Source organism: Pyrgilauda ruficollis, unplaced genomic scaffold (assembly GCF_017590135.1).
Source record: "Pyrgilauda ruficollis isolate IOZ18807 unplaced genomic scaffold, ASM1759013v1 scaffold12, whole genome shotgun sequence".
NCBI classification, from domain to species: domain Eukaryota; kingdom Metazoa; phylum Chordata; class Aves; order Passeriformes; family Passeridae; genus Pyrgilauda; species Pyrgilauda ruficollis.
In genome coordinates this window covers 13,853,270-13,997,448 of record NW_024510321.1, presented here as the reverse complement: position 1 = coordinate 13,997,448, position 144,179 = coordinate 13,853,270, and the positions used below count along the sequence as shown (strand labels likewise).

At 42.2% G+C, this 144,179-nt stretch overlaps 2 protein-coding genes and 1 non-coding gene across 4 annotated transcripts; 1 reads left to right on the top strand and 2 right to left on the bottom strand.

Annotated features, from left to right (window-relative positions):
• Positions 1 to 10,452: 10,452 nt before the first annotated feature.
• RAB18 (RAB18, member RAS oncogene family) lies at positions 10,453 to 24,894 on the top strand. Its single transcript, XM_041487971.1, has 7 exons — positions 10,453 to 10,607; positions 13,177 to 13,232; positions 18,396 to 18,457; positions 20,278 to 20,350; positions 21,848 to 21,966; positions 22,045 to 22,111; positions 23,639 to 24,894. Exons 1-7 carry the CDS (start codon positions 10,540 to 10,542, stop codon positions 23,815 to 23,817), a joined length of 624 nt encoding a protein of 207 aa, XP_041343905.1. The 5' UTR covers positions 10,453 to 10,539; the 3' UTR covers positions 23,818 to 24,894.
• A 4,048-nt stretch (positions 24,895 to 28,942) lies between these two features.
• Positions 28,943 to 29,016, bottom strand: TRNAN-GUU. Its single transcript has one exon. It is a non-coding gene; the product is annotated as a tRNA-Asn (tRNA).
• Positions 29,017 to 84,129: 55,113 nt separating this feature from the next.
• On the bottom strand, positions 84,130 to 132,898 carry MKX (mohawk homeobox). 2 transcript variants are annotated; one of them, XM_041490174.1, is made up of 6 exons: positions 132,486 to 132,898; positions 130,299 to 130,458; positions 122,052 to 122,205; positions 120,503 to 120,838; positions 86,835 to 86,868; positions 84,130 to 86,722 (listed from the first exon to the last, which is right to left on the bottom strand). In XM_041490174.1, the coding sequence occupies exons 1-6, from the start codon at positions 132,665 to 132,667 to the stop codon at positions 86,536 to 86,538; spliced, it is 1,053 nt and encodes a 350-aa protein (XP_041346108.1). In that variant the 5' UTR covers positions 132,668 to 132,898; the 3' UTR covers positions 84,130 to 86,535. The 2 variants fall into 2 exon arrangements, with proteins under 2 accessions (XP_041346108.1, XP_041346109.1); XM_041490175.1 differs by lacking the exon at positions 132,486 to 132,898 and adding an exon at positions 131,046 to 131,119.
• Positions 132,899 to 144,179: the final 11,281 nt, after the last annotated feature.

The following is a 144,179-nucleotide window of genomic DNA, read 5'->3' as shown; positions in this document are numbered from 1 at the left end:
TGGAAATATAGGAATAACAGGAAATCAGTACCTCAGCTTGATATTAAGGAGATTTACTCATTTACTGGCACCATGTCGTATCAGATGAGAAATAAGGAAAAAGATTATGAACATGAGCTGTAGATTCCCATCACAATTTTTGTAACAGTAGAAGATTATTATTAGCATCACTACATTTTGACTGTGTCCACCTATGTTTTGGCTTCAGTTTCAAATGGAGATTGTGTTTTGCCTCGCTTTGTCTCCTAAACTGGTCTTCAGGGTTGATGTGTCCCACAGATTCTGGCTTCCACCCCAAAGAGCTTTACTTCAGTGGATGTCAAAGACCCTCCTACAAATTTTACAGACAACACTGATGCCTCAGGTTTTAGTTTTTATGTTTTTCAGATTCTTTGCTGCTTTAGTGTGTAGTTCTGAGCTTCATGTTAAGGGATAGTAAGCTCTCTTCAGAGAGTAGGTAGACAAAACAATTCCTTCTCTAGCTGGGGACCAAGGACAACTGATCCAAATCTCAGGCCCAAGAGCATAAACAATGGTGGAATGAAGAGAGAAGAACAGGAAGGATGGGACTTCATGGCCTTGAGCTGTGGTTGGACAATTGACTCCAGTATGCTGGTGGACCAGAACTAATAGGGGTGAGGGACCTCGTGACCATTTTGGGTTCATCTTGGGTGTAGCCCTGGCTGGGCTCTTGTACTGCCCAAGGTGTATCCATTTAAGCCTTCCTACTTTACTCTTTAATTCTGTCTAGCCTCTGTTCCAGGTCAGCCTTCACAAGACATCAGTTCTGGTGACTATGGTGGGACAGAAGGCATCTGAAAAACCGCTGGACCAGAGCCAGAGGAACATCCAGCTCCTTAGGAGAAAGGGATTATACAAATACATTATATAATCACTGTAAATTTTTTATTATAGACTTGATAGCAGTAAGAACTGCCTACTGCATCTCTTCTTGAAAGGGAGGTACAACTGATTATCAGCATGTCTCAACAGAATGTTTCAAAATATTAGCATACTTTAAGTGCAAGAGAAACCTGATGAAAGTGCAGAAGAGCTACTCAAAAACACTACTGACAATCCTTCCCAAACTCTGATGGTGCAATTTTTATAAGGGAAGACCTAATGATGCACTGTGTTTGTTATCATGCTGCCATGGCCACCTAGTAAGGAACATGCTTCAACCAAAGTCAAATTACACAAAACTTGGCATAAGTCCTCTGTTGGACAAAAAACCAAGGGTCCTCTGCCAAGTGTGTTGGTGGATGAAATAAACAGTGCTCATGAAGGAGAAAAGAATGTCACATTCTTCATGCTGAATTTCTTTCTAATGCCCATGCATTCACAGTGAAGCCCAAACTTAGAAGTACTCCATCTGCTGGGGATATTTCCAGAGACAGATAGCCCCACCTCTTCCAAATGGCCATTCCCACTGCCTCCCTTTGCCACATTCCTCATGTGCCATAAAGGAATTCTTACGTGGCTTCTCTCAGAGGTTTGTAAGTTCCTATGTTATCAGCTGTCTTGAGTGTTAGAGCAACCTTTGAGCCACATGGTTATTATGCATTTTGGTATTAAGACTTTTTCTGATTGAAAACTGATTACTTAACAGGCAGACAATAACCATGCAGGATTAGAAGTGTGCAACGGATTGCCTGACCAAGGTGACTGCAGGGACAATGAAGTGAAGAGCTTCTCAGCCATGTGGAGAGGACGAGATACTCAAATAATAACAAAAACTTCTGTTAGCTCTAAAATATAATGTCTGGACATGGTCCTAGGAATAAAGGTTTGGATTTTTAAAAAAAATGTCTTCACTTGTTGGGAATGACTGGTTTAGATCACTTAAAGAATTGACATCAAAGGAACTAGAAAAAGTGGGTTTAATATAAATTTAATGAAAGCATGACTTCATGGAGATCAGTTGCAAGGTTCAGTCTATTACTTACTACAGCAATGGCACATACAAAGGAATATTGGATTATAATAAATTTAGAATGGTTTACATAGAGAGCAGAGATGCTAAAGGATAAAGGAATCATGAGGTTCAGAGGGGACCCCTTGTTTCCTAAACTCCTGATGCAGTCTAAGTACAGCTAGGTCCAATCTTAGTCTCAGATTGAGTAAGTGGTTTATATTTAAAGGCTTTAGCAGCACTTAATCAAGGATTAATTGAATGTTTACCAAGTGACTCAGTAGGATTTACTACAGCCACAACAGTGACTTTATTACAGATCTGAGATGGCAATATTCATACTATACTTGCTATAGGATATTTAAATCAATTCACACACACACGCACCCAGGCACAAATATATATATATATAACTATATAAGGATATACCTGTTAAAATTTTCTTTTGAAATACTCACATCAAATGCATTGTTATTTCTCAGTGGGCAAGGGTTCAGCCTTGAGGAGTGGTTGGGAGTATCATCCCAGGACCTGTCCTTGGCTTTCAGTGGCAGTCCTCTGAGTTTCATAAACATGAGAGTTGGTGAGCTCAGAGATGTGTCCCACTCCAAGGGACATGCTGGCAGCAGCCCACTGCGCTTTGGGAAAGCTCAAAGGGTGTCCCCTAGAACACGGTTTATAGGCTCCCCAAAAAAATTTGCTTTAGTTATCAGTAAATTTCCATCCTGGCCTCAATATAGGTCAATAATTACTGTAATATTCAAAAGTCCAGTCACAATGGTACCATTCCACTCAGGCTACAAATTGGGTACAAATCAGAATGACCCAAGGCTATCATGGGGTGATGGATTATCTCTTTGTCCCCACTGTGGTCAGGCAACAGGAGTACCTGGTATGATCAGTGTTGTCCCAGCCTTAGCCCTGTAAGAGTTCCTGCTGAGATCAATGGACACTTCTCACAGCTCACAAAAGCTGAGGCCTAATGAGAATTCCTGAGATCACTGAGCGGCCCCAAGGAGGGAGAAAGGGAATGTACCACCACATCTCTAAACAGATAGTTAGCACAAGAGGAAGTACAACTATTGATATTGGCCTGGATGATGGGAACAGAATCATAGAATCATAAAATGTCCTGGGTTGGAAGGGACCCACAGTAGAAATGTAACTATGAAAAAGTCTTAGAATAACACTTGTATTCAGTAGTCATGCAGAAATAATAAACGGAGGAAAATCCTGCATCCAAAGAAACCCCTAAAAACTCCAATGAAGAGAACTTTAAAGATGCTAAAGGGTAGAATGGAGGTGAAATGCAGATTATATTAAAGACACCATACTTGAAGTTCAGAGTATCTGTAAGCCACCTCTCAGCAGCAGCTTTTGAATTATTGAAAAGGCCAACATGAGTAAAGGGCAAGACAAAGGAGAGTTTTGAATCCCTCATGGCATTTCTTGTGGCTGTTTAGCCTGGAGAACAGATAGCTCACAGTGAATCTTGTCAATATGGATTGACACTTGATGGGAGTGGAGCAAAGAAGGTAGAGCCACACCCCCCTCAGCAGTATCCAGTGACAAGTGGCAATGAGCACAAATTAAAATGCAATAAATTCTCTCCTTCTCTTTTAAAAATATGGTAAAAGAGCATTTGTGACATAGAGCACTGACCTGGCTGTTACCGCCCCAGAATGAATGGGAGGGCAGGACTTCAAACAGACAAATACTGTTTAAAATGTAGGAGTAAAAAGACAGGAATAAATAGGCAAAGGAAGGATTTAGGAAACATTATAATGTACAGATCTATGAAAATGTTAGCTCAGGGATAATTGGTAACCATTAAAACAAACAGACTGTTAGAAAATATTATAAAACTGTCATAGAATAAAGCAGAAACATCTTATTTTCAGCCCTAAGGGTAGTTAATTTTTTTTCTGTACTTTCTCTAGTTTAGTCTTCTCATCTGAAAAATTAGACACCAGGAAAGCAACTGTACAGCAAAGTGAAAAGATGATAATTAAAGTTTTAATGGCTTCCATATGAGGAACAATGAAACAGATCATGATTCTTCTGTCTAAGAAAATTAGAACTATGGGAGGATATGTGGAGAGCTACAAAATGTTTAGTATAGACTAAGCAAATAGACAGTTGCTCACAGTTGTGCCTAATCTGAGAATGGAAATCTAATTAAGGAAATAGGCAGAAAGAAAAAAACAAAAATAAAGATTTTTATGTAGTTAATTTGTGCAACTCTGCCACAGGATGCTCTATGTGTTCTTTTTGGTTAAAAATACCTGGATAAGAAATTACCTTCTATGAAGAGAAATACTGCTATTCTTTAGTAGAAATACAGCTATTATATATGAAGACACTGTCACAATGGGCTCAAAAAGGCCTGGGTCACAAGCTGCTCCAGTCTGCAGTAACATTTTTGGCAAGTGCTATTTCATGCTTGTCCTGTCTGTATGCTGTTGCCTAAGCAAAGCCACTGTCACTGCTGACAGATGGACTTTGCTCTGACCTGATAAAACTGTTGCCATAGTAGGCCCTGATTTGCCCCCATATGAATTTATATATCTGTGTGCATTTCTTTCAATGATCATTGTAGATTTAATACAAATTGATTTTTAGCTTACTTGGCAACCCCTGCCTTGACATTATGTCTCTGTCCTTTGCCCACCAGATTCTCTGATTTACCAGAATTGCTTCACACAGTGTTGTGCAAAGAGCAGGATACTGATGGCAGAGGTTAGTCAATCCACCCTGCCCCATTCTCACAGCTAATCCTGCAGGCGCGTGCGCTCTAATGCTGGATGAGGTATGTTATCCCTTCAGAGGGATTATGGATAAGACAGTCTCACAGCAGGGAAGGGGTTATTCCTTCCCTTCCCCCTTAACACTAGCCATATTAAGAACTGAAAGCAACTGGAAAAGAAGAAATAAATTCTTGATAAATGGAAACTCACTCAATTCCATACTTCCCCCCCTTGAAATGATAATTTGAAGTATACCCTCTTTGAAAGAGTTCTTTCAGAACAGCTGCTTTCTGAGAAGGAAGCCAGGTTGTTTTGTTTGTGAGAAATACAGACCTTGCTTAAGCAGGAAGGTACTGCACACAGATGCATGGCTACTTTGTCTCCTTTATCAGGTTTACTGTATTCATAAAATCCATCTTTAGCTGTCCTCCAACACAGGAAATCCAAATAAAATCCTCGAGTGCCTTTTGAAAAACTGAGGCACCAATGTGGAAACAGTAAGATTTGGACGTGTATTAGTTGATTTTATTTCATTAAGACTGAGAGAAAACACTTCAATCAACTTGGTCTGTCAGATAATCTCTGATTTCTGGTTGAGGGGATTGATTTGTTCACAGATGACACCAAGCTGGGTGGGAGTGTTGTGGTGGAGGGCAGGAAGTCTCTGTTGGGAGATCTGGACAGGCTGTGACATGGCCTCAAGCTGTGCCAGGGAATGTTTAGGTTGGACATAATAAGAAATTTCTTCACAGAAAGGGTTGTTAAACACTGGAATGGGCTGCCCAGGGAAGTGGTGGAGTCCCTGTCCCTGGAGGTGTTTAAGGACGACTGGATGTAGCACTCAGCGCCATGGTCTACTTGACGAGGTGGTGATCACTCAAAGGTTGGACTCAATGATCTTCGAGCAATCCTGTGATCTGAGTGGTAAATATAGTATATATTGTGCTCCACTGGATACAACTACACTCGCTATGAAAAAAGACAAATTCACGGCACTCACAGTTCAGTATGTTCACAAAGTGCACATGAAGAGCAACTGTGGGAAAACATCCAAACTTTGTTATTCTTACTGTGTCCTTTGAAATCTGTTGTCTCACCCTTTTCATTGTTGATGCAGTAGATGACAGATTCACTTCAAATAGCAAAGCTGGTTTCTTAATTGTGTAAAATGTAATCAATGTTTTGTAAGGAATCCATCATTTCTAAACAGTAATCTACTCTCTCATTGTTTACGATTGCAACGGTTGCTTTAGAGACATTTAAAAAATAGTATTTAGGTCTTCCAGTACTAAAAGCTGTCCTTGGTATAAGGTTCATTACACAATGCAGAAAGATAAATTGTTTTAATATTACTGCTTGCATTACTTGGGATAAAACAATTAGCCAATTTATCTGAACAAAATTTTATGTAACAGGAGGCGGCTAGCCTTGGTCATCGTTTTCCAGCAGAGAAGTAAGATGTGGTGTCTCATATGTTGCTAGATACCTTGTATCTAGCAAAATAAAACTGCAAAGCATGCAATCAAGTTTTTCATATTATTTTCAGCAGTCACAGTATCCTAGCACAAAATCAGCAATCTACTCATGGTCATTATGGAAGTCTCAGTTAATGATCTTCAGAATATATGTTGGTTTCCTCTGAAAAATACTGGCATATCATTCTCATATACAACACTCTTTGAATGGCTGAAACAATATTTTTCTTGTTGTTCTTCCCCAAATAGCCGATTTGTGTCACAGCACCAATGGTTTTTTAAACTGTGTTGATTATAAGCAGCGTTTTTTAATTGCCCAGAGCTAACGTGCTTATAGTCTTAAATCCCCCTTAGTGTTCACAGAAACCAAGCAGACACTGAGAAGATCAACAGAAGGGAGTGCCCAGTTCTTGCTGCTGTTGGAAGGGGGAGAGAAAGATAATTATAGTTTCTTCATAAAAATAGGCTGAATTCTTTAGAAAAGGAGTGGCCAGACAGAGCAGAGTCATTTACATTGCAGTGTGGTCTCAAGAGGAATCCTGCCCAGAGTTCTGGGACTGCTGCAGCACTTTCACTCCTGGCTTTTATTCATTGAATGTGAAATCATATAGATGTGCTGAGTGTGTTTAAGGATGTCACACAGAGAAGGAACCTCCCTTAATATGACACATATAGTGCCAGTTTTACAAACCTTGCAAATTACTTCATGAAGCAGCAAAAAAGAATGAGCGTGTGAATGTGTGTCATCTCTGCTGGGTGGGACTGGTGAGTTTAGCAATCCTGCTTGTTTCATTGTGAATCATAACTCCTGACTCACTGCCACAACAACATATGGGTCAGCCTCACAATGTGGAATTGGGACAGCAGGATTAGTCTTTGCAGCAGTAGGTTGCTGTCAACTTCTCTCTGAAGTGGTTGAGCTTCTCAGCTTCTGCTGCACATTGTGCATGACTGGCCTGAGAAAATCTTTGAGAGTTTCCATGAATTAAGGACTTTGTCACCTCAAGAGGTGCATGTGCCTGAGACTTGTGTGTACCTAGACAGCCTAAACAGAACCTATACATTTCAAGGTCTGTTTTCACTTGTGATGGCATAGAGAGACAGGACAGCCATGTAGTTAAGGGGATACTCTCCCATCATGAATTTCAGAGCTCATGCTAAACAAAGCAGTGCTGGCAGCTTAGCTCCCTTGACCCATTGCTGTTTCTGCAGTCTTCTAATAGCAAATACCATCATCTCCATATTGAAGCTGTGGAAGTAAGGCAGATGGTTTAAGTGAACTTACCAAAGGCTCCCAGGTGTCTTTCAGACACAGAATGAGACTGAGGGAGCTCTTTGTTGTTTATTCCAGGTAGTCTCTCACGGTAATGGCTGATTATTACTGACACACTCGTCTCTGTTGCCAAGGTTACCCTGCAGCTCGTTCAGCAGGAGCAAACTGGATGGAGATCCTTCTCACCTTTACTTGCTCTCAGTGCCTGCATAAGGGCACTGCACTATGCAACTGCTCTACAGTCCCCTGAGGGTACATGAAGTGTAATGGTCCTTTCTTTACTGATCCCAGCCCTGATGGAGTGATTACAAATAGTTTCCCATCTGTTTTCATGGTCAAAGATACAGCCAAGTCTGTAATACAGTGGACAGGGAATTGTAATGGTGAGAGTACATGATATCATCGTCAAGATGTCCTCCCTTTGTCACATCCCTGAAGCAATCAAAAGCTCAGGAACACTCATTGTATACATTTGCACAAGCTGAGATGGACCTGACATTTCTCTAGTCTGAGCCCTGTATCAAACCAGGAACCAGGCAGTCTTCATGCAAGACTGTAAAGTTTGAGGGGAAGTTCTGAAGTGCAAAGTTGATGTCTGTCTGTCTGTCTCCGTCTCCCCATAGCAGTGACCTGCCTTGGAATAAGTTATGCAGTTTTCCACTATCAAACTGCTTCCCTTAGTGGTGTATCTAGAATAAGGAAAGTAAATATGCATAATTATTTACAAATATTATCTCCAGACAAATTGATCTGCTTTGCCCTATTCTGTCAGAAATGCAGAGATCACTGAGAAGAAATCAAGAAGAAACAGCATAGTATTAAAAGAATAAAATCTCCAGTATTCTTCTAGAAAGACTGATTATCAGGCAGGGCTAACCACAATGCTATGGCTTGACCCTGCCACATCTGAGGTCAGGATCAAATGGGACAATAAACAATAAAAAGAGAAACCCTCCCAGGCTTATTCAAGGGATTGGGCTAGTTGTTAGGACTCCTGAAGAGTACTGAAAAGCAGGCAAGGAAAAAGACAGGCACTCCTGAATTACAGCAGGTTAGATGTCTCTCCCAGTTCAGAGACAGCTTCAATGAAGAAACTATACAACAATTTGTTGAAAGATTTTCTGATCATTGTACATCTTCCAATGAATAAATAATATTCTTGTTTTGAAGTACTGAGACACCTTAATTGTCCAATAGCTGGTTCCTACAACAGGCCTGGTTTTCCAGAAGTAAAATAGATATGCAAACAGTAAACAGGCTGACTGCAGCACTCAGATCCAATCTCAAAGTGAGAGACTACATAGTTCCTACAGAGACTACATGAAGGAGGACAACCTGGAGAAATATCTGTTCTCAAAGGGCATGCCTAAGAAGGTCTAAAACGCAACATCCATAAGTATGAGTTACAGAATTGTTCATTTAGGTCATGCTTCGCCTTTTTTTTTTTTTTTTTTTGCATATGGTCATCATTAAAGTCAAAGATCTGAATGCCATCCTGACCAACCCTTCATTCTGAGTGAGGTATAGCATTGTGATCTGAATCAGGACTAATATCCACATTTAATAGTTTAATTCTATGGCTGCAGTGGGAAAGAATCTAATCACAGAATACAAATACTCTCTGACTTCAAGAGATTCAGTAGCCTTAGTGGAATACTTTGCTCTTTGGATATGCCTTCCAAATTCAAATCCTCATCCATGCTAAGACCCCAGAATTCCTGTACACTTCAACAAAAACTAGAGAGTATAGACATTCTGCTTTCTTGCATGACTGCAAAGCACAATCCAGACTACGAAAACAGTCACACTTTCAATAAATTTTAGATTATTCATTACAAACAGGCACAGTAGTGTTGTAAACACAGCCAGCCATTTGCACATTTAATTATAGAATATGTTTCCATAGTTTAATAGGTTAATTACTGTTACTGTCCTCCTCCTGGGAGTTATTTTTCTGAGGTAAGAGAGTCAGGAGACCGGATCCTGAAAGTGGACGAAGCCAGGCAACAGAGAGGTTTACAAGAGAACGGTTTCTGTGTTGACCCTGGAACCCAGGTGAAGGCAAATGCTGAGCAGAATCAGCAGTCTGCTGGAAGAGCTGTGCCCTCTGCAGCCATTGCTGTGACAGAAACCACGATGGCCTCACAAGTTCACCTGCCTTGTGCAAACTGCTGACATGGCCTGATCTCTTCCTTTGGAGTGACTGGTTGTGTGACTGATTGCCGTGATTATGGAGGAGCCTGAACTTTTCGTATTTGATGCAGTCAGTCTCTGGCCTGCCCAGAGGCTGCCCAGCAGGGCCAAGGACTACAGCACCGGCTGAGGAATCTCAGGCTCATGTCTGACATGTACGCTGTTAATTTTAGAAGAGTTGCACTTGTTTACACATGGCCTGAGGTAGGTTTCAAGCCATAATAGCAGGTTAGCTGAACTGGATATAAAGAGACTTTCTCATAGGAATTGGGAAAAAACCCAACCAAACAACATTCTTGGCTTTTGAGGGCGAATGTAAGATGCTGGTAGAAAAGCACGTGGTGTCACGTACCAGCTGGCCTCCAGTGCCGGTTTGTCCCCAGACGAGCCCGTGTTTTGGCGGCGGGCTCGGGAGCAGCTGCTCCCCGCGGGAGGCGGCAGCTGGCCCTGCTCCGCACCGGGCTGTCCGCCTGCCTTCGTGCGGCGCAAGCAACCACAGAATCAGTGAGGCTGGACAAAACCTCTGAGCTCATCGGGGCCAACCGATGATCGATCGCCACTTTGTCAGCCACACCGCAGCACTGAATGCCACAGCCGGTCCTTCCTTAAACGCCTCCAGGGACTCCACCACCTCCTCGGGCAGCCCATTCCAATGTGTAATAAACCGCTGCCATTTTATTTGGTCGCTTTTCTCCCCACGGCCCCGGCTTCTGACACCGACAGCAGCTGCAAACCCCGCCACGCCTCCCCGCTCTCCTCAGGTCACGGCCCGGCCGCGCAGCTCTCCCTGCCACGAGGCCCGCGCATGCGCACCCGGCCCGACCCGCCCCGCCCGCTGTAAACAAACCGCGGGCGGCCCCGCGCAGGCGCAGCGTCGCCGCCGCCGCAGCTGCGCACGGAGCGTCGGGCGGTCGGGGCCGGTCCGGGGGCGCCGTCGGGATGGACGAGGACGTACTGACCACCCTGAAGATCCTCATCATCGGCGAGAGCGGCGTCGGCAAGTCCAGGTGAGGGGGCGCCCGCCAGCCTTCCACAGCCTCTCCCGACCGGCCGGCTCCGGCCTAGGCCCCTTGTCGGACAATGCCGTCTGGGCGCGGCCTGCGCCCCGCAGGGCCGGGCCCGCGGGGGGAGCTCCCTTCCTGGGCAGCTCTCCGGCGGGGGAGAGGTTCCCTCCTCCTTCTCCTTCTCCTCTTCTTCCTCCTCCTCTTCTTCCTTCTCCTTCTCCTCCGCGCTCCCGCAGCCGCCGGCCCTGAGCTGGTGTGTGCCAGGCTCAGCTGCCAGCAGATGAAGCGGGGCTTCTGTCGGGCTGCCCGCGGTCGCCTGGGCCGCCCTGTGCCCGGGGCAGCGCTGCGCCGTGCGGAGATAGGTGCCCTTGTACAGCTCCACAGCGCTTTGGGGCTAACGTCTAGTCCATAATACAGATATGCAGAGTCACAAGTGACCCGGCATTGGGTGTGTGAGGGGGAGCAAGGGACGCAGCAAAGTAGTTCTGACACAGTAATTCTATAACTGCTACTTAGAAACTTTATCAAGTACATTAAGGCTGTAGATAGCAGGGCTAAGGAGCTGGGGTTTTATTTATGTGTTGGTTTGGTATTTTTTTTTTTTTTTGGCAATAATGCATGTCCTCTGCTGTGACCCCAAATTACATACAAGTTGCTAATTAGGGGAAAAATGTGCCCATATTTGTTAAAAGTCCGTCAGTTACTCATTTGAGTTAGCTACTGAATTGATAATTAGTACAGTAGGCCTCTGGTGACAGACGTGACCTGAGCAAATTTCTTTTAGTTGATGTCACCTCACATATGAGTGGCCATATGGAAGAATTTTTCCTGGGGCAGATAAAACACAGGGGTTTTACATACCTATTTATATACATGTTTCTTTACATCAGAAAGCTTGCTAAAAGAGGCATTTTGTGGAGAAAATAAAAATGCTATTAAACGGTAACAGTGGAGTTGTTCAGGTACAGGAACTTAATATTGAATTATTCCTAAATTTATGTCTCTTACCTATTGGTTGACTAGGAAGGGTCAGGTGCTAAGCAGGTATTAGCAAGGTGGAGTAAGTGGTGGTTGTCCTGAGTTCTGTTCAAATGTTGTCTTAAACATGGTTCCTGTGAGTGTGCTATGCTTTGTAGAAGATAGCTACATATGAAAAAAAGGTAGAAGGTGGCTGGGCTAGGCATGCAAGACTGGTAAAATGATGGTTTTATTCTAGTAGCAGTATAAGGGTTCCATAATTTCCCTGTTCTGAATGAAACTAGTATTAGTTGTAACTAAAAATAGCTGCTCTTAAATAACATCCTTATAGAACTATCTGTGAAATCTAAAAACCTGTGTGCTGTGATTTATAATTTAATAATAATTTAATTTAAATTAAATAATTTAAATTATTTAAATAATAATTTTTATTATTAAAATAACAATAAAATTATTATTATTTTAATTATTCTTTGGTAAGTAAAGCTACCATTTGCTTTTGGGGTTCTGGAATAAGGAGAGAAAAAAACGTTGGTCTGTGATTAACTTGAAGTTGTCACTCATCCTCATTGAAATAAAGGAATTTCAATGGACACTGTTTTTGTCATTGGAGGACTGTGTCCAAATGCTAAAAAGCACTTGACTTCTAAATTCACATGCAAAAACAGGAGAAAAGAACAGGGTGATGGGGAAGACCAAAAAGTAGATAAGGCTTTGTTTTGTTTCTCCATCCTGGAAATGAGTAGAAGCTGTGGTCATAGCAAACAGCTGCCTGCCACATGCACTTGCCACAGATGCATAAGAGTGTTGATTTTAGGAATTGCATGCTCAGAATCTTTGTCTCTCACACAAATATTTACATTTGACACTGGTGGCATTATGGGCACTTTTTTAAGGAACCCTGCAGTGCTATGGTGTGATGTGCTGTTAAATCTTGGTTGTAACTTTTTCTGTTGGTAGCAAACACATTCATCAGGATGGGGGAAATGTTGTGTGTATGAGTTGTTAACACGAAGAAATACAAAATCATAAAACGCTGGTGAGCTATTTCTGCTCTTCAGCTTCTGTGGCTTTATTTCTGATGGGTGTTGTCCTTGCTGTTCCTCTGTGTGCCCAGTTCAAGGAGTTATTTCTGGGATGAAAAACTGACTTGGAATTTGTTTCTCAAGCTTACAGAAATACTGTGTGAAGCAATATTGAAACAAAACATAGTGCTTTTGTACTGAATTCTGGGAGAAGAAAAATAGAATAAGGTTGAAGTAAAATGCTTAGCAGAGCAGATCACATGACTGTTCAGGCAGCTGATTTGACAACTTGTGTGGTACTTTGTTTTCAAAGAGATGTTCTTGGTAATACCTGCAGAGATACGCGCTCAGGTAGCAGAGCGTGTCTGTTCTATTCTTTCCATGTTCTTTTCTTTTTTCCATATATTCTCTCCTACCAAAAAAATAAAGAATTTAAAAAAATTAAATGTGAGTTTATTTAGCTATGTGATTCTTGCTGTTCCTTTCAGACTCGTAATTTATAGGCTTTCAGCGAGGTATGGAAATGCTGCAATAATAGTATCTCTTTTTTTTCTTTTTTCCCCTATCAGCCTTCTGCTGCGGTTCACAGATGATACATTTGACCCAGAACTTGCAGCAACAATTGGTAAGTATGTGCTGATACTACCTTAGAAAAACTGATAACATTTTCAGGGTATAATTGTGGTTTGTTCAGACTTGTTTAACATATAGTTCTGTAAGAGCTACTACTCTCCTACTGATTTATCTGTGCAGAATAGCTGTCAGGTTTTTTACTAATAATATTGCTGTCCAGACCTTGTGTCTATGTAATATGATACTTGGTAGCTAGCTTCAGACTCTGTAGCAGGTAGTGTTAACTCTTCTGACTTCAAACAATACTGAAGTGCACTGGGCTCTGCGTGGCATCTGCTTTTGCTCTGTAGAGAGGAAATTACAATGTGGCTTTTTTTTCCTTCTGCTTAGTAATCAGTTCCTTGGCAGCTAGACTCCTGAGAAAAGTGGGAGAGAGCCAGGAATCTGGAGCTGCTGGGGAAAAAGGCAGTGGCGTGTCATTGCTGTGCTGGTATTATACCTACCAGCATGGGTCAGTTGTGCTGGGGGAGAGTGACCCAGAATGCAGGATAACTAAGTGGATTGTTTCTCAAAGGGAGCAAAATGGAGCTTTTAAGAGTGTGATGCAACTCTGTGCCAAAGTAATAACTGAAATTATGGAAAACAGAAATACGTTTTCACACCATCATTTCAGTTGCATTTTTTACTTTCTCTGTAGGAAGAATTCTGTCTAAGAGCTTATATAGAATTTTTTTCTTTTGAGTTCAGCTGTTGGTAAACAAAACCAGCTCTGTCTAATTTATTAAGAATTAAATAAATTGATCTTTTATTTTCATTAACATTAATAAGATTCAGGAGTACTATTTCATATAAAGCACTGAGAAGCCAAGGGGAGGAATGTGGCCTATTTTTGTTCATTCCATTGCTTATAAAAAATGAAGTTGTGCAAGTAGCCCCACCTCAGTTTGTGAGGGAGGATAGTGTGGAAGGCAACAGGAATGAAATAGATCAGGTGGTAAAGATGGCAATCTTGGATTCTAATCTAATAGTTTTGGCACTGTGTATACTTTAGGTCCTGTTACTTTCTTGATGTGCCAACCATGGGAGCCAGGCAGTTAGTGCAGAATAGCTGCTTCAGCTTTCCCGATGTTTTGGATACCAAAAGAGTAGCTCAGTCTCTGAGTGGGCTTCTTCATTGTTTGGGGTTTTTTGTTTGTTTTTAATGCTGGGGTTTCTTTGTTTTCTCTTCTGCTGTTTGTATGTGTCAAAAACTGGCATAATTTGAGAAGCTGAGGAAATGTTTCCTGAAGAAATTCTTCTTCGGGTTTGTAAACATGCACAACAGCATTTGTGGTAGCTAGTCACTGATTGTTAAATAGCAACATTTCAAGGTTTGTTGCTGGCAGGTCCTATTCTGCTCTATTTCTGGTGTGGAAAAGGAGGAAGAGTACTCAATGTAAACATTACTTCAGATAGCAAATATACGAATCTGGAATGAATGTGATCATTTGGCAGGAGAACTCAGTTTCTAGAGATTGAGCAAATGCTGGCGTAGATCACTCTGTTAGGCCCAACCAGCTGATGTTTGAGGTAGTGCTGGGCAGTAGAGCTACTGTGACCCCAGCTGTGCAAGTCCTACAGCATGGTGTGAGGGGCTCCTGGGGGATAGCAGATTCATTTTTTGTCAGCTTAACTGGAAGAGGACAGAATCTAAGTTCCTATTTGTTTTCTCATTTTTCTTTTTAAACTAGTATCCAGTGCCATTGCCACTTTTCTGGTGAATGTATTTCTAAGAAGCAAAATGTCAGATTTAAATTCAGGGCATGATTTGTTGTTCATATAGATAAAGCAGTTGGAGTGAGTTCCTAGAGGTAACTATTCTGCTGCACGAAGACAGACCCTAGATGCCAATTTCAGGTACTAACAAGATGGTGAAATGTCAAAACATTTTGTGAGTCTTGGCTTGGAGTTCTTTTTGTGCTAATTAAACATACTATTTTGTTTTGAGAGTTTGGGGACAGAAGGACAGAAGAGCTTTTAAAGCCTTTCCTGTTGAAACTGAAGAGTATTGGGCTTTTTCAAAATGAATGGACTATAAATAATGTCTTCTTTCAATGTCATCTGCATACTGACTGCTGGACTGCCTAACGTGACTATTTTTTTTTTTTTTAATTTGGTTTGAAAGTGAGGAGAACTTTGGTTGGTTTGGTTTTCTTTAAGATATAGCAAGAAGTGCACACAAACCCACAATACTGAGGAAAGCCTTGACAGCAGTACAACTGATCGCCTGTGATGAGCTGTTGAGACTTCTTAACCTTCATAGATTGCACAGACCTGTTGGGTGCAATTTAAAAGAAACCTTAAATTATTGTTTCATGTGGGTTATTCTTCAGAACTTACTAAAAATCCTGTGATTTTCTTCAAAGAATAAGCTGCTTTTGGCAAATAGTTCAGCTTTAGTAGCTTTAGTTGGATTAAACAGGTTGTATTTAACCTGGCAGATTACCTGTCCTTGTATTCTCTTGAGGCTGGTCTGTTTGTTGGGTTTCATTACATGGATCTTACCAGACTACTTGTACCCCAGTATTTTCTGTTGTCCTTACTGCTCGTGCTTGTTTTCACTTGCTTGCTCTCTGTAGGAGAGATTGTAGATAAGTGTTCAGTGCAATTTGTATTTTGCAAATGAAGTGATGTATTGAGATCTGATGTCTCTTTTTAGCTTTCCTTGCATTTGGAGTCCTCAAACTCTTAAGCTGTCCAGCTTGTCACTTACCTATGACACAAATACTACACTGTAGCTAATTGTGCACTTACTATAAACACAGCGTAGCATTAGTGGCCTGAATGTGAGAGCAGTGTCAGTGGCAGAGCTGCTTCCTACAGATTGTAAGGCCGTAGTATGTTAGTGTGTAGTGCTGAGGCAGGAGGTGTAACACACAGGGGTAGAGTCCAGCAGTGCTGTCTTGTTGCTGGTGGAAAGCACTGTCAGCTTTCCGCTGTCAAGGATAGACGCATCACTCTTGCAGGGTCAGAACTGATACCTGTCACACAAACATGTCTGTATTTCACTGTTGGTTTTAGGAAATATAAGTATCCTGTTTGTTCAATTCAACAAGATTTTCTTGAGACTTAAATTTTTTTCTACTTTTTTTTTCCTTATAGCAGGTATAGGCAACCAAAAACCTAAGTATTTAAAAATTTTCTTTTTGTTTTGGCTTTGACATGTGTTAAGCTCCTTTGTTTGTTAGAATTCTATTTTACTTGTCTCAATCACTTTCAAGGGTGTATTTTGGTGTGTTATTTAGTTCATTTTCATACTTTTGCTTTTCAACAGTCAGTTTAATGCATGAGGTTTAGTCACTTTTTTAGTTTCTTATTTTACTTGCATTGGTCTTGCAAAATTTAAAGTGATTTTTAAACCAGCAGCAAGGCTAATATAAAGGTGTGTATATCCATTTCCATTAAATGGAAATTGCTGAACTGTGCAGGCACAAGATACTGAATGTGTTTACTGAATGGGGGAAGGATACTGTGGCTTCAGAATACATAAAATATGTTTATCTTAAGAAAGAATTTTTATTTCTTGAAATTATTATTATGTATTTTGTCATGTTAAGTATCCAAGAGACTTGTAATATCTGCAGTTACAAGTTTTGGTGCCAGACAAATGGATAAAAGAATGCACTGTGAACTGTTAGGCATGCTGACCTAACTGCAGATGGGGATTTTTGGAGTTCAGAGGAAGAAACATGCAATTACAGTGGAAGAAAGAGATTCTGTTAGTCTGCAAGTTACTGCTGAGTGCTGAAAAGAGGACAGAACAGAATGTTCTCTAGGATCAAATTGAGTCAAATTGGTAGCAAAGCAGTCTTCTGTGAACTAGGTAAAGTTCTGAGAACTGGCGTTTAAAATAAAGTTAATAACGACTGTTCTGTTAACATAACTGTAGAATAATGTACCATTCTTGTGCGTGGTATTTAGTATTGTATTACTGCTAAGCTAGGGACTAAGAGTCCTAGTACCTGAAAAAAACTAAGTTCTGTTCAGTTACTATAAAAGTTGATGTACTTTGGGAAAATTTTGCTTGAAAGAGAGTATGGGCTTCTTCCAGTGCAGAATGTTGTCGGAAAAACAACTGACATTTCAGGGAACACTTCAGTGAGCTGAAACTGTGAAACAGTGGAATAAATTACTTATTTTGAAACAAAGCTCTTTTGAAGTTCAGTGCAACTGAAGTTTTAATCTGCTTGTAATATGCAGTTTCTTAATCATCCTATATATCCTTTGTGACTTTAAGTTGAATGTATTTTGGCAGCTGCTTGTATTTGTTTGTAATGTGCATGAATTTTGGAATGTAAGTGCACTCATCCCAAGCTCTACTCATTTTGTATCAGAATAGTTTAATTCTTTTTCTGGTAGGGAGTGTGATGATTGACATTGTAATTCCAAGTACAAAAAGGTTGCTGTTGTACTTGAAAGTTGTACTTGAAAGTTGTTCTTATAGAAGTATCAGCTTTCCATACTGCTACTTCATTTTAGAGCTGCTGCCTGGTGAGAAGTGAAAGTCGGTCTAAAATACTTGAAATGTATTTCTGGGTAGTTACTTGCTATTAGTAACCTAAGGGTTATATTAAAACATAATGCATCATAGTTCTCATGACCCTCTCAAACGGATGTGTGTCACTATATCATTTAAATTTGCTGTCTAACAAGCCTAAATTTGCAGCACTAACATGCTGTTCTCCTTGGCTTGAGTTTTGTGCATCTTGTCCTTGAGCAATTGATAGGCTGCTAGTTCCTGGGGGTGGAGGATACATGAAGGGGAAGAATTGTCACATGTTGGAGTAGATGACTGACCAGCAGAACCATTATCTTGTTGGCTGTTTGGAGAGTGTTTGTGAGTAATGAATAGAAAGTTAATCCATTTGAATTATGAACTTGAAAATTTGTCCTGGAATAGGTGCTTTAATACAAGAGATACAGTATTTGCCTTACTTCCATAAGATATTTTGAGTCAATGGCTTAAAAGCCCCTTAAGCTTTTGCAAAAGCATGTCACCAAGAAAACCTTACATTTTGAGCAAGGTTCATAAATAGCTAATGGAACTTATTCTTCCTGCTCATGTCAAAACATGGGGTTTTTTGGCATTTGATTTTATTTTTTCCATTTCTCTTTATTGTTTTTTCAAAGATAACTGTAATATGTTTGAAGAACTAAAATATTTTTCTTCCTCTAGGTGTGGACTTCAAGGTGAAAACTATTTCAGTTGATGGAAACAAAGCTAAACTGGCAATATGGGTAAGTCTCTCCTAAGTTCTTCATGTGTTGCTTTCTTTAGGAGTAGCTGGGGTTTCTATAATGTATAGTTTGTATAGAATCCTTTTCTATTAGTATGAAGGTGATTTGGAGAAGTGGGAGGTTAATACTGCAGCATTCAGAAGTTGCAGTGAGCTGTGGGACAGCTGGCTGAGGGGGTAGCTCTGCTGCTTGTGAGCTTCTGCAGTACTAATTGCAGATCTGGCTGGGAAAGAAGTGGAGAGAAGGAGGAACTAAATGGTATTAAATCAGTAGAAGGGTGCACTTCTTCACTAAATTTTCCCTATAACGATGAGGTTGTGTATTAATAGGTTAAGAATTACAGTTGTGTGCTCATATGTTACCTCTTTAGACCCATTTTTTGTCTAAACTTCATAGCCATCATACGAAGACTTTTATAAGCTCAACATCAGAATTATTTGTAGCAGATGCATTTCAAAGAGAGAGTATGTATATAATCATAGCTTTAGTGTGTTCAACTTCTGCCATAGTTAAAAGTAGAGCTTCCATTACAGCAAGTGAAGAAAAATTATTCCCAAGCTTTTAAAAAATATTCTCCATTGTGTAAACCAGCCTCCACACTTCTGTGACTTGAAGCTCATTTTTGAATAGTCAGACCCAGTTGTGTCTTCTCGTACCAAGCAAGATTAAAACTTTGTTTCTTGTATGAGTAAGATATCAGACCTTTGTTTCCTTGGGAAGTAGTAGTAGAACATGAAATGTGTATTGCAGTGTTTCTGTAGCTTGGAGGGTGCTTCATACCTCACTAACAAACAGAACTAATTGTCTAGTTACAGTAGAACTAGAACTACTGTCCTAGTTACAGTAGAAATCATCAGTGAAATAAATGGGTTTGACAAGGAAAATAAATGCAATAGTTTGACAGAAAATAAAGAATGCATACAGGAGGAAAACCAGACTGATAGCAAAACAAGGAATGATAAATTAGGGGGTTTTTTTTCTGCCATTTTGGTGAATAGAAAGAAATAATCATGAGGTAAACTGGAAAAGAAAAACTTGTGAAGGTGCATCATGACACAAAGCCAGTTTTAGATGTGTGGCATTGACTGAGTGGCTTGTAGAATGTTGAAGTTTAATTTGCTTATCCAGGTTCTTTGTCAGGGAGTCCACAGTGTTTCATGTGTCACTTCTAACCTGGGTAAATTAAGAAAGTTGTTTAAATATTCTTTGCATAAAGCCTTCAGTGAGTGTGCAATATAACTTTATCTCTGCCAAGAAAACAGGTTTCTAATTTTGGTGGGTTATGGGGTTTTTTTCAGAGCTATTGACCCTTTAAATTTTAGGATGTAAACTCAACTTTGCTTAAAACCAGAGAAACCTTTGACTGATTCCTGCTTCTGCTGTGTTATAGCATGTTAGTCCGTTTACCCAGATACTCAGTCAAATTTAACTGGACCAAGTGATTGAAGTGAAGGAACTGGTTTTGTTGTCATGAGCTGTGATGCTTGTTAGAAAATCTTAGTACTGCAGCTATGCTGCTTTCTTGCTGGTTGCTGCAATACTAGCTGCAGATGAAATGCCTGTGCAGAAAATGGCCATCTTACTGTTATATAATCCAGTTACATGCTACATCTAATAGTTCAAAGGTGCTTCCTGGGACAGACTGCATAATCTCAAAATTAATGTGTAGTAAAACAGCAGGGGATGGAATAAACTCAGCTAATCTGCTAGTGGAATATTGTTTAAATCTTACTCTGTATGTTCATTAGAAGTAGAATAGCTGAAAGCTAAACTATTCTGCTCAAATTCTGAATAATGGAACTTTTTGTATGGCTTATTAGGATACTGCAGGTCAAGAGCGGTTCAGAACATTAACCCCCAGTTACTACAGAGGTGCACAAGGTGTTATCCTAGGTAAGTATATCTTTGCATGCTAGTTCAAATGTTTGTGGTTTTCTCATGCATTGGAGTTACACAAACTCATATAGCCTTTATATAATATCTAAGTGGTATTTAAAATCTTTGTATCTGTGTTGAACAGCTCATATAAAAGCATCTTGGTGTCTCAACTTCTTTCTCGTGTAGTCAATCTCACCAGCTTGAGAACCTCTGTTTTTTGCATGAGAATAAAAGCTACTACTCTCTGAAAGGATAGCTTGGAGCTGTTATCCTTGTGCTGTCATGAATTTGTCTTTTATTTATTGCTTTTTATTTTTGCCTGTGCTTACTAAGTGCAGAGTAAAAAATAATTCTCCTCAGTGTAGTCTCTCTATATCAGTATGATACAGCTTTTTCTTCTCCCCATTGTTTTTTTCCTAATGAAATTAATAATATAAACCACGTGGAATCTGGCTAAGGTTTTTGTTACTTGTTTCCCAACTAATGGAATGTTACCCTGAGAATCACTTAGAAAAGACCAGCTGGACATGTAGAAAGCGCCAGTCTGTGTTTGAGAAACCCGGGCAAAACCCATAATTTCAGCTTCATGGTCAAGTCTCATTTGTGCTTTTTTTTGGTGTATGGAAGCATGTTTTCTAGGCACTGAGCTCTGAAGTCTGCTTCTCCACTGCTGGGAGTGAGGAGCTGACTAAAGTAAGGGCAGGGATGTACATTTAATTTTCTTGAAGTTGCTTCTGACTTTAGAGAGTCTTGCTAAGCTATTGTGTCTAGTTAAATTGTTTAATGGGGAATAACATCTGTCATGTGACTTCCTGGTAGGTTTCCCAAGCTGCGAGTTGTGTTATCTTCCTGGTATGGGAAGGTGCTGTTAAAACATGTTGTATCAAGTCACTTAATTGCACTGAACCTGCCACTTACTTACTGTTGAAAGCTGTAAACAAGCACTGTTTGGGAGATAGAAGGTTCTGCTGTTGAGATTTGCTGTCCCCTTTTATTTAGTATCTCCTGACTATTTCTTTGTTACCTGTCTTCCAAAAAATAAGGCTGTTCATGCAAGCCAACTTACAGATTTGATTGAAAGGAGCTGTTTATGCCTATCTGCATGTAGGATGTGAAAACAACGGAAAAAAGCCACTTTTATAGCTTCAGTACTGAAGGTTGTGCCATCCTGTTTGCATAGCTGTTGTGTAGTGATTTTAAATATCCTACGTGAGGGATCAGCTAGTGTAGAATTCCTTGGAGAATGATAGTCTCTAGCCTGTAAGCTGGGATATATCAAGGAATATTAGTCTGGGAACTGTAGGTGGCTGGAACTTGGAGTTGTTCTGCCTCAGTGATTGGAGTTGTTAGGTGTCCTGCTTTCTTTCTAGTTGTTCATACAGAAGGTAAATTTGAATCCTTAGAACTCCTTCAGTTTTCTGATTCAAAAAAGCCATCATTTTTGCTGCTTTTGTAATGTAAGCTGTAATTCTTGGAAAAATATTGTGAAATAATATCACTAATATCTTTCAGTTTATGATGTCACAAGAAGAGATACTTTTGTCAAGCTGGATAACTGGTTAAATGAATTGGAAACTTACTGCACAAGGAATGACATAGTGCAAATGTTAGTTGGAAACAAGATTGATAAGGTAAACCAAATTCAACTGCAGTAAGTAATCTGCTGGTATATTGTTAATAAGGAATATTAATGCTTTGTTTTATTATAGGAAAACCGTGAAGTTGACAGAAATGAAGGCCTCAAATTTGCAAGAAAACATTCCATGTTGTTCATAGGTATGTTATAGATGCTTGCAGAGATCTTTCTTAATTTTTGTTACATAAGGAAAAGTACCACTTCTGTAGGATTGAGAGTCTTTGTGTACAGTCCAATTAATGATATTTCTCACCTGTGCTGGGCACAAAGATAATGGGTATTCCTGTTTCTTAAAATTGTGCCTGTCCAGATACCTGTTCTAGCTGTGGATGATTATGTAGAAATTCATAAGGATGAAGGGCAGAGTACAGGTTCTCTGTAGTGTGATGAAACCTGTTTGGGTTTTTGTCTGATTTCATTCCCCAGCTGACTTGCTAAATTAATAACAGAAGCAAAATGGAAGAGGGAAAACTGGTGCTGGTGGCCAGCCTTAGTATAGCAAAATGGCTGGTACCTGAGAGAAATCTGTGTTAGAACTGGGATGTAAAAACAGGTAGGTATATAATTAACTTATGAATGGTGGGTGGGATTGAGTAATGACATAATTATGACTGGAGCAAATATATTGGTCTCATCTTGCTGCAAAATGAAATGGGTCTTGTAGGCAAAGCCATATAATGCTAAATTAAAAAATGGGTGTTGAAGTGACTCTTTATGCACATGTTTATTATGTGTTTCACCTAAGGATCAGAAGGAATTATTTTACAGGATTATTCCAGTAGTGAAGCAGTTCATTGATATGTACTCATTCATTCTTGTACTTAGACTTAGATTCTTTGTCTGACTGAAGACTTACTTGTTTAGTGTCTGCTGTGTTTCTTTTTAGCCACAGCGTCAGATGTGGAAATAAAAGTTCAAAGTTGAGGCACAAGCTACTGAGAGCATGGGAGATGAAAACAAAAATGAAAATTAGACTATAAGTGTGCATATATGTATGTGTGTGTATATATAGATGTATATATATGCATGCTACCTCTGCTAAGTATCTGCGTGGCTGCGTAGATGAACAGGGCAAGCCCTTGTGGGGCTTGAACAATTTCTGATGGTGTCTGTTGTTCTCGTAACCTAACCTGTGGGCAGATTTCTTAGTCTTGGTCAGAGTAAGGATCCTGAGTGAAATTACCTAGAATTCTGCGAACTGCAAAAGGAATGAGATGCATTATTGCTTTTATCAGATGAGTTTTATAATGGAGACTGACCCAGAATCCTGCAGTATGGATCCTTGATCCATATGGTCTGATGGTACTATGATTATGATTAATGTACAGAACTGAAACGCAGAATGGCCAACAAGTTTTTCAGACAAGAATCCAAATTTTTCTTATTGGAGTGCTTTCCACAGGAAAATAAAGCTAAGCTATAGCTGTCTCTGTATGGTCAGGTGAAGTTTGACTTGAAAGCTCTTCTATTAAAAATATTTTGAGGTGCTACCTGTGTGGTGACAAATCCACATAGTTGCCAATTTTGGCACCGCTATGTTTTTAGGAATAGGTTGTAGAAGTTTTAAGTCTGTTGTAGGTTGAGACTTAACTGAAAGAGAAATATTAAACAAGTTACCAGAATATGCTAATGCTTGATTTTTTTTTTTTTTTGTGTCCCTTCTCCAGAGGCAAGTGCAAAAACATGTGATGGTGTGCAGTGTGCCTTTGAAGAACTTGTTGAAAAAATCATTCAGACTCCTGGACTGTGGGAAAGTGAAAACCAAAACAGAGGTGTAAAGTTATCAAACAAGGAAGAAGGATATGGAGGAGGAGGAGCATGTGGTGGATATTGTTCTATGTTATAAACTTTGGGAAGCTTATTCTTTGCATATTTAAACAGATAGTTACATCTTTCTGTACATAAAGTCATTAAATGCTATTTTTAGGGACCTTGCAGTTTGCACATATTTGTTTTGTATCATGGCAGTGAACACTTGTAGAAAAAATGTTCTGCAGCTTTCCCAGTCTGAAAATGTTATGGTAAGCATGCCCAATTTGCAATCTTCAGGTTTTTATAAGTAGCATTAATAATGTGCAAGAACAAAAGCACTAAAAATTTTACAACTGTATACATTGTGTAACTACTCTAAACAAATCCATCTAACAAATATTGCATTGTCTGCTCTTTGTCTTATTTTTAAATTCTGTTAAAATTATAGAACTATATAGTGTGCACAGATCTTGGAAACAGTATGAACTATAAATGTTACAGTTCATCTCTTCTAGTAAATGCTTTTTTTAAGGTATTAAAAGCAGCAGGATTATACAGTTCTTAGACAAATCTGCTAAAATTTTGTCTTTCAACAGTGCAGTCTAAAACACAAATTGGCACAGGCCCTAGTTGGCATCAGCACTTTCTTGAAGAGATGCTTTGAAAGCTTCCTTTGCAAAGCTGGGAGACGCCATGTTTTCCTTTTAATCATCACTTCAGTTGATGGCTTAACTGGAGTTTTAATCCTGTGATATTTATATACTAAATTTGTGGTACTCTTGCACTCTAGATTTTTATGATGGTCTGCTCTAGACTTGCTGCAGAAAGTCTTCATTATTGGCAAGGGGTCTGAGTGATGTCATTGTTCTTTCATTGTGAATCATTTTGCCACACTTCAGTATGGATTCCTAATTTTCTGAAATGTTTGTACTATAAGTTTATCTCAACTGTAGCTCACTGTGACTGTGAGATCTCTTATCACGTCTGCTTTATGCAGCTACTTATTCTGAAATAAAACTTCTGTCAGACACTAATGGGAAGCTATAGGGCTTCTTGATCTCTGTATGAAAAAATACTATTGCAATGAGTATTCACTTGAATTTACTGTATCAAAGCCAATGGTTTGTTTCAGAAGACTTGTATAGACTTAAATAAATTTTTTTCCACAGTATTCAACTTTTTTTAACCTCTTTCTATTGCAGAGTTCTATATTTTCTAGCACATACGGTTTAAACAAGGTCATTTCGTACGTACAAAAGACAAGACAAAGATGCTGTGCAGGATTTTTAAATAATCACTATAGTGCAGTCAGCAAATTAATTATTAGTCAGTTTCTTGTAAATATAGTGAATGACAGCATCTTTTGTTACTGCAAGGTTTTGTCTAATTGTCAGCATATGTGATCTGTGTTTTGCAACAGGTCTTGGCTGCTTTGGTTAAAATACGTTCTCTTCTTCACACAGAAACTTTGTTTTCTATTCTGTTTTATACTTGATAGAAAACTACCAAATTTTGAAGGCTTAACTATGCTAGTTGTTTTTTCTAAATATTGTATCTAGTATTGTTAATGTAGTAGGATAATTTAACTATGTAATTGTAATTAATATTAAATATGCATAAACATTATATTAAAATCTTAGATTTGCATTACTGTTGCATGCAGAGTATATTGGCTGAGCAAATCATGTTTGTTAGCATTGAGGTCAAAGGATTTTGGCTTTAGTAACCTCACAGTGGAGGAAAGTTGTAGGTGAATTAAAACTGACCAACTTGCCAACTACTGCTGACAAAATTATCATAATGCTGGCAGATGCTTGTAATTTATTTCCATATCTGTTTCCCCCCTAGTTTGGGTGCATCCCTATGCTTAGAAGAAGCTTAACTTTTGGTTTCTCACAGAAAATCCTTTTATCCCAGGACCTGGATTCATCTCTCGTTCTGCCTTTGCCAGATCTGACAGCTTGTGTCAGAGGGAGGGAATGGCAGGGCGCTCTGAATAGTGGGTATTGTTCTGTGAAACAATTAAGTCATTCCTTACTGCACTGCAAAATATTTCTGGGAGAGAAGTATTCTGAAACAGCATAATTAGTGAGACTGAGGGCAGTTAGACGGGTGGTTTTCTGTAAGTAGATGTTTTCTAATTGACTTGCAACTAGCTTTTCTGTCTTCATCTTTTAAGCCTGTTTAGTTATGTCTCTGAGGAATGTTTTTCCTAGAGCATCACTTCTTTTCATTGTTTCTCTGTCAAGAGGCTCTACACTGGAAGGCTGTGTTCTTGCACTTTCAGTATTTGTTAAAGAAAATTTGGCAACAGTTACTGTGCTACATTTTTTAATTCTTTCTCTTGCCTTTTTTTTTTTTTTTTAATATATATGAAGATGTGGGTTGTGGAGCTGCCATCTCTCAAATAAATCTGTTCCCATGCTTCCTGTTTTTCCCCCTTTGTAGATCAGGTTATCTCTAAGTGCACATCCATTGTTGTAGGTGTAATACAAGTGTATCTGAAACTACTACAGGCTGTACCATAAGCTCTGCTCAAAGCTGATGTGGGCCTATTTGTGGAATGGTGGGTGTATCGCATCCAGAGAAGTATGTGCAAGAGGTCCTTCAGCCTACCTCAGTCGGCAGCAGAGGGATAATGGAGAGAGCTGTTGCCCTTCATCAAGTAATGAAAATGAGTCCATGTCCATGGTAGGGAGTTTTATACACTATAGCACGAAACCACAGTGAAGTAACTAAAATCTGTGATCACGAAAGGCAGTTAAAGTTGCTTCCAGTTCATTTACTCCAGTCAATAAAATGCTGATTAGCAGTTTAGTACTCAGGCCTGGCAGGTGTTTTTTGTAGGCTTTACAATAGCCTGGAAGAATATGGCACAGCACTTGCATCTTCTTAAATTTACACTTGAGAATACTGCTAAGTGTTGTTATGGTTTTGTCTTGTATTTCTTCTGTTGGCTGTTTTAAAAAGGGCGGTGGGACAGGCTTCTGATGGAGCTTTCAAGATGCTGGGATTTTTATTGCTAGTAGGGCTTTTGTCCCAACTACAGCAACACTTTTCCTGTTCTCCTGCTGCAATAATGAGATCAACAACTGGCTCAAAGTAAGTCTTAACTAAATGAAAATGAGAGTTCAGTGTGTCCCCAGACAATAACAGTGACTGCCTCATCAGCCATGGCAGAACTTCAGGGTGTGGCGGTCTTGCTGTTGCGTACCACAGTGATAAGTGCTCTGTATGATTCCTTTTTAGTTCCCTTGTTTGCCAGTAACCTGATATATAGTGAGCTACAATAACCCCTCTAATTTTGCCCTGTAGTTTGGTACAAGAATTCTATATTTTGAGGCCTGATACATTTTTTCAAATACTTATAATACTTGGGCAGCCTGTGTTGTGATTAATACAAGTTACTGCTCTTTAGCTGTTGGAGGATTATTGCAAGTGGTCATGGTGCTTCATGGTGCTGCACCCATCCTGTCCAAAGCCCCTGTGGTAGGTTTGTCTTGCTGTCCTTCTGCATGCCTTACTGATGCCTGAGTAATGCCTTATTGATGAAAGCATCAATAAGCAATATTAGCATGAGCAGGACTTTTTCATGTTGCCAGACAAATCACTACATACATTTCAGACTAGTTGAGCCTTGAAGGGCAAAATGTAGTGTTTTTCCTGGCTACTGTCCAGCAGTGGGAGAAACAAAGAAAGAAGCTCTTCATTAAAACTTCCAAGTTTGTTTTGGTGGTTGTTTTTTTTTTTTTTTTTGTTGTTTTTTTTTGTTTTGTTTTGTTTCTACACCCTTTGTTTGTGAGTACCTGTGGCACCTTAATTAAAAATTTATGAAGTGTTATATGGGCAAAGAACTATGAAGATATGTTTTCAAACTAGCACATGCATATGTTCTGTGATTGATTTAATGCAATGGAAGTTTTGTCCTTATCCTTGTGCCTGAGTAACATCTGGTCCTTTCTGTTAGAGTGAAAATGGTCACAGTGAGTAAATATTTCTTTTTCTCATGCTCCCAGTTTCTGTAACATTTATGCGCGTTTTATGTACAATGATAGCAAAATTCCCAGTCAGCTTCTAGAACTTCTGGGCTCTAGTTCTTTATTTTAGAAGCTTAAAACAATCTCAGAAAAGTGTTAATATAGAAGTGTCAAATCATGATTGGAAGGAAACCCTTCTAGTGTTTTCTGTGTATCATCAGCTCTAGATTTACTAGCATCTGTTAATGTCTGCTTGGATCCTTTTGACAGGAGTGCTTGGTTCCCAGTTTTTAATGCTTGTCAGGCTGGACTTTCTGAGGAATGTAGCTATCCAGATGTTGTTGACAGCACGAAACTTGTTCTTTAAGAGTAATGAAAAGGTCCAGATGTAGCTATTTAGGATTAGGAACGAAGCTGTGAACTGGGGTTCAGGGAAGAGCAGTAGCAGGCCCCCAAACTGTGAAGACAGGTTTAATAATGTGTAATGCATTGTGTACACAAAACAGAAACTTATAATGCATGGTATAGTAAGCATATTAAATATAGCTGGCACTATTAATGTAATTTAATAAAATATATAAGTGTATAAACTTTTAATATCAGGGATTATATGTCATCTCTTGAAATTCAGCTTTAGATGTAATTGCTTCAGTTCAGAGTAGGTATGAGATAGATGGATGGATGGATGCATGCAGGCTAAGCCTGTGGGCAGGTGTCATCCAGAAGAACAGGAGTAAGGATGCTCATGGAACCAAGATGGAGGGAACTTGAGGGACTGGTATAAAGTTGTCAGGAGAGGCTTAGGTTGGATATTAGAAGATTCTTCACCCAGAGTGTGGCTGGACACTGGAACAGGCCTCCAGGGCAGTGGTCACAGCACCAAGCCTGACAGCTTTGAAAAAGTGTTTGGACAGTACTCTCAGGTACATGGTGTGACTCTTGGGGCTGGTCCTGTGCAGGGCGGGAGTTGGACTTTGATGAACCTTTTGGGTGCCTTCCAACTCAGAATATTCTTTCAAGAGTTGAGCTTTCCCTGGAAATGGACCTGGGGGTTCTGGCAGACACTGAGTGAGCCCAGGCCAGCAAAGTGCCATTGTGACAGGTCTATTTCTGTGAAGCTGCTGTCCAGTGGGGTGGCCACAGCATATACTGGTGCTTGTTGTTCCTTCCCTGGGCAGGACCTGGCATCTTCCCTTACTGAGCTTCACGAGGTTCTTTTTGGCCCTTAAAAGGGATCTCCTCCGTCCCTGGGTGGGCTCGAACCACCAACCTTTCAGTTAACAGCCGAACGCGCTCTCCGATTGCGCCACAGAGACTGATGTGTTGCACTTCCCAGAGGAGCTGAATTCCTGGCTGTGTTCAATAAGTGCTGCTGGTGGTGCCTGTGTGTGCTGAACACTGACAGAGCAGTACTGCAGACACACGGCTGCAGCAAACCTGATGTGCTATTGTGTCAGAATACAGGGGCAAGAAATGCAGTTACCTCCTGTGGGGAGTGAAAGATGAGATTCTTTTGAAGTAGCTGTTCCTCACTGCTTACCACTCTCAGGAGAAGAGGTCTTGGGGTTGTGTCGTGCCAGGCAATTTATTAGTGGTTCCAAGTTAACAGCACTTGTTTCTTGTGCTTTTTGTGCTTCTGGAAATTTAGCTTTAGGATGTCTGAAAACCTGTGTGACTTGTTAATTGTATGTTAATGTAATTAAAGCAAAACACAGGTATGCTTCAGAACATGGATTGTGAGACCTCAAACTTACTGACTGCAGAAATCTCAGCACAGCTGAGAACTGGGGATTAGATGTGAGAGAGCTGTTGGGCAGGTCTTAATGAACAGGGAAGATTTCATGGTGAAACTTGCATTTTTAAGCTTCATACCTCAAAGAAACAAGATGCTATCAATACTAGTGGGCATATGTATTTTTTACTGTCAGTCGTCAGCCAGGAAAAGATGGAGCCTTCTGCTCTGTTGCCCTTGCATATTGCTGGAAACAAAAGGATATGAACTACTGAGATACATGACAGGAGCTGAGTTCTGTTCAGCTAGTGAGTCTGTACCTGGTTTGTTTAGTTTTCTGCCAGAACAAAACTATTTTAGTATTCCAGCCTTTTTGTTGTTGTTCATTTGGTGAAGGAAATACAGCAAAAAGTTGGCTTGGAATCTTTTGAAAGTTAGGAAGCTTAATCTCTGCAGGGCTGTGCTTTGAAGTGCTGCTGAAAGCATTGCTGGTGAATTTCTCCTGTCTCTGAGCTGCAGAAGCATAGGAAGATGCATAAACTGTGGAAGGGTTTGGAGCAACTTTCTCGTTGAGAGACAGGAACTGTTAGGTGGAGAAAGACATACTCTCAGTACCAGCAGTAGACAGCCTTTCTTAGCAGGGAGTATGACAACAAGCTGCTGCCTTTCCCTTTCCTTTCGTCTTCTGGTATTTGAAGCTGTACTGTAAGGCAGTCTACACCCTGTGCCTCATAGCTATGGGTCAGGTCTGTCCCACAGTGTGCACTGGGGTCTTACTGCTCCAGCTGCCCCCCTCAGGGCTAAAGTGATGGTACTTGGCTCCTGTCTGCCCTGCACACTGGGTTACTTGCCAGGATCCCTTATATGAGACAAGGGTGGATATCCAGGTTTCATCCTGAGCTGGATTTGGAGGGTAGCTGGGCTGAATGGAGCTGGGATGGCCCATGTTAAGTGTTAAAGAGAGAATCCACTCCTTTTTGCCTCCCCCACTCTGCAGCTGCTTGCAAGTCAGATGGACATAAATGTCCCTTTTCTGGACTATGCCATTGCTCAACTGCATGTGTGCATTGTATGAAAAATGATACCTAATCATGTATAAAATAACTTTCAGATGTGAGAGAGTTCGTGTGTGTTCTCATGCTCTGTAACTTCCGCTTCCCTTGCAGCCTCAACTGTAGGCTTTACAAGGGTTAGATGAGTTTGCTACCAAGCAGAACTCTTTCCTCCAGAGCTTTTGTCTTTTAAATGACCTATTGAAAAGCTCTCCCTTCGCCTGTGCACAACGGATTTCTGTCAAGTCCTGTCAAATCTCCCAATCTGTTTTCATCTTATGGTGCAATTTACTTTTATCCCAAAACATGGCTCTCCAAATTTGCCAAAGAAAACACTGGGCTCTATAGAAAGACTGTTTTAAATGAAGGTGTTTGGAGGAATCTGTTACAAAAGTAAAAAAAGTATGAGAAAAAAGGCAATGTGTTTTTTATAGAATATGTTTTTTAAAAAAATCTTTTATGCTCTGGTTAGAGACCAAGTGGACCCTTGAAACCACAGTCTCTTTCCTTATTGAAATTTTATGTCTCTCACTTAATAAGGGGCCATGAAAGTGCTGGAATTTTTATTTAAAGGCCAATGTGAACATTAGAAGATCTTTTCAGACATAACTGAGAAATGCTGCTGAATGAGACTTGCTGAACTGATACAAGAGAGAGAAGATATTTGTCTTGGGCACCTGCAGTTGGCCCTCTCCAAAGCTTGATCTCTCCATAATCATTAGTCCTCTGCAGTGCATAGAGAGAGGCTTGCAAAGGCAGTGCAAGATGGGTCTGGATTGCTGTAGAAGCTTTGGGTGGCAAACTCCCTTTGAGTATTTGGGCACAAATTATTTGTGTAAAATCTTACAAGGACACAGAACATACCTGGGTTCCCACTTAATGCCAATCACTTACTTCCCCCTAGTTCCGTAGTTGTAGCTTTCCTGTAATAATTCACAGGTGCTCTATATAAAGTTCATTTAGGTGCATATGGGGAAATGGGGATTATGGCCATTATGTTATAGGAGCCCTGGTTGCATACTACCCAAATTTAGCTAGTACAGCTTAATAATGTAGGGTTATTGCATTGTAGCTCTTCATTCTCAGTAGGAATTTTTTAACATCTTCTGTGGTTACTAGTGAGTTGAAAACTCTTTCATGAGGAGGAAGAGGAAAAAGAAGAGCTCAGGTCAGATAAAATAAAGTGTTTGACCAGTGACTGTAATTTTATAGCTTGGTGCAAGCTCCAGAAGGGCTGGGGAAGCTCAGGTTTGCTGGTGGAGTGTCAGTGTTAGCTGCTTTGGAGGGGGCAAGGAGGACACTTGGCTCCTCTCGTACTGGTCATACTCCTTTCAAAAATATTTATGATTTTTGGAATCTAATGATTTAGATGTTCGAGCTGGATATTGTGTCCTAGGTCATGATGAGAGCTGAACTTGCATGAGCCTTGTGTTCATACAAATGCAGTATCTTGGCCTTGCTGAGCACTGTCCTTTCACAAAAAGTCCTTATCTGAAAACTTACTTTTCTATAAAGCATAACATGGAAACTTGTGGAAAGAATTTCCTTTCAGGACAAAAGCAATATCTCTCTGGTGTTCTGCAAATACATCTCTTTGTGACTTACAGATGGAGAAATTGAACCTTTGTGCTGGCTTCGGGCTTAAACTGGCTTATTTTTATTTATTTTAGCATTTTATAAGTCACACCTTTAGTTAAACTGGTTCAAGCTGGCTGTGTAGAGAAGTCCACAGATGGAACACACTGAATGACTGCCTGAAAACTGGGCAAAATTGATGACTCTATCCTGTAGTGGCTGAATGGCTCCAGCTGGGTTTTATCTTACAAGAAACCTCTGTCTGAGGCAGTGTCAGGATTAACAGCCTGGCTGGTTTGTTCCCTTCCTTGGAAAACTACTCCATTTGACTTCCTGGATGCTGTGAAAGTTACTGTAAAATCAGAGGTGAAAAAGTTACTTCCCCAAAGAATACCTCATCACAATAAGCATATTTTTGCAAGGCAAGGAAATTCTTAAAAAAAAAAAAAAGTTATTACAGAGTAGACCAAGGAAGGTGGAGAAGTGCAGGGAAGGAGGAGGAGCAGAATGGATTTTGCATCAAGTGCTTTTCAAGTTCTCTTCCATAAGATGGCAGCATCTTATTTTGTCAACTGGAGTGGGAGACTGGTCTGCTGAAAGCTCTACAGAATAGGCATTCAGTCTAAGGCTTTAATTCTATTTTCTTGGTACACATCTCTTATAATTGTTCCAGTATAGATCAGTTGTGAACCTTATTTTATGTGCAAAACTGTTTTCTGTTGTTTGGTACAGAGGTAATTTTATTTTATTTTTTTATGAATACAAGCACAGATGCTTTTGCATTTATAAGGGTTTAGTTGCCAAGATGTGGGGAGAGTGACAGGGCATATTGTTTGGCATATATTGGTATTTTATAAGTGTTTCACTTTGTGTGACTATTTTGTTAGCAATTGCCCAAAACCTTGAGTTGTGTGAACAGAAGAGGTAGAAAATCTGTTGGGATTTTTCTCCCCTCAGATAACTGGAGTTCAGTTTCATGACACAACTGCTTTCAGTAGAATCGAGACACTCATTTTCTTTTGAAGAGGGAGACTGTGGAAAGAGGGGATTTCCCCTCCACCCCAACAGAAAACAGTGGAAGGGAAAACATATGGGAAGAACTATTTTCTAAAGTCTTATGACATAAAAGATTTTCTATTTCAGCAATTTAACTTTCCATTCTAAAGGTTTTCCACATTTTCAGTGACACCCACAGTGGTGTGTGCAATACATTTGTGCAGTTTGACTGTCTCCTGTTCTTTCATGCATTTTTTCTCTGCCGATGAGCGTCAGACACTTATCCTGTTAGTACCAAGTACTTAACAATCATAAACTGCTGTGATACTCACTAATAGAAGATTTTATTTAAGTACAAACTATGAATAATCTTCTCAGTCCTTGTGTTTATTCTGAGTAGCTGGATAACATGGGAGGAGTGAAAAGCAGCCTGTTTTTGCTTTCCCTGCTTACACTTACTGGCTAATGTTAGTCATCTGTTTTGGTTTCCTGTGGCCCTTTAGTATCCAATCAATCAAGTGAGCAGGAGCCACAGTAGCAAAGTTGTAAACTTGAAGACTCAAGGAGCAAGATTCTGTGGTATTTGCCTTCTGTTAAATATTAAATTAAATAGATTAAGTTTAATTTAAGGATCTGTGATTCTGATTTCTGGTGTTGATGTTCTGTTGCAGTACAGCCCAAATGGGGTCCACCCTGACTCAGTTCTGACATTGCTCCCCGTCCTCAAGTTTGTGCTCTGGCTTGGTGGGACCCCAGGGCTGGATCTTGTCTGGAACTGAGTGGGCCAAGCACAGCAAGTGTGAGAGGTTTCCACAGATGTGCTGGGAAAGGGATGTGCCCAAAGTACTAATGACAGGAGTCTGATAGTTTTAGTCCTGAAAGAGAATTTGGGTGTTTAGAGGCCAAGAGCATCTCTCTCCTGACCTGCTTTTCTACTGAAAACATCAGCTGAGATGAATTGCTTTTAGTCCTTTCTTCCTTTCTCTGAACTGTACCCCAGGTTGAACTAGGAAAGAAGGACTTTGAACTCAAAAATTTTGGCCAGTGAAGTTTAAAGTCTTCAAAGAAGTTATGCTTGGCAAGAAATGCAGTATTTTAAGGGGTCATTTCATTGTTACTGGTGTGCAATGCGTGTGTTGCCTGATTTATACCAAGGAGACTCCTGGAATGTGTGTCCTGGTGACTTCTTTCCTTCTTTCTTTCCAATTAACTTTAAAGAAATAAAAAGAGAGATGAAAGCAAGTTATTTGAGTAATATTTGAAATATATTTATTCTAGACAAGTTCACATTCTTTTCAAGAGTCCACTTTCTTCCACTTTTGGAATGGGGTCTTTTACACCTCAGATTACTTGCCTTGTGATAGCATCCAGAGACTCTGGTCAGGATGACTCCAGAGGGCTTGGGGAAACAAAATGGGTGAAACGAAAAGTAATGAGAGCAGTTTGGAGTTGGCTTGTGGCACTGAGCACAGGAGCAGATCAACACAGAGCTGTAGCCTGGATGGGGAAGACCAAGTTCAAAGTAAAATGCCTGGTTTATTCAGTTCAGGTGGAGTGAATGAAGCAGGGAGGGCTGGCCCAGCATGTAGCTGAGTGTTAGCTTAAGGATGGGGCTTTTTGTGGCCACATACAGTGCCTTTGCTTTTCTTTCCTGCAAAGTTTTGTTACAGGACAAGTTAATGGCAATAATTTTGGTTAGTAATTAATTTCTTGAAGAAAATAACTTGAAATCAATTGAGTATCAGATATTGTCACATATTACTTTGTTTTGTGTTTAGCCACAAATAGCTCATGACAGTTTTTGTATTATAATACACTGTAACTTACTTTAAGCAAGCATGTAATTCCTAAGAGACAGGGTGGCATTGGGCTTGTGTGTTCTTTGGTCCACTCTACATTGAATCCAACACAATGGGTGCAGCTGATTGATTTAATGTCATCCTAAAAGAATTCACACAGGCTGCTGAAAAAGAAAGCAGGCCGTGGAAATAAATTGTAACTAAATATGTTCTTAAATATAAGACCACAACGCACACAGAGTGTGTATACTGCTATCCCCTGCTGAACTTTCTCAATTGTCTTAAAGCCATAACTTCCTGTTAAGAGAAGGAATAAGAAAGAATAAGAGAATAAAAGGGAACGCAGTAGAGTATATTCTAGTAAACAGTAAATTCTGTGAAATGGTCCTTTCATGTCAGACAGGTGGAAGTTCAAGATTCCAGTGCAGTTCAGAAGAAATGTGAGATTCATACCAAGCATGAAGGTATTCTGTTTATTGGCACAAGAGTTAAAGTAAGAGTGAGAAATTCAATAAATCTGTTAAAATCTCTCTGCTAGATAGGGGTAGCTTTTGGGGAGTTTTCAAGTCTGCTGTAAATCAAAGCAGTTTGCTGGTTCACTGTCTGTTCATGGGCTGGGTGGCCAAGAGAGTCATGGAGCTGATCAATAGCTTTAAAATAGCTTGGTCTGCAGTGGTATACACCAGAGCTGACAATTGCTGCAAATCTACCTGTTCCTCTGACCAGATCCTGACATGACACTAGCACTGGGTGTAGGTTTCTGTTACAGAAAAACCCATAGCAATTCAATGTTTTGCTTGATAAGCCCAGTTATCTGGGAAACACATAAAGGGTTGATGCTTGTTCCATCAAAGCAGAGATATAGCATACACAATTACCTCTGGCTTGCACCACTTCCAGCAAACTGACTTTGTTTTGATTTTGGAGAGGTTGTGTTTTAAAGTGTCAGTATTCAACTGAGAGAGGCTATTTACCTTTTATTTACTAGAAAAACCATGTGATTCCTTGCATTAGGATGTTCATTAATTCTGCTCTAACTATGTCAGAAACCTACTAAAAAGGTTTCAGAAAATTTCCATGCCAGATATTTCAAAGTACTGTAGATGATTTATTTTATTCTATTTCTAGGTTATTATACTTAAAATTATACTTGAATGCATTCCTGAAGAAGTGCCTAAATAAATCATTTCTATTTCAAAAACAATGGAAGTAACTTCACTCAATACACAGAAGGATATTGCTGAGCAAGTGTAATGCTTGCTACATGGCTTTGTATGCTGCTCTTGAAATAGTACCTATGGCAACTCTAAATCACATTTTTCTGGTACAATTGTCCCCAGTGCTGCAATAGGATCTGCCTGTTAGGAAGCTTGCAGCCCTTGAATCCCACTGAGCTCTGGGGGGATTTGTGTGAGCTTGAGGATCTGTTCCAGGGTGAACTTTGTTTCAAAGTGGAGGCTGCAGTGTTGGAAATGGAGTGACAAGAAGGGGTTGAGAAAATATGCGTCCTCTTGTAGCATCTCCTGCCCATGGAAGTGACATCTTTGTGGCTGCAAGGGTTTAAGCAGGTTGTATTTCCTCGTCTTCTAGTATTTAATTAAAAGATAGAAGTGGACTAAAGAGGCAAAACAAACAGAAATTTTCCTTATTCTGATGTGTTTGTGCAGGTTGATATCACTTACCTTAGCGTGCCTGTTGCTGGAGAAACTTGTAACAATAAAATATGTACCAGTGAGAAGCCAATTTATGTACCAGAAATGACTACATGTGTTACATAATTAGAATACCTGCCCCAACTGCTGAAACCTATCGCTGCTGGGCCTGCTTTTAATCTAGCATCTTCTCTTCAGCTCAAAGGATGAAATGTAGCTGGGGAGCCTTATGAGAACCAGATGGGAAGCCTGGCTGGAGGGCTGCTGGGGATGGAGACTACCTTGCCCCACTCTGAGCCAAGTGTACTGTGTGCCTTTGAATGATACCTTAATCCATGATAAAGACAGACAGCTCACTTTTCCAAAATCAAAACCATATTCATCAATGGTAGCCTCTTTCCAACACAGTACAGGCTACTGCTCTGAGAGATGCTGTTTGGAACAGCTTGATACAGGCAGAACTAGATGACTACACATGGATAAGATAAAATCATTCAGCTACCTAATAAATAAAGTTGAAAGATGTTCTAAGATGATACAAATTCAAGTACTAACTTGATTTATTTTCTCAGAAGGATGTCTGCTCCACCTTTCAGTCACTGAATCCTGATTTATGGTGCACGTTTTTAGGCTTGATTTCCACCCCCCTTTTTTAAGAAAGAAATCTTTAAAATATAGTTAGTTGACCTAGTGCTCTCTGTCCAGCTAGCTTCATACTGCTTAAATTAATACAACTCATTCAAAACTGTTGTTGAATGGATGGGTTTTTAAATCCACAAGGATTCAGTTTTGGTAATGAAATGTTATTTCTATATGGTAGAATACCAGTAGAAGTAAAGTCAATAAACTCTAAAGGCAGATATATTAAAGAATTCTTATGCAGCATGATTTTCCTCTTACCACTGAGGGAAAAGATTGTACTTTGCACAGGAACTGAAATGTTTCCCTTTCTGTGGTCCTGTGTGGATTTAAATAAAGCAGCAACTAAGAGAAACAGGGGTTCATAAAGAAAGCCTTGTTTATAATTATAGAGTGGTTGTAAGCATAGGTTCATAGCAGTTGTTTTTCTTGTTCAGAATTTTATTATGGATCTTTAAGTTTCAAATGACTCGATACTTTGCATGTGTAGACAGATTCTAGGTAAATAAACATTACTTATTATTTTGAGACAATTCTTCAAATATATATTTTCAAGGATGTGTTCTTTGTTTGACCACATATGACTCCTATAAATCTATAAACTATTTTAAACCAGATTATCAGATTGTAAATAGGATACGATGGAGCTAGAGGGAGAAATAAATATTTTTGCTAGTTAACAGTTCTAGTTTTATCAAAAAACTCATTGGCACAGGTATAAATTATTAACTGGTTGTTCAAGATTTTTGACATGGTTGGAATTAAAAAAAATTAACCACAAAAACATAAGATGATGTGTTTATTTGCTAAATCAGGGGATATATTTATATTTGCAGAAGTAAGAATCTTTGACAGCCATCTTTTGAACAGCATGATGTGTTTATCATCTACATATTCCATCAGGAGCAGAAATTGATTGTGAAAAATGTGCAACTTAGTTTAACAAGTTCTGTCTACAAAGATAAAATACTTCCTTGGCTAGGATTCTGCCTGTTACTTTTTAAATATCTCTTGAACTCCAATGGTGGAATTTTTTATAGCCCTGCACATGTGAACAACTTGGTGGTAAAAGTAACCTTCGAAAGTAAGGCATTCATTGAACTGGAAGAAAAAGCTTGAGTAACCTCTCCTCTTTCCAGGTGATGTTCTCCTTCAGCAAACAATTTGTATTAAACTCACAGTGCCCTCAACACTTAAGGCTGTGACTGATACAGCCAGTACACTGTGTTATATACCACAGTACCCAAAACATTGTGTGTTGTGAATTATTTTCACAAACCACTGATTCAAAAGGCTGTGGACTTCAGAACAGCGTGTTTTGAAACATTGAAGGCTTAACAAAAGACAATCCACCAGAAGAATGAGTCTTATGGGCACAGTCTGTAGCACTGCTGCCTGAAGCATTGGGTGGATCCAGATATAAGAATCATAGTTCAGTCTTTGCTGTAATTTATTATGTCCACGTTTTGCTGGACCTGGTAGCAAAATTAATCATATCAGTCTTTTTTCTTCTTTTTTAAAATTTATTTTACATTTAAAAGGTTAAGATTTCAGAGAGCCAGGCCTTAAGCTGTATTCCTTCTGTTTTGAACTGGTAGTGTCTCCATTTGCATATGACACCATGTATTTCTTTGATTTATTATTTTAGTCAAGGAATAAGAAAAACATTCAAAGCCTACTGTAGGTTCTGACAAATAAAATTACTGATTTCTTACATCTGAAAAGCCAAGTACCCATAGTTTGGCTGGTTCAGATTTGTCTAACTGCGAAGGTGTTAGACTGCTTCTTATTCATGCTTCATTTGAGATTCCAACCATTTAAAGAATGTTATCCTACTAGTATATACAATCCATTTATTTTATTGCACATACTTTGTTATTTAATGCCACCCAGAGTTTTTAAGGTGGCTTAGATTAAGTAAAAGGGCAGTGTTAACTATTAACATCTACAACTTAAACCAGACCTGATACAGTAAAGGGAAAAACATTCATCACAAGATGCCAGTGTGCCAACAGTAAAACTTGCCCCTGCATGGTAAGATGAATACTGCAGGCTGGTAGAGCCTGGTTTTGGTCTGACTCCTCAGGAAGCCTTGAGCAGCAACCAGTCTTCTGGAACTGCTGCTCTGAGAAAGGTGGTGGGCAGTGGTGCCCAGACCCAAAGCCAGCGATGGACAGCAGGAAGGGAGGGATGATGCCCTGTGACAACAGATCTAACAGTGGGAAGAGGCACAGCCTTGGGAGTAAGTTACACTTAAACCTGAGGAAGTGAAGAAAGGGGAGCTGTGAATGACATCAGCTGTAGAGACTCACAGGGCCAGAGCTAAAAATGGCCTGGTTTTTTGTTTGTAGCTGTACTGCCTGTGCCTCAAAGAGATGCTTTGCATGGCTTAAGGCAATGATGAAAGCAGGAGGTGCTGAGGACATGAGTTAAGCCTCTTCTCCATCTGAGTCAATGTTCTCTGTCTGTCATCTGCTTCTCATACAATGTGTTTCAGTACAAAAACCCAGTTAGAAATTATTGTTCCATGAAGAAGAATGCTAAGCTTTTCACTATCTAACAAACATTTCCTGAAGAGTTGCCAATGTCTCCTGAGCAGAGTAATGATGTTTCTGCAATAAATCATGCCATTACTGACCTTAAACTTTCCCTGGACAAATGTCCTCCCTCCTGACGAGTGACATTTCAAACAGGAATATAAGCACTTAAGAGAAGGACAGTATGTTCTATAAAGCACATTCTTGGTGCTCTGCAGACAATAATCTCTGAGCTACTTGTGTTGATAATTTTGGGGGATTTCATTATGCCAGTACATATGTCAGAATCCTGGATTTTGACCAAGAGGGTGTTACAAATAATAAACATCAGTAACATTGCCATCCACTGTAGCTAACTACCGTCTTGCACGCAGATTGCTTTGTGCACTTGTATTGCACCCAGACATATACAAAGTTTAGATTTCTCTTGCAAACACTTGGTGTTTTGGTAACTAACTAAATGAATAAGCATATAATCTTTCAGGAACTGGCAGAACAGCATCTAGTTCTCATTACCCTCTTTGTTTCTCTCCGCCCTTTGGCTCTCACCATAATTGAAGACAACTGCTCTGGCCACTCAGCTCGGCATCTGCAAGATGAAGTTATACATCTTCTAGACGTGGCACCCAGTTGCCAGCACTTTTCTTACCCTTTGGTTTGCTTTGGGCCCCTGCTTTGGCCTCAGAGCTGTCTACCTGTCTCCAAGTCTGCTGCTGATGCTCTTCTAACATGGTGCGTAGTACTGGATTCCTGTGTTGCTCTATGTCACACTATGGAAAAGAATGGGATATGCTGTGAGAGACAATTACATTGAGCTAACAGTATGCTCATTTTATCTGCAAACATATCCAGAGCAATCTAGTTATTTCAGAGTTCATGTTGAGCTTTTTTCTGTGACAGAGATGCAAGCAAAGGAGTACTCTCTGCCATCATGCCATGGGTCAGAGTACCTGCATATTTCTGTATCAGCAGCAGTTAATTTTCTATTTTAAGTAGAATGGTATTACCAGAAAATTGTTATTGTTAACATTTGCATACAGCAGGTTAGTTCTTTTAAGTGGCTTCATGCCACTAAATAGGAATGTAACCACAATATAGCAGTTTGTCCACAGAGAGGAAAAATAACCCTTCAAACTCCTGGCACCAGTTCCACATTAGAGCTAAATTACTGTAGCAGATTGAAATGACAAGACTTGCATTTTTAAACGAGTGTGTAAACAAATCATGTGCCCAGACTGGCATGGGACATGAATCTTAATTTGCACATATGCCTTGGGATTTGTGCATACACACACACAAAAACAATTAAGAAATAATCAGGCAAAGAATACATAATGCAAGACTGGAGGGTTGAGTTTAATATTCTTACATCAGTAGTGCATGAAAAGACCTAAGCAGACTTTCAGGATCCAGTGTTTTCTCTAACAAGTAGTACCAGGACAGCTCACCACAAATGCCCAAGGAAGCCTGTTGTGGCACTTATACACATGGTATATATGGAGTGTGTATAGAAAGTCTGCCTAGTCCAGAATATTTATGCATAAATATACTCTAGAATAGAGGCCTCTTAATTGACTTTTTTAGCTTTGTAGATGCGATGCAAGAGACTAGACAGTCTGCATTCTTTGGACAGGTCCTTTCCTCTCTCAGCAGGTGGAACATGAGTTGTCAGTTCGTCCTGGACTGCAGCAGAGCAAGTCATCAGTTGAAACATGTCTTGTTGTTCTCCATTTACAGTGAATGTATCCAGCAGGACTGCTTTATGAACAGCTCTTTAGGGGGCTGTTAGGTGCAGGCAGCCCCGCTGTGCTCTCCCACGTGCTTGCTGAGAGAAGCAGGATAACCTCAGCGAGGCTGAGAGCGGCTGGGCTTTGCCAGGCTGTGCCCAGCTCAGGCCACGGTATCCTGCCACACACTGGGAAGGGTTCTTCTTGACTCTCAAATTCAGGCTTTGTAAAATTATTCTATTTTGCCAGCCATGAATAAAACACTTGTTTGAGTGGTGGAGATCTGGGTATCCTGGAGCACGGGGTGTGTGCTGGGGCGCAGTGACAGCTGAGGCTGGAGGATCAAGGGTGCCCTGCTGCCACCGCAGCCAGGCTCGGCTGCAATGGGTGTAGCACTATTTGGGCTGCAAGGCCAGTGCTGGGGCTAGCTGTACAGCAGCCTCAAATACTAATTAGTGTCTTAGTTTCAGAACTGTACTTATTTCCACTCTGATTTCATACAATTTTTTTATGTATCTGAATCTTTGGTAATTGGCCATGTTGAAACCCAGATACTTAAGGTGAAATCCAGATATTTTTCAATGTAAAAATTGTGCTTTAATAGGTCACTAACATCATGCTGTCTGATATCATAATGCTTTATTGTTATACTACCTGATTTTCAAATATGATGACACTGTGAAGTAATGGTTCATGTGAGTTAGTAGAAAACTATGAACAGGGGAAGGGAGCTCCATCAATCTGTGTCTAAGCACAGATGAAGTAACTGACCCTGATCCAAAGGCCTTTCAGCTGAGCAAATTCAAGTGTTGTACTCAGCTGCTCAAACCCAGCTTATGTCTCATATTTGTGCCTTTTATTTTTCTATTTTGGGCAAAGCTGAACAGAAAGTTTTTGCTGTTGGTTAAGTGTATATGCATGTTTTCACTTCCAGCCCAATTGCTGCCAGTGTTACAATGCACCTAATAATAATTTTTTTAAGGAAAAAAAAAAAAAAAAAAAAATCCTCTTCCCCACCCCCATCCCAAACCGTATAAAATGTCATGAGGTGGCTTTTCCAATAACGTCTTGAACTTGTAATTCTGCAGTGTTGTCTCTGAGCCATTAATGAAACCCACATTGCAGGGATGGCCTTGAAGTAATGGAGGCAGGAGAAAGCAGCTGTATTTCCTATCCTCTGTCTCTGTGTTTTTCATTATGTTCTCTCTTATTTTTGTTTTGGAGTATGTTTTCTGGAGCAAACAGCCTTTGTGGGAATGGTCTGCTGCAGAGACCAGGTTGAATGCCTTTTGCTGGCTCTCCAAGGGGTGCCAGATGTCAGACTGCAACCTGTTAAGCAAAGCACCAAGGTGCTCGTAAAGGAGGGGCAGCATTTTCTGGGGTGAAAGTTCTGGCACAAGTATTTGACTGAATGACTGTGAGCATTGTTAGTGAAAAACCAACCCAACCAGCATGATACTGCTAGAGTTAGCCTAATGATCCCAGCACTTTACATAGCTGATGATCACGACAGGTTTATTCCCTCTCAAAATGACACATTGGAATAATATTAGCTAACTGTCTGTAGCCCGGCTGGAGCGTCTCCTTCCAGACACATAATTGGTACTGTCACCTCTCATGCTGTATGGTATGCAAAGCTGATGCCTATGAATTTTGCCCATATGTTTTTTAAGTGCACTGGAGGCAGTCAGCCTTGAATTCTGAACAAATAGTGATGGGTCAATTAATAACGGGCTGAAAAAGCACAAAATTAAAGCATGTTAGAGTGCATACATTAGCAAGACGGTTTTTCAACAAGCTGTCAGACAGCATATATAAGAAAAGTAAAGCTACTGTGGTAGAGATAAAGAGGTTACACTTAGATAACTAAAGCAGAGCTCATCTTTGATCATGTTTGCACAACTGGATTCACTTTGCTTTTTCCTTACTTCATGCAATTTGTGTCCATCTATAGACATTGTAGTGGAGCAGAGGGCTGAAGCTCACATGGACAAAAAGCTCCTGAGAAGGGTTTAATCCCCTTCATCTTTCCATTGTTTGCAAACAAATCTTCCCCCTAATGAAAGACTACAAAACTGAAAAAAATTATTAGACACTGGCTACATTTTTAAAGGATCAAAATAATATAAGCACATCACTGCTTGGTTTTTTGGCTTCCTAGTAACTAATTTCTCCCAAAATATATCTGCACATTGGTGATACAAAATGTTTAACTTCACATTAATGTAAGAGTGTTTATTTATGCAGCTTCATTTCCAATAAAAGCTGTGCTTTGCAGTGCATTATGCAGAATGACAGCAGTGCACTGAATTGCAAGGTCACGCTATAGATCATACTCACTCTGCCAAACGCCCAGTAAGGAATTTTGGAGTAAGCTGTAATAAGGGGCTGAGCAGTGAGCAGAGCCAGAAACAATACAGGTTAGAAAAATGTTTGGTTTATTTAGTGAAAGAAGAAAGAGTTTGACTTATTAGGAAGGCTTTTCCTACCGTATTCATTCTGGGTCCAGGTCCTGGAAAGAAAACTTGGGATGGAACTTCCTGAAGCTGACCCTAATCTGTCCTCAGAGCCTCATGTGTCTTCCTCTGAACTGAGGGGTATGGGGGTGTGTTTGAAGATCTAACCAGCAGTTTATGCCTGAACTGTTACTTTACCAGACCCTCTCCTTTTTCCATTTCGTATGTGAGGCTGCATGTCTGCTGAAAGGTGAAGTGTCATCCTCTGCACACAGATTAGGTGTGTGCTACTGTGCAGCTGAAAGCAGTGGGTCCAAATGGTAAGAATGCCTTATTCCAGACGTTTGCAGAAGTAATTTTTCCTCCAGAAGAAAAATTTACCCTAGGATAGAGAGGGTGACAGAAGTAAAAATGCACAGTGCAACCACTGTATGGGTTTGTGCATTTTCTGTCTGTGGAAAATCATTTGAAGATAACAGAGGTCTAGCAGGCCAAGAAGTGCCAAAGTCAGGGTGGCAAATAGCTTCTCTTTAGGAGGGATACAGTTTTCAGGCCCTGTTTCAGATGTGGGACAAGAGAAGCAGCACCAATTATGAAAGCAGAGGGCCACAAGAGAAGTTATTGTCACATCCACATAAAACATGACAGCAAAGTTGAATTTCACTATGTCAGGCTGTTCTCCAGATGTTGTTGGTGAGCTGTACCAAAAACATTGAGGATGCCTATAGTAAACTGGCTTTGCAACAGAATCAAAGTTGAGCAACAGCTTTGTTGGTATTCCTCAACAGACACAGCTGGTTATTTTGGGGGGGAACAGAACTTGGTGTGGTTTACTGCCTGAGGGGGTGCATTTTGGACAGCACAGAGGTGGTGGTGCCATTTTAGAAATCTTCCTTTTTACTTGTGCTTTACCAGGTTATTTTCTGCAGAAGAAAGAAACTGGTGATGAAGTGAGAAACATCCTTGGTACAGACCAACTTATTTATCTATTAATTTATGTATTTAGATGCAGAGAAAAACACAGGAAACTCATCTGCAGCAATTAAACAAATTGGCAGCAAAAGACATTTCCAAGTCTCCCTTACTTACTGACTTTGACAGAACTGCCTGCTCCTTCAGACATACTTTTGTCAGGGCTATGAGAGCCCTGATTCATTGATCAGAACTTCAATTTATTATTTCCTCTTTGTCTCTGGGTGTTTGTTATCAGCAGGTGCCATTGTAACACGGGAATGATGGTCCCAGGGCCTTGTCCCACTGTTGGCAGCACAAATCACCAGTCTGAATTCCTCACCCAGGGAATTTAGTACCTGTATTTAATGCAAGTGTTCCTGATGTATTTGCCTGAATATTGTCACCATTTTCAGATGAAGCAAGGTCACTCAAAAGTGAGAAATGGAAAACTGGGATAGAGACAACCAAAGCAGGGTATTAAATGGTTGGTGATGGAAGTCCATAACAACAGAGAAGTGGTGAACATGAGTTTCTTTACATGGTTCTATAAAAAAGCTAAGTGATTTCTGTAGTTTATCCAGAGCAAGTCTGGCTCTTTCACCCTGAACTTCAGCAAACCTAAGAAATAATGATATCAGTGGCCCAAAGTGAGGGGCTTTCGTGCAAGTATATTCTACCTCACCCTTTCTTGCTATTGTAGCTCTTCACACCTGCTGGACACTACAGCCATATGCTTCTGAACACAGCAGAGTCTCCAGGATGTTACAGCAAGTCAGTCCCTCATCCTCCCTGGTCAATACACATCTCCACTCCTCTTGCACTGCAGTGCTGGTCTTCTGTTCATGCCTTTCAGTCTCATCATGCAAAACGGTTCTGTTTATACCCAGCTTAAGGGAACTTCACAGTGCTATTGCTTTTATAGTAAGTATTGCTGCCAACAGTCTGGTTCAAAGTTTATTGACAGCTCTTCATGGAACCTGTCATGTTAGCTGTTCTTGTTCCAGTCTACCAGATGACTGAGGTCATCTGGTAAAAATATCAGGTCAGATAAGTCACATTTTGCTGTTTTAGCCCAGTCATGCTCTGGCAGATCATCATTATGTCCACCAAGATTTTACATGAAATAATATTTACAGCTTAACACACTGAAGACATTATCCATGCTGTCTGGCAGTATAAGAAGCTATTAAGAAAGGGCAACCTCTGCTCTCTGTGCAGAGCTAGTGTCTCAGATCCACCCTGCAAAAATAGCTGCATTTCTCTCCTGGACCAGACAGTCAGGCTGTGACATTGCTCCCTCTGTGTTCAGCACTAGTGAGGACTCAGCTTGAGTCCTTTGTCTTGTTCTGGGCCCCTCACTGCAAGAAAGGTTCTGGGATGCTGGAGCATGTCCAGAGAATGGAAACAGAGCTGGTGAAGAGTCTGGAGAGTGAATAATTTGAGGAACACTGAGGGAGCTGGGGTTTTTTAGCCTGCAGAAAAGGAGGTTCAGGGAAGACCTTGTCACTCTACAACTGCCTGAAAAGAGGGTGTAGCCAAGTGGGGTCAGCCTCTTTCCCCAGGCAACCAGTGACAGGACAAGAGAACATGGCCTCATGTTGTGCCAGGGAAAGTACACATTAAACATCAGGAAGAATTTCTTCTCTGAAAGGATGGCTAAGCTTTGGAAATGGCTGCTCAGGGGAGTGGTGGAGTCACCATTCTCAGAGGTATTCAAGAAATATGGATGTGGCACTCAGTACTTTGGTTTTGTTGACATGCTGTTCGGTAAGAGGCTGGACTTGATGATCCTGGAGGTCCTTTCCAATTTAAATGATTCTAGGATTTTATGGGCATTGCCCATCTATGCTGGCCATCCTAATGCTGAGCTGTCTATTAATGTGTGACCTATTAAGATTAAGGCTGATGTTAGAGCAGCTGGATCCTACCCGGATTTCAAAAGCAGTTAAAATGTTGTTGTTGATGGGCTTGTCAGTGTGTACAGGGCAGTGTCTGAACTTAAATGCTTCACTGGGACCTGTGCTCTCCCACAATGTGTGAAGCAAAGGCAGTTAACACGGTGTGTTAGCAGTCTGTGTACTGGTTAGGGATGGGTGGCTCTTGCTACTAAAAGTTTCCTTTTGAGGAAGAGTTTCTCTGGACAGATTCATCTTTAAGTCAGTGGTTACTGCTGTAATTTTATTACCTCTTAGTAAGTGAAGAAAAAGTGGATCTGACTGAAACTGAATAGATTGCTTTTATTGAGTTCTTCTTTAATTAAAGCTCTTAGTGCCTTCATGCTGTTTTGGTGGCAGTAGTGTAGTTTAGATTTTTACACTGAATGACAGGAGAAGGGAGAAAAAAGAGGAAATGTTTATTTAATTCATGCTATAGAATGTAATGACAAGAGATTGTTTCCATACGTACTGTTTTTGTTGACCTTTTAACATTTGGAAAACTCAGGAAATACCAATACTGTAGGTCTATCCAGCTTTAATGCTACAATAACTTTATAGCTATTCACAAAGGAAATTATTATACATTGCCTGAAACAGTGAAGGTGAATGCAAGCATGCACACAGATCTCTCTTTCTGCCTTCCTGCCAAGTAGATCTCTGTGGCTGCATGCAGTCTCTGTTAAAAATGCAACTTTTGTGTCCTTCCAATTTTGACTTTACCAGACTTATTGAGACATGAAATAGGCATGTTTCTGGGAAGTTTAAGGAAGCTTAAAATAATGTATGATGCATTTTGAATTACTGTGATTAGACGTTTGCCAACATTTCACAGGATCTTTAAGCACAGATATTAACCTTTGCTTGGTTTGAGTTGTTTTGAGGAGCCTGTTGAGATTCAGAGAAGTTAGAAAGCTGGTGCTTGGCTCTGTGCATGATGTCTTGCCTTTAGAGCTGAGGAAGAGCTTCCAGTCATGGCTTTGACACTCTAGTCCCAAGAACATGGAAGCAGTGCTGCTGAGACAATGCTCTCCCTGGCTGTGTTGAGGTGTGTGCCATGGAACAGCCCCGGGGCAGCCGAGCTTGGCAGGACGCCGTCACCTTGGACAGCACCGGCAAGAAACTGATTTGTGATGGTCCCCTTGTCTGCCACGGCAACAGATCAACAGAGACACCCAAGAGAAAGGGATTGACATCAAACACACTGCTTGCCAGAATTCTGGCCTAGAACCTGAACCTTCTGTGGTTTGATAGGGATGGGGATTTTGTCCTTCAGTTAGAAAAAAAGAACACAGTAGTTGATGGGAATTGACTCTTTCACCTCAAAATCTCAGCCGAGGGCTTCAAGTATTAAATGAGGGAAACTGAAACCAACAAACAGAAATACATGTATTTGAAAATATTTTAAAGTGTTAAAATTAATACTGAGAATGGGCATCATTTTTGCATGTTTTACAGAACCAAGTTAATAAAATCTTAGGGAATTACCTCTAAGTTTATAACTAACATTACATTGTCTGCTCAGATATACCCTGAACCTTCCACAGTCAGTTCTTTCACAGGCAGTTGTGAATCTGGTTGATTTTACTTATCACATGTGCAATTAAAAAACAGTGATAACTCAAAACACTCAAATAGAAATGCCCTACACAAAAATTGTAATCTGAACTAATGAGAAAGTATAGTTGCTGCCATTTCACAAGATTAATTTTATTTCTGAACAAATCAATTTTGAAATACAGTAAATGAGTAGTAATTTTCAGGTATGATTTATTACTTTGAAGAAGTTTGGAAATGAGAACTGTGAAAAATGTCTACTTGTGAGTACCAAATCTCTTCCACTGGCTCAGATCAAGATCACAGTTCAAGTTTGTAGGTATTGTTTCAAAGAATAAATTTTAAAATATTTAGATTTTGACAGAATTTGTTGATATTTATTTGTACACAGTATTTTAACTATATATGTAAATATATACATATATATATAATTTATGTATGCGTTTTCATAAATATAATATTCACACAGGGTAATCTGACTATGCTGTCTTCCTTTGCAATTGATTTGCATAATATAGGTATAAATAAAACTTATCTTCCATATATATTGAGAAGTAGGCTGGATTTAAGAGTATTGGCCATACTTTGTTATATTTCTTAAAACTATGGATATTATTAAAACCTTTGAACAGTTGTGGATTATCCTCACAATGATTTAAATTGCTTTGTTTGTTATTCATTACATCTGTTAGAGAAAAACTAAATAAGCTTTAGGAATCGACAAAATAAAAAAATATCTTTGGTGGTCTTAATATGTGTGCATATAAACCTATAGTGTGGATACTCACAAAAATACACATATGGGATTCAGCTCCATGCTTGATCTCAGCCAGGAGAAGAAATTTCTGCTATATGTGGATAGCCAGTTTTCACAGTTGTTGTTTCCAAAATTTTGTGAAGTTGTAAACTATACCTGACAGTTTGGACTGATGTAGTCATGCAGTCTCTATGTCAGTAGCTTGCATGTGCTTTATTACTTTGGCTTCATAATTATTTATGGTCTTTAAACATAAACTCAGACACTGTGATGTGTGTGACCACTAACAGACATGCTTCATTTTGAGGTGTAATGTACTTCCAAATTATTACATGTGATTGCTGGCAATATCTGTTGTCTTTCTGACACCTTTCCCATCTACATATTGAAAAAGAACTTTCCATTATTTCCTAATCTGGTAGATTTCTGAGAAGTACAATTAAGCACAAAAATAGACTTTAGTACACCTGATAATCTACTGGTGACCTACTTTGAGATAAAATTTTGTACTGGTTTTTCTGGTTGATTTTTCATTTGTGAAGGATAGAAGATTTATTGGCCCAGGTTGCTGCTGCTAGTGCTTAAAGCAGAAACAGTCCTTCAGTGTGCTGGCCTGTTGAGAGTCCCCATGTGCTAGGACTGGAGTGATTCCCAGGGTGGGCCTCCTGCTGCAAGATGACCTAAAGGGAAACTATATAAAATAATTGCTTGGTGTAGATGTCTGGTGTTCCTTGTGAAAGAAGCTAAAAGTTGGGGTAAGCCTCTGGAGCCCTCCAAATCAGACAGGCAAGATTTCAAGTTGGGTCATTTATAACTTAAGCCAGCTGAGATAACTGCTGGGATACAGACAGGGGGAGGGAGGGAAAGAAGACAAACCTACCTTCTCCTCCCCTCTGAGAGCCAGCTGATGAACCTTTGCTTCCATATGTGCCCACGCTAATGAGCATATTTGCAGGAGCTGCAGTAGATGTTTAATCACAAATTTTGTTCTGTTTTGCCTGATTCAAATCAAGGGGCCCTTTTTTCCCTTGCAATCTACTGAATTGAGCACTTGCTTAGCCATTTGTACAGCCTTGGTAATAGTTTTTATAAAACTGTACCCAATTTAAGTGAGGTAATTGCAAAGCCCTTAATTGCATAGAAGGAGTACATATCAAGCAGCAGATATATGGGTGAAGTTATCTAAATAGCAGTAGCCTTCAAAGGGTCACAAAAGCTAATATATCTGAGGTACTGAGGCCTTGGTTTTGCAAAAGTGTCAACAAAGTCTGCAGCTGGCTGTGGTGGCAAGGACTGAAAGTCAGTAATCCACAATGTGGTATTGGTCATTAAACATGAGGCTTACTCCCTCCCTGCCTGCACTCTCTTTGCTAGTGAAAAAAAATAATCCTGCCTCTATGGCAGAAGCTTTGGTCAAGACCTGAACGGTCCTCAGGCACAAGTGGTAGGTGCTAAAAGAGAAAAATGTGCATCATTTGGTGCATACAGATTAGCAATGAGTGCAGTGTTGAAAATTCCTGGCTGTGGGTCAGTTTAGCAAAACATTTGGACAACATTTCCCTGAACTGACGTTTCTTAGTCTGGAAATCCAAACTGGTGATAACAATTAGTTGTTCCCTTTGCTTCTGTCCTTAATTAGAAATCAGGCATGGGGAGGGTGGGGGGTGGGTGCAGAGGAACAAATGAAAAACAATCAATCATTTTCAAACCTGTCAGAAGGTGAAGGTCAACCTAAATTTAAGCCATGGCTTATGGTTGATTTGTATTTGATCTGAACCACCACACATCCCTCAGACTCTAATACATCCTGGCAATCAGGATGTACTCGTTCCAGGGCTGCGTTTTTCCCATTACTTGCCAGACAGAGGCATGGTGGCTCCTTGCAGAATGCTTTAAGGAACAAAGACAAGAGGTCATCAGTGACCACTAAAGGATCAAAGACAGGGAAGCTGGGTGGTTTCATACAGTCAGTCTCCTATGGAAAATTATTTCATATTGCTCAAGATCCAAGTCTGGTGCAGTCCATTGTTACTGCTTTTCTAAATATCCTGACTTGTTCAGAAATGCAGTAAAAGGCTTTCATCCCAGCCCATTCAACTTAAAAAATGGAAAACAAAATCCTCTTAATCCCTCCTTGGATCAGCCTGCACAATGAAGTAGCCAAACTGGTAGTCACAGTATTGCTATGGTGCTCAGCCTGCTGCGATTCCTCCACTGTGTCCTTCTCAGATCATCAGTAGGATCAGTCATTCTCTATTAGGTTGGAAAAGCTCAGAAAATAAGAACAAGAAAAATGCTAAACGTGCTGTGGAATTTCATTCCACTTCTATAATGAGCTTAGCAAACCCTCAAGCAGAGAATACGTAATTTTAAACAGATTTTTAAGTAGCTTTTTTGTCAACTCTGTTAGAAGAGAAGCAGAGCCTGATGATAATGCCTTTTTAGGAGCAGAAGCAGGGGCTTTCTGGGCTTGATCCCCATGGTGCTGACTACCCCTGGCTTCTGCTGCCATGGGCCGAGCTGCACTTGTGGGGTTGGTAAGGGAGCTTTGGGGTGCTCCTGCTCCTACCCATAGGGCAATGGTGGCAACACAAGAACTCCTGGTATTTGGGCATGGAGGCAGCCAGCCTTGCAAAGGATCTGGCACCTTTTCACAGGAGAATTACATTGAACAGCTGTAATTGTAGTTTCAAGAATTCCTCCACCATCTTCAGCTTCATTTAATTCCCCCCTTAACAAGTGTCTGAAGGAAAAGATGCAAAAAGAGCTTTTCTAATATGGGATTTCTTTTGGACACCTTAAACAATGGCTATAAAGTAAGGAGGAGTATTGCAACCCAAGATCATCACATCTTCTCTTTGTTCTTAATCTTGTATGACTGGTGACTGCTCAACAGAGCAATAAGAAAAGCATTTGGAGAATCCCATCAATCCAGCACAGATTTTTAACACAGGCCAGTCCAATTAGACTGTTATGGGTGGCCAAAATAAGATCCCCGTGCTCTTGATAAGTCACATGAATAACGTACTGGATGATCATGCTGTGCTGAGCAATTTGAAGCCAAAAGCAAGAACATTTCTAGTCTCAGTTTCTGTCTAGAGAAGCAGACAACATGGAAAGGATCTGCTGCTCTTGATTTAAAAAAAAAAAATAGAGCTGGAAATGAAACAGATGAAACCATTAGTTTAATTCACTTGAAAGCTTCTGCTTTGAGGAGAGCTATGCCATATTGTTCTGTACAAGGACAACAGATTAATCGCCTTTTCTCTCCTTCACCTTTTATAGTGATGCTGCACAAATGGTATCAAGCTGACAGCGAAAATTATAAATATACTGTGGCTGCAATTTAGCAGTATTAATCACACAAATTTAGTAGTTTTAGATGGTAGTAGGTCATCCATTAGCTGAAAAGTTGACAGTAGTAGCATAGAAGCCTGAGTTCAGGCCTCATCTTCCCCTTTCAGGCAATCTATTTCTTTCTCAGCAAAAACATCTGGTCATTTAAAAACTGTAATTTTCATACATTTTAGCTAACAGTGGAATGTTGAAAAGCTGTTCTGAAAAACATAGTTCTTTTCTGTGCCAAACCAGTTGGCCTAGAGTTAGCAAATGTTGTTATAAATCTTCCCTTTGCTTTTTCAACAGCTCTAAAACTACAGAATTAAATGCTTCATAAAGACTAGCCAGTGGATGCAAGTTAGTATGCTGAACAAGTTGAGCATGCAAAGCCCACAAGACCTTTTGAATGCTGCCCCATTTACCCCACAGAAAACCCAAGCTGCCTCCCAACCCTAGGGAGATGGAGGATCCTTTGGTTTTATTTCCCTCTCCGCGAGCACGAGCACAGCTTAGTGTAAGCCTCTGAAGTATAGTTGCACTGAGAAGGCTCAGAAAGAAAGAAAAAAACAGAAAACCTGCCTTCCCTCACATGTATCCATTCTTCCATTCATGTGTGTCGCTGGAGATGGTCTTTCCCATTGCTTGTCCTTCAAATTTTACCCCAGCCTTGGGTGTAGAGTCATAAGCAGTAGGCTTAGGTATTTCCCACTCCACATCTCATTTATTTGCCCAAAAGAAGAAAAAATCCAGAGAGAAATAGCAGCACAGCACTTTTTGTCAACCCAAAAGAATTAGCAATATGAAGTGGTGAGATAAATTTTTACCTTTCCATTGTAAATTTCATGCAGAGGGAACTGAGAACATCAGAGGCGTGTCAGCCAAACAACAGCTGAAGAGTGTGGGAATGGCAAAGCCAGCTTCTTCCTCCTTCAACAGGTAAGTAATGACATATGTCAAACACAAGGAGAGGGGATTCTGGCAGTGCTCTGCTCCCATGGATCCTATGGTGCGTGGCTGGGGTATGCAGCACACAGACCTGCTTTGGCTGGAAACTTTGCTCTGCCTTAGGCATAGTGATGTAAAATCCCACCTCCCCTTCCCACACAAACCTCTGGCATCAACTCTGGAGGCTGGTGCAGGGGAGATGCCATTCCACATGCTGTGAAGGGTGCATGGATCTGTATTGCCATTGCTATTGCTGTGGCTCAATGGTGCCATTTGAAAAAACACACAGGAAAACAAGGTGACCCATTCAATCAGTGCAGGGTTCTTGTTTGCTGAAAATTCAAGAATTATTGAAACTCGAGGTCTAAGCCAAAGCAATTTTTTTTTTAATTAACAGTCTGGTTTTGTGGTCCTGACAAGGACAGCAGGAATGGAATATTCTCCACTACCGAGTCCTGATGTGATAACAGCACTCACCCAGAGCAGCAGCCTTGGGACAAGGCAAGAGGAAAATACTGACTGCATGGGGTATCTTCCAGAGCCATGACAGAATTTCTAGTTAGAGGCAGGCAGCTTTATTTCAGAAAAGCCCAGCAGACCATAATAGTTTTTTAACATATGGAGGAGAAAAATTCAAATTGCTCATCTGTGTGGCAAATCCCAAACTTGGCTGTCAGAAATGCTGGGGTTTGCTCTCCCTCTCACATGCTCATCATCTGCAATTAAAGCTGCTCTGCTCTGTGTAAGGATTAGCCAGAGTAAAGATTAAAACTGAACTGCTAAGCTGCAAGCTGACTGTCTGTCTGTGGAGCTGTTCACAAGAGGCACTAGCCAGCAAACAACTATTCTCTTGCTTAGTAGAAAGAGGCAAAGACTTCAAACCCCTTTATTTGACAAAGAACAGGGACTTCAATATGTCTCTTCTTCAAAGTAGGCAAACAGCCTCAGAACTGGTGTTCTGGATGAGAGATCTTGCAGGCTCATTTTTTCTGTTTCTACATAAAATGTGAAATAACCATCTTTTCCTCCAGAGAAAGACATTTTTAGATCTCCCTACAGTAACAGATGCTGGGAACCTGAGCAGGACTTTTTGTGGTCACAGAAGACCAGAATTATGTTAGGAAGAAGAGTCATGCAGAAAAGGTATTTTTGGCCCCTTCTGCCACTCCTTGATGTGATGTCTAGCAGCCTGGTACCTAAGCCACTGGCCCGGGATACTCAGCACACGACAGTAAGATGCCTCTTGCAGAAAGCAGCACCAGCAACAAAAGTTGCCTGTTTCTTAGCCCTGATATTATGATTTGCTTTCAGACAGATTCCTTCAGCTCATCCAAGGCCTTCTGCAGTCTTAAACCTATGAAACAGACAGATAATACCCACCCTTGGCAGGACCACGAAATAAAGGTACAGAAAGACAGGCGTGAGTCCCAGCTGTTGGCTGGACAAGCTTTCAGGCTCACGTTTCAATAGCATCCATGCGGAAAAACCCTTCTTATTTCCAAGTCCTTCAGCCAGTCATGGTTAAATTGCAAAATAGCTCCTTATGAGCCAATACCTCCTGTCATGTGCTGTCCAGGAATGTGGAAGCCCATTCAATTCCTAATGGAAATGAATTGAGCAATGCTGTTTGCCTTCCTCCAGTCCAGAACTCTCAGTTCACAGATAATGATATGGGAGAAGGGCTTCTCACCCTTCATTTCTTCTCAGCCTAAGTCTGTGAAGCCTTTATGCCTGTACAAACCAGTATAAAATATTATTTTGCTGTCATGGTGTTTTATACCAAAACTACACAGGTATATGGTGACTTTGCAAGCTGTAAGTTAGATGGGAACCAGAGTTTTGGTTACCTAAACAACACTTCTAGATCCTAGAAACAGACTGTGACTTTGCAGACCTGGCCATGCAGGAGAGGGACAGGTACCTGTAAGATATCTGTTATCCAGTCTTCCCCACATCACACTCCAACACCTCCACTCTGAAGGGTGAACAAGGCACTAGCAAAGTTATTTCAATACCACAAACAGATCTGGGTTTGGTTTTAGTTTGCCACAAATTTAATTCCCTTCTGTCTGCACTAGTTACCCTTTTGCACTGATGGACTTCCTGCATGTTTGCCTGAAATGTGACGACGTTGAGGCTGATACTTATTTTGCAGGAAAAAAGTGTTTTTCTTTTGTCCATCTCACCTTTGCCTTCTCCAGCAGTAGCCACTAAGTCTTCCCTTCCTTTTCCACACATTTCTCTTCTCTTTGAAGTAAGGTCTCTGCATGCTTTATAACCAGAGGACCTGTACTGAATTTTAGAAGCTGTATTTGGGAAGTGTGGATTTTCCCCCCGCCTCTCCAGTGGCTGTAAGCAGCAGCCCATTTTTAGCTGTGTCTGTGCTGTGAGAGCCGTGCTGCCTTAGCCCCTTCTGGGCTGGGGCTGGGCTTTCCTGGCCGGCGCTCAGGGCTGGCAATCGCACAGGCTGCAGCTACCAGAGCCAAGGAGCAAAAATGTAGAAAGCTACTTAACAAAGAGATCGCATATGTGCGGCTCAACCTGAGGAATGAACAATTACTTTCCTGACTTGTCTGAAAGGGGACTGCTTTATTTCAGTATCAGAAAAGAGATTCTGGCTTTCTCCCCAGATACGGGCAGAGCAATCCTTCATAAGTGACGCTTTGTGGAGACTTGTGTCAGCCTCGGAGCAAATTCAGCTCCTTCGGCTCCTTGAGCACGTCCCTGATCATTGCAGCTTTCTCTTAATGCTCTCCATGAGCATGTAATGGCCCTCACTGTTGGTGAGACAGAGGAAGAGGAGAGTCCTTGCTCTCATTCCAGCACTGTCAGTCAAGAAGATCCAGGGAGGACGGGCTCATGTGTTGCAAAGAAGGGGTTGTCACTCCTTTCTCCCACTTTTTCAGCCATGGCTCTTCAGTTTGGCCCTCCATACAGTGAAAAACAGAGAACTCTCCCTACCCACATGGGCAGAGGACATGAAACAAAATCTATCAGACTCAAGAGAAAGAAGTGAAATTCCTTTTTTTCATTACATTTAAACCTGTCACTTTAAGACCAACTGCTGCGTCTGCCCACCCTCTCCCAGCTTTCTCTGCTGCACCTCAGGGCAGATTCTCACCTGGAGCAGGACACACAAGTGAAAGTGGTCTCAAATCCCAGGAATGGGCTATGGGTCCCTTTTTGTGTACATCCTCCACCTCTGAACCCCTTGCTGCAGAGAGCATCTGGTATGTGGCTACTGCCCTGTGATGGGGTCTTGGTTATGGCCAAAGCTCCAAGAGATACTACTGTAACATATTAGTGAGAAGGGGCCTGTGGTGGCTGCCAAAAAAGTTGTAAGGATATTCTCTCTGCAAGATGTATTAGAAGGGGTGGAAACAATAAAAAAAGAACTGGAGGCTGAAGGGGAAGAGACAGATGAAATTGTGCATTCAGAAAGTGCCGGAGCCCTCGCAATGAGCTCAGATTTCTTACAAGGCATTCTGTGCAAACTGTTTACAAAGGCCCAAAGTTTAAATTATTGTGATATCAGCAACCATTAAAGTTTGCTGTACTGGAAGTATTTTATGCCTGTCAAAATTTACCGTCTGCTCTAATACACTTGAAAGACTTATAGGAATAAAAATAAAAGTAAGATGACTTTATTATTTTCATTTTATTACCCTACTCCCCACCACCACCACCAAAAAAAAAAAAGGAAAAAAAAAAAAAAGAAAAAAAGCATCAAAGAGGTCCTGCACAGAAGTCAGTCTCATAATTACACTTTCACTGATAAATCTACTTTCCCAGTAGTAATTAGGCCTGGCTGTGCCATTCAAAGACTTACCTCCATGTTTTCTATGGCAATCTGACCTTTTTTCCTTACAGTGACTTCTAAGCATTCCCTAAATGCTGTGAGACACTGCAGAGAGTATCTGCATAGAAAAAACCCCCAAACCAAAGAGCTAGGTAACTCTCAGCTAGGTAACTCTCTCAGCCCACACAGTTTTATACAAAAATAAATCTGAGTAAACAAGCATTTGGGAACAAGTAGTGTTTGCACTGTAATAAAAACCATACATGATGCCCTTCCACCCCACTTCAAGCATGAAGAAATTGTTAATTATCTGTGTTGAACGGAATTAAGCAAAACCTGTAATTTTGATGCTGTTTTCTTCAGGCAGGATCACCCACCAGAGGATTTAATTGATATTTGAGCCTTACTGGGGAGAGGCTGAAGGGCTCACCCTGCAGCACAGTTTTTTTATTAGACCAACATAGTGGTGTCACTGTTGCTCAAGGCTTAATTTTAATCCACTCAAAACGGCTTGGGACAGGAAACTTCAGGTCTGGTCTCGCTGCACTTTGCAAAAGGCAGAACTCAATTTGCCATCTGGAGTTACTCTCAAGCTGCACAGCAGCAGAGATAGACATGGAGCCCCTTCGTGTGGGAAACATAAAGATGATTTTCAATACTGGTTTTCAGGTACCTGCCCTCTCCAGCCTGACAAAAGCCGTGTTTTACTTCAGCTGACTCGTCCTTCCTCTGTAGAGCTCAAAAAGAAACCTTTAGTGTAACTGGGTCTTCCCCAGGTAGCAAACAAGCCTCTCAGAAAATAAACATTTGTAATTATCCTTGGCTGCCACTGGATGTCAGTGATTGCTGGACTTTAGCAGTGGGTTTGGTAAAAAAATAAAGGACAGCATTTTCAGACCTGCCTGAGCCTAACAGGATCACAACCAGGCAGTGCAAGGGCAACCAAATGATGGGGCAGCCAAGCTGGGGACCAGAGGAGATGTTTTTTTCTCAGACTACACTGCTGCCTTTGCACCCACACATGCTTGTAGGCACTCATTTGTAAAAACATATTTTAAGAGACATAAGAGACTGGTGAAAAAGAGGTGCTCTTTGATCTGATAGATTAGAGTTCAATGGTCTCCATTTGATCTGCTCAGTTTCAGGCTCATGAAAGCTTTTCAGAAATTGTAATCTCAAAATGTGGCATTGGCAGATGGAAAAAAGGAACCCACCAAGAAAGTCCATTAGTTCATGCTGAGTAACTCTCCAGAGCAAAGGGAGACAGGAGGCACAAGAGAGCAATACCAAGTCTGAGACAGATACCCCTGGATTTTGCAGGCATAGGCAGCAGAGGTGTGGGGTCGCTTGTGTGTGCTGGGTACAGTCAGCGTTGATGGTTTCAGAGCAAGTGGATCTGTTCCTGCACACGAGCTGGTACAGAAGCAATACTCTCCACGTGCTTTGTGGGCATGCTGGCTGCTTCCCCTCTAGATTGCTGTGTGTGTAACTGGGGAAAAAGGAGATGTAAATGGGAATGCTTGAAGACCAATCTGTTAACATGCTATAGCAGCCTTCAGGAGTGGGAGAAAACCTGTAGAAGCAAACTGGATGACAGGTTGGAGGGAAGAAAGGTTGACACACTCAATTTGTTCTGCTTCCATAGTCAAAACATGAGGAATGTTAAAACACAAGGAATGAATGATAAAGTGAATAACTGCATAAGGCAGCTGCAGTAAGCAGCTTCCCATTGGTGTGGGGAGCTCTGAAGAGGCTGTCAGACACTCCAGGAATGAGAAACTCCATGGAGCTCTGCATCTGGCACATAGTCTTTGAGGCATTTGTTGTTCCACAGGGAAGGTGCAGGCTGCCAGCACTGGTTGGGACACTTGGCTGGTAGAAGGGCACATGGGCTTCCCCTACAAGGAGCTTCCAGGGGCAGGACCTGACCCTTCCAGTCCCAGAGCTGCTCACATCTTGGGCTCCCATTCCCTTCTACCTTTCTGCATCTCTCCTTCACAGACCCCTCTGTACCTTCCTCTCACAGGAGATGCTCCATTTCAGCAGAAGGAAATCTGGGTGACCACATCCCAGCAGGGTGGCCACACAGTGCTCTTGGTGGTCCTGCATACTCACAGGAGGGAATGCAGCAGCACTGAAACCTCAGTCCTCCAGTTCCCAGCAAAATGCTCTGACCACTGGACTAGGTGGAAGTATCGGGGGTTGTATTGCTGGATGTGCTTTAAGGAAAGACATTCCCATGATTTTGTGCTGAGCCATTTTCTGGTATGCATATAGGAGAGCAAATGGAATCCTCTGGGGACTAAGAAAAAGAAGAATGTCAAGCCCAGGGTCCAAAATAGTTTTAGGTATAAGTTAGGACTGACCTAAGTTGTTTCCTTGGGGTACCAAAAAGACAAATGGGGGCTAAAGAGGAGACTTAGGCACTATGAGGATCTCTTTAATAAGGGACCATTTTCAAGATTATCAGTTTTAGACTTGACTATTTAAATCTTCCTTGGCTTTAGATTTTAAAGTAATAAAGTCATAAAGAATCCACCACAGCTTTAGATACCTTTTGGTGAAAAAATACCCAAACACTTAAAAAGGAAGTATATTTTAGTACCTTAAATACACCTTCAGTAAATGTCAGCAGATTTCATGGTGACTAGGTAGAAGAAGAAAATGGTTTTGTAGCAGCAGCATAGAAGATACCACTGATACCAGGCTGCTGTCAGCCTGCCTTTATAATTTAGGGCATTTGAATAGACCTAGGAGATAAATTGATAAGTCTACAAGGATCTTGTCATGGTATTCACTGTCCTTCACAGAAGCTGAAGACAGTGCACACTAAGGGCCATGACTAGTAGGGCACTAGGGTAGGTACCAGATACCAGCTGTCACTGAGAGGGAAATGGAGGGATCCTGTGACAAGTGCCAAGTATGGTGAAGTAGCCCACATCCTCCCTCAGCTTTCTCCAGGGATTTCAGCACAGCCAGGTACAGAAATTTCACAGTTGTTCCCATACTGTGAAGAACCACGTGCTTGAGTGTTCTGTGTCTGGGACTGCAGGTGAAGAAGATGAAGTAGAAGGCTGAAGGAACTTCAGGCCCTTGCAGCTCCGCTCTGAGCAGCTGCTTTACCCTTGAGTGGAGGCCTTGCACCACAGTTCCCCGCTGCATGGCTCAGCCATGAGAAGCTGAGCCTGCTCCCCTCTGTCCTCCCACTGCTGCAGGGTGAGGTGACAAGCATGGCTGCTGCTGGCAGGCTGCAGGAGCCCAGTGCCAGGGCAGCGTGCGGGCTGGCTCTGGGCTCCATGTGCTGCCCTGCTGGAAAACCAGCCCAGGCAGCACTGCCTGGCACTGCTGTCACTTGAAGGAAGGAGGTCCCAGAACAGCCCTTAAGCTCCTGCTCTACCTAAACACAACATTTTCTTTCTGTTAATTGTAGCTCATGCTGAAAAGACTGCTAAAACCCCATTACAGAAAAAGCCACTGGGGGTACCTGATGTGGGGTAAATAAATATTTCCTAACTTACTAGGAAAACAGGAATAGAGGGTAAAAGTCCTTTGCTCAGTCCTGTTCCTGAAAATAAAGACTTCTTTCACTCTATTGTTAATGTAAGTATTGAGACAGTTGTCTCTTTCTAGAGTCTGGTTTTGCCAGCCCACAGGGGCTTGCAATGGGTTAGTACCCTCCTTTCACCCACCCTCCCTTGCCACCACAGCTTTGATGCTGTCTTTGGTAAGTGCTTTCATTAAATAAGAGACTGTTTGGATTATTTGCCAGAATCACGTGCTCAAAATTGCTTGTTTTAAAACAAAAAATGATCCCTTGTCCTAGCTGTCATCATCTTGCTTGTGAATCATTTAGCCTGATTGTCATGGGATGTGAATGAATGTTGGGCTTGACTTCAGTGCAGGCTCTGCAGAGCTTTGTAGACATGAGGAAACACTCCTGCACTGATGGCCAGACCTCTCTCACACCAGGTACTGCAAACACAGCAAAATCAGTGGGGACATGTAGATTTCCAGCCTGTCACACACAGGGTGTGACTGCTTTGCCTTGAAAAGATAGCTGTAACAAATGAATTAGTTTTCTTTCACATGTGTATGCTTTCTGCTTTAATTTTTTTATGAGCAGTATTTTATATTTTCACATATATCCAGAGGCACATTTTAAAAGTCCCTTGGAAAAATGACACACATACTTTGTTTCACATTCAGTAATTTTATGTCACGCTACACAGAAACTTCAGTACTTTATAGCAACTGTATTTCTCTGGATGCATTTACCATCACTATTAGTAGGCTAGGGAAAGAAGAGTGAAGAAAGCTGGCAGGTGTAAGGCTAAGAGGAACACATTTCAGAAGGTCCTTTTCAGACTACCAGGCAAAGCTGTTATATAAATCCTAATCTTCAAGCTAAAAAAAGCCAGCATGAAAAAATTTCTCTCCAACATCCCCCAAATAGCCCATTGTGGTAATTACTGCCTTTATCCTTATGGTCAGAGAGCTCTGACAAAGGGCAGCAGATTAATTTTAGATCTGTCTACTCTGTCCTATCCAACAGCTCATAAAAAGTAAAGTTTCCTTTGAAAGCTTTTGCTCTCCTTAGCTCTTGGGCAGCTTTAGAAGGCAATATAACAAAAAGGGCTAGGAGCACCTGTACTATTTCAGCAGTGCTCGAGCTAGGTTTTTGGATAAGCTGTTTAACTCACAAGAAACATGCCCTAAACCCAGCCAAGCCCCTAGGCTTAGCTTGATTCTCCCCATAACTGATCTCACAAACACACATCTTCCAGCCCGGGTGGCAGCACAGGTTTCCTGCTGCAGCTGGAGCCCAACAGCAGTGCCAGGGGGAGCTGGAGCAGGCAGGCCTGTTGCATTCACACAGCAGCTGATTTATTATCTGCTGGGCACACACGGATGGATTCCACTGCAAATAATAGACACTGCTGGCACAATCAGGGAAAAGAGGCTCCCAAAACCACTGCTGACATTTGCTTGCCTGCTGATCACTGTATCCAATGTGCCTCTGCTGGTCTCCATCATACCCTGCTTAAGCACTTTGCAGTCATTATGAGCTTGATTCTCCACTGCCTCTCACATTGTGCAGTCATTTTCACCTGTGTAAAGTGAGTGCAAAGTGAGTTGACATCTACTTTGCACAGGTGTAAATGATTACACATCCCTGGAAGCTACAACTCTGTATGGAAGCTGCTCTGGCCAGAAGCAGCATCTCTGTTAAGCATAAAGAATCTGCAGGGAGCAGGTGATACACTTACTCAGTAGGGGAGAATATCGGATATGCCACGGAGAAAGCGTCCTTTTGTTTTAGCATGAGCTTGCCACATCTTATAGCACACAACCATCATTCTCAGAGGCACAAAGGCAATATGTAAGTTTGATTTTCTTAAAGCAACTCTGACACTTGGTGTTTTGTTGCAGGGGAAGGGTAGTGAAGCTGGAAATAAGGAGCTTATTGAAAGAATTTCAGTGGCTTGAAAGAGTTTCTAGACAACACAGTTACTGTAAGCACACAGATGCACATCACCTCATTTTGGAAAAGGACAGGTTTCTGCCTTGCCTTGGTTTGTGCTACAGAAAACAGGGCTTGACTGTTCTTTTTGATGGGAAAAAAGTGAGTGGTAGCTCTATCAGCAACCAGTTAACTTTATAACAGAGATTGACTGGTTTGAGGGAGTTTGAGTTATGTAGCTGAAGAAGGTTTTTAAAGAAAATGTTATTCATAAGTCTGCTGAAAACTTGCATGCAAACTTCATATATGAATTTTAATGGCACTAAAAATGTTTAAGAAAAAAATAGGACTATTCCCTTTTAACCTGAGTGGTTGCAACTTGCAGCCCTGCAGGTGGGATCTGTTAGGAAGAGAAATCGCTCACTAAATAATATGGGGTTTTATGCTAGCCTCTTTATTCATAGTAATCACTCAAAGTTTTTTTCTTCTCAACAGAGAAGAAATTAAACAGCAAGTGGTCAGCATTCTGCTCATAGTTCCTTTCCCTTTTTGCAGGATACTTGGCCAAAGAATTTCTTTTTTTGAGATTTTTACCTAGTTTCTTGGGTCAAGATACTTCTTTTCTTGTTCTTCTGCTACATGCTGTCCCAACTAACACCCAAGTTTCACAAAATAAGACCAAGAGACATTTGTCTTTCCATAGTTGCCTCTGTAGCATTTTCCATGATTCATGTGGAGGCCGTTGAGTTTGAGTTAAAAAAAAAAAAAACCTGTTGAAAGAGAGTAGCTACTTTTAATCCATTAAAAGCACCTTTGAATCATTCTCACCAGTGTCATGGGTCTATAATGGTGGTAGTCTAAAGAGTATGTTCTACACAAATAGAAATATGGCATCTCTCACAATCATATTTGAAGCAGTTATAGTTAAATAACTAATTATTACATAACTGTGCAATGCTTTCTTGTCAGAGTATTTTGTTATTCAATAGTTATTTTATTCCCATCCAATCAGTCTTGAAAATATACAAATAAGTCTTTTAAGCCAAGGTGTTCTTCAGTAATACAATAAATTGACTCTGAGGATTGAAAATTTTGCTGCAATCAGGACACTTTCAAATCCTTTATGTTGTTGTAGCAATACTGTCTCTAAACTAGAAGTTTAGTGTCTCTTAACATCTGTTTCCTATGTGAAAGGCAACAAAACCAAGTGTGAATGGTCACAAGAGCCTTAGTAACTCCACAAATACTAAACTATGTCCTGGTGACGATTGCAATTTTTTTCTGCCACAAGCTCACACAAACTAGCTGATGTTGTGCAATATCTGCAAGCTTAGAAGTAAACTTCTTGTTAGGAACTGAAGTCCTCCCTGATCCTGCACATCCAGGAAGAGTGGCTGTTTCAGGACCTCTCCACTGTCATTCTGTCAGCAGCAATCCCCCTTCACTGCCCATCTGCCCAAAGCAAACTGCTCTTTCATCAGGAAATACGTCCTTTGGAGTTTTAATGCAGCCTGATAGACGTAAGCTTCTCTCAGACATCTGTACACTGCCTAGGCAGAGACCATGTGTCTTGATGTGTGCAGCAGAACCTCCCTGCTGAGGAGCCAGGGGAGGCAGCTCCCTCCAGGCACTCAGCACAGGAAGGATGTGCCAGTGCCATGTGGAGGTTTCTTGATTGTGTTTCTGCAGGGCTGTGCTCAAGGTATAACAACTTGCCTTATGGCAGTGGGGAAGAAGCCACATTCAGTGGACACTGAGAGAGTCATTCTGCCACTGTGTAACAGATTTTTCTGCTGAGGTCCACAGCTGTTTGTGAGATGCAGAGTGGAAAACTAGGCTGCAGTGGTCCAGACTGAATGGGATGTGGGGCTGCCCTCCTTCCTCTGAAAAACCAGAGATACCCAAGGTAATGTCAGAGCTCACCTTTCTGAAATTCCCAGCTGGCCAGAATATCTCCTGTAGTTGGCTTTAGCTAAGCAGTGAAATGGTTGCTCTGTGGCCACCTCTCTATATTATGGTCCTGTGCTACTTTAGCAACAAGAAGGAGGAGAACTCCAGAAACCTCAGCAGCAGAGGTATGTAGGGCATCCTCAGCACTGAACACCAAGATCCCTGCGTTTATCTCCACTCTTCTTTCCCTCCTAGTTTTCACCTGTATATTTGCTACATCTGTTTACTTTATTATGCTTTCTGGCACTTATTCTCTTTTTATCTCTTTTATTTGCTCATCATCAGAAATGTCTAGCACAGAAGGGGGAATAGATTCCTGCTTCCCACATACCAACACTTGAGCAACTAAAATCCCTTTGAGATCCTAGTCTCAAAACCAGTTTCAACCTCTGGGAAAGAGAAGTCTTTGTCTGAAAAGCTCCCATGGCATGTCACTTATAAAGGTGCCATTCCCTGCTCTGTGAGAAACAGTTGTCTACTTGTCATTTTACTCACCTGTGATCCACATTTTAAAAGAATTTTCACAGGCAGGCTTTGTAAGGCATGGTTTCCTGGCACTTACAAAGCTATTAGGCATAATGAAATCCAAACTGTTTATTAGCTCATCCACTATCTTGATTATCCAGAAATAAAGCTGAAATTCCAGATGTCCAATTTTCAACCCCAATTTTCCCAACTGTTGGACAAATGCACATTTCTCTGTCACTGTCTCCATTTGAGACCAATTAGTTGGCTCACTTTTGGACAGTCAACCCCTTGCTGTTTTTAGCATGTCTGCTCTATTAATGGTTATCCTTGAGGCAATGTCCACTTTTTCCATGCATTTCACAGATACCAGCAGATGATTTGTAACCAGCCTCCTCCTTCTGTTCTTCAACAGTGAGGATTTAAATAAAAACCTGGGGCCTCATTTGTGTACCTCTGAAACCTCTGGGATTCAACGACATAATGTGGGGTCCTTGCAATCCTCAGACTGGGAAAGAGGACTTTTACTAGGCTCTTGTGATGTTTTGTTCTGGCCCAGACTCCTGTTATAACAAGCTGACGTTTTATAGCAAACTTTTTCACTGTACCAGCTCTTAACTGCTTTCTTTAGTTTTTGCATTATTGCCAACTTCTCTTGTTTTAGAAACCAAATCTATCACTATTTTTAATTGTTCCAAAATGCCACAGACCAGACTAGAGTCACCTTTTCCATTTCACATATCTGTGCTTATGGAGTTCATGACAATTAATGTCTATCTTGCTAGCAGCTGCTTCCCTTCCTGATTGGCTACTGCAGAGAAAAACTCAAATGATGGGGCAAATTCCCCAAGCCCTTGGACTGTCTGATTTCCTTTCACTGATCTGGCCCTGCAAGCTGAAGTCCGGCTAAATATAAATTGTAAAAATTGTTCCACTGCCCATTTATCCTGGGAGTCCTTGTTTGCACCGGATTATGCCAAGAACAGGTCTTGTCTGGTCCTCAGCCAGGCCAGAGGATTCAGCTTTCCCCTTGCTGCTTATTTTCTGATCTGGCTCTTTTTGCCTTATGGCTGCCTGTGCACCACATCTCAACAGCTCCTGCAAACTTGGAGCACTCTTGACTGCCATGGGCTCTGCAGCAGGGACAGGGCTGGCGTGCGCAGGCTGCATGCTGGAAACCTCTCCTGTTCCTCCTCCTGGCCACTCGCTTGGGTGAGACACTGAGCAGAGCCAAGAAGCCTGTCAAGAAGTTTTCTCTCAAAGAAATCAAGTTTTGCATTATTTGAACTGGACAATCTCTCCTCTCCCTGATTGGCCTCTGAGGGTTACAAATGAAGTAGAAAATAGTTTTACTGAGGCCATTTGGCTAACCCACTTGTGCAGCCAGGTGGCTGAGTGAGGTCTGCTCTGACCTCTGCTCCTTTCATTGCTTTCTCAACACACTTTTTGAGATCTGTCATTCCTTGCTGCAGATTTTGGGTTGTTAGGACACCTTTGAGTCTCCTGGCTCCATGGAAATCCTCCTTGTTCACAGCAGACAGGTCTCTGCTTCCAACTATGGGGCTTCCCAGTCTGGCTAGACACTGTGTGCAGCATGTGCAGATGTTGCCTCAAAAGCAGTCCCATCTCCACCTACAAGTGGTCTCTCCATTGTTACTAAGAGACTTCTTGATGATTCTTCCTTCTTTAATTGGTGCTTTCTGCTTTAACCATGCCTCATGCTACTGGCTCTAGGGAGACCTTTTTCCTGGGGGAGTTGAATGAGTTCAAATGCACTGAGTCCTTCTCCAGCACCACACTGGAAATACAGGTAACACTGACAGACACATTGACAGCAGAGGTGGAGGTGATGATAGACTCAGGCTTTTTTTTATGGTCCTCTGTCTACAACGAATGTGCAGTGACCTCAGACACAGGAGGAATTAGGAGCTGCTTTTTTCAGGTTCCAATTGCCTTTTAATTAGCTTAGCCAAAAATGCTCTCCTCCCCCACCCTGCCTCTGTTCTTGGAGCCATAATCCTGATGTTTGTTTAGGCCAAATCCTTGGCTTCTCTGGTCTTCTCTGCCTTCTTTCCACAAACACACAAAACCAATAGCTAGTGAGATATGAGACACCAGTAAGCAGAGGTAATTTCTTTATATCCTTTTTACAGGAATGCATGTGTCTGTGTGGAGGCCACTTTTTCTGGTTACACAAAGCATCTTGAAGGCTTTTGTCTCTTGTATTTATCCCAAAGTCATGGTAGCTCTTACAGGCCTCCTTGCCTCCTTGAGGACAATCACAGTACTCGTCTGCCTGCACAACTGACATCTCACTTTAAAGAAAAGGCATGCTTGTGTTTTTGTAGGTTACAGCCATTTAGTTCAGTATTGCTAATTTGCTGTAGCACTAATTAAAATGGCACGAGATTAGTGCACAGTCAGGTATCTTCATGGTGGCCTTAGTCTAGGGTGGTTAGTTTGATGTCTGCAGACAAATTGCTCCCCTAGCTGACAGCTCTTTTGGGACCATTAACAGAAAGTCACAGTTGTGTGTAGGTCTTGGAGATGAGTACCCTCCTCCACCTGTCTGAGAGAGATAGGCATGTCACCATCCAAAAGGCAGCTCAGAGGCTTCTTGTGCCTGCTGTGGGCAGCAAATGGAGCATTCAGCCTCAAGAACAATCTATGAAGGTACTTCTGCCAATAGTAAATTCGATCATTAGTTAAAGCATTCTCACACCTGTTCAAGTGTGATGCAAAGAAGCATGGATGGGAAAGAGAGATAGGGAACCAAAGAGTGGCTGGACCGAAGCTCTGTCTTTGTAATTCAAATGGAATGAGCTCAGGTCCTTTGAAAGTTGTCCATTTGAAAACATTTCTGCTAAATTTTTTTTCCTCACATCAATTTGCTTATAGATTAATTTTCATAAGCTTTCCATAGGGGGAAAATTGATAATGTGACCCAAAATATTTCTTTTCCAAAAATGTCCAAGTTACAGTGGAAAAAACCAGTTCAGCCACATAAAGATGTGATAGTTATAAAAGCAATGTGAGGGACTTGCACAGCTCTCCACCTGCAGCAGCTAATTAAGAAGCAGAGGCTGAAGCCAGGTCTTTCCCCTTGCTCAGAAAGGACTGCTTCCTGTCCTCCGGCACAGCAAGAATTGGGGTTTGCTTCTGTGATCATCCACTGCCTCCAGCAGACAGTCAGCGTGGGGGAGACTTAAAAGTCCTTTCCCAGCAATGACTACACTTTCCTGGAGGCAGCAAATAATTGTAGAATTAAGTTCTAAGTCTGTTTTTCTTAGAGGGTGTAGCTAGGTGAGTGATCAAAGCAGCAGAGTCTTAGGAAAGGGTTAGGTATTTGTACAGTCAAACAAACTGTCTAAAGAATTCACATCAGTGCTTCCATGTTAGATATTCTGTGTGGAGGGGCAAAGACAGAGGAGCTTGTCCTTGCCTCTCTTGTGATTCAGTTCTTCTGTCACAGCTGCACTGTCCAAGGTATCACAGAATGATAAAATGGGTTGGGGTTGGAAAGGACCTTAAAGTTCATCTATCTCCAACCCCATTGCCATAGGCAGGGAACCTTCCACTAGACCAGGTTACTCAGAACTCCATCCAGCCTGACCTTGAACACTTCCAGGAATGGGGCATCCACACCTTCCCTGGGCAACCTGTTCAGTACCTCACCACCCTCACAGTAAAGAATTTCTTAATATGTAATCTGAATTTGCCCTCCTGTGTTGCCCTCTTTAACTTCCCTCTTACTATACCTCTGTAGGCACATGCTGGTGCCTCACATTTGTTCCTCACGCCTTTCAGATCAAAGCTGAAACAGGTCTGCATGTCTTTCCCCTTCTCCCTCTGTGCAACACATCTCAAGCTGTAATCTAAAGAAAGTCTCTGGGTACAACCACTGAATATGGAGAATGACGTGTCCCGACTCATTTCTCAGCCAGGCTGACCTGAAATGAAATAATTTTATAGCTCTGAAAACTAAAATTTTGAGGAAGGTTTGCTAGTCCAAGGAGGAGAGTTGTCTGCTCCTTCTTGCTCTGCCCTGGGTGTTGATATCCCATGCTTCTGAAGCCAGCAGTAATCAGAGGGCTCTTTTCTTTGTTGGATAGAGCTGGGTGGTTTTGGTGGTGATTTGCTGCCACTGGAGGATGGACATGTCCCCCAAGGGACAGCACAGGTCTGGACAGAGCAGCCAGTTCACAGCTATGATCACAGAGGTGCTGCTGTGCTGTACCTGTTATGCATCTCTAAGGGCAGGACTTCACCAGGTGCCTGACACCTGATTTGGGGTTTCTGATGGTTGGTGTCCACAGGTGTCTGAGAGACAGGGCAGGTTAGGCAGTTTAGCAAGGGAACTGTGCTTTAGAGGGACAGAATCTCTCTTTATCCTTCCCTGGCAATTTAGGTGAGATTTCTGTCATGTTGATGGAGTTTAGCTGCCTGTTTCACACGGAAAGCTGCATCTTGACTCACAGATTTGACGACTCGAACTGAATCACATCTTTAGGGTTCATCAGGACCTGCTCTCAGAAGGAGATGCTCATCCATCTTTGAGCTGCCTCATAGAGCCAGAAGCCATTCCCAGGAGTGCTGTGAAAGCCAGACTGCTATCTGCAGTTTGCAGCCTGCCTTCACAGCTTGAGTTTGGGATATTTGTAGTGCTAGCTTCTTCTGGGCAGGTTCCTAGGAAAATCCTGATGGAGCATGCTTGGTTGGTGATCCAAGCCCTCAGTAAATGCTCTGTAAAACTGGTTTGATGTGTTCCTGTGGGTAAGCAATGTGGGAAGGCATCAGATCTGGGCTGAGTGTTCTATACTGGCTGCTCTATATGGCAGACTAGTCCAACCAAACCAAAACCTGAGTTCATTTCTGCCTGAATCAAGCCATTCACTTGAACCTGGCCTTCTACCTCCCAACTATCCCCTGCAGGCCTTAAACATTAACATTCCTTACTACCTCTGTCCTCATCCCAGTGATATCCAGTTGCCTTTAGACAGTCTCAAGAGAAAGATGCTACACGGTAGGCTGAGATATTAGGCTGAACCTAAGTAATGTCCCACAGAGACAGCTTCAGCAGCTGCTCCTGGGGCTAAGTGTCAGGTCTGTGTCCAAATCTTCCTGGCAGCAGGAGAAGGCACAATGACAGCTTCCTTCTTCCCTTCTTGTGCTTGAGCCTCAAGTTCACCACATGCCCCTGAACTGAGACAGAAAACACATTTCTGGAAAGCTCCAACTGAGGTGCCACGGCTGTACCTGGAGGAGTTGCCCTTGCTGTTTCCTGTGGTTCCAGTGTGCAGCAGCAGTGTAGGTTTGTTCCCCACTGTCTACAGGCGCTGTCCCTCTGCCTCCCGGTGCCTTGCACAAAACCAGGCATGACCTCTGCCCAAAGGAATTCCACCAGGCAGTGAGATGTCTAGCTGCTAGAAAATCACCTGCAATTATTCACACCCTCAAAATTGCAGGAGCAAAATGAGAGCCTGCTTTTCAAAATCAGGTCCATTATGTGTCTGCAAAGTATATAATCTCCACATAATTCATCAACACCATTAATCTAAACTCCTAGGTACTGAGCTCAATAGAGCATGTGTTTTCCATGTGTGTGTAATATCAAACAAACCTGTGTTTAACTTGTCAGAATATAATCAACTTCCATTAATTACTTCAGTATGAAGTCTCCAGTACCAATGGTTCTTCATATAATCACTCAAAAAGCTTTTATTGGGGAGCTAAACAGCTCAATAACACTAATTAATTGTGTTTCTTGGACAACTGAGATTGTATAAGTGGAAAGGTGGTTTTGGTACATTTCCCACTACATTGATTTTCACATTTCTGGAACGCATTTCCCCATAATAGTCATTAGAGCACAGAGAGAAGAGTTGGAAAGGTGCGGTAGAAGCACGGCATTCCTAAAATATGATTTGAGATTTGTACTGGATCTGCGCTGTTTGCCAGAAATTCAAACTCTGGCAAATAACTTAGCCTTTCTAGGCTGTTTGCCCAATAGGCTGAGTGAAAGAAGCAGCAAATCTAAAAATCTGCCAATATTTATGTACCAGCATGTGATTCAATTGTTTTATTGCAGAGTGAAAGTGACACTAGAAGAAGAGAACAGAAACTCTACAAGTCCAGGGGAAAAATATGAGTTTTAGTGTTAAAGAATTTTAAGACTTTAATTAAACCACCCCAAAATTCACAAGTTCAACAAAACCAAAAAAAAAAAAAAAAAAAAAGGAAAGAGAAATTGCGCAATTGCTCTCTTGGGGTTTTCAGGGCTTTACTTCTACACATATTTTTCTAATTCCACGTAGAGGAACAAAGAATGTGTTTTTCCCACCTGAGAAGTGTTGTTTGGTGATTCATGAAGTTTTCTCCCTTGTCTGAAGCAGAGGTTTCTCAGCACCCCAGGCTGCGCAGCTGCAGAGCGGAAGAGAGCTGGCTGGGAGGGGGTGCCAGTGGGGAGGGTGTGAGGCCAGGGGAGCATTTCAGATCAGCAGGATATTACTTGGTGTCGTGTGTGTATGTATTTATATATAAGGAGTAAATGAATTGTTGTTCTCAATGGCATGGAAAAATAAATAAAAAGCCTCTCTCAGCAGGATTGTGAATGCTGGCTGTGGGTTTGGATTCATGTTGCAAGGCTCCATTCACAACTGGGTTGTATGTTCTCAGGCCCTCTCTGCAGCTTCAGTGCTATCTCAAAAGCACCATCTTTTTGTCTTCACAAATAGCAGCACTCAAAATGCAAATCTACTTATCCAGGAGCTACAGTATCCAGTTCATAGCTTTTTGCCTTAGAAGAGTTGGCTCCCCCCAGCATGACAAAATGCAGATTCCACTCAGTGTAAACAGGTGGCACAGCCAGTGCCTTCGTAATTCAAGATCAAAACGCGATCAAACGCTACAAGCCTATTCTTGTTCAAGATTATTTTTGTTTAGTAGCTGCTTCTTCTTTAGTAGTAGACATAGTAGTAAACATTGTCAAAAAGAAACCATAATTTAGTCCTGTGCCCTAATGAGCCAGGTCCTGTAAAAGTGCACTCATCCCTGAAAAATTTCATCTCCTACATGGTAAAGATGTGTTAGGAAGTGCAAGGAGGGAGGGAGAAAAGTTGCAGACAAAGCTGTGGTGATGGTTTAGGACTTCAGTTTCCCTTAGTCTAAAGGGCAGAGTTAATTCCAGCCTGAAGGAATGAGGAATGAAGTTTGCATTTTAATTCAGTTCAAATAAAATAATTAAATGATAAATAATAATTATAATTTGGAACTGGAACATTCACTGCTGAGTTGCTTATGCTGGCAATTTGAAAAATACCTTGTCTGGCAATTCTAAGAAAGAGAGAAAAAATACTGCCTTTATGCACAATCACACTGTAATTTCTGAAAAGACATGTTCTAATTCTTAATGTCTCACACTCTTTTATTCAGACTATGGAGTTAATACTATATTCTCTAGGCAGACCTCTCAAAATATCAACCATTTGATAAAAAGTTAGTGTCAAGAGACAGACAACAGTATCAGTATTATGTGTTGCTCCTGCAAGGATCTCATGAGACATTTCTGCCATTTCCTTAAGTATGTTTTCACAAGTCTTGCAACTCTTGTTAAAGGAGCAGAATCTTAATACAAGAAAAGAGATGTTGCTCTAAAAAAAGAACTAGACTTGCAGTCTTACTGAAATATTGGCAAGTGACAATCAGGGTCTCTTTAATCCCTGGCATCACGTGAAGGTGGAGGGAGGAATTCATGTTCTGTCACTAACAGGTAATTTATTATGTTGGTCAGGTCTTTCAGATTTAGGACATTTGACTGGTTTCCATCCTCCAGTGATCAGTAGTTTTGTTTAATAACCAGTTCCCATTAGCAGTATCTCTGATATTCTTTCCTACCTTGAGAGCCAAAGCCTGTTTCTATTATGCTGTACTTGGATCTGTTTCAGGTTTCATCATCCTTCTGAACGTTTCTGTCCATATATGTGAGCTCTTTGCATCCAGAATAGCTTATTCGGCACACACAAACAGCGGGACTGTCAGTCTTTTTTGTGAACACCTTGTGAATCATGTAGCTGGCAGAGAAAAGGGATTGAATTTTCTGTATTCACTGGATTTGATACAGTGGTAATAAAATTCTTGTCTCTCTTGTATCAGAAGTGACTGCGTATCTCTTTGGCTAATGGAATTGCTGGTGCTTGCAAAAAACTCCCCATATCATAATGAATGTATGCAAGACTCTTAACTTCTGATTTACTTTCCCCCTTTCTACTTCTGGCTCATTCTTCATCTTTGTATATAGCTTGACTGTGTTTTGTCTCCTACTCCTACCCCCCACCTCCATTTCCCTGTCATCTAGCTTCTTTCTGAAGTGAGCTGCTCGTACCTAGGAATGCATTCAGTGTCTCCTTGAGTCAATATACCAAATCTTTACATTCCAAGCAGTCTTCCTTCTGAATGATCCATCTTGTCACATAAGGAACATTCCTGCTGTTTTTTCACACATCCTGCCAGCCTGTGTGCACTTGCTGAGCAGCTCTGGGGATTCTCTGGCAGGAATTTCCTTGGCTTTGTGGTGCTGAGTGTGAATCCCTGCTCGGAGTACAGGCATTTGTTTTCCTGTTCGTTAGCGGCAGTGGCCACAAACCAGCCTGTCCAAAAGTGTGTTGGTTGACATGTTCAGCAACCCCTTTTGAAGCTTGAGGCAAACTGTGAAATAATTTCTTCCCTGCTGGCATCTTTTGTGAGACTAGAGCTTCTCAGCATTCACCAGATGCTCTGGAGCAAGTGTTATTTGAAGCGGCTTATAGGATCTGTTCCCGTGTTTTTCTTTGTGGTCGGTCTGCCTGTGTCAGGTTCCAGAAAACAGTGAAAACATTCAGTCTCCCATGACATTGAGTAGAGAGAACATGGGCTAATCCTGCAACACAGCCTTCAGAGAGCTCTGTGCAGGAACTCCAGGTTCTGCTCAAAACAAACATACCTTCTGGAGGGTTTCTGCCCAAGTATTTTCTATGGAGGCCAAAAGCACTTACAGAGCCTTCAGGAGCTGTTCCATTGCACCTAGTTGGAAATTTCCTTGCTTTCTTCTGGCAATTGGAACTTACATGTTAAATGTACATCCCTCTCTGTCAACTTTCATGTTTTTCAAGTCTGCTGTCTTCCATCTGGGAGCCACCTTTGTCCCTTATGTTAGACTCTGAAAGGCTGTGAAAGTTAAACAGCCTGCGATGGATGGCTGCCCAGTCTCCTCTGCTGGCTGGCTGGTGGGATCAGAACTTGCTGTCCTTCCCCTCCACTCTTACTCCTGGAATGTAAACACACCTCACAAAAACAGAGGAATAAACCAGCTGCTATTCACTCTTTTAACCCTCTATTGAGCAACAGACCATGCTATGTTTATAAGGCAGATTGCTGAAATGGAAAATCAGGTTGGAGGGGTGACCTCGAGAAGCCATTCTGTCTCAAAATACCATCAATGATCCTATTTAATTCCTGATGAATATGTCTCTAACTTGTTCTTTAAAACAGCTTTCATTGATAGAAAGTCTGCTACCCACATAGGATATGTATTCCAGTGCTTCCCTGTCTGATCCTCCTTCAGCTGGCATGTCCTACCCAGGAACTCATCTACCATCTCCTTTACTGCAATTAAAACCCATTATTACTCAAGTGTACTGCTGTACAAAGAAGGGATTATTCTCTTTGTGTCTCTGCTGACCACATATACCTGAAGTTCACGATCTTCTCTACACTTAATAACACCAGATCAATTAGATTTCCCTTTCAGAACACATTCACCCCTAGTATGGTAACTGGGTGCCTCCAGTTGGTACTTACCTCTTTTAAGTGCAGCCCCAACAGAGCAGAAGACATTCACTTACACTTCATATAGTCCAACACCTACATATACAACTCAGCGTGGCATTTCTTTTTTTTCACAATAACAGAATAGTTTTAAATAATCTTCACCTTGTGATCAGCCTTCATCTTCTACAGAACTCCTGTCATGGTTTTAAGGAAACCAGGACACTACCTCACCATGCTCTGTGCAGTTCATCACTTTTGTTCACAGGTCCTTGCAATACAGTTTATGAATTCTGTTATTTTTCAGGCCATTTCTCCAATGTATCAAGGCAATTCAGAATTATATTCTGATATACTTACAAGGAGAACCACGCTGACAACAAAAAAAGTATCAGGATTCTGCATTGCAAGAGTTTAAATTTTTTTCTGCTCCAGACCACCAAGGAGAATGGTGGAGGCAGGGGGGACATGCCCAAGCAGCAGCAGCCAGGCGTCTTTTCTGGGCTATATGCCCCCTAGGAACTGGTTGTATAAAGCTAATAGCACATATTGTATATCTGGGGAACCTTTCCTTTATTCCTTTAGACAAGCTATTGGTGAAAATACTGAACACAAACTGCCAAGGACAGACCCCAGTGGAAGTCCTTGATGGATAATTTCATTTTGACAATGAGTCCCTAATAACTTCCCTGAGTTTTCCATTTATTTTATACACTCTGAATGGTAATTTCAGTTCCATGATGTTTCCTCTCCTTATTTATAAGGATGTCATATGAGAGGTTGCCAGAAGTCTAACTGGAGTGCCAGTAGCTGTCTGATCTACTGTGTATCTTCCATACATGCAGTTTGCTCTACTGTCACAGCAGGAAATCAAATTAGTTTATGTGATATGTTTATAAGAAGCTTATGCTGACTGTGACTTTTGGTACCTTCCTGCCTTGTGCACAGCCTGACTGGCTGTTCCTGCAGGTCCCTGAGATGACAGCCAACTGCCTAGAATTCCACAATTTGTCCCTTACATGGCTGGGCAGCACATGCTTTGGTGGATCAGCTGACACCCCTGTACAGTGCAAATAGCCAGAAATGGGGCTGCCTATTCTGCTCTATAGGATCAGGTGCCTCTTACTGCCCTGCTATTGTGAAGAAGGTATCAGGGCACAGGTAACCCTCAGTGTTTGTTTTGGTGGGCTCCTGGTTGATCTACAGGGCCGGGAGAAGTGGGTAAAAGACACATGAAGGTAACTTGGTTGCATCTTAGAACACTTCACCCTTCTGTTCGGGTTGGTGCAGCAGTGCCTCAGGCTAGAGCAGAGCTGAATCAGCAGCACAGAGCTGTGATGTCTCTGAGCTACAGTTTCTCTGAAATTTGCTTGCTACTTGAGCAACAGGAGCCATCAGAGCAAACTACCGAATGCAAGACATCGGAGTACATTGCCAGGATTCTCAGTAAAAGGTGAAAAATGGAGTGTCTGGGATCTTTCATGCTCAGTGGAAACCAGTATCAAAGCTCCATTGGTTTTGATGAAAGCAGAGTTCAGCCCAAGGCCTGCGACATTTAAGAGTCCACTGATGAAAAGCAATGACTCCTCCTTCTACATGGGATAGTTTTCCTTTTCGTTCTCACAGAACAAGCTAAAAAATTACACTTGGCCTTTGGTTTAGCCATGCTGCTATTTTGTTGCTGTTGAGAGAACTGCAGCGAGAAGCAGCTTAGTATTTGTTTACATAATAATGTTTCCACATGCCTGTATTTAATTTCAAGTTGTAAATTCAGGTACCACCAGATCCTACACTCATGCTGGTACAGGTCCTTATGAAACAGATATGGGAAATATTTCATTTTATAAATTATGTCTGTAGTACCCACCCCAGCTACCCATGAGGAAATCTCAAAGAGATTGCAACCTTCTTGTATTTTTGTTCCTGAAGAGGAATCTGAACAATGCATCTTAGAAGATGTTTGATATTGACTGGATTATACAGCAGTGCCTATATTGCTGTTTTCACAGTAAACACTTGTTGCAAGCAGCCTTGTTTGAGACAGCAACACAGGAGATGTGATTTTCCAGGAACTCAGTCCATAAAGGAAAGGCTTTTAAATTAAAAGGTGAAAGAGGGTGGATAAATATAACTTGTAACTGTATAACACTTCACTTACGTTAAAGTGACAAAAGCACCAGACTTTCCAGCCGAGTCTCTTCCAATTTGGCACTGGGCATGGCCTGATGGGGTTACACCAGTCTGGGCAGGCTGCTCTTGAGAAGACCTTTCTGCTGCCCACCTACAGACACCCTGCTTAGCAGACGTCAGCTTCAGGACTGTAGTCAAGGTTTAAAAGGCTGGAAATTAAGAAGATTTTCTTTGTTCTACATCTTAAAGCATAGTGAGACATTCTTGGCTGTTTGCTGGGCTTTTTCCTCACTTTTTTTTGCATGTGGTTTCACTGCCAGTAAAAGGTTGGTGCAAAACTTGGAGCACTCTCAGTTTTCTGGTTGCCATTACACTTCTCACTGAGAAATATATTTATTATTGCTGTTGCAGTCTCTTTTTAAGTGATGGAGATGCCTTCTTCAATCTGACCCCCTTGCTTACTCTTGCTTGCTCTATTATTTGTAATCAACATGCATCAATGAACACCACACGGATTCATCCATTACTGCAGTGAGTGTCTGCTCTCCAAGGCTGAGGAGTACTAGCAAATGCTATGCTCACTATCTTCATTTTCCATCTAAATGCAAATTCCTTTACATATCCCAGACAGCAGAAAAAAACCTCACAGTTTTTTTAAACCCTATTTTTTTTTTTTGAAGGCAACAGGACACTGACTCAAAGGTGACCTACAGCAAAAGCAGCATTGTGCTGACTGAAATGATTCAGCATAAAAACCAGTACTCTCAAATGAAGTACTGAGATACAGACTTTTATATCCACAGGTCACCATGCAAAAGTGCTCTTGTTTTCAAGACAATGAGCATTAAAAGTTCTTCAGTGCAACTATGGAGAATGTATTTTCCCTGCCTGTAGATATTTTTGAGATGGTAAAACTTTTTTGTTGTTGTTGTTTTAAAATGGGTTAGAAAGTGTAAATACATAAATAAATTAAGAGAAATAGCCGAAAGAACATTTTTTAAAAAGTCAGTAAACATAATTTGGAAACCTCAATATTTTTGTAAGTTTCAATTATTCCTATTTTGGTGTTGATTTCAGTCCCTTTTACTATAATTATCTTACATTTCAAGACAACAAAGGTAAATCTGATAAACTAGAATTATTAATTTAAAAAAATACATAAATTGGGGATTGATCATCTCCAAGCTTTCTTAAAAGAAATCCAAAGAAATTAAACACAGTTGTCTGTTCCACAAAATGTTTCCAATTTGCTGACCTGGCATTTAATTCACAAAGCTTTAGCTGAAATGCTGCTGACCATTTTTCATGACTACACTGGCTGCCACTGAGTACTTGGAACATTTTTAAATCCGGCCACATATTTTGTGGCCATTTCACAAGATTCCCAAAGTTAAGATTAACATTTTAAATGCTGCCCAAAGCATTTAGCCATGTACTTCAGTTATACACTCTCACTCTTCCCTATGAATAGAACTTTTTCTCTCTGTGTGAAGGCAAGAAACATGAATATGGAATTTACTGTTGAAAAGGAACCCATTTGTGCAGTGCAGTGATGGCATTGACCCCAGTGTGGTGCCTATGTCCTTTCCCAAAATGACAGCAGGGTTATCTTGCGCTGCCTGACTTCTCTATTTCTTCTGATTCCTATAAGTACATCCTCCAGTTCTCAGACCTGGGAGAAGAATTCTTTAAAAGGTGCAAAACCAGAGCTTTAAACCCTTTAGATTCTCCTCCCTGCACCAGTTAATATGAGGAAAATCAGACTGCTCTGCTGAACATTCCCAAGTCACAGGGACTGTCCTAAATGAAACATCTTACCTTACACCTGAACTTGTACATCCACAAATTCCTGGGCAGCAAGTCTTTCTTAAAGACACATTTCACACTTCCTAGGATGAGGTTATCCATGTGCTTCAGCGTGCTCCTCAGTTGATATTGCAAAGGAAGGTCAGTAGTGGTGGCCTGGGCCCAGTAAGAGTCTTTGTGGTGTGGGTCCCATTGTCTTGTTCCTTGACAGTGTGGTTTGTCTTCCCCAACTTTAGCTGTGTCAGATTTGGACATCTGGTCTCAGTAGCTCAGTCTCCTGCTGCAGTCAGTGAAGAGATGCAAGTGCTGCAGAAGGTGATGTCTGCACTGGGACATGTGACTGAGATGAGATTATAAATTACACTTAGCGTCCGAAAGCCACAGTTCCTTAAGTGCATCAGACTGAGTGTGCCACTTACGAAACAGCATTGCTGTCTCCTGCCACAGCAGTGAGGGACATCTCAAGACATTCCCTGGTGTTTAGAGCATCCCCAGGGAGGAGTCAGCTGTCTGCACGGACCAAACTCAGGGTAAGGCTTACCTGGACTCACACAGGGAGCCTGTGGCAGAAAAGGGCCTGCACTCCAGTTCTTTACCAACAAACTATCTTTTTTATGCTCAAGATAATGTGCCTTTACTGTAAAGAAAGAAATGTCCCTAATTTGTGGTTATTTACAGCACTGTAAATCAGGCACATGCCACGAAGTACCAATAAAAATTGTTTAAAATCAGCCTTAAATAGCTAAACTCTCAAAAGCAGCTCATAAAATGAGACTTGGCAGTTCTTAGGTAGTTATGGTTAAATTGACAGTCCTTTTGGGAGTTAAGATAGCCAAAAGCAGTAGTAGTTAGGAGTGAAGTGATAGATGGTGAGCTTGTTGGTTGAAGAGCCTCTTTTGCACACTCCTGAGGCTTCATATGTTCATTGGCCCTGGACTGTGAGAAGGGAGATACCAAACTTTGTCATTGAGCACCAGCTTGTTGCACCATGTATCATTCACCTATATGGCCCCAGAAACTGCAAAGCCAGAAGAATGAGCTTTGGCGTGAAGGATCCCATTGCTGTCTGATTGAAACAGGAGACTTTTCAGGCAGGAGGAAAGATAGAAGGACAATTAAGTCCAAAGCAGACAGAAAGGAAATTTAAGGAAATCTGGAGAAAGGACTAATACCAAGAATGAAAAAAGCCCATCCATGAAGAAACCAGATCTCAGCTCCTTTTAAAACGTCAGGTGCACAAGTTATATTAGCCTTGAGCCAGGTCTAACTTCCGCTGCCAATAACCACTTCCACTGCCAATAACCCAAGCTGACATAACAGCAACATTAAGGAGGTTTGGTGTTTTTTTTCTGTTGCATTAGGCATTCATGTCTCTTTTCCACTACTTTTTTTTTTCTCTTCATTTTTTTTCCCCCCTCAAGATACTTGTATTTTAGCCAACTGCCTCCCTTCTTGTTAAACAAGAGGAGTTTCAAGATGGGGCCCAAACCTAAACACTGGCTCAGCAACCCAGCACTGTGAAAGCTGTGGGTTTGGGTCTCAGTTCTGCTGCTAATGAGAATCGAGCACACCCGGGCACTTGCAAATCAGCTTGTAAAACATGAATTGGCATCAAGGCTGGATTCCTGTAGCCTCCCTTGCAGTGTGTCAGCGCAGCGCTCCCAGGCAATTCAGCCCTTTGCATCATGCTTCACCCTTCTTTCCTGCCCTACCTAACTAGGATGGGCAGGGATGTCACCAGAGCAGCTTCCAACTACCAATGTCCTCCTACAAACATCAGCTCAGCCACACAAAGCTGTATTATTGTTCTCTTTGAAATACTGCACCAAAGCACAGAGAAATTTGTGGACAATGTGAATAAGACACAGAACAATCAATGACCCCAAAGCTGCACAGACATATTCACACCATACTAAGTCCAGTTCATGCTCTTTGGGGGATCTTGGTAGAGCAGCTCAAGCTTGATGCCAAACTTGGTTACCCAAGTTTCTGTCCAGCTGGCTCAGAGGAGGCATGCAACTGCCTGCACTTGGCCATGGAAACATGCATTGGCCCTCAGACCTTCAGAAGTGTTTCGATTTGTTAGGTTAGGAGCCTGAAACCCTTTGAGGTTCTTTCTAATTTTCCAAGAGTCTCACAGATCATTCATAGTGGCACAGGAATGAGAACAGGGGGTTGTCATGCTTAAAGCTGTCACTGTGACCACTGAATTGGTGCCAACTGGACTTCAGAGCTGGTAGTGGAACACTGGAGAGGATCTGCTGTTTTCAGTCTGTGCCAAATCCAGGCTCTATTTTCCTGCAAGCACCAGGCTCAGGTTTAAGAAAGTGTAGTCACACCAAGGACTGAATGGAAGCACACTTGTGTTGAAAGTTTCATAGCAGAACATGGGGTTTCACAACAAGAAAAGTTTGTTTGTGTGAGAAAATCATTGAATTTGGCCAGAAATGTGGGGGACACTAAAAAGTTTTTTTTTTTTTTTGCAAATGTATTAATGGTAATGGGCAGTGCAAAACCAACTTTGGACCATTAGAGGATGATGTTCACCTCACAAAGAGGGAGGGACATGGACACGGCAGAGGTGTTTAATACCTTCTTTGCCTCTACCTTCAACATGGAAGATGGACCAAGGGGGATGATGATTGAAGGACCCTGATTATGAGAATGATCAGTTTCCATTCAACCCCAAAACTGTGCAGGATTTGTCTCCCCAGCTGGATCCCTACAAATCTATGGGATCTGATGGGAATCATTCAAGAATTCTCAAAGAGCTGGCTGGTGTCATTGCAAAACCTCTCTTGATTTTTGAGCAGTCCTGGGAATCTGGAGAGGTCCCACCTGATTGGAAGCTGGCAAACATTGTCCCAGTTTTCAAGAAGAGCAAGAAGGAGGACCCCAGAAACTACAAGCCTGTCAGTCTCACTTTACTGCCCCTGATAAAGTCATGGAGATTATTCTGGGAGGTATTGAAAAACACCTGAAAGACAACACAGTCTTGTGGTCACACCGTGAAGTCTGACAGAGTTCAAGAAGTTCAAGAATGCTTTTGGGCATATGGTGTGATTCCAGAGAATGGTGCTCTGCAGGGATGGGATCTGGACTCAATCCTTGTGGGTCCCTTCCAAGTTAGCTTATTCCATGATTCTGTGATTCTGTGAAAGTCAAACATGATAGAAACAGCTGCACCCTTCCCTTTGCCACACAGCAAGAGGACACCTGAGGCAATGCCAGGAGCAGTGGCAAGCTTTGCTTTTCTGTTTTTCTCTCCTGGCATTACCAGGATCATGGCTCTGCCAGAGCTGCTCCAAGGTCCTGAGTGCTCTTCTGAATGCAGAAATTATGTATAAGACTTGTATAACCCTGGTGGAGCTAAATTTATAGAAGCTTTTCTGCAGCATTGGAAAGTTGGGTATTTAGTGACCCATTTAGTCTCATCTTGAACCCCACACAGGGAACTCACCAGCAGATAAAGCCATCTCCTCCGCCCCCTAGAAGCCATGTGAGGAATATGGCCCAGGACTTCCACAAGACTGAAAGATACAGAGGCATGATGGAACCTGAAAGCCTCTGGAAAGATTCCTGAAGGAGGATCCGAGCTTGGTGGCTGCGGTCCCACTACTCGGCAGTGCCATAGTAGGCAGGGTGAATTGTGCCCCACTGGCATGTTCCCTGACTGGCCCTGAGTGATTCCTCATGCCAGTGATTCCTAATTCACCACTCACTGTGGTGAATCTGGGAGAGAAGACAGTTCCCTGGCATTTCAGAGCATCCCCCAGGGCAGCCACCAAGGCCTTTCCCTGGTGCAGGGCCCCTTTTGACTAATGCAGAAGAATTCCAAAACTGTCTCCTATTGCTGGGAATGACACACAGGGTAAAAAGGACTTTCTGAGCATTAAAACTACAGCAAATTCCAGAAGCTCATGATTATTTTTATAACCAAAGCTGCTTCCTGTAATAGCTCACACTTGGTGTTGTTGATCTCCAGTGATGGATAATTTAGGTAGATAAAAAACATAATTCATCAAAGCCAGGGAATATAATGAAAATCTGAGTAAAGAAATCATGAAGAAACGGGTTTAAGCATAGACTTTCCCATAGCCAAAGCTATATCCATTCTTCCTTTCACAGTACAGATATGTTATCAACCTCTTGCCCCATCTTCTCCTTCTGGCTCATAGTACAGTGGCCACTTCACGCATTGTGTGTGGGTATCCAAGTCTAGCTGCCATCCTTTGCCAAACTCCAAGTTAAAACATAAGCCACCAAGTTATCAAATGTCCTCAGAATGGTCTATGTGCTGTTCTGGGACTTGGTCTCAGTCTCCCTGGTGGAATGCTTCACCTGGCATATGTATTTATGCATTAGGTCACCAGTGGAGGATATGAGGCTACAAAGTGAGAACTACAGCTCAGTGGTTGCAGCAGTTGTGTGGTGCTAGGAGAGGAGTCTGTAATCCTGAGCCCAATATATATTCTAACTACTGAATTGAAAATTGGAGCTCCCCTTACTCAGTGGTTTATAGCAGTTTGGAGTGCTCAGCTCTGGCAAATGATGTGACAGAGTAGGTGGGAGCAGATTGAGTTGGTGTCTTCATGTCAGACTCGGGTACAAAGTAGGTGCCAAGTAGCTCAGCATCATTAAGATGTGGGTGTTTTTACACATTCCCTACAGCAAAAGTCAGGCTGTATATACTCCTTCAGGAACTCATGTGTCAGCTGAATATCCAGATCTCCACTGACATGCTGGGTGGCCAGAGGTGTTGCAGCAGTATGCTTTTGTCACAGATCAGCAGGACATAAAACCTGAAAGTGCTGATTGCCCACCAAATCTGAGCTATCACCCCTCCCACACAAGTGGAGCAATTTTGCCAAGCACAAAATTAAGAGATCACTTGCACTGGGCTCTCTACTATGAGCACTGAGCTTCTGCACGGGCTGACTTCATCTCCTTCTCCACCAAGGTTCCTCAGCCAAATATCCACACAGGGCAATGTAGGCAAATGTAGCCTGTGCTCCCAAAAAAACCCAAATGACCAAAGTTTTTCCCAGCTGATGGACCTCCTCCAGGGACTCAGGTCAGTGAGTAGCTACGGCTCCCCCCTGCACTCCTCCAGTGCATCATGCCACGTTGTCATTAGCAGTCACTACTCAAACCTTGCTGCAGCCATTTTCATTGGGTAGGAGCTAAACTACTTCACACAACTACGTAACACAAGGTGTATTGATCAGAATAACTTTTCTGTTTGTCCTTGCCTATCACAGCTTTGTGTCCCACTACAGGGAAACCCTGACTACTACAGGAAACCAGAAATGCAAAGGCCTAAGGACAGATAAATGAATATTTAATTCAAACCAGCAAGATGTTGTTTGCAGTTATTTATTTTACTAAAATGGTTACATATGTTGAAACAAAGAAGAGCAATAGTAATAATGTTTGTTTTTCCAATATCATAAATAATTACTGAGTTTTCATTAGCTGTTGGCTCAGCACTGATCATGACTTTCATTATTTAAAAAAGACACACACATAATTCATCAGAATTTGTGTTTTCAGAAAACTCTAAAGCAGCAGTAGAAAAAAAAATAAATTAAAGGAAACAGTAACAAGAAATTAGGCCAAGTATTCTTAAATTTAAAACCCACTTGATGTGTTTTACAGATTATTCTTGTGCTTTGATCATTGGAAAAGAGAACCATTAACAAGTTGTTTATACAATGGCTTGCCTTCTCCAGTTTTACTTCAGAGAAGTCCCCAAAAGTACCCTTTCTACATGACAAATTTTGTTGCTTATACAGACAAAAACACTGAATATTCCTAACAGAAGAGTTTGTCAAAACCATGAATTTATTGTCACAAAATATTTAATACCAGAATAACTTATAATAGTATGAACAAAAGTGAAGTATTAACTCTCTGCTATTAGTTATAAACTCACATTATTGTGCCAAAATCCAGTAAAGTATTAAAAATTAATGTCATGGAATCTTAGACATATAATGATGCAAGTCAGTAAAACATACTTCAACTGTTCATACAGTCACAACATACATTTCTTGCTTGGCACTTTAAGTCAATGCAAATCAGCAATTTAGAAAACAAAGTAAAAATATATATGTACAAAATATTTTCATATCAAATAATTTTCATTGTACACTAAATAAAACCAACAACGTTATGTTACATCAAGAAGTTTCCTAAGAAGTCACACCAAGGCTGATATTTGCAATGTGTCTTGACTATTTTAGTGCAACTGAAACAGCCTCTATTTGCAAGTTAGTTACATCATTAACATAGTCCTGCTTCCATTGATGTGGGAGTTCTGCCATTAAACTCAGCAGGAGCAGAACTAAAGTCTTGTCTTGTTCATTGATGGCTCACCAGAAAGAGAAGCAAGGAAAGGGATAAGTAGGAAAAAACCTGACAGGATACCCACAGGAAAAAATCCAAATCCTAGCAACAATCAGCTCTTTTCCAGTTTTCTGTAACAGATTCTGTATAAATTGGTTTTGGCTTTGCCATTGTTTATTCAAGCACTGTAAACCTCATTAGACTATTGTTATATGACTTAAGAATAACTTGTACACCTCCAGATAAAATTTAAAAATAAACCTGGTTTTATGATAGTTATTACACTCAATAGCAGTCAATTTTAGAGACATGACATTTAATACATGGTTTAGTATCTTCTTAAAACCCTCCTGTCTTAAATGCTGAGATTTTTCAATGTTTCAGTTCCTTCTGTGATTCTTGCTTGGGCTTTGATAGTTTACATGATAGGCTTTTCTTACTGAAATGTGAAATGTCAATCAACTGTCCTCATTTATGCAGTACATACAAAATAAAAATGTTTAAACCACATTAAAGTAATAAGTTCCACCATGGAAACATTTCTGAATGGCACTACAGTTTTAGTTTTGTACAAGCAGAAACCAATTTTACTTCTATCAAAACTTCAGTAAGTCACTAGTAAAGCTTTAAAATTATAGAAATTCAACTTGGATTTACAACTAGTCTGACTAAAACCTTCTCAGCTAGAAATCTTTAATGAGCAACACAGCATATGTATAAGTTCAAAATAATCTGAACAATTAACTTATTTCCTAAATTTGTGTGTTCTAGAGTATTGCACTTTTCAAAGGAATGGTTTTGGTATTTTCATATACTGCATATACAGGTAAGAAACATGCATAACAACCTTGTCGTCACTTTGACAAAACATACTGTACAATTTTTATAACACTGTTGATTAAAAAAGAGTGAGAATGATGTAACAATTTCATTAAGACTCATCAATTTGTACAAGTCAAATAAGCACAAGTCTCCAGGGCCTTCAGCAGTAATGTGTGTAGCCCTCGGCTGCTTAAGCCCACTTGGAATAATATACAAAGTTGAAGCATTATGGCATTGTCATTTTGAGGCATAACACTGTTGTACTATGCCCACGTTATAGCTTATTTTTTCAAAGCAAGGCACTTACTGTAATAGCAATGCAAACATCTTATACGCACTTCGATTAACATAAAATAAGTTAATGTTTTGATAAAAACAGGGTTTTTATAATTTACATGCCTTTTATAGAAGCAGTTGAACATTTCATTTAATACAATGAAAATATCTGAGTCAGAAGGGACCTTAATTTTTTTTAACTGACCATTCTGTAAAAGGGGACCTATTTTCCACATTTTCCTCCTGTCTGTGAATCGGATTTTGCTGAAAACAAATCCTGTGGGGAAAATGTCTGTTTGATGTGAAAAAGAAAGAGGACCCATCCCTTAAAACTGCTGAACTAATGGCACTTTAACAGTCTTTACTTCTGATATATGTGATGATTTCTGAATGATGCAGCTGGTAGTTCCCTGCAGTTTATCCTTCCCCTGGGCAAGGTTCGTTAGGGCCATAGCTGCGTTGATCTCCTTCCAGTACGTCTCATCTTTGCTGGGTCCCCTTCTGTTAGCTGCACTAGATTCAAGCAATAATAAATATTTACACACACATCTTACATAGCTACGTGGTATCAGGAAAACTGTAATAGCAACAATAGTTTTGGAGAACTGTGAAGTCCCTTACTCACCTTTCACACTTATTTGGTCCATTCTCCAGATTTTCTGAAAACAGGAAAAGAAAAGTCTATTTTATTTTAATAGTTTTAAAAACAAGCATGTTCAGGGAATAGACATATTGAAAAACCACTATTCCAAATTTGCTACCAGCTCTAAAAGAAAATCTTTGCTTTGACACGCATAAAGGACCAGCTTCATGCAGGCATCTTCCTGGAGAAAGCTACACTGAAGGTGTAGCTGTTCCTGAAGGCTCACCTACATTTTTCAGGGTAATAGAGGAGTTCTTCAAAACATATTTATGTTTTGAATACCAAGGACATAAGGAATTGCAAAACCTAAAAATAAAATTGCCTTTCTAGTGAATGCCTTCTAGTATGCACTAAAAATAGGACTCCCACCCACGCACACATGATGTGTGTGGGTTTCAGCGTGCCCCTTGCCCAGGCAGTGCCTCAGTCACAGAGGCAGCTGAGAGGGACACAAGTAACAAGCACACCTGGTTAACAGCCCTCAGAGATGAAATTGCATCACAGGCATAAGCTACACTTCCTCATCAAGAGTCATATTTGTTCATTCACTAAGTCCTCACATCCCAGAGAAGCCAGAAATATTTGCCAGGCAGAAATGTATAAGCTTTATTCAGTGGGTTTGCAATCCTGACACAGAAATACATTATAGAGGAGCAAGAAGCCAATGCCCAAATGCAATTCCTATGGAAAACAGGTCAAACCAAAGAAACAGCAATGGCATGAGCACTAATGGCTACAAGACCCAAAAAGCCTCTTAACACAACATAAATCTCAAAAAGCAATGTAGATTTTTGCGAGGCCAGGTTCCCAAATAAAATCAACCTTGCTGCTAGATTTCCATCAGATTATTAATTAAAAATTGATCTTGTCTTTAAACAGAGCTTCCAGTGGAATAACCCTTGGTAGCCCTTCCCTGAGGAGGAACCTTGCCCACCACGGCCAGCAGCCCATTGTCTCCTACAGCCAATAATTCAGCTCAGCTGCACTGCTCAGTACTCGGAGGTTACTGCTGGAGACCACAGCCCCACTAAAGAACTACAGGGAGACCAGCTGCAATTTCAGAGATCAACTGTTTGACAAACTGATCTAGCAGCCCTCCATCCTTTTGAAAAACAGCTTTATAAATAAATGTTCCCAGGTGACCAAGATTTAAGTGTTGTTCAAAAAGTACATGGCTTAAATCAGTATCTGTTAAGATTTACTAGAACAATGCTTGAATGGGATTCAAGAAGGGGAAGACCAGCCTATGCAGAGGACAAGTAACCAAGGAAAAAAGAAACATTTGGTCCAGAAAGAGGTACTGGAGACACAAAAAGTCTCATTCTTCACACTGTCCTTGGCTATGAAGAATTCTTCAGCCCTGCTTCATTGTTTTTTCTACTTAGAGACAATTTTCAAGATGATGTTGAGGACTGAATAGATCAGTAGGTATAGAAATGGAAATGGCAAGTAACAGAGAAGATCATTGCCACAGCAAGCCTGGATATAAATACACCTCTCTCAAGCATCTGTCAGTTTTCTTTTGCTGTTGGAAAATATTTCCTATGAACAAAAAAATGGCTTGTACAAACTTCTGAGGGAAGTAGGTGTGAATGGTGACACACATTCCAATTCCAGCATTTATTTGAAGGAGTATTTGCAAATATTTTTTACTGGTGTTTAGCCAGCTCTCAAAGAAAGCATCTTGCTCATGGTATATAAAAGTAATAGCAAAACTTAAAAAATAAAATCCAGGAGGAAAGAGCTGCCCATTCTTTAACTTTGCTGAAGATTTTTCCTGAATCACACATATTTTCTTATTCTGTTAATATTTTATGGTTTTTTCAGACAAATAATTTATGTCAAAGAAACTCAGAACTGGGTTAAAATAAAACCATCACTGATAATTTGCAAAGCTCTGGCTAATAACTGCTCTCAAAGCATGTTAGTACAATGAAGTCTGAAAATCCATATTTTCAAAGAACAGGCCCTCTTTTCCTTGCCAAAAATCCTTTTCTGCTATACCAAACCTCTGACAGCCTATGCCAGTTTGCACTACCACAGCATCCAAGCAGCTCCCTTGTGTCTGAACAGCCTTTAGCAAAGGAAATAAGTATTAACTTTTTTTTTTTTTTTTGGTTGGGGATAACCTCAGTGAGAGAGACAAAGACCTTCCCTTATGCTCTCCTTGACATCTTGCCAGTCAAACCAACTTGATGCGACTCAAAGCGAAAGTGGGGTTCACTTCACATGCCATGAAACTGCTATCTAAGTCACATAAATTTGTATCTTTATTTGTCTGGACTCCATTCATAAAGAACAGAGATGTCCTCCAACAAGTGGATTCAGCCATTCTGTTCAACACTGCAGCCCAATGTCTGTGAGTGCTGCTGCAAAGCCAAATCCCTGAGTCCTGTTCTGTGGCCCCTTCCTCACACTTTGTCCTTTGGACAGCATTATCATCCATGTGGATGTGCTGAGAGCTGGATAGGGGGAGGACCATATCTCTCCTTTGGCTATTCAGTATATCAATGATTCATATCTATTTTTATATAGAGACATTAGACACTGCTAGGATAACTACAGCCTTAATGGCTTAGCTCAGCCTGGAAGAAATGCAGGCTGGTCATGTCTGGCTCTTTACTCCCCAGAGAAAGAACATAGATGACAAAATGTTATCAAGCATATTAAAAAACTGCAAAATAGTGAGTCTTATTCAATATTTTACTTTTTCTTCATCTTTTGTAACCTACCTGCTCTGCCTCCAACTACTAATTAAAGATTTTGATAATTGAAACTTTTAATATTTGAGGTACCTGCACAAGAATTGCAAAGTATATTTCAACTTTAAAAGCAACATTTTGGTGAGATTGCTCCATGAAAATAATCAAAGAACTGAATTCTCAAAATGGAAAGTGTTCATTTGCTTGACCATCACACAACACATCCCTAGATTTCATCTCTGAAGCAATAAGGAAACGGCACTGGGGCTGGGTAATCTCTCTGGAAATGGTGATGACAGGAATGAAAAAACGATGGAGCATCCTGAATCTCACCAAGTAGCCTCAGCTACTTACTTACTCACCCCAGAGCAAGTGCTGATGGGCACTTCGCTCACGACCCTCTCTCTATACATGAGAAGCAGCACTTTACCAACCTTGAGGTGCCAAAGTTGCACCAGAGGTGTTCTCTCCAAGCACTGTGGTTACCTTTAACCTCATACGCCTTCAGTGGCAGAACCTCTGTCTCTTCCTGAAGAGTGTGGCTCTCTCAAAAGTCAGAACAAGGCAAGCTGTCACACCAATTTAAACCCCTACAGACTGCTCAATATTAGATCAGTGTGACAAATGACTCCTGGGAAAGCCAGCACTGATGAATGTGGAATGGTATTCCACACCATTCCCAAAACTCATTTTGATAGGTTAAAAAATTATATTTATCTTACTATACACAGACATAAGTACATTTTAACAGCATACAACTGGCCAGCACAAATAATTTTTCTAAACAAACAACAGTAGTGCTCAATAGCATATTCAGTAATTGAAACCAGAAGAAACTGCTGCTGAACATGTTTTGCAGTGTCTCAGAAAGGATTATGCTTCTTGTCAAAGGATGGTGGTAGGCCTTCAACATATATTGAGATCCTATAATAAATCTATTTAATATTAAACATCAGAAATGCCTTTTTGCTACAGGTTTGGAAATCACTTAAAACAGTGGTCATTTTCTCTGTAGCCAGAAAGTTTTAAACACTGTGAAAATCGAAACTTAATCATTTAAAATTAGGTGTTGTCATTTATATCTCACTTTCTGGTGCTTCATTCTGTAAGCACCCAGAGAATCACTTTTGCCTGGCCAAGAATGTATCATTCTGCTCTCAACATCCACCCAAAGAAACCAGCAAGGCAGGATATTTGTTCCCTCTTGTTTATAATAGGAAGTCACTATAAATCACCTACCAATGGAATTCTGTATACCTTTCCATTAGTATGAGTTTTCAGTATACAGTTTACTGTAGGGCACAGTGCCAAGAGTGTAGACACCAGACAATACCAGCTTTGTGATACAGCATGGTATTTTTCAGGACTCACATAATTATTAATAATATACATGGCATCTTCTTTTTCCACCATGAAATTTCTTCATGAATATTAACTCGCTGATCCTGACAACTCTCTTGCAAGGTACCCTGCTGTCCCATTTTTGCAGAGATGTAGATGACACTCAGAAATCCAAAGTCAAAATACTGCCTAGGCAATATTTTGACTATTTCAAAAGCATTTAAGAACAGAATTTTCCAGGATTTCTCTTATATTTAAAATGTTTTCCTTTGTTCTTCTGCTATCGGAAAGGACTAGCCAAAGAAAATGAAGCCCAGTGTTCTTGCAGGCAAACCAACCTTAAACTGCACAACAGCATCACATACCTCCAATTTACTATGCACAAAGGCTCTCTGGTGACACGGAGCTTGCAGCACATTCAAATATTTAAGAGCAACTCAGACCCTTACTGTTCACTGCATCCAGACTAATAATTTTTTAATATATTTGGACGACTTCGGGGGTGTGCTAAATAATGTTAATTACAGTTACATTTTATCATTTGGATCTGAGAATTCTAAACGAAGCACTGCATGTGTGCAGTGATGAGCTACACCCCAAGGCCCTGCTGGGAGCAGCGAGGGCAAGGCTGAGCCCTCACGTAGCACCAAGCAGCCTCACACTGCTCCCCACTCCCTGTGGTATCCAGCTCCAGCTGAGCCACAACAACTGGCTTAAACCCTGCTTTGTGTTATCAGGTAACACTGACAAAGCAAAGATGGCTTGAAACCAACAGGGGAAAGAATGTGTGAATGAGGGAATGAGACAGAGATGGAAGGGTACAGAACATTATGTAGTGGGGAAAAAATGGATATAGAAGTCAAGGCACAGTAGGTCAGTCTCACATGACCGTAGTATTTTTTGAAGCTACTTAAACATGTACAGATTCCTGATGAATTACACATCTTCTATTCTAGCTTAAAATAGAAGAGCGAAGAAAAAAACCCTGCTGGCCTCAAATGGTGAACACTATAAAACATTTGTTGGTTCAATAAAAGGTCCTGTATAACTTATCTTCATTTTAAAATTGGCAACACTATTCAGTTGTTTCTCTCACTGCCTCTCCTGAACTTTCTTTTGTTGGTTTTGGAGACTCTGGTTTAACATGTGTTGACCAGCATTTTCAAAACAAGCAAGAAGAGGAAAAAAAAAGGGGAAACAGGAAATAAACTGGGGCAGCTGAAAGAAAAATGAATATTACATGTGTAAGTAAATTAGTGGGGAGATGAAGTATTTCTGTAGGTCATATACTCACACACACCTTGACTCCAGTATTTTCCAAACCACAATTTCAGGGCACATAAGACTTTCAGATCTCTGTTTCCCCAAGAACAAAGTTAGGTTAATTTGAGTTAATACTCCTGTGCTCTTCTGCATTGACACAGCTCCTTTACCCCTGAAGGATCCCAAAGTAAACTGTGAACCACACAACACCACTAATGTTCACCCACATCTGGGGAGGGAACGTGGCTTAGCCCAGGCTGCTCAGCAATGCAAGGGAGGGGAAACTGTAGCCCAAAGCAGCAGGCCAGGGCTCTTATAAAAAATGTCATTTAATCTTGGTGCAAAAACTACAGCATGTTTTGAAAAACAAGAAAACCTCAGCTTCTCTAGCTAGAATTGGAAGAAGAAGGAACTGGCCATCCCATATTTACACTTGCAGCCTCCCATTTTGAGCCTAATGTAAACAGACAAATGAGCCTGTAAACACGGATAACTGCTCAGCCAGCGATCCACGCTGCCACAGGCTTTCCACACACAGACAGGACTCATCCCACCCAGCACTGAAACTCCTAAAACCCTCTTCCTTTTGCACCATCCTCCCAGTTTCCTCAGGGACAGTAGACTTATTAAGGATGAATTACGAAGAAGTGCAGACAGGAAAGCTCAAGCTGGAAGAGACTCCAAACCGCAGAGTCTCGTACAGAAATATTCCCCAAACACGCCCCGGTGGCTGATCTCCTGCAGACCCCAGGCCACTTCCACATGGGATCCCTTCAGTGTTGTCTTTTAAGAGTCCTCTCCTGCCCCAAAGCAGGTCCTGGGCTGGGAAGGTCTGTGTGAAACTGTGGTTGGGGCTGGCAGCGCTCACGCAGCAAAACCTTTTGGTGGAGGAATGAAAGTCCCTGTTGGAGTTTCAGGTGACCTGTGGCTGCAGACACAGCATGGCAGCGCGACCTGGGAGAGCGCAGGATACCAATCACAGCTGCTCCGATCTCAGGGGTGTACTGGATTTCTACTGACAAAGATTTATTGCCGTGTCCTTTAGTTGGTTGGGAGGAGGAAAGCTGTCAGAAACCTGCAGGAATGAGCTCTGGGCCCAGGCTCTAGAGAAAGCTCCTTTTCAGCAAAGCATTATTTTACCAATGCTCTCTTTCCTCCAGGAGGAGGTTACAGAGCAGCTTGTAGTGAAGTCACCCCCACAACCCTGTTACCTCACTCCTTTGGTTTCACAGGGACACCAAGTACAACAACTGACCTGTCATCAGCTGTTATGTCCTTTCAGATGAACAAACTGCATAATGACAATTTATGTTCACAGTGACCACTAGAGTGAATATTTTTCCCTGCTCACCCAGTGGGTTTTTTCCCAGGAACAGCCATAGCCCTGGTCTGACATCTTCTATTAAGATCCATATGGTGGGTCTTGCCAATGTTATAAACATCCCTTTTCCATCATGCCCTAGACCAAAACTTTTCTGTGAAATACTTCCTTGCAATTTGTTTCTTGCCTCAAACTTCACATATAAGCTTTAACTGTGAAGGACTGCTAACACTCAAGTTTTTTGCTGAATATCTGAGCATCCAATGACTTTTTTACGTTGTGCAGCCTGGAGCCTGCAGTGGGAGTAAGCATCTAATTACATTTTAATACATGTGATTTTTATAAAATGAGTGTACATGCCCACAGAGACTGTGATAGGTGTATTTTATAAATCATAAAAGAGAACTGAGTTTGCAAGTCTATATTAATATTTGCATTAATAAGTGCACTGAAAGCCCCACATAATAGTAGGCTTGGTGCAAATGGTCTTAGAGTCTTGAATTATGCATATGAATGTAAGAATTTATGAGTTAGCAAAATAGATAAAAAAACTGGTGTAAACCACTTCACTGTTTGGGCTGTCACAGCTGACTCTAGCTTTCCACTGACCAGTGACAACGTGTTCTCCTTGGTGAGATTCAGGGCACTGTGGGAGTCTTGTTTTCTTAGCCAGGCCTATAATGGGAGCTGGGGCTGTGAGTGTTGAGGTGAGCTGTTAACAAACTGATGGTTATACGGTTTTATTTTCTTTACAAGTTTGCTTCTAAGCTGACTGAAATAATTTTTTTTCTCATCGAGTTGGCATGTTCCTCATTGAGTCGTGCAGTGTTGTCAGATTCCTTGGTGATTGTCTCCCACATGAATTTCACAATGCATAAAGGAACATCTGACCTAGGCTTCTTTTGTGTGTGTGTGTGTGTGTGTGTGTGTGTGAGTGTGATATTTGGGAAGGGACTTACAACACGTGCTGTGCTGACTCATCAGATGAAATGGTTTGCCTTTCTGTTGCAAACCATTAGGGGTTAAGATTGAAAACCACATTAGGCAGCAGGTAAGGGGAAGGGTGAAATAAAGAAAAGAGGAAAAAGAAGAAGAGGAAGAGAAAAAATAAATAAAGGAAAGACTATGGGAGATGTTACAAAAAAAGAAAATGACAAAATGGCAAATGAAGATTCACCAGGAAAAACAGAAGTAAGAAATATAAAGGGAAAAAACATACCACTATGTCAACTTTCTTTATTTTTAATACAAAAATATCCTTCTCCCACCCAGGAAAGTTGCTGTTGTACAGGCAGGCACGTTCAGTCTTTCATTCTGGATCTAAAGATTTTAATTGGGAGCTCTTAAAGACTAAAATAAGGCTTTAAAAATAAAAAGCTAAAGTCAAATGCAGCCAGGGTAAGCACTATTACACTCCAGCACGATTGTTTTTCATTAAAAAAGCAGGGTGAAAGGGAGGGTTTCAAAGCCATATTTCAACCCTAGGCTGACACGACAGCAGTAAAATCTGATTTTGTTATGCTAGTTGGCTGTGGGTTTGGGAGCAGACCCTATATATGTGGAGTAATGTTATGATATGAATGCATGCACACAGGATATTTTCAGAAGCTTCTTGCAGAATTTAGAGAAACGTGCCACCCATTCCTGCAGGCCTGCTTGCAGGAGCCAGCTCCTTTCCTGCTCCCGAGAGCCAAGCATATGCTGTACAAAGACAATTTAAATTACAAGGTGCTGTATTTTCAGGCAAGTGAAGGAACTCCTCAGTGAAGGTCAGAACTGATTTCCATGGTGTGTTTAGCCAGAAGCATGGAGTAAAGAATGGGTGACTATCTGAGAGACAAAATTCAGTTTCTTTCACTCGCCTTTAAGACAAAGAACTGAAAAATAAGGTCTCTTTAAACACAGCTTCTTCCACCCACTGCAGGGGGTACTGATATGTGCACAGTACTTACCACGGAATCACAGAATATATCCTGAGCTGGACCCACAAGGATCATTGTAGCCCAGCTCCTGGCCCTGCACAGGATAGCTTCAAGATTACACCATGAGCCTGAGAGCATTGTCCAAATGCTTCTGGAACTTCAGCAGGCTTGGTGCTGTGACTGCTTCCCTGGAGAGCCTGTTCCAGCACCCAGCCACCATCTGGGTGAAGAACCTTTTCCTAATATCCACATAAACTACTGATGACACGTGTGCAAATATTAAACCCAGACACCTAAGTAGCGTCCCAAACCTACTGTGCTGTGAGATCATAAGCATACAAATTCAAGGAGCTTGTAAGAAAAGTACATCAGCAGGGCTCCAGCAATCAAACAGCTATAAAAATCATTGTAAGCTGCAAAAGAGCCTCACGGTAACCCAGACAACTCTTGCACAACAGATCCTGCAAATCCAGGCATTATATGTGAAATTTAAGATTGTTTATATCTCCAAGGAGATGCAGATATTTTCAAATATATACCTACCTGTATCTGCTTCTACATTATGTTTGTGTAAAAATGGGAATGGCTAAGCATTCTGCCTTCACACTATGAGATACAGCGCTACAATCACACGTGGTATTTTCTGTGGTCACCGCTTCCTGAAGGCACATGCTGGAGCTGTGCCAGGGCTGGACCTGCAGCAGTCAGTGACACCTTTCCCTGCACACCCTTGGTGCCATGACACAGCAGCTCCAAGGCTGTTGCAGGAAGAGGACACAAGAAGAGAGAAGACAGTCAGGTGGACTTAGCACATTAAATACTTCATGTTAGTGACTGACAGTCTCTCTGCTTGTGCTACAGGTTTGTATGAGGCTCAATAAGTCATTCTAAATAACATTTTCACAGGCGCTACAGTGTATTCTCTGGTCTCTAGACTCTGACTGAGAGCCTGGGCTTCCAGCTTAGCATGGCTGAGCACTCAGAGGTGCAAATGAGGATAACTAAAGTGTTGCTCTGCATGCATAAAAAGCCATGAAACCATGAGCATCCTCAAGGTCTTACACAGCTAAAATTACTTTAAATTGTAATAATTTGGTGCCTTACTTATCCATTTGTGAAATCCAATCGATGTTTTGTGAAAACACCTTTATTAAACTTTGAAAAGGGCCAGGTAGAATGTATCAAGTGGCACTGAACAGCACATCATGAAGTCATCCTGTCCTCAGAGGGACTCAGCTGCATTCATGCTGAAGCTTTGGTAGTACAGAACCAGCAGTGAGCAGCCAGTGAGGATTTAAGATAGGTTTTGAGGCATCTTCAAACTAGGCCAGGTCATATATGTCAGAAAAACATCTCTTTCCTCATCTAGCTCGAAATGTGATGGGAAGCTCTTTATTCAGCATCCCAAGGAATAACAGCAACATAAACAGAAAGCAGAAGTCACACACCTCCCTGACCATATGCAGAATAATCAGCAGAAAGAAAGTGCTGAGTAAGCTGCAGGGGAAGGGGCTGCCTGTGGATTATTCTCATCTCCAGGTGCACAAAAGTGATTGTAGTGTTTGACAGCATTATTTTTTAATCAGCTCTTCAGTTTTGTTTCCTCTTCTTTCCCTTGTGAAGCTATTGCAGTCTTCATGCTCCTGCTCACCACAACTTGCACTGTTATTATTTCCATTACAGGATTTCTTCCCAAACCTAAATATTCCCAGGCACCTTTTAAACAGGCCCTCAGAGATTCTAGTAAATTGGGAGGCCAATCAAGAAGGGCTGTGTTTTCAGTTTTCCTGTTCACTGAATGAGTGAGGGGCAGTGCATTAAAAGGCAAAAGGCTCTTGGAGCAGGACATCATGCCCAGAGTTATTCAGGAAGATGTGCCTATTTGCCAAGAGCTTTTGAAGAAGCAGAAACACCTCCTTCTATACTCTAAACATCGTCTTGTGTTTAAAATGGTTTGAGTCCTAATGCAGCACAATTCCAGTAACCCTGCAGAAGAACCATACTAAGAAGAGCTCAAAGCCTCTCTGGGCTATCATGGAGATTGGTGCAGTGGAATAAACCAGCCACACAGGGCTTGAATTCTCAAGGAGCAGCCAAACTTTAACACTGCAGATGCTCGCTAATTGAAAGCTGTAAGCGCCCTTCACAGCGGAGCCTTTGCCTAAGACAGACGAGGTTCCTGACTCTGAAGGAGCACGTGCGGGAGGTCCTGAAACAGTAGTAGGCCAGTACTTAACATTGCAGAGGCCTTGGATGTGAACAGCTTTGTGGAAGAAGATGAAATTGCTTCTCTGGCAAAATGTATGAAACCGTCTGTGATAACAGGAATGAGGGTGAGGATGACTGAACAAATATTTGCACTGAATGCCTTGTCAGGACAGGGGAATTGCTACTGATATGATCTTTACTTTGTGTTACTGCTTCTGACAGTCTTACAGACCTTGCAGATGTTTATTGGCCACTAAATCATTCTTCAAGAATGTTGGCTCTGTTCCCAAACCTGAAGAGCCTGAATGTGAAGGGGTTTGTTATTCAACACACACTGCTGCTTTTGGAGACAGTGATTTTCAAGAAACCAGCGGGGAAGCATCGTCAGCTGATAACAAGACAGGGACTGGGTTCAGATTTCCCTGCACACTCCGGGCCTCGGGCTGAGTAAATGAGCAGCACGTAGCAGGGCACTGAGCATCCATCCACGTGGCAGAGACACCGCCCGAGCCGTGACAGCAACGCTGCACCTCGATAATGGACCTGCATGGCAGCAAAGACTGCTGAGAGACAGGGCAAAGACTGCTGAGAGACAGGGCAAAGACTGCTGAGAGACAGGGCAAAGACTGCTGAGAGACAGGGCTTACAGCTCCTGCCGACCGGAGACACTGCCTGCTCCTCCTGCTATGGCACAACCGCACGGCTTCCAGAGCCTCTGGGAAGCTCGCTCCGTGGGGCCGCGGAGAGCAGCTCCGTTCTGCTCTCCAAGGGCAGACACGCTGCCTAACAACGAGGCTCATTCAAAGCCTTTGCCATTCACCTCAGGAAGAGCAGCTCGCAAAGACGCAATTGCTGAGCTGTGGAGGACCCCGAGCCGCAGCATTTCACGGCAAACAGATTTGCTTTCAAACAGAGTTTTTGAACTACAGGCAATATGCTCAGGCTGCTGCTCTGGGTGAAGAAGACGATTTTCTGAGATCATTGCAAACAGTTCTCACCTGAAAAAGCTACACGAACCACTGGAAGCTGCGCCTAAATAGACACTGGACTAAAATAGTATTAATAATATTTGTGACAGTAATGATACATATTTTTAAATAATGAGTGATTAAAAGTAATCCATTCCCTTCATACAAAAAATATTTTGTAATAAATTTATTACTAAAATTTCATAATATGATTATGAGTTATTGATGCACAGTGTACCATTACCACAGGAAAAAGATACTATCCATAGGTATAAAATATATTTCTCCCATAAAGTACCAACACATTGACCAGTGAGTGTGATCTAAAAGGAGTTAAAGCCAATAGCCTCCTCTAAAACCTAACTGAATTGCTGGCTATCAGCTCCCAAGATAAAAGACAATGTTATCTAAAGTAGCCCTTGTAACATTTTCCCTCAAAATAGGGTGAATACTGTTTAAAAATATCAGGTTGACGCAGACATAAGGTGCTTCAAAAATATGTAAGACAGTTGCAGAAGGTGATAATGTCATATTTACTACGTATTTGTTTTACATTAGCTCATACATGTTTTCCTGGAAGCCAGGAGACTTCTGCCAGGAAATTCTCTCCTGCAATAGTTTGCCATATCAGACGTAAAACACACATATATATTTATGGTAAAACCATATCGTATTTATGGTTAAATCAACCAACATACTTCAAAAAATATAAATTTTGGTTAATTTGGAAGCTCTATAAATCAAAACCAGCTCAGAAACTTTATCAGCATTATAAATAATTGGTCTTTCTTCATGTTACCATAAATAAAAACAAAAAACCAAAAAAACCCAAAAACTCTTCACCCAGCAAGGTTTGCAATGGGAAACTGAGCTATAGATATGTGAATAAAAATTTAGAAAATACCAGCATTCATAGAACATAATTCCTTACACAGATGCAATTGGAAATCACTGTGAACTTTTCGTTCAATGAGCAATTGAATTAATTTTATCTCAGAGTAATTCACACTTATGGAATTTTTTAATGTGTCTTCCCTGATCTACTTAGACATTTTCCTAAGGGTAAGCAGCATCTGCAACAATCATACATTTGTACAGATAGCCTTGCATTCTCACCTGCTTTTTAAGAATTAAGATCCTGAATTTCTACTTCTATAAAGAAAATCAATGAGACACAAAGCCATGGCTCCAGACATAAAGAACATTTATATTTTTTAGGAAATAACTGTGGTGAAAGAAAATGAGCTCCTTTGATCCCTCCAACACAGTTCAACTCTAGGCTTTGTGTTTTTGACCAGAGGATAAGAGGGGGACTCTCAGCAGACATGCAAGCCAGGCAGCTACAAACACAAACTCTTTAAGCTCTGTGAACTGTTTCATGTTTTTTAATTAACTTGCTGCTATTATTAGTAGTACTTCTGTTTCCACTTTTATAACAAGAAAGGCTTTTTCTTTAATTTTGCAAGAACTTTTTATTTTTGCCCGTGAGCCAAAGCTTTCCCATAGAACAATTGCCTATATATCACAGTCTGTGAAGTTTATGGGGCTCTGCAAAGGGCCTGCAAAGCAGACACAGCAAATCCCTTTGTGGACAGTGCCTGAAATCCTGCCCCCCCTCCTTCTCCAGCAAAGGGCAAACAGACCTTGCACCACCAGCAAATGCTGCATTTGATAGTGTGGATTCATCAGGATGCACAAAATCCAGCCTAGCTGGGTGGCACCAACATGTCACTTCAGCCAGACAAAGCAGTGAGGTGTTGGCAAAACCAGCCCCCCCAGCAGCCCTGGGAGTGGCTCACCCAGCTCGTAGGCATCTCTTGGCTAGCGCTGGCAGACACCATCATCAGCTGTGACTCCAGCTTCAGCAAATCTTCTACAAAGTTCTCTCTGGATAGCACATCCTCGGCAACTACTGTCTCAGGCAGGAGCATCCTGAGAGCTGCCGAATGGTCCTAAGCTTTGCAATTAGTACTTGCCTTGCACCCTTCAAACACCCAGAGGCCCAGACTTTGGGGGCTTAGATGATACCTGCCCCATTCCCTTTTTGTTTGTTTGTTTTTAAATAAAACTCATTAGCCTTTGTGGTGAAGCAGAGATTCCAGAATACAAACCAGGACACTGACACTGTGAGTATCTGTGCCCTTAGACCCCAAGGAGGAGCTGCCCAGAAGAAACAACAAAGTGTCTAAAAACCTGGCATCAAGGACTTTTCCGTATTATTTTGGTTAACATTAAGATACCACATTGCTCAGATAGACCTGGGAGGGGAGCAACACCCTCTGCTTTATTTGTGAAATCTGCATTTCAGTAGAGAGAACAAAACATAGGAATGTTCATCCATATCCAGTGATTGCAATTCTCAATCAAAATTGCTTCTCAATTGTTTTGTCTTCTTTTCTATCACATCTGTCTTTTTCCACTTCCTCCCATTTCCAACTGGATCCTCATTTTTCTTTCTCTGCTATGATAGGGGAAGAGAAAACTGAAGCAAGAGGAGTTCTTTCAAGAAACATCCAAGGCTACCTGTTGGGATGGCACTTGGCTTGCAAAGCCAAAGTCACGCTGTAGCAAACCATCAAATATGAGGAGCAGTACATGTTCGGCTGCTGGCACTAAACCCTTGTTCTGTGTAAGAACTGGGCAGAAATTGGTAATTGCTGCCTGCCAAAGAGGCAGATTGGGAAGAATGACTTGTGAATATGAAGCACAAAGACATTGTGAAAGTTTTCCCTGGCCACAACTCCGTGCACATGTCCTACTCCTGAGTTTGGTATGTAAGCTGGTTTCTATATAGCACTTAAAATGGAAAAAAAAAAATCCCTTTGAAAGAAGCGCCTTGAAACACAGATATTGGCAATGGATGACACTCACTTGCTGTAATTACTGAAAGACAAATTTTTGATCAGGACTTCTATTTGAATTCTCTCCAAAGCCTCTCTGAGCTCCAAATGCTGTGACCTTTAAAATCAAGGGAGCAAAATGTTCTCTGTTTTAATGACTGGTACTGTAAAAGCAGAAAATCCGTGTTAAAACAAAGATTTAAATTGTACTGTTTGGCATTAAAATCAGTCTTGTTTCTTTTTGGGTATCAGAGAAAAACAGGGTCTGTACAAAAAGTTTAGAAGGACACTAAGCTTTAGAAAAATGGGCAAAAATTATAAATAGGAGTCCTATATTTTCAAGGATGATGAAAACAGTATCTAAATATGTAATGGCATAAAATCTACTGCCTGAACTCCACATTTACTTGTACAGAACTTTAAAAAAAAAGCATTTATGTTTCAAGTAAACAATAGAAAATTTTCTCTGATTATATGATGAAGTTTCAGATGAGTTTACAGCTCTAACTGTTGTACTTGTTCTCATAGATACATGCGAGAAACACTTCTGTACAAAACATCCCTACTTTCCAAGCAGCAGAAAGGATGCCCTCCTTTGGACAAATACACACTTTTCATTTATTTTGGACAAAAATATTAAAATTAAACAGAACAAATTTTCAGTCAACACTTGTTAATTCGAAACACTAAAAACTCTCTCATATTGAAAGCAGATTGCTCTGAAAAAACATTCATTTTCAAGGTCATAACAGTGCTGGCAGAATGCAAAAAATTGTAGTCCAACTTGCTTGTGTTCAGCTGTGTTTACTTAGTCTCAATTTGACAAAAGTCTGCCTCTGATTATACATAGCAGTCATCTGCCCACAGATAAATAGATATTACACAAATGCTTGGAGGGAATGACATTTGGCTACCATTATTTTTGGAATAATTTACCCTGCATCCTGAACTTAAAACACCAAAATGATTCATAATGGTTTCTGGACCCAAGTATTTCCATTTAATAAATAAATTTACCTCTATGACCTTTGTGGACTTTTATATTGTAAAAATATTGTATATTATCCACGTTGCTGGATAAGAAAAAAAATAATAAGAAGAAAAAGGCAATTTATTGTTAAATATTCTGTATTTTTGGGAAAGGTGGATTTACCCAGGATTCAGACCCTAGTCAGTGGCAAACCTGGTGTGCTCGCTGCCTCAGCTCAGAACAGAGGGCTCAGGGTGCTGCTGCAGAGGGGGCTCCAACTCAGCTCTACAGGACATCCCACCCCACCACCACCCGGCCCAGCTCTCTGCAGAACGTGCACCTGCAGTGGAAGCCCACGCAGCAGAAACCGTAACAGCACTGCCTGAGACAGAAATGTGTTTTCTATTTCAAATGCTCCCACCTCAAATAAACTTAATAGTTCTCTGCCTATTATTTGTAGGAGGGAAAATTAATACATGTCGGATGCCAAAGTGAAGTTTTGTGTTATCTGAGGGAAATAGTTGTTTCGTGACATCTATGGAGTATCTTATATTTTAAAGGAGACCTGCAGTATTTCTCTGATGTGGATAGAAATTTTGTCTAGTTAAAGATAATACTCGGTCTGGGGTATTTTGTGTTATAAATTATCCATGAATAAGGCAAAAATCTTATGAATAAATTATAGTCCCTACTCTCATTCCTTCCCTAATACCTCTTCCTAATTCTCTCCCCTTCAAGTAGTGCCCTGTCAGTTCCCCAGCCTCAACTACCCCAAACCATATTTCCACATCACACACTAGAAGTACTGAGGGCAATTCAAAGTCCATGAGGTATACTGTTACTGCTGCACATTTAAAGTGGAAAATGGTTCCAGAGTGTGGTGACAGATAGAAGAATAAAGCTCAGACCCAACAAAGTCAGATTAGTTTCTGTAAAGTTAGCATGATTTCAAAAATGTCTCTTCAATTAGAACACCAAAATTAAGAAAGCCCCTGATGCAATAGGAACCATATGTGTTTGATATACCCAGCTTCTCTAAAATAACATCTAAATACTCAGTTTAAAGAAAATTAAGAAACTTGTTTACAAAGAACTAGTTTATGTGTTTACAAAACTAAGCTGAATATTTTTAGATGGAACAATTACATACAAGTAATTTCCCCGCATTTTCCCTTGTTTCATGAAGGAATATTACTGTGAAGAAGGAATGTTTTTTCAGTGTGGACAGCTGGAGGTACAGAAAACAGATTTCTGTCACGTGGAACAAATGCAGCAAATTCCTTCTTTACAGGGTGTTTCCTTACAGAGATTAAGTATTAGTGTTCATTACACTATGATGCAAAGCCCCACTCATTCAGAAGTGTGCTAATGACTGTGACCCAAAGAGGAGTTAATTCAGATGGAATCCAGGAAAATGAGGCAACACACAAACCTCATCAGCAGTCCAATCACATGACAAAATGCGAGGCATCTCCAAAGCCACTGCCTGCCAAAAAAAGAAAGGCTGCTGCAAGAAAAATACTTTCACAGCTTGATATCTGGGTCTTGTGACTGCTATCCAAACAAGGAGTAAAAGTGGTACTATATAATGTGGCAGGGTAAACAGAACCACCCACTCACCATCACCAATCACGTTTTTAATTCAGATACATTCTGTTTCTTTAAAAAATGATGGGGGAAAAGGAAACAAAACCTTTTGTTGAACTTGAAAATTATATGTGTAATTATCAGATCTGGCATGACACATTTTAGGTTCATATATACCATGAACTGCACAGGAATGCATGTTTTGACATACAGGATCAAACAGCCAGTCCATGCCAGTTGATATCCTTTCTACTCCACTGACAGATGCTCGTCTCAGAGGAGCACAGAGATACTGCCCCCAGCCAACCATGCATTAGGTTAAGAAGATTTCTCTCTTTAACTTACAGATGATGACTTGAAAAAATTTCAAAGAGAATATCTGATTTGAAAAATTTACAGAAAGGAGCAGACCTAAAAGAAGTTAAAACTTTTAGGAACACTGGGCCAAGGAAGCCTCCACACTTGGCCAAATTGTCTGACAGTAGCCTGAAAACTACTTACAGTTTTCAAAACAGGTCTTGGTAGAATCCGCCAAAGTCTGGATTGGGTATGATTAAGCCAAAGTATGAGAAGTATTCTATACTTTTGTGTCCAGCTTAGTCAGGGATTGCAGATGCATCAAGAGACTGGGAAATTAATAACCACACACCTCACACAAACAGATGCCTCCATCACTACCACCACCACCACCAACACTAGAATACTTCCCAGTCCCAGAATAAGCTGTGTTTTTGCCCTGAGTTATGGAGCAATAGTTTGGATTAATTTGCTTTGTATTCTAAGCAAGGTCATACCCTTTCCTGGAAGTGCATTTGCTCTTAGCTGTGTAACATGAAAAGAAATGCCAAGACACCACAACTGTACTCAAACGTTCCTTCCAAGAAGAGTGGCAGTATCTTGAATGCTTATCTACCCTCATTTCTCAAATATGTTGAAAAGGAAAATATCAAACTTCTAATTTTTTACTGTTAAAAATGCAGATATCTCCTACCCTTCTCCAATTTATTCTAGAACCCTTTCCTGTTACACTCCAGATTCCTACCATTATTTCCATACCTGCTTCCTTAGTATTTTATCTTCTTTCTTTCATCCCTTTGATCCCTTTTATTTCCTTTTTCTTTTTGTTCTTGTCCTTAATCTTGCATTCTCCTTTCAGCATCCTCTCCCAGCACTATCTTCTCTTTACAATCTTCCAAAAACTTTCTGCTCTTTATTTTCCCATCTGTATTTATTTCCTGGCTCTGAGTTTCGATTTTTCCCTTCATTCCCTTTCTTCTATCTTTTCCCTCCTAGAGCTAAAATGATACTCCAGCCGTGACCTACCTGAAAAGAAAGTTACATCTTTTAAGTCCATTGTCAGTACTAAAGGGATGGAAAATATCTCAAAAAGAGCTAAACGACTATTCCAGTCACTGTCCTGGACAAACAAGTGTAACTCCCATCAACAGCTGGAGGAGTTCAGCACCTGAGTCAAGTTATTTCCCATTTGCCACCAGTGACTGTTTGGCGTGGGAGTCCTGCTATAGCAATCTGTCCTCACACTGGGGCACGGAGACACAGACAGAATTTCATGCAGTGGCTGCAGGGTGTTGGTGATGAGAAAAACAACTCTGATAATGTAAGTCCTTTCCTCACTCTTAACTGAGAACAGAACCTAACCGTACTGAAAACTTTGTTGAAACTTAAAAAGTAAGGAAGAGACCTGTATAAATATGGAGACAGCTATGCACCACTTCACCCCGGTATTCTGCTGGACCTCTCACAAAATACCAAAACATCACAAGAAAAAAATCCTTGCATGGCATGCATTGTGTAATCAATATCACTAGTAATGAAAGTCTTGCTCTTGGCTTCAAATAAAGTGGTGTAACATCCTGTCAAAGGACAGAATTACCACACAAGCAATTAGGTCAAAACGATAAAAACACTAAGAAGCATTTGCTCCCTGAATTTCTTGAGATCTGCCCATCAAAGCAGTAATGTTTGCTTTTCAAGAAAAAACAAGCTAACAGAAACATGCAGTAGAAATCATCTTTATGGCAAATACTGCAGACAAATTACTGGGGAACACTTTTGTTTTTCGTGGTGAATAAATTGCCCCTGTAACACTCCCCAGCTGAAGCCCAGTTTCCCCTCCAGCTGGTGCTGCCTGGACAAGCTGGAGCTGTCTTGAGCGTGGCTCAATCCAACTTGCACACCAGACCTTACAAAATTTCCTCTGTTTTCTTTGTCTCACTCTTTTTATATTGCTTCTGGTGGTTTTCTCTGTGTGTTTTTGTTGCTGCTTGCTTCCCACCCTTGCCACTCTCCAACTGCTTGCTGGGCAGGCACAGCAATTCCATGTAAGGAACACAGGAAAGAGAAGCATTCCTTGATTTTTCTGTGCGCAGTAACTTGCACGACATTTGATCATAGACAGAGATTAAGTCATTCATGAATAGGGCCCAAAGGGAGGAACAACTCCAGAAAAACAACCCTCCTCACTGTTAGTGAAGCATCCAGGACTCCACAATCATTACTGCCACACTTACAGTTCATAGCCGATCTGGCAAAGCAAGGAATCCAACTGCAGGCTCTGTGGTTTAAATAAAATGTATCTACAGCAGCTTGGATCAATGTTTAAAAATGTTCCATGTTGGTTTAGTCCAAGGGCAAGCTTTTAAAATTAAAAGAAAACTTTGGCTTTAATTACAGATTAAAAGTGAAAGTTGTTTAAAAAGAATGCATATTCTAAGAACAGTAATAGAAGTTACTTAAAATTTAAAACTCATTTTTCTCTCTCCCAGAGTGTGACAAGTCTCCTTGTAAATATTTAAAACACAAGTTTCAAAGCTATTAATTTGTGGACAATATTTAGGGTGCTTCTGCCTTGCTGTTGTGAATCTTTGGCAGAGCTCAACTTTTTCCTACATTTATACTTTTATACTAAAATAAGTGTCAGATTTTGATGCATGTTACAATGGCCAAAAAAATAACCACAACTGTAACTTGTACCTCCTTTTCTTCCCCTAAATTTTGTCACCACATATGTGTGAGGCAGCAGATGTCACCACCCTGTACATAAATGCAAAGGGTTTATTCCAGAGCAGCTACAAGCAATGTGATCCCACAGTGGTTAGGTGCTACAATGGAGAAGCTGCTGCTCTTGGGATGATTTTCAGCAACAATTGCCCATCTGAAAATCATTAGTGCATAGCAGTGGATTTTCCACATGTTCATATGCTGGACAAGCAGGTTGCCCTTGAAGTATTGTTCCCTGGGGGAAGAAGGAAAACCCAGAGAAAAGTATTCTATTGTCAGATCACGGTTTCACTAGAGCCAGACAAAAATATGGTCAAGCATTCACATGGCTGCTCTGCTGGCAAAACGATAGGGTACCGAAATGGAGACAGCTAATGAGGAAGGCAAAGAATGAGTTTCAGGAAGAAGACCTTAAAGGAGTACAGATTTTTTTTTTTTCATTTAAAAATTCAAAAATAGGGGTAAGTATGCAAATGTAATGGCTTTCAGATTACTGACCTTTCTTTTTATAAGGTCAAAAAAGTTTAGAAAGGGTAGTACTTTCCAATAAAATATCTCATCTTTTAATTCAGCTGTGTTTGAAGCACCAATAAGAAAGTATTGAAAGAGCCTAAGTAAAAAAGTGTATGATTCTAACTAGGCAGTATTTGTTATTTAATGCCCCATTAATCGATAATTTGGCTTGAAGGAGGAAAAAAAGTTGGCAAAAGAGAATGGAATTCTTTAGCTCCTTGTTTTACTTAAGAAAAATTCCCAACGGGCTTCACTTAAACAAAGAACTTTAGTTTTCCACTGGAAAGACAAAAAGAAAATCTTGGTCTAGCATGTCCTGCCACATGCCTTAACTACACAGTAAAAGAGTATGTACTTGGATCCCAGGCACATTTCAAAAGTGTAGTATTTATTAGCTGCTCTGTTGCCAAGTTCCACTATTATCATTTTATTATAACTAAGGTATATTTTTACTAACTAAATTATATTTAGGTTTTTAGTTTAAGCATTTGAAGGTCTCGGAGTGTCACGTACAGATGACATACAATATATTAAAGGCCTTTGTTGATTTTCTCCCTCCTCTCCTCTCCAAACAGTTACCCTGTATTTGTGAACTCAGGGCGCCTGATTTACCTAAACCCATATTCCAGCTGTAAGATGTGCAGGGGCCCAGGGAGCAATATCCTGGGATGAAGCAGAGCTCACCAAGGATGAAGCTGAGCCCTGTTAGCGGATATCCCACTGCACACACGTCCCTCACACCCTGAGGGGCAGGACAAACCCATCTCTCCCAACTACCTCCTTCAGACACCTTGCTCCAACACTCGTCTCTCACCCTTTGGCCAGCTCACCTAGACCTGGCTTTTGTCCAGGACCTCAGCTGGGCTGGGGGCTGGAGGTGTTGCATGGTGGGACACAAGCTCCCCATGGACAACGGTGGGCAGGAGCCAGTGGCTCATGGGGAGTTTACCTCAGCAGATCCGTCTCCCATACCTTCTGTAAAAGGATTTTTGGTCCTGTGGGGAACCTGGAGCCGCTGTCTGGAGGCTGTCCAGACACGATGGGAAGATGACACAGCCATGAGGCGAGAGAGGGTTTGGTGGGCTCACATCAGGCTGAGTGCTGCCACTGCTCTGGACAGGGAAGGGGTGTTTCTGAGCAGCCATAAAGCCCACGGACAGAAATCAGAGCTCCCCAAACCTCAGCAAATGCAGTAGCGCCACAGCACTGAATACAGCCTTTATTTTTCCTACTTTGTGCAAGGAATGAAAGATAAGGAGTACCCAAATATGAACACTTACATTCTCTGAGGCTCAGAGTCTGATCTGTGAGCAAAGATCACACTGAAAGCAGCAGGAGTTCACAAAGTGAAGTTTGGAGAGATTTGCGAACACATGAACATTGTGCGTCAAATCGTGCAGCACTCTTTGGGGCCAAAACACTCAAGACCAAGACCAGATCTTGGCAAAAAAAAAATTGGAGTTTTGCACTTCCAAGAACTTCCAAAGGATTGGTTTTAAAACATATCAGAGTTCCTGTCCCTCAGTTATCAGGTGAAGATAAAGGCCCTTTGAATTGGGTATAGATGTAATTGTCAACCCTTTCTGAAATAAGAGGGAAGAGAATCAGGTTTGTCAATCTATGATTTGAATGAGTTATAGAAGAATGAGAAATATAAAGGACATTTTCCCTATATAGATTCACAGCAAATGTAATAAACACAAATTAATGTTTATGTGCACATGTAGGAAGGAGAAATTATCACTCACAGTCTCAGTAGACAAGGAGAGGAAACAACAGCAGAAAGGCTGGGACAAAATATAAAAAGGAAAACAGGCTTATAAAGACACCTGCCATTTTTGTTCATTTAAGTGTTTAAACAAATATTTCTTCACATCGGTTTAGACAGCAAAAATAAGCCTTTGCATGAAACAAAAGATTACTGGGATAAATACCTGCAGGTCAGCCTTGTCTTCTCTGCTGACTTTTGTGAAAAAGACTTTCAGCTTTGCAGGGGCAATCTGGAGTAAGCAACTCAGCAAGGTGTGGGATTTGAAAGCAAGAGATATAATTGTTTGTAGACAATACAGTTGGGAGCCTCTTTTCCTCTGTCTTTGCAAAATTCACTGCCATGGTGAACTTCTGCCCAGCTCTGAGCTGAAGGCACAAGCACAGCAAAACAGCAAGAGAATATTGTAACAGAGCACTAAGGAAATATATGTGCATCTGCGTGTATGTGTATATATGAAACACTGTATATCTTATAAACACCACTACAATCTCAAGTGCTGGCCAGAGCAGGACAGCTTTTTTGGCATCTCTTCACTTCAGAAAGTGTCACTAAACATCCAGCACTACTGAGATTCAACAAGTAGGAGGCCCAGAACTACTGTAATTATGATATGGCAGATAGAGAGGGGCTCCAGTTTCACCCAGCCCTGCTCCCCCAGCTGACATAAGATTCACAGGCTGCACGTGGCTCTCTCTGACACTGCTGCCACAAGCAGTGCTGCAGACACCCAGAGCCTTCCCTGAAAAAGGAATAAAGGCTGCTGTCTTCTGGAGGAAGCTCCTATTTGAAGATGATCCCAGGGAAATTATTTGATGTAAAAATCAACAGCTACGCCAGCTAAAAAGCATGAAAGGGAGAAAAGCAGGACAATGATTTTAGGGCATCTGTGTAAAGGACAATCCACCACCACGGTGCAAAGCTGCCATAAATAGTCAGGATCAGACCATTGGATTTGCACACCAGATCCAGAACCTGCTCCCTGAGCAGCCACAGTGGGACAAAGCCAGATCCTGCTCCTTGGGGTCGAAAGAGCAATTAGACAAACAGGGACCTGGGATAAAAGTCTCCCTGAAGTCAAGGGCCGAGAGGAATTCTGCAGCACATCAAGACCTCATTAAAACTGCCCGCAGTGTCTGGCCCACAAAGTACATCCAGTGCAAGGAGCGCAGCGCTGCCGCTGTTTTGCAAGGCATTACAAAATACCTTGGCTAGCAGAAAGAATTTGAGGCAATTTGCTCCTGAAGAGCCAGGTCGTGAAGAGCCTTCATTTTTCCAGCAAAAAAAATGGATTTAAGTTGACAAATAGTAACAGAGAGAAAAAAAACACCCTGACAAAGTAAGGGGAGATGGAGAAACCGACAAGGTTTAACTTGATCTTCGAGGGTGTAAATCTGTCAATACCCACAAATGACCACAAGGCCACATGCCAGTTTTCACTCCGAGATACCGTAACTAAGACATTTGGCTGGTACCTCACATTGGAAAGAAAGTTTTTACATTTAGAAATGTAAAACATTGTAACATTTAAGGAATTTTGGCTACAGCCCACTAGCCAGCCTTCCCCCAGCCTCAGCTAGGGGATTATTTTGAATGTTGCTTTGCTTTTCATGCATCTGTTGCCTAAATCAATGTGGAGGCATGAGGGAGGGACTGAAAATTGGCTCTAGAAGTAGTGGTATATTTTAGTGTCATAACTGAGAGTCTTGGCAATCCCTTTTGACTTGAAATATCAGTGCCATACCAAATGATCTGGTCATCATAACCTCAATTTCTGGCCATCAGTGAAAGAACAGAGATAGAATCACTGACATCGGGTTTCAAGGCCACTGTGAAAAATTAAGGAAAACAGATTTCATGCCTCATTGGAATTTTGCTTTACCTATTTTTGTGTTTCTTTTCAGCTATTCCAGCTTCAAATGTTTATCTGATCTCCTTCTGTTTGAATAGTTTCTCACTTTTCCAGATTTTCTACAACGTAATTTACCTCTCCAAGTCTCTTCCCTGCTTTAAAAAACTCCTGATCCTTTTTTTTTTTTTTTTTTTTTAGCTCACATAAAACTCACTTATACAAGCCTTTTGCATGCTTTTACTCTTAGCACATATTTCTCCTTTAGCAGATCTAAAGTGTTGATTTGATGCCAATTTAATGCCATAAAGCATAAAAGACCTCAACAGGTCTTTAGTAATCACTGGTAATTTCCACATCTGCCTCTTTATCTCATACCCAAGTTTTTAAGTCTGTAGTGAAGTGGATTTAATATCACTGAATGCAACTCTGGCTTTCTGGATAATTAGAAATTGAACTCTACAGATGAACACTAGACAAGGTTTTGCAGAACACGTGTTTTTAACAGCACTCCCCTTTCTCCTTCAAGCTGACAAAACTCCCATGCACAAACAGTATCTGCAGGTTCCTGATATTTTCTGAATTGTTCTGTACAAACTCATCCACAGCCCAGCATTATTCCATGCAGATGTCCCTTCAGTCCACTTCTCAAATTGTGTCAAAACCCTCCCAAAAGCTTCTCTGTGAGTACACATGAAATATCAGAAGTCTGGTCGCACTAAACTGCTTTCATCATTATGTTTCTGGTATTCACATTATGGACAAATGACCTAAAAAATTTCAGTTAAACATATATAGGAGGGTTGGTTTTTTGTTTTTTTTTTTCAAATTACAGAATTACTTTTAAAACCCACAAACCTGCAAAGGGAAATAGGATTTGCTGGATCAGATAAGATCATTTGTTTGTCTTGTCAGGCATGTTCAGTGTGTAGCTTTTTTAGAAAAGAAAGTTAATATGGGAGGAAGCAATGGTGAATAAAACTAATTTTGCAGTTCAATACTGTATCTGTTTTTACAGTATTTTAAGAAGAATAAAACAAAAATCTCACCCAAAAGAAAACAACCCAGTCTTCTTGTTTCCCTAATTTTTTCTATTACAATCAGTAGATAAATTCTACCATTTACACCAGCACGAATACAATTTTTTTAACCTACTTGAGAATCATCAAACACTGCTTTGGTGCACGAGACTGGAGAGTTTCAAATGTTTGCCACTCATATCAAAATCTTGCCACGGTAAGGAAAATGCATGTGTTTGTGCATGTAAGCAAACACAGAAAGACCCAAAACATTTTCTTTATTTACAGCTATATGACTGAACACAAACAAGCTGCTTTTCACTAGTTTCACCACAGGCATAAAATATTTCAGACTCCAGGACTACTGAGAAGCTCACAGTTTTTTTCACCAGTCATCATGCTCCAAATTTACAAGCCTCACTCAGATGGTTATTACTGGGATGTACCTGCTTAAATCCCTTCCACAGATGGGAGAGTGAACACTGTTCATGCCAAGTTTCAGTCTGGATTGAATTTTTACAGCTGGGTCATAAATTTGCAGATTAAAAGGGTTCTAATGGAAACACAGGTACAACCTTAACTACAGCAACATGAACAGCAGCAAGGTAACTAACACTGCATGAGGGACAGTCTGCACTACAAGCAGAATCTACCAGGATTTACCCAAAGTCGCATTATTTCTCCCCAGCAGCGGCGGAAGGAGGCTGGGACATGCAGAAAACTCATGCCAGGTGTGAAGTTTCAATTCAGATGTTTTTCCAGAAAGAAGTGAAACTTTTATGGGCTTGCCATTCCTTTAAGTTTACTGCCCCAGCCAGAATGTGAAAAGTCCAGCCCTTTTTTCCCTTCTGCTACTATCCTGTCTCGCCTGTGCCTGCCTTGTCTGCACCCTGTCCCCTCCTGGTCACACTTTCTTGCACTGCACACAGATTAGTATGTTAGTAAGGCAGTGGTTGCACTTGATGAAGATTATAGATTTCATACGTAAAAGTGACCCACTGGGCAATAAGGAAGAGTTTTGTCCCTGTCATTTCTCTTTCTTCATGCAGGTGCCATGAGCAGATGTCTTGGTGCAGGAGCAGAGTCAGCTGCAGTGCCACAAGAGCCCTGAGGAGCAGGACAGGCACACTTCAGTGTTGGAGCCAGCACAAGTTTTGCTCACAACCCAGTGATCTGCCTCCAGCCATGGCTTTGTCTGCTCAAATGTGCTACCCCATCACTGATGTTGTTTGTGATTTCTAAGCCACTTCTGATGACGTAACAGCACACATCTCTGTCTTTGTGTTTTATTCCTCTGTTTCGCTATTCCATGTATAAAATCATGCTGTATTTTTAAAGTTCATTGGCATACATCTCCCCTTTGCCACAAACAGCTGATACTCACATTTTGCTGCTGGCTCCTCCTGGGTAAGGGACAGAGCAGACACGCCCTCCGTTGTGCCTTCACAAGCATTCTGGGGGACAGCAGCAGTGCCAGGGCCCCTCTGCATGCACACCAAGGCAGCGTGGGGCAGCCAGGCTACAGAGACATCCCACGGGATGCAAAGCACTGCTCCTGCCTGCTGCTGCCCTGCTCTGTCCCTGGTTCTTGCAGCAGGGCTGCAGCACCCAGGGCTTTCTGCTGCTCTGCTTCAGCTGGTACATGGCTCATTTACCTTGTCTCATTACCTCCCCCAAGCCCCACTCTGCCCTCCTCTCTGAGCAGTTTTTCTTTCTGCAGCAATGGCTGCAGCTGGCTGATGTTTGCAAGGCTGAGGCACCCCTGAATCAGGGCACAAGCCATGGCAAGGCAGCACGTGAGCCTGGCGTTTCTGCTGCAAGAGATCTGCACACAAACTTGGCTACTGGGGAAAATCCTGCTCAGGCAGTGGAAGGAGAGAAGGAATCACATCCATTTCATTAAATGAGTTTTCCCAAGCTGTAGTTTCACACACTCTTTAAATATCCTTAAATTAACTGCTAATTTTCTAACTAATTTCCCTATTATATTCATTACTAACCATGCAGTCTAGAGCTAAAACTGGAAAACAGACTGATTTATGACTATGTGCTTTTCCATGCACATAATTTCCTGAAACATTCACATTTTGGCTGGCCCCAGGTTTTAAAACCAAGCATAATTCTGAAGACATTCGGAACAATGGGAAAATGGGGATAAATACTTTTTTCTCTTTGAAAACACCTTCACTAAATGAGTGAAGCCTAAGGCTTGCCAGAGAACAGCTTGCTGAGGCCTGGAGCATTGACTAACTCTAAAGAGGAGTATTAAAATATATAGTTATTAGAAATTGGTGACCACACATTTTTCCTGCTGTGTCTGAGAGAGGTCTTGGGCAAGCACAGGGATCTGATGCTTTTTGGCCACTGCAGTGAATATTTGCATTGGGAAAATTTTAATGGTCTTGGAGAAACAAAGGCAGGCTTGCTGTACCAGCACAGGCAGCAACAACCCGTGGCCATGGAAACATGGCCGGTGCCCTGATTTTTTTGGTGTCTTCTCTGATTTTTCGGTCAAATGTTGTAATATTTTCCATTTCAAATCGTTCATGCAGGAACATCCCATTCCCTACAATGACAAAGCTGTCAGGAGTCCTGACACGTGCTGCTCTGAGGCAAGCTGGTTTGCAGAAAATCCTCTGCAGCCAATACCTGGCTCAAGACAGTTTTACTGAAGCATGTGGAAAATTTGCCATAACACCAACAGAAGCTAAACCAGAAGACGTGCCCGCAGTCCGCCTCTGCTCTGTGGGGTCTCCACAGCAATTACACCTGAATTACAGAACAGGCACAAATATGCTGCTATTGAAGCACATCCAGGCAGATCTCTGGAATCTTTAATATTTTGTGTTAAAACGGGAAAAAAAAAAAAAAGCCTTAAACATTCATAACCTTTTGCATCTGAAAACAAACAGATAAACCAAGAATGCACAATTTTGCATCCAGCACCTGTGAGAAAACAAATACTCTTTTCCAATGAAACAATGGAGTGGAGAGAAGTGGCACAGGAAAACTGCACTGCCCAGAGTGCTGCTTCCCCTCTCAGCAGGGCTGGCTCCAGGCAAAGCTCTTCCTTGCTGGCTGCAGTCCCTGGGTGCCCAGGCTTTTGGGACAGTGCTCTGCCCCCAGCTGTTGTTGTTCCCAGCTCACCCAGTGCTCTCTCCCTCCATTCTCCTACTTGACAGAGGCTGGAACTGCTACCTTCCCACAAAAAAGATTCCATTTTGATGAAGCACTGTTTTTTGGGGTCATGTGGAGAAAATCCTGACCCATTTCCCTTGCAGATCAGGTACTGAGAAATCAAGAAACTAAAGAGAACTAAAAAAACCAGCTTATTTGATTTTCAGTGTTTGAACTGAAAGAAATGCAATAAGTGAACCAAACTAGCAGGTAATGGGTGGGATCTTTAAAGTTCTCAGGTTTGGGCTATCACATCTGGTATATTAAACCTGATGCTTCCCGTGCAGTAAAGCCATTTCCTTTTATTCTTTCTTTAGAAAAAACAACAGAACAGTAAATTAAACACAATCTTCTCCTCAATTCTCAATTCCATGCTATTTTAGTTGATGAATCAGTCATGTAATAATAAAATTCCTGCAGAAATACGATCTTAAATTGTAACCTTCAAATTGCAGTTATGCTGCTGTGTGCATTTAATACTGTACTTGACATTCACCTTTTACATTTCACTTCTGGATGACATTAGGATCTGAAAAAAGACCTCCTTCAGCTTTCCCAGGTTACCATTTATTTCAAAGTATCCCCAAGGTCTCCAGCACTGTTTAGATCCAACTTGCAAAAGTCACTGCTGTGAGCAGTTTTTGTAGGTCCCTTGAGTTGTTTCTGAAAACAGGTTCCATTGTGTTCATATTATGCTTTCAAATTTTATGGCTTATTTTTAAATTACACGTTAATTTCTAAAAATGTTAAATTGCAAGGAAAAGTTGGCAAGGACCACACAAAATCACAGCGCTGTTCTGCAGTTTGTGTCTCTCTACAGTAGTTCTGTGCATGGCTACACCCTTAATTTAAGTGCTCTGTAGAAATGTGGACCTGATCCTGCAGAGTGCTGAGGGTCTCATCAGAGGTGCTCAGTGTGCTGCAATAAATTACCCAGGATAGTGCTTTATAAATCACCAACTTTGCAAGATCCAAATGAAAGAAAGAAATGAAGGTGAGAGGAAAGAAAAATTCAGTAGTAATGAAAGCATCAGAAACAGAGCACACTCCTGAGTATAACTGTCTAAAAATAGAGATCAAACATCTTCAAAAATCGGCCAGTCATTCAAGCACTTCTTTAAACCACCCTCTTTTCCAGGCCTGCAAGTCTTGAGTTTCCTCACTGTTTTTATTTGTTCTGGCTTTTCTACTGTGCTAAAGTAACACATAAAGTGAAATCAATGAAAAATGTGCCTACAGAAAAAGGACTCCCTGTCCTGCTATTTCATCTCTTTTTCTCTTGCTTTAATTTTTCCTTTCGTTCACTAGACAACAATATCCCAGAAAGCTGGGAATTTTTCATTTCCTTGTGCTACAACGATGCAGAACATTTTGTTTCTGCAGGTGACTGACAATAGGGTACTCAGGGAGCAGCACAGCTAGATTACAGAAAAGTCAGCATTTTAGTGATCCGTAAACCAAAGACTGACGTTGCCTCTTTAGATTAATATTCAGCTTCACTACAAACATTAGATCTTTTCCTTGTAGATTTCTGGAGTGCTTGTTGCAGTCAAGACTGTTATTTCTGCATGCATTTGTACAACAAATACGGGTAGAAAAGTCTGCTTTCACTTATTCCTGTCACACAGAGAACCCGCTGTGAGTGACTGCATGCCAAGCAGTTAGTGAAAACCAGTTCTCCAACACGGCTTTTTAACTAAACAAAAACACTGAACCGAGCCTTTCAGTCATCAGTTTAAGATGCATATTTCACCAATTATCTATACTTATATATGATACCTGCACCAGTATTGATCTGAACTGAAATTTTCTGCTTTAAGTGAACACACTTTTGTATGTCCCGTTATATCCATAGGAATATCAGCTTATGACAGAAGGGTTAGGAGAAGCCTGCGCCATCCCCGTGGCGGCTGCGCTCTTCCCCGGCTGCCGGCACTTTCTGCCCGTGCTGCCTCCTGCAGCAGCTCCCTGGGGGAGAAATGGCCAGGGAATGGCAGTGTGGGCACTGCACCTGCGAGGGCTCCCACTCGGGGTTTGCTGCTCCTGCTCCAGCACCGAAACTGCTTCCCATGAGCTCACGGTCATTGCGTGGAGGTATAAAAGAGGCTGCTCTGCCGACAGTCACTTACACAGCCTGTCCTTGATCTTTATGTGGGATTTCCCAGTTGCATGAAGCCGGAGTAGCATATGGTCCCGTGTTTATAAGCATGTTAATGACTGAAATGGGAACCTCTACAACCTGTTTTCCTTATAAAGTTTAAACAGCAATTTCTTGTTTTTGTTATCGGACACTGCAAGCATACGCCGTTAATTTGGCCAGGCTGTAGAGACACACGTGGCCACGCTGACCCCGGGCGCTGGGCTCACAAAGCAGCTCCAGACACACTGATGTACCTGAAATCAGGGTCCAGACCCTCATCAGAACCAGACAGGGCAAGTAAGCCTTCTTACTCCTGATCTGCTACAAAATGTTACCTTTCCAGGAAAGCACAATAGAGAATTCACTTAAACTCCAGTGATTTCCCGTCCTTACAGGCACAACAACCTTGCCAAACATTTCTCAAAAATAAAACATCAATCAGTTTTCACTTTGTGCTTTTTGAAATGCTGCTTAAAATGTCTTCATAAATTAAAACATCTAGTAGGTACTTGACAATCCTGCAACAGGTCCTTTGTGTTAAAAATTAGCTGTTTTGCGCTACAAAAAATTGCAGTGTGGAACTTCTTGTAAGTGGTGATGTCTCACGTTAAAATACACTTGCCACTTTCAGGAGGGTAAGAGTGGTAAAGTCAGCCATACCCTGTTATTTGCTTAATCAAAATGTATTACAGCTATTTTAGTGAAAACACAGATACAGGTCTGGTACTGTACGGCACTGGGAACTGCCAACCCAGGTATTCCAATAAAAAACATTAAAAAAGTATATCATCCTTATTTATCCCTCCCTACCTAACAATCATGTGGATAATTTCATCTATTTGAAGGTAAGTTTCATAAATGGACAATACCTTGAAAATATATGCTTTCTTCATGAAAAGTTTAATTCCCGCATGTGTGACATCAGAAAATCATTAATGGGACTGTAATCTTTTAACTGAAAAAAGCCCATTTCCACCTATATTTCCTGAATGTTCACACATATATAGCAATGATATAGCAAAAAATTCGTGTATATATATGTCATATGTATATGATGTGTATAGATATGATTTTGTTTTTCTTTTTACATACTGCTTGTCTACTTTTGAAGTGCAAAAATAAAATAAAACTATATCCTAAGAGCTGCTGGTCTGTTCTCAAAAAATGTGAAAATGTTAAGGAAGATATTTAGGAACTGAATTAAATACAACCTCAAGAGGAGTTCAGGAATGTCACTTAGGAACTTTAAGGACAAATATACTAGCTCTTAATCATTCCAACATAGCTGGTAAATTTACATAGCTACAGTGTGCCGCCCTCAGCTTTCACATTAATGACCATATTTTTCAGTGCAACTTGAAATTTGTCAAGAAGAACTTAATTCAGTAGCAAATTTATTATAAATTTTAGAAAGTCACTGCATCCATTTTTAGGTTATGGTATAAAGTACAGAAAAACAGAAGTTTACATATCTGAGCTTCTGCATCTGCTTTTGAGTAACTTTTCACTTAAAAATAAAGCTTGGCAGACAATATACCTATAATGCAAGCCAAATGCATTTGGTATGTTCAGAAAAAAAAACCCCAAACTAACAGAGAGAGTTTCTTTTGAAACTTATTAATTGAGCATGCATTACTCTTTCTCTCCACGAGACCCCATTTCTCTACAGGGTCCCAAATCATTCCCAACAACCTGCACACACAAACATCCTCCTAATCCCCACCAACAGAACTCAGCCTTGTGACCCTTCCACATGGACAAAATAACCCACAGGAAATGTGCCAGGAAAGAAGAAAAGAGTGGGTAAAGGCTGCAAACTGGAGAAGTTGCAAAGGCACCTGAATCTGCCTGCCAAGGAAGCCAAGGGGAACCAAGTGCAAAATCTAAATCTGTATTAACTTTACTGCAAAATCCTCCAGTACTTTTGAGCAATATCCATCCCCAAAGTGATGCTGCCCTCAGGGTGGTCCCAGACAGAATAACCTGCCAAGAAAGGCCCAGGACAACACAAGGAGCTGCTGCAATGAGTTGAAACCCTGAGACACCGGTGGAGACCTTCAGAGACTGAGGTGCAAAACTTGATATTTTTCAAAATGAATTTTTTTACCTTATGTCCAAAAGAAATACAGACGAAGTTTCACAAGAGGAGCCTTCCAGCACCCCCTGACTCACGGGAACTTAAGCAAGTCCTGATCTTGCCGTGATTTACAGCAATTTACTGGCATGAACCAGGCAGTCCCATGTGCCTTGCTCTGACTGATAATACAGTGGATGACATTACATCACACTTGTATGTTTTTGTTGATAAAACTAAAATAATAAACTAATAAATGTGTAACCCTTCAAAAAACAGCAAGACAAGGTATTTAATGGCCAAGTCTGTGGCGCCTTAGCTCATGAGAGTGATGCAGAAATGAGTCTTCACTAACGCCTGTATTCCTAAGAGAAGCATGACCAAAGGGACACATACACAAGGCACTCTGAGGACAGAAAAGGTGCTGTATAACAGGGGAAGGTGTTCACATGCACTCCACTGAAGGAAAAATGGCTCATTAAGTGTCACAAACCGACACTTTGAAATTTCAAAGCCCTCTTCCTCCTCCCAGCTGTGGCCAAGGAGAACTTCAGTCCTCCTCTAGTCCTCCCTTATTGTAATAGAATACACAAGAGTTTTCTCCTTGCTTAAGCTTTTGTTACTGCTGACAAAAAGTGGTCTATAAGTGTCATTTCAAAAATTGCTCCATTTGAAAAACAAACCAGCTTCATTAGTGGTTGATAACAGCACTTAACTGTAATACTGCAGGTAGAACTTCTCCAGAGACTGAAAGGGTGGACAGGATTTATCCACTCTGATATGAGAGGATCAACAGGAGTAATCCACTCTCATACAAGAAGATGGACAGGAATTTTCCACTGTCAAATGAGAGGATGGACTGAAGTCATCCAGTCTCACAAAAGGCACAATCAGGTGAACTTATACCAGAAGCCACTGTCTACTGAAGATGTCTGTAATAGAAATCATGCAGAAAAATATCCCTTACCTGTCCGATAGACAAAATTGCCTTCTGTCTCTGATGATGATGGAGACACCAGTTCTTCCTCAAATTCATTGGAACTAAATGAACCAGAATGATTCCTTTGCCTTGTTTTTTCCATCATAGCTGCATTAGTAGCCATGACGTGTCTCAATGAGTCATTTAGGTAACGATTCAGTAAGCTGCTTTTGTATTTGGGGGGTGACACGTAATCCTCATTGGCACTTGCTTCTGCTCTCACTCCTGATTTTATTACTGAACTTTCAGTTTTAATCACAGTGTGATGAACTGGTTTGTTATATCCCCCTTCATTCATATGGTTTCTCGGAGGATTTTCTCCGTCTGAAAACAAAAGAACAAAGATACAGTAATACATTGAGTACTTACTATTTAACATGAGGCTTTCTCTACATATTTTGTTATATTGTGATAAATATAACTAATACTAGACAGTAACTTCAGCATTAGACACTAATTTTAATTTTCTTCTGTTCACACATTGTTCATAGTAGTTCCCAGGATTCTCAGATGTTCCAGGTATTCTAAATTAATTAGCTGTAGAAAAGTCTTTGAGTCTAATTTGTTCATGAGTAACACAAGACAGGTAGAAAAGAATTGGAAAGTACCCTAACTCAATGATAAGCGTTTAAAAAGCTGTGTGAATAGGCTGAATTTTACTACCACAACTTGAAATTTGGTTTGCCAAATACCAGAGAATATTTAGGTACATTTGTTTAAACTGTACTCTTTAAACTGTTCTGCAAGCAATCTTTTCAAGGGAAGTGAGTAGAAATGTGAGTACATTCCCACATTTTTTAAGAAATGTGAGTACAGACTGAAGTTGGAACAAAGATATTTGAAACTGAGTACAAATAGAGACATACTCTTCTAAAAATTCACAGATTTCTGACAATGTTCTGTAGGATTTGTTCCTGTCATTGTATCTCCATGTCACAACTGTCTAAAAAAAGCACTCACAGACAGAATTAATACAAGAGTTCTATTAAAAATACAGGGTACATTAAAAAAAATCCTGCTTTTGTTAATTTGTGTAAGAAAGAGAATTCTAGTACATCCTTTGATGGAAAACAGTTGCTAGCAAAATACATCAAATAAATAACAGTAAAATTCAGTTTACCATCTAAGATGCTCCACTAATCAACCCTTTAATGATGTATATTGCTATAGCTCTTCCATGAAGGAAAGTAGCAATCAAGCAATTTCTCATTTCTTTATACCAACAAACGTAATAAATTTTTTTCCTTTCATGCAGACTAAAGGAATAGGCTTGTAGAATGTAATGAACAATTATCTTTCTAGCAACAATGAAATATAACAACACGCAGCCAGATTGCCACCTTGAACAACTTACACAATCCTGCTTTGCAAGGCTGCGCAGTAGCTGGGAGCCAAAAGAGGCACCTAATTCACAAAAACAATAAAGGCAGATCCACTGAGGGTATTTGTGATTAGAAATTAGAGCTAACTTAGGGTATCTAATACTTTCTGAACATATTTAAATCAGTTCCAAATCAGTAAAAGAGCATCAACAAACCTTCAGAGCATGAGTCATCGCTGCTCACGCTGAGTCGCTCAGCATTTCCCTGAACATATTTGTTGTACAGTTTTATTCGTAAAGCCCAGCTAAGATCTGGCTGCCTGACAGTGTTCTTCAGGCGACGTCTTGCGTTGGCAAACCAGTTTGATACCTGCATACAAACATGTGTGTCAGCTTCCCTTGAAAATTAGGCAAATCAATCAATCCATAGAGCCCTCAAGAGTTTTATGTGTGCTTTTAAAGGGACCACAAACAAGAGAAATATGAACAGAAGTCCACAAAATTACCACTAAGCAGAGCAGGAATCTCATACAGGAAGGCAATTTCAGGCTTCCCACCCTTCCCAAGTGTTAGCAAAACCACATTATCACACGGTTTCAATTAAGGTGTCTCAAATACCAGTTTTATATTGATCCTTTTTGTTAATTTTAAAGATAAAACCCTGAACTTTTAATATGAATCTTTAATATATTACTAATTTCCTAAATTAAACTAATATCTAATATTCAGGAATTGCCCTTGATATTTATATAGGCTACTATAAGGCTATTGAACAGAAAAAGACATTCTAAATTTGTATATATAAAAGCCCAAATTCTCCCTTGCACTTTAACAGAACTTTTAGCCTGACAAGCCATGGGCATCAGGAAAGTCTTACACAGAGGATAATGCACTTTGACTCACTGCAGAAATCCACCATTTGCTCTACAGAGAAGCTGATTTTACAAACTCTTTTTGTCATGGACAGTTTAAAATATAGTAAAGATGCAATTCCTCACAAAGTGAACTGCTAAACAATAGTCTGCTTTGTCTTCCTTCCCAGCTTCAAAGCATTTTCTAGAGTTTGACTTAGCAAAATGGATTCATGTCAGTATCCCTCTAGCATACAGGCTCATTACAAAGTCAGGCTCAAACACAAGTATTTCACAGTGTTTTAGGCACTGAATAAGCAAAAAGGCACAGTCTACCCTTCAGTGCCAGCAGTGCTAATTAAACCATCATGTGTGTACTTGCAGTGACTTTGCATGAAAGCACACCTGAGAAAATGCTGGCCTTGATTCTACTGCAACTCAAAAAAGATAGAAAATAGAAAATACTGACAACTCCATCTTTACTATGAGCAAGAGCAGAGGCAAGTGACCAACATTCTAATGATATTTGCTTAATGATAAATAAGGTGTTAAAAGTACTATTTAACCCTGGCAGTGCATTTTGACATGACCTCTACAAGAAGGAGGCAGAGTAGCATCACTTGCAGAGGAGAATGTAAAGAATGTTAGCACCTACAGCCCTGTTCACATCTTTGTGTTGTGAACACACACAAAGAGAAAGTCAGACTACTGTCGTCATATTCTGGCCTGGGAATGATCACACCATTTAATTTACATCAACCTGCAAAGCAAGTTCATACATGTTTTATCAATACATGCTACCCCACCTAACAAACTGTAGAACTTAGTGTTGGATTTTGGCCCTAGTTTTGTCATCTGTCTGTTGTAGCTAAGGTCACTGTATAAATCACACAGAAGTATCTGTCTAATTATTCTGGATCAATAATCTAAAGTGATTATGAGAAAAATAAACACTACATGCCTAAAGAAAAAGCAAAGCTACAGTTCAGAATCCCAGCTAGAACTTAGCACTGGTGCCTTATACCTTGATTTTACTTAAAATCACACTTACATGAAACAGGGTTCCACTGAAAACACGGTGAGCACTGCACCAGTGCTCAGATGGCAAACACGTAACTTTACAAGCCATGTATTTTACTATGACAGGTTAGAAAACCAAAACTGTAGCTGGCAAAGTAATTTTAATTCTCTTCTGAGGCTACTTGCTTGTAATCTTCGTATTTACACAGTAATTTTTAAAGTAAATGAGATAGGGTGGGCTGGAATCCATGCACTTTCTAATGCTGTTAGCAAAGTCACTCCAGACTGCTCAGCTGAAGCAGCAGTCACCTGCTGCATGACAGTGTAATCCTGAAATCAAGTATTTAACAGTAGAGATGGATCAATCCAGCGTCCCAATCAACAGGATTGCAGTTACTGTAGCATTTTACCAAACTGACACTTTCCAACCTCTCACAATAAAGATTTCATTATGCTTCATTTTATTACATATTGAAATTTTTCATCAGTGAAGTGCCATTTACAGAAAAGATAGGATAGTATTGGTGTGATTCATACATAAAAGCAATTAAATTTAGCAGGAGTGATTTTTGTACGGTACTCTTGGTTTATTTTGGGCTTATTCTTCCCATGCCATTGCTTTGCTTTCTGCATATCAATATGAAAAGATGAATCATATTTTAAGTCTTCTGCTATGAGAGAAGGGAATAGTAGTATTTGATCATTATTTCATAATGAGATAAATATATTGCACCTTGTCCTCCTGCTCTTTATGGAGCAGATGATTTTAAGTGCCATCACACACCACATAAAAGACAATCAGGGGATCAGGCCCAGCCAAGGATTTGTGAAAGGCAGGTTCTGCTCGACCAACCTGCTCTTCATCTATAACAGTGTGACCCACTTAGTAGATGAGGGAAAGGCTGTGGATGTGCCTACCTGACATCAGTAACACCTTTGACATGATTTCCCACAGCATCTCCTGGAGAAGCTGTCTGTCCATGGCTTGGATGGGTGTGCTCTTTGCTGGGTAAAAAAAAGTTTGGGTGACCAGGCCCAGAGAGTGTTGGTGAATGGAGCTCCATCCAGCTGGTCACTGGTCACCAGTGGTGTTCCCCAGGGCTTGGTATTGGGGCTGGTCCTGTTTAATAGCTTTGTCAGTGATCTGGGTGAGGGGATTGAGAGCACCCTCAGTCAGTTTGCAGAGATACCATAGTGGGTGGGATTGTTGCTCTGCTGGAAGGCAGGAAGGCTCCACAAGGGATCAGTACAGGCTGGATCCGTGGGCCAAGGCCAGCAGTATGAGGTTCAACAAGGCCAAGTGCCCGCTCCTGGTTCACAACAACCCTGCAGAGCTACAGGCTGGGGGAAGTGGATGGAAAGATGCCTGCTGGAAAAGGATCCGAGGGTGCTGTTTGACATCAGCTGAACATGAGCCAGAGAGTGTCCAGGTGGCCAAGAAAGCCAACGGCATCCTGGCCTGGATCAGCAATAGTGTGGTGTCAGAGACTGGAATCCTCTGGCATATGGTCTGATTTGCATCTTCATTCAGGCAGAGGCATTTCCAACAATTTTAAGAACCAGACCATAACATGCAGCCAGCAGGACCAGGGCAGTGATTGTCCCCTTGTACTTAGCACTGGTGAGGCTGTAACTTGAGTGCTGGGTCCAGTTCTGGGCCACTCAATTCAACTCAGGCGCTGGAGTGAGTCTAGGGAAGGACAATAGAGCTGTGGAAAGGAGCCCAACTCTGATGAGGAGCAGCTGAAGGAGCTGGGGGAATTTAGCCTGGAGAAAAGGAGGCTCAGGGAAGACCTTATTGCTCTTTACAACTACCTGAAAGGAGGTTGCAGCCAGCTGGGGTCAGTCTGTTCTCCCAAGTGACAAGTGACAGGACAAGAGGAAACGGCCTCAAATTGAATCAGGGGAGGTTTAGATTGGATATCAGGAAAAATTTCTTTACAGAAAGGATTGCCAGGCATTGGAACAGGCTGCCCAGTGAAAGTTACCATGGTTGAGTCACTGTCCCCAGAGGTATTTAAAAGAAATGTGGACTGGGTGCTTAAGACATGGTTTAGCAGTAGACTTGTAAATGGTGGGTTAATGGTTGGACTCAATGATTATAAAGGTCTTTTCCAACAACCCTGTCATTCTGAAAGAACCTCAAGTCAGGTTTTAGAAGAGAAACCTTTAACTAAAGCATGAAGCAGCAAACTCACTCTAGAACCTCTTATCCCAAATGCAGTTACAAGAAGGACCATTAAAGCCTTGGAAGAAAGAAAAGTTAGTCAGATCCATTTCAGAGATTTTTAGGTTTAATCTATGACATGGTAATCTCTAGCTGCTTTCCAGCTTTTGGGCACTGGTGCATGTTGCTGGAAAATCCTGATTTCTAAGACATCATGAGAGTCAACACCTCTGTCACCCTCCAGTCTTGGACAGCCTCCAGGCGTGCGGACTGGAACAGGCTGCACGGGCACAGGCTGCCCGACCTCCAGCCACCACCTGCCTCCTTCAAAGACAGCAGCAGCTTTACCAGCATTTCAACCAGCCCCAAATGTTACATTGTCTATCCCTGTGGTCTTTAAAAACCTGCCTGTCCACTGCTGTAGGTCCCACTCACGAAGAGTGCCAGTTTGCAACACGCTTACCTAAACCATTACAAAAAGAAACAACCAAAGCTGCCAAAAACACCCAACCTTTCCCATGGTCCCAAGCTGTGCTACTGTGATGTCCAAAAATAATAAAAGAACAACAAAAAAATTAGATAAAAGCCAGTGGGAAAGTCTTTGTCACATAAACCTCCCAAGAAGTAAGTATCTTGAAAAAACACATGATGAAACTCACTATTCTTGTAAAGTAACAATCCTGTAGTTCTTTGAGAAGTAAAAAGACAAAACCCAAGGGGAGCGATAATAGATGTGCTTTCCAGCATTCATTTTTTTACAGTAGTTCAGTTGTTCTCTAAAAGCATCAGGTACTTATATCAGCATCATGAAATATTGACCCTCTGGCTTTACTTCTGAAGATATATCTTCAATTTTATTGTAATTTGTTCTGCTTCAGTGCTTAACAGCGGCCAAACTTTCAGAAAGGGAACAGACATCAAGTGATTCTCCTCCTCCAGTAATCCAGATATGCCTTTATAAATCTGAATATTATTAAATCCATAGCAGCACATGACTGATATACAAATCTTTGTATTGAAAAACCTTCTTTCCAACAATACGCACATTCATATTTCTTTCTGGAAGGGATATACTGGCATTTTTCTTTTTTATTTCACAAGAACATCTAAACCAAAATTTAAAATAAAATAAATCAAACAGTGTGGTAATAATACAAATGAAAATGTAGCATATTAATAGGACAAGTTATTGGATTCTGAATTGGAATCTAATTGGAGTAAAATATAAAATGCCTTTTCAAACTATATTGCTTTTTTGGTTTCCTGCTTTGGCAGTTGTGGAAGTAGAAAACTTTGGACTGTTGGACTGAAATCTGCAATAACATTTGCCTTGAGGACTCCCAAAGACCTTGTTGGCCTGCACAGGAGTAAGTCAGCCCAGAATTTGCCCCAGGTTTTGCTACTACTACTTAAGAAACAACATGATTTATGATTCCTGCAAAATCCTTGAAAGAGTCTGACTTTTCTTCAGCACTGCAGCTGGACGTGCATCTGGAATAGTCCCCTTACTGTCCCACTGCACCCAAGAACAGTGGGGTAGGCCAAAGTATTAGTAAAGTAGAACAAATTAATTTAAAATCAGCCAACTGAGTGATAGAAAGACAAACGAAAATAAAGTTGTGGAAGACTTGACATGCAGATACAAAAATTATTAGTCATTAGCATGTCATTAGTTTGTTCTCATAATGAAAGTAAAAAAACAGGGATGGATGTTCACCTCTGTCTCACAGAAGAACTGGTTTTATCTATGCCATGGTCCTGAAAAAAGGTCCTTTGGATAGATGGTACATACTGGAATAAGGTTGATGAGATGAAAGAAAAGCACAGGGAGGAGAGTTACATCTGTATGATCAAAATTATTGTGACCACCACCATCTTCCAGGCAGCTGCTGAAGACCTTTTCCAAGGTCATCAGTCAGGTGAAAAACAAAAAAAACACCCCAACCATTCATTCCCTAAATGAGATTTTGTCAGAAACTCAGAAACTCAAGGGGACATTCAACAGCATCTTTTGCCTTTCCTATGGCTTGTGACGACAAGGTGTCAGCACGTGAGGGACGCTGGGAAGAGGTAGCAGCTGTCAGCAGACAACAGCCTCCACAGGAGGGGAAAGCTGGGGGAGCAAACACCACGGGACAACACTGAGAAATGCAAAAAGCATAGGAAATATGAGACAGGTCAGCAAATGTGAAGGCATTTAACCCAGAGGAAACATCATACACCGATTTCCGGGTCTCCAACGATGACCAACAATATTACTAGATTAGAAAAACAATTTATAGGCTACCCTGGTTGATGCTTTTGCAAAGTGCCCCTCCTGGGACAGAAACAAAGCTTTCCAACAGACCCACAGCCCAGTCCCAAACCTGCTCTTGGTTACACCACTGGTCTGAAAGAGCACAGCCTTCAGGAAAGCTACTTCAGATGTACCCAGTGTGACTGGGACCACACCCTGGCATGCTCACTCTCACTCTTAGAGAACAAAAATTTTGAACTGAATTACAATCTTGTTCTTTTTTAGCATCCAAAAAGTAGGTGTAGGGTGTGTGTTGTTTAGCTCTTTGTGGCTCAGGAATTACTGCTGGTGCCAGACATATGTATTTACATCTCATACAGATGCTATCGAATTCCTGGATTAAAAGAGCATTGCACAAAAATTATGAAAAAAACACCTGGGATTTCTCTTTGATGTTGTTCTTCTGTAAATGAAGATTGATATGCCTGTTTGCACAGTTCTTTCAAATATTACAGTTCATAGAAACAAATTCAGCTTCAGTGGTAAATCCACTAGAGTGACAGGGGTCTAACAGAGCTAAATGCAACCCTCCCTGATTCTTTTTAATTTTATTCTACACTTTATGTAGATCACAAAAGTATGTGGAGAAGTGGCCATGGCTCACTTGATGCTTTTATAAAGGCTAACACTCCTTATCACCATCAGGACTTATCAAAGCTGCCACGAGAGAAATCCTGCAAAAACCCACCAGTTCTTCTCCCTTCTCTGTTCATTCCGAGGGATTTTTAAAAGAACAGCAGAACTCCTCAAGACGTCATTAATGTGCAAGTGTCCCAACACATACTCTGGATATATGTTTTAAATCTCATGTAAAAATACAGGCGCATTCTAAGAGCCATAGTCCAATAAAATACTTCTATTGAATTGTGCCATTGAAGGGATAGCGTTTACCTAATCATAGTTTAAACCTTTCATATCTATTTTTTAAAAGCAAGAGAAGTTGTTTTAACTATATCTTCCAGTTATAACTGGCATTTTCTGAGACATTAATATTATTTTTGTCAAAGCTATAGTGTTTTTCCTAGTGCAATAGTTTCATAGTGAGGTACTGAAGTGTAAAAATTTCCCATTTTGCCATTACTAGAATTGGAAGTTCACAGCACAGGTTTTTTTGAAGGGGCACTCAAAATAATAAAGCTGAATTACCACCTGTTTTTTTCTAATACTTTAGGTTACTTTGATCTCTTTGTGCTCTTTGCAAAGTGACACATAATGTGTTAGGCAGAGTGATGAGGACCCAATCCTGCAAACACATGGATTTCATTTTATGCACCTAGCAGTAGCTTGCAGTAAGGAAATTAGATTATTCACAATGCATAAATCTTTGCAGCATCCAGACCTGAGATAGCATCACTCGGCAACTGATAGCACTTAACACATATTTCAGAGTAGAGTACCAGATGGCAGAGAACAAAGAAGTGAGATTTATAAACATTTGCAGCAAAATTTATGCCTCTTACAGCAAGAAAACTGCCAGTCACTTCAGGGGAGAATTACCTGAGAGCAAAACAATTACTCCCCACGTCTAACTATATTAGAATGATAATTCCTGCAAGACTGTGTGTGTTGAGCCAGTGCACATAGTGTGTATGGTAATGCTGATGTCTGTGCAACAGGTGATGACAATTATTATCAGAACAATAGAACAGTTTCCATCCTACCCCCTTTTCAAAAGAGAAGAGTAGCTCCCTGAAATTTCCTCAACCATTTCTATTCTGTGCTGAATTCTCCCATGACCGATATTTTTTACTTGAGAACTTTTAAAGACTAAGCAAAAATATTTTCATTGCATTTATGAATGAGATTAAAGGATGAGGGCATCTATTGCTAGGAGCGCATGCACACACTTTTTGCTGACTGTCTTTAGCAGTTCTCCAGCCACGACAGCTAAGATGTGGTAATTCCTGTTTGAGAGAGACAGTCCTGCTGGGGTGGGGGAGCCCAGGGGAGAGCAGAAGAAGGATGTGCACAGGACCCCTGGTCTTGCTGGCTGCACCGATGCTCCCTGATACCCAGCACTGTCCTTTGCTCAGCTCACAGAGGAGCTTCGGCAGATGCTGTTCCCATCCCTCCCGTCCATGAAACGCCTCGGAGCGGCTTTTAGAGGTGGGGGCAAGGGGTTCCCTTACCTGCACCAGGGTCATCTGGGAGCCGAGGGCCAGCAGAATCTTCTCCGTCTTGGTGGGGTATGGGTTGTCGCGGTGCTTGTAGAGCCACTGCTTGAGCGGCCGCGCCATGTCCTGCAGCGCCTGCCGCTTGTGCCGCACCTTCCCGCCGCTCTGCCGCGCCCTGCCGCGGAGAAGGGGCGCTGAGCACCGCACCGGCGGGACACCTGCCCGCTGCCCGCTGCCCGGCCCCGGGCCCTGCCCGCTCCCCCGCCCGGCCCCGGGCTCCCCTGCGCGGGTGCGGCAGATGCGCCCCGTCCGAGGGGGCACCCAGCTCGGGGTGCCCAGCCCTGCCCGGAGAAGCCGAGCCCTGTCCTCGCAGGGTGCTCGGGGACTTCCCACAACCGCAACCCTCGGCCCGCACGATGCTCAAGAGAAGGTGATGCCAGCTCCCCGAACTCCCCGTGGAGGGTCCGGGCGAGCGGACTCAGAGCTGGTGAATGGCCGCGGTAATGCTGCGGGCCCGGGCGGCGGCCCCGCGGGGATTTCAGGGGGGCCAGGGCTCCGCCGGTGCGAGTGTGCCGATGTTTTCGGCGCTCGGCACCTGACACCCGTGTGGCCGGTCTGTCTACAGAGCGGCTTTCCAGCGCGGCCAGGCCGCACCTCGCACGGTCGGCCGCGCATCCCGCAGCTGCGGTGCGCGCTACCCCGGGGCCAGCCCAGCCTGATTCCCCCGGCCGGGTTTATTTCCCGCTGATGCTCAAGAGTTACCCGGGGCACAGAGCAGCTCCTGGATCATTTCCCCCCATCGGAGCCGGCGGCGAGCGGTGCTCCTAGAGGGGCCGGCATGCCGCTCCCAATGCCACCGGCAGCGACGCGAGGCAGCCCGTAAAGCCCCGCGCCTGCGAGTAACAGCGTATGCCGGGGAACGAAAGCGGGTTCGTATAAAAAAAAAAAAAAAAAAAAAAAAAAAAAAAAAAAAAAAAAAAGTCCCTTTTAAATAAAGGCCCACAATAAAAAATGAGTGAACAAAACCGGAGGAATGCTAAGGAAAGCCCAGAGGCGGGCTGGGGCCGGCGGCAGCGCTGCGCGGGGCCGTGGGGCTGCGGCGGCGCTGGCCCCGCTGGCGGCGGCAGGGGGCGCCACGGGGCCGGGCCGCCGCCTCGCCGGGGCTCCGCGGCAGCCGCGCTCCGCCGCCACCGCTGCAGCGACATCCCGGTGACACACACCTGCGTCCTCCCGCCAGCACCGCCGCTAAAACTGCGAGCTGATGCAATCGCTACGGTGGAAATTGGTCAGTACAAGCAGCTCCCTCGCACTCCTCACTTTCGCAGCCGCCTGACTGCGCTCCTCGATCTTTACTTTGTAACGCTGACCCGAAATGTCTGGTAAGCGCACGCCAGCTCAACCCTCCGAGCTACGGCTGTCAACACGCCAGAGCCCGCACGTCCTCTCATCACCTTCTATTTCACCTGTTCCAGCACCAAAAAAAATCCTGACTCCCAAAAAACCAACAAAAAAAACAAAAACCAAAAAACCAACCAAACAAAAAAAACCGGCTTCGGGTGGCTTAGCCTCAGCTGCCGTTTTACCAAACCCGATCCTAATATCACGTTATCCACCCCTGACTGGCATCGCGCTAGTCCGTTCTAAATCCCATCCCTGTGAACGCACGGACAAGGCAGCTCCTTCTTCCCGCCCGTTCGCTCGGCGCGCTGCGAAGCCGCGGGGACGGCGGAACAAGTGCCGGGGCCGCGGTGCAGCCCGCCTCAGCCCCGCTGCCCCGGCACTGCCGGCGGGGATCGGCAGCGCCGCCGCCCCGTCCCCCAGGTCTTACACGTCCCGCCTGGCGCCTCCGTTTTGGAGAATTTAATTACATGAAGCGCCCGAAGAAGCCGGTGGAGCCCCGGTGCTCCCGGTTTGTTTCTGCTCGGAGGCAGAGGGGGAGGTCAAGCACAGTAGGACAGGAGCGCTCTGTCTGGTACATTCCAGCCCAGTCGGGCGCCCCTGCATCACCTATTGCCTGAATTTCCCACCGTTGCTGTGGAACGAGAATCCCAGAAAATACGAACCCGGGGCCGCGGGCAAAGACCGAGCTAGAAACCCATCTCGCAACCCCAAATCGGCGACGCGGCGGCCGGGAGCGCCGGCAGCGCAGGCAGGGCCGCCCCCGGAGCCGGTGCGCGGCGCGGAGACGAGCGCACGGCATACCCCGTCCGCCGGTTGCGCAGGCTGAGGCTCTCCTTGATGGACGGGCTGTCGGGGAGCAGCACCTCGGCGTGGTGCGGGCCCTCCACCACCCCCACGTAGGACCGGCCGCTCCGCTCCCGCTCCTTGGCGTCCTCCTCGAAAAGCACCTGGCCGCTGAGCTTGCTGAAGACGATGGTGTTCATGGTGGGGGGCTGGGGGCCGCCGTCGTGCTGGCCGCCGGCTCCGAGGTGCGGGGGCTCGCTGTGCGCTGCGGGGAGGCGGCAGCGGTCACCGGGCAGCCGCGCCGAACCGCCGAGACCCGCCCGGCGCGACCGGCGGGGGGGCAGCGCGGAGGCACCGGGCGCCGCCTGCCCACCCACGGGGGGAGGCAGCCCGCCCCTCCCACGGCCCGGCCCGCTCTCACGGCCCCCCCACCCGACCCCGGTCCGCTTCCTCGGCCCGGCCCGCTCCCACGGCCCGGCCCGTTCCCGCTCGCACCTCGCCGCCAGCCTTCGCCGTGCTCTTCGCTCTGTGTCGCAATAGTTTTCTGTTGGCTTTGGTGTTTCTGTCTCGCTTGCTCTCTCTCTCACTCCTTTTTTCCCCCCTTTTCCCTTCCCTTTTCCTCCCTTCCCCTCCCCCGGAATGATTTTCCCCTTCCCCCTCCCCGAACGGGGAGGGAAACAAATTGTTTTTAACGACCACCAAATGCGCAGAGCCGGCGCCCGGAGGCACAGCCGCCGCGCAGCCACTCAAACTGTCGGGACTGCCGCTGCCCATCCCGGGGGAGTCACCGCTGGCCCGGGGACCCCGGCAGCCCCGGCCAGGGCACGGGCTCCGCTAGGGCAGAGCGGCGTCGAGGGGCGCCGCGTGGAGGGGCGGCAGGAGTCCGGCCAGGGGCATCTGAGGGTACGGCAGTTCACCGTCTGTATGGGGGAGCCTCCCGGGGAAGGCGGCTGAGGACACCGGCTGGTGTCACGCTGACCGCAGGAGAGGCGTAGCCACAGCCCCGTGCCACTCATTAACACTGGTGTTTAATGATGCCATGCCAGGAACCATCTCCCACCACGCTTCCCCGTCATCTCTTGTGAGTCGTGTGTCCCCCCTACAAGCCCATGGGTCGTAAATTAGCCCGCAGTCCAAGCCGGGAGACAGCCCCGTTGCCTTTAGCATCCCCGGCGCGGCCGGCGCGCTCCCGCAGAGACACGATGCTCAGTTACCGGCGATGTCTACGGTCGCCCCCGGCCCGCTCCCACGGATGTGCCCCTGTTCCCCTGGCCCCGCCGCTCCACATCCCCTGCACCCCCGCAGCCCTGCGGAGCAGCACCCGGCCCCGCCGGTATTCACGTTTTGGTTTTCTGTGCGCAGAAACGAAGAAGATGGCCACAGTCAATATTTACAGGGATGTAATTCAGACGGTATTTGACCGCCGCGGGTGAACGGGAGCAGCCGTCTGCGCCTGCGGGCCCGGCGGGACGTGCGCGGCGCGGATCCTCGTGCGGGCACCAGCCGCGACTCCACGCTCTCCGTGACACCTCTCTGTCGCTGTCCTTGTCCCTGAAAGCCCCAAAGTACCTGAGTCTGCATCCCGCTGCCACTCGTATCCCCCCGCCCCCGACCATCAGCCTGGCCTCGTTCCCTCCCGTTTTCCTGGGCTGCGGGGTTCTCCGCTGGACTGGCGCTGCAGCGGTGAGGACGGAGGGGGCAACGTGCTGCGCTCCGAGGACCCCCGCCCCCGGGCTCAGCTGCCGTGGGGTCCTTGAGGGGCTCACCCCCATCCCGGCACCGCGCCGAAACGGGTGCGTGACGTCACTGCCACTCTCGGTGACGTCACACAGCCACAAGCATTGGGGAAAGGGTTCCTGGAAGAGGGGCAGCTTAGCATCGGGATTCACCGACCCGATTGTAATTCCTCCATTACAAATGGGAAGCAGGGAAGAGGTTGGGGAAGGGCAATGCATTGAAGACGGCCCAATGTCCAGGGAGAAAAATTACTGTCCCCAGGGTGGGAGGAAAAGACACAAACAACTTGCCGCCAGTCCCCTGCTGAGAAAACAGAAAGTCTAAAAATGCAAATAACCACGCGAGTGCTCGTGTGCAGGCTGTGCATCCTGCATTTCCACAGACTTTTGGGCAAAGCCCTGGTAAGGCTGCCCCTCAGGACATGACTTGGCCAGAGCATTCCGGAACCAGTGGGGGAGAAGCAGGCATAGGGGAGCAGTGTGGGACAAATGCCTCCTGTTAGACTGAGCTAACATGATGATTAGGAGCTTCGAGCAAAACATGCGGCTCTGATCATTGCCATGCCCAGATGAGCTGCGTGTGACACGGGAAATATTCTTATAATTATGTCACAGCAAAAAGAGTCTTAGAAAGTGACAGGTTTGACCAAAATCAAGCTCCCACAGGAAGGTGATCTCAGTAGTTCACAGTCTCAGACAATTGTTTGCTCTGTTGTCATCCCACTCCCCTCTCCAAACCCCTCTAGTACAGCAGGGGTGATCCTCTCTGCTAGGTCAGGCGCAGGTTCTGGTCCCCAGAGCCTGAGGGGAGGTGCAGATGGGGCATGGCATGTTTCTGTGGGCCCTGCAGGCTGAGGCAGGCTCTGGAGAAGGGGCAATCCGTGCACTGGCAGGGTACTGAGCAAGTGCCCTTGGAAAAGCCTTCCCTCTGCCTGTCTGCTGTGGTGGAATGCATGCTCATTTCCTGTGGGGTGACTCAGGAGGATTTGGGAAGGCAAGAATATTCCTTCTCTGTGTCCACTGATGTTGGTGCTGCTTGGGTCTGGGCTTGGAGGATCGTTGCACTTGCAGGGTGTGTGGCTGTCCTCAAGGACGTGCGTGGTCCCCAGGAGTGGTGGCAATGTGCACTGCTCACCCGCCTGCCTGTCCAGAGCTGGGCAGGGCAGGGCAGGGCAGGGCAGGGCAGGAGGTCGCTGAGGGCCTGGCAGATCCCACACCCACACCCGGAATAAGTAACAGCAGCAAGAGCTGAGGGCAGAAATCACCATTTGGAAAGCACTTCTGGAACAAAACAAAAGTGTGTGTGGGGCAGGCATTACCAAACGTGGTGAGGCAGTGGCAGGAGCAGCTGGCACTGCGGCGCCTCACAAGCCTCTAAAGCAGTGAGATCTCCCAAATCATCACATGTAAATCTCACACACGCCCGCCCCCTCCATATTTTATTACATAGATCACAGTTGGAAAGCTTAAATGAAAACAGTGTTTCTATTTCCAGAGCTTGTTTAACATCGTGAATGTGATACAAACTGTGGGCTTCATGTTTTTAATTAAGGTTTCTTACCCTTCCATGCATGGAAAAAGAAGTCAATAGCTGCTGGCCGCATACCGCAGCCTGCAGTCGGCTCCCTTGAGGATGCAGCACCGGCTGATGGGAGCACTGTGGCTCCCCTACATCCCACAGTGGGACAGGAGCCCGGGGCACAGCAGGACTTCAGGCACCTGCCAGGCTGGAGCTGCAAAAACTCCTTGCCGCTTTTTGCAACATCCCTCTATTGGCCCATGCTTGTGTGCCAGCTCCAGACAGCTGGTAGGCCAGGCTGGCATGCCAAAAAGGGGCAGCAAGGCACACTTCCAAGGGATATCGTGCAGAAAGAGCCTAAAAGCGGTGCTTTGGGTCTTAATGTGTCCCACTGGAGGAGCCAGGAAAAAATCAACTGTACTGTCAAGTTGAGAGGAGCATTTGCTCCTGAGGCTGCAAGTGATGGAGCTCCTCAGTGCCAGCGCTGCTCCAGCCCTTGGAGAGGTTGCAGCCCCAGCCCTGCTGCCTGGGGTGGCAGCCATGGCCCAGATGGCACCACTAGGGCTGGCTGTGAGTGCTGCTCTGCCTGCTTCTCCCTTCTCCAGCCATGAGCAGGGGAACATCCAAAACCAGTTCAGTAGGGTTCCATCTATGCTCCTAATACAATTCTTGTTTCCAGTGTCCACTTCAAAATGCTGCTTTTGTCTGTTGTTCTGATTACTTTTTATATGCTATCAGCAAATATTTCATTGGTGTTGTATTCTTACAGCTCCTCCCTCCAGCTGCAGATTCCTTCACAGTAAACATATATGTTTGAAATTCAAAGAATTTCCTCACGTTCTCTGTGCTATGGCAGGTTGGGTGGCTAAATAACTATGGCCATGTATGTTGAAAGGCCTGAAGTTGTGTAGGTGAGAAATTGTCTAGGATTATGTTTAGGAATGGGGTCTTATCCAAACTACAAAATAGCCACGCTGGCAGGTAAAGCAGCTGCAGAGACCTGTTGTCATCCTTCTCAGCAGTTGGATCACCACTGACAAAGTCCTGAGGCACATATAGACAAGGATGAACATGCCAAACCATGTTGGCTGAAAGGGGTTTGGTCTGCTTCTGCGAGGAGCCAGAGATGGCAGAGTACCTTTAGAACGGGCTCTTCATGCTCAGTCTGGTATCTCCCAGCTCACTGGAATAAGAAAAAGTAGGGTTGAAATTAAATCTTGTAGTGATGAGTTTTGTAAAGTAGAGTCCTAAGAAAGGAAGAACTTCCTCTTCTGAAGACTCTGCTGGAGCAGTTCCTACAACAGCCACTGTCTTAGAGCAAGGAGGGTCTCAGTGCTCCATTCTTGGTATCAACGAGCTCATCAGACTGGGCATACAACATCTGAGAGGGGATGTATAAATCCTAATCTAGTGGCCCAATTATGTTGGGCCAAATTATGTTGGGCCACTAGAAAGCAAAGATAGGTTCTGAAGTTACCATCTGATTTTTGCATGCAAAGACCTGTGGAGAAATGAGCTTTGGAAGATTTCTCAACAAGACTGAAGGAGCACTTGAAAGACAATATGTGTGCTAATTTATTTTCTTCATGGATATTTGGTTTGGATGAACTGGTAAGAAGGTGTGTTGGAATGATGTATGCAGGAAGGAAACATATTAGTGTCATCTGTGACCATCCCTAAAGCAGCTTTAGTGCTGGTGCTGCAGCAGGTAATATTGTCAAACTGCAGGGCCAAAGACTGTGGGGACCTCTGTGAGCAACAGCAGCACAAAGATGAACTGAGGATGTTGTCAAGAGGGTGTTCTGAAACATGGCTGATGTGACCATTAATGAAACCCTGGTTTCAGTTCCAAATAAAGTATGCCTGGACTGAGATAAAATGATAGACTGTAGCTCCAGGGTAGCATTCAGCACAGGTATTCAGGTATTTCTTTACTGTGTGCACCTGGGAAGGATGTCCACTAAGAGACCTGGTCTGCTGTCTGCAGGCTGCTGAATGCTGCAGAAAGATGGACTAGACATCATCTGATGAGAAAGCCAAAAAACAATCCCTGTATAAATGCAGGAGATGACCTTGTGTGAAGGTCCAGTTCTTGCTTTCCACAAATCAGGAAGTTTTGCATGCTATTTGTGTTTGGAAAAGAGTAGGTTAAGGGCTTGGGCTGGTTTGTAGAGTTGACTTATGCTACAACATATAATATTGGAAGGGGAAGTGGCCAGGGTGCTTCAGCTGCAGGAAGAAGTTACCCATAAAGCTGTGAGCATGGCTTTAGTCATGGCTGTCAGGTGTGGCAGGGCTGAGACCACTCTGAAGTCAGGGAGCTGGTCTTGCAAACATAAGGAGGGGGCACGTGCCTCTTCTCAAGCTGCTGCTGGCCCCTGTTTCTTTGAGGAAGCACAGGATCCTGTGGATGGCCTCCCTGATAACACCCTCAAACTGGGGCTGGTGGCAACAAGAAGCCCCAGACAAACTGCAGACCTGGAAGCACCCCAACTGGGTGGAAGACCCAGTTCTGTTCTACGTATGTGCCTTGTCTTAAGAATTAATAAACAAAACCAAAAAAAGGTCTCCAAACAAGGATCTCAGTTATTTCTACTTCCATCTGAACACATCCCTAAAGAGTCAGAAAAACAATCTCCCAGCTTGTCCTCAAGGTCTTTATTTTTTCTCACTTCTCTGCACCACCTCCATTTTTTATTGCATTTTTTAGGTTTCCATCCCCTTGGGCCATGTAAAACAAAACTCCTTCCATAAGGCCTCTGCTGTGCATCAGCTGCTGTGTGCAGTGGGCACGGGGAGGAGGAGGGCCATGGTGTTTGCAGGAGATGTGTTTTCCCAGCAGCCCATAGCTCAGGCTCAGCTGGGGCTCTGTGACCAGCCACAAGGGCAAAAGGGCTCCAGAGAGGGGCCAGGTGGTTTCCCTGGGAATGGAAATGGTAAGGCAGTGTTAATTGGGAGGAAATATGGTCAGCAGGAGAAGCTCTGCAGTTTCATCTGGGACACAGTCATTGTCTTGAGATCAAGCCTCTGGGTTATTTAGCTTCATTTATGTGTGCAAGCTGTTCTCCATTTTGAGCTCAGGATCCAGGTGGGGTCTGTGTGTGTCCACTCATGGCACTTGTGGCCTGCCTGGTTTCTCCGGTTCTGTGCCCTCTGTGGAGCCAAGCTGTGTGGGTTGCTCCAGTCTGTACCATTGCCCCTCAGCTAGAGCTTTTTGCTTTAACCCCAAGGAATACAAAGCCAGAGACTCAAGCCTCAAATACATACACCAGCTCTTCTTTTCTGTAAAGAAAAACAACAGCAGTTCAAACATCCCCAAAGAGGATGACATTCGAAATTATGTGTAATGTATCAATAGAATCAAAATTAGTGATTTTGCTGTTTTATACATTTTATTCATTTAACTGAGCTTTAATTCCTGTACTTAATATTCTAGAGCAAAATCACATCTTTGGTGTCTGTACTGGCCTGGGAGTGACTCAGTTCCATTTGATGTAGTATCTCAGATGGGTCATGTCTGTCCTACATTTAGAAAATGAGTGTGGATTTGTTTGGATTTAACATTAACAGTGCAGGTCACATTGCAGAAATCACTGCTCTGAAAAGTTAAGCATAAATGCTGAACAGTTGATAACAATAATAATTATAAATCTAATTTTTCTTCAGCCACCTGTGCAAAAATAAATGCACCATGCTCTGTTATTGAATTCCCTACTTTTTATGCCTGTCCTCTCATCTAGCTCCATTGGAGAGCATAAAGTCATTTTGCCACCAATATTCTTCAGTATTACAGATATAGAGGTCTATCCATAACTTGAAATTATCTGCGGAATGGTTCAAGCCGTGATTATTATTATTGTTTAAACTTGTATTTTTTGGGCAGGAAGAGAAGAGGATGTGCACATGTGTGAGAGCAAAGGTGGTGCAGTAATGTGCAAGGACACTGTGATTTATGTGGTGTCTGCCTGGAACCTATCCCCAGGGACTTAATTCCTCTACCAGCCCCAACTCTTGAGCATTCCCAAATATCCAAAAATGTTAACCAGCCCAGCAAGGCAGGGAGAAATGCATGGGCTGAGGGGATGGAGGGGGCAGCTGTGAGGGTCTGACTCCCTTCCCCACTTGAGCTGCACACAGTTTTGTGTGACCTCAAGGATTTCACAATCCCCATGCTTCTCTTCTGCAGCTGTAAGACAGGAATAATAACGCTTCCTCCCCTTTCTCTGCTTCCTACTCTGCTTTTGGCACACTGCTAATACAAGAGGGCTTGATCTCAGTTGGAATCTATCACTGCTACTGACATGTTAATAATACCAGTAGAAACGTTTCCTCTTTCCTTTGTACTGACAGAGCTCTGCACGGGGTAGCGGCTCCCAACACGTCAGCCCAGAGCGTATTCACTTTCAACCCCAAATCTGAGGCGTTTTCCGGACACAAGACAGAGAGGATGCGAGATTCAGGCTGACTTTTAGGATTTTAAACAGGGAGTAGTCATAACATGCTTCAGTTTGATGGTCCTCCAGTTATTGCATAAACCTCTGAATTATCCTCAGCCTCTTGGCTGCTTGCACGGCGTTAAACCTCGTGCGGTTGAGTCAGGGTTTCAATGATTTCTGTCTAGAAGCTCCTCTGGTAGATATCGGGTCCTGGAGAGGACAGGGAGAGTTGGAGTGCGTTGCCTTGGCAACACGGATGTGATTGAGGGGATTTTGTGTCTTGAAGGAAAACCCCAAAGTTAGTGCCAGTTTCTATAAAGACTGTGTGCAGTCAGGCACCCGGAGCTGCCTGGGGAGAGCTTCCTCTGGGACACAGGATCCTGCTCTCTCTGGCTCTGCTCAAGAGTCCTGCAAAGGAAGCCTGAGAAAATCTAGAGATAAAATAAAGTTGCGGGAAGATTCTTCTAAAGATGGCTTGCAATTAATGTTTTTGGCCTGAGTTTGAAAATCTCCTTTCTCATTGCTTGCAGTCATACAAAAACATCTCCCTAGCTGCTATAGCTCTTACATAACTGATAATTTATAAATCTCTAATGATTTAGAAGTTTTCTGAAAGTTGTCCAGTAATAATAAATATGTTTGTTCAAGAAGATCAAAAAGTCAGGCCAATCAATATTAATCTGTTTAACCAGTGCTGATAGCTGTATTATCTCCTTTTTAGCAGAACTGAGGTTCTGTAAATAGTTGTAAAATACACAAATGCTGTTTTAGCAGAGGCTAAAGCCAGAGACTCAAGATGCAATTTGGCTTTGATAGCTACTGTAAGCCTGGAACGTGGGTACCCAAGGAGAGGCAACAAACTCACACTGTCTGTGCTCTCCTGCTTGTGTACAGAATAGATGGATTCTGCAGGGTGCAAAACATGAGGTGCAGCAGCATAACTCATGTACACACTGTTACTGTTGAATATTGGTGAGGCTGAGGCATGCAAGCCAGCAAAGGAAATAGCTGGCACATCTTCATTAATTCCTTCTGGTTCTAAAGTAAGTAGCTTTCAGGAAATAATTCTCCAGGACCTTGGCTACACACACAGCGTATTTATTCAGAGTTGGCAGGGGCACCAGAAAACATATAGTTCATAGAGCCCTCATTTCTTTGGATCCCAAAGGTGTTTATCAAAAATGATTTTTAGACAGATTAGAGCCACACACATGCACAGAACCATGCCTATGACAGTTGCTGTGTCTCCAAGCACTTTAGGTTTAATCATAACCCCCATCCACCCTTTGAATAAACTTCAGAAATTCCCTGATGGCATTAAGGGTTATTTTGAGAATGAGGAGACATCCACCTTAGCTTGGCAAGTGAATATTGGCTTCACAGGTTTTTTTTTTTTCCTCCAAGATCCTTGAATATAACTATTATACTTTCTTCTGAATTGTAACTATTTGACTTGTGACCTCACAGATACTTTACTTGTTGCTTTGAGATCTAGCCATGACTAAACCCAGAAATTTAGATATATATCCAGACTTTTTTATCTGAAAAATAGACTGAAAATCTTGAATATCAGTGTCTCTCATGAGATGTCCTGATTTCATGCATTACAACAGGGCCAGAAATAACACAAGAACAGCTTTTCTCACAGTATTTCAGTAGTTCTTTTCTGGCCATTGCCAAAAGCAGGATGTGAAGACATGCACGAACATTAAAGCAAACTCTTATTGGAATAGTTCAAGTTCCTTTTGCATTGTGGTAAAAATTCGTGTCAATTTTCATTCTATTCAGACTATTTCAACCCTTTCAGTACTTCAAAAATCCATCAGTGTTTTTTCTTAATAAATCATTCTGCTAGCTTAAATGTGTTTTGTGGGTTTTCATGTTTTTTCTTTTTCTTTTTAAACACAGGCCAAGGATATGACAAAGTGCTCAGACCCAAACTGCACATTTGATTGTACACATAAATGTTGGCTATCCCACTGGCTATCCCATTGGCTTTGCAAGAATTCCTCATTGGTGTAATTTTAATCCTGCAGTAAGTGTTTGCACGATTGGGATGGAAGGTGCCCGAGGATGCCCAGGGAAAGATGCAACTGCCATCAGTGGGGATGTGCCCCAGGGATAAGGACAGATTCAGTTTCAGGTTTGCATAATTAAATTGTTTCCTTCAAAGCTGTCAGCAGACTCAGGTGCTGGTCACCTCACAGTCTTTCCACAAAGTAGTGAAATGCTCTGAAGTTAACTGCTTCAGCTGCCAGGGTGAGTGCTGGCAAAAAGCAGAGCTGTAGCCTCCTCCTGTGGGCTCCTCCTCAGTGTGGCATGTGCACTGGGCTGACAGCCGTGGCAAGGATGGGGCAGATCCTGGTGCTGTGCCTGCCCCATCCTGGCAGTGCCTGGGCACTATAGCAGCGTGCCCTGAGGTGCTCCTGCCCTTTCAGAGATGGGCTCCACAAGTGCTCTGCCACCGGACAGCTCGTGTTCCCCTGGAGAGCGGCTCTCCACCCACCCCGGAGCTGTGGTGGCATCAGGTGAGGTTACAAACCTCTCTGCAGAGCAAGGTTTTCCAGATGTCTGAGCATGGGCACAGAGGAGATCAGCTAAGCCCTTTGGACTTGACCTTCTCCAGCAGGTACATCCCAGCCTGTCTTAACAGACCGGTGCATCCCTTACTTCACCGATTCAGTAAGGAAAGGATTGCAGGGATGGGATGAGCAGCTTGCCCATGCAGCACCTGCAGGGACACCTTGCACCTTGCCACTGCTGAGGAGCTGAGCACCTTGCCCATGAACTAGTCTCTAACCAGAGGGAAAGTGAACAGAATTTTGGGCTGCCCAGGGCAGTGGTGGAAGCTCCCTGAACTGACCTGTTCATGAACTGCAAACTTCGCATCATCACATGGCACCAGGTGGTTGGCTCAAACACTTGGTGTCCTTAGGAGAGCTGTGTCCCTGTCAGGTCCTGGCTGGAGAGGGTCAAGTCACTGCTATAATAGAGAGGAGACCTCTAGTTTTTTGTTGATACTCTCCCCAAGGACAGCTGAGATATTAGTGTCTTACTGCAGATGGGTGAATCAGAGCATGAGAACACCTGCCTGGCAAGCCAAGAGGTGTCAGGCCATTTACAGGATATAGTACAGGGTTTCCAGCCCTGGGATCATGAATCCTAAAATCTCACATCAAGAGGGCACTTCAGGAACAGTCAAATACTAGAATAGGATTTTGCTGTTCACCTTTCTAGGGACAATAACAGGATGAAAAACATAGTATTTGAATTGAAAATTGATTTTCTTCTCAACATTTGTTTCTCCTTCAGTGACCTGTAATATCTGCCTCCATGGGTTGGGATGCAGATATCTTGGAAGGAACAGATGGCCTTTTACAGTGCACAAGTGACACACTACTGGTTTTATTGAAGAAGCCTTTGAGGAGGACACCCACTGGGCCTCCTGGAGTTTAGAGAACTCAATTCTGAGATCTTTTTCAAAGTTGTCACAGCCACTGTCCCGTAAAAGGCTGCAGCTGGGATGCCTGGGCCCACTTGGAGCACTGTATCTCAAAAAAGAGGCACTTTGATTTGTGCCTCTGTTCATGTGGGAGACTCCATGGACTGAGCCATAAAGTCCCAGTTTTAAGGTAATTCTGCCTGGCAGCAGCACTAGATAGTTTGCAATGAACATTTACAAACCGTCCAAGGAATATGATTTCTTACACAAAAGATCCAGCTTTTTAAAGCTTTTACTCATGGAGCTGCTTCAAGCAGTCCTCATACCTCAGTCCTCCCTTGGATGGAATCTGCAGCCCTGCACCAGGGAGCTGATAATCCAGAAATGCTCGAAATGCCTGGAAAGGACACAGTCATGTCAATTGTCTCCAATGAAGGTAGCAGTCACAAACACACGGGTTTGCCAAAAGTCCCTGGCTAGTTCCAAGACGTTTTCGTTTGTTTGCATTGCTAATCTACCAGAGACTGAGACTGCTGGGAGAGACACCAAACCTTTGGTGAGCTTGCTTTCACCCTGCTC

Coding starts and splice junctions, on each gene's coding strand:
- MKX (XM_041490174.1), bottom strand. CDS start 132,667: ATGAACACCATCGTCTTCAGCAAGCTCAGCGGCCAGGTGCTTTTCGAG. Junction 86,869..120,502: donor CAATTTTGTCTATCGGACAG/GTAAGGGATATT, acceptor TCCTGTTTTCAG/AAAATCTGGAGAATGGACCA. Junction 86,723..86,834: donor GGACCAAATAAGTGTGAAAG/GTGAGTAAGGGA, acceptor GCTTGAATCTAG/TGCAGCTAACAGAAGGGGAC.
- RAB18 (XM_041487971.1), top strand. CDS start 10,540: ATGGACGAGGACGTACTGACCACCCTGAAGATCCTCATCATCGGCGAG. Junction 10,608..13,176: donor AGCGGCGTCGGCAAGTCCAG/GTGAGGGGGCGC, acceptor TTCCCCTATCAG/CCTTCTGCTGCGGTTCACAG. Junction 13,233..18,395: donor AGAACTTGCAGCAACAATTG/GTAAGTATGTGC, acceptor TTCTTCCTCTAG/GTGTGGACTTCAAGGTGAAA.